General features: G+C 37.4%; 15 protein-coding genes across 18 annotated transcripts; 5 read left to right on the plus strand and 10 right to left on the minus strand.

Annotated features, from left to right (window-relative positions):
* Positions 1-17,394: 17,394 nt before the first annotated feature.
* On the minus strand, positions 17,395-21,737 carry LOC109150373 (protein NRT1/ PTR FAMILY 6.2-like). Its single transcript, XM_019298283.1, has 6 exons — positions 21,658-21,737; positions 20,974-21,069; positions 20,595-20,812; positions 19,258-19,811; positions 18,232-18,578; positions 17,395-17,960 (listed from the first exon to the last, which is right to left on the minus strand). The coding sequence occupies exons 2-6, from the start codon at positions 21,065-21,067 to the stop codon at positions 17,395-17,397; spliced, it is 1,779 nt and encodes a 592-aa protein (XP_019153828.1). The 5' UTR covers positions 21,068-21,069; positions 21,658-21,737.
* Positions 21,738-28,065: 6,328 nt separating this feature from the next.
* LOC109150322 (EG45-like domain containing protein) lies at positions 28,066-34,041 on the minus strand. Its single transcript, XM_019298217.1, has 3 exons — positions 33,823-34,041; positions 33,417-33,696; positions 28,066-28,212 (listed from the first exon to the last, which is right to left on the minus strand). The coding sequence occupies exons 1-3, from the start codon at positions 33,941-33,943 to the stop codon at positions 28,206-28,208; spliced, it is 408 nt and encodes a 135-aa protein (XP_019153762.1). The 5' UTR covers positions 33,944-34,041; the 3' UTR covers positions 28,066-28,205.
* Positions 34,042-42,358: 8,317 nt separating this feature from the next.
* On the minus strand, positions 42,359-50,062 carry LOC109150323 (EG45-like domain containing protein 2). The gene is made up of 3 exons (XM_019298218.1): positions 49,901-50,062; positions 49,530-49,809; positions 42,359-42,963 (listed from the first exon to the last, which is right to left on the minus strand). Exons 1-3 carry the CDS (start codon positions 50,016-50,018, stop codon positions 42,957-42,959), a joined length of 405 nt encoding a protein of 134 aa, XP_019153763.1. The 5' UTR covers positions 50,019-50,062; the 3' UTR covers positions 42,359-42,956.
* A 3,501-nt stretch (positions 50,063-53,563) lies between these two features.
* Positions 53,564-57,471, minus strand: LOC109150324 (uncharacterized protein At2g34160-like). Its single transcript, XM_019298219.1, has 5 exons — positions 57,234-57,471; positions 56,053-56,101; positions 54,413-54,475; positions 54,236-54,300; positions 53,564-53,838 (listed from the first exon to the last, which is right to left on the minus strand). The coding sequence occupies exons 1-5, from the start codon at positions 57,360-57,362 to the stop codon at positions 53,746-53,748; spliced, it is 399 nt and encodes a 132-aa protein (XP_019153764.1). The 5' UTR covers positions 57,363-57,471; the 3' UTR covers positions 53,564-53,745.
* Positions 57,472-59,821: 2,350 nt separating this feature from the next.
* LOC109150340 (transcription factor HY5-like) lies at positions 59,822-62,647 on the minus strand. Its single transcript, XM_019298236.1, has 4 exons — positions 62,474-62,647; positions 61,971-62,148; positions 61,253-61,409; positions 59,822-60,229 (listed from the first exon to the last, which is right to left on the minus strand). Exons 1-4 carry the CDS (start codon positions 62,571-62,573, stop codon positions 60,185-60,187), a joined length of 480 nt encoding a protein of 159 aa, XP_019153781.1. The 5' UTR covers positions 62,574-62,647; the 3' UTR covers positions 59,822-60,184.
* Positions 62,648-70,601: 7,954 nt separating this feature from the next.
* LOC109150336 (exosome complex component RRP4 homolog) lies at positions 70,602-72,664 on the minus strand. The gene is made up of 7 exons (XM_019298231.1): positions 72,396-72,664; positions 72,165-72,266; positions 72,017-72,062; positions 71,819-71,908; positions 71,570-71,635; positions 71,419-71,487; positions 70,602-71,190 (listed from the first exon to the last, which is right to left on the minus strand). Exons 1-7 carry the CDS (start codon positions 72,548-72,550, stop codon positions 70,741-70,743), a joined length of 978 nt encoding a protein of 325 aa, XP_019153776.1. The 5' UTR covers positions 72,551-72,664; the 3' UTR covers positions 70,602-70,740.
* A 2,137-nt stretch (positions 72,665-74,801) lies between these two features.
* On the minus strand, positions 74,802-75,323 carry LOC109150374. Its single transcript, XM_019298284.1, has one exon. It carries the CDS (start codon positions 75,321-75,323, stop codon positions 74,802-74,804), a length of 522 nt encoding a protein of 173 aa, XP_019153829.1.
* Positions 75,324-75,564: 241 nt separating this feature from the next.
* Positions 75,565-76,972, plus strand: LOC109150465 (probable galacturonosyltransferase-like 4). Its single transcript, XM_019298375.1, has one exon. It carries the CDS (start codon positions 75,677-75,679, stop codon positions 76,784-76,786), a length of 1,110 nt encoding a protein of 369 aa, XP_019153920.1. The 5' UTR covers positions 75,565-75,676; the 3' UTR covers positions 76,787-76,972.
* A 34,616-nt stretch (positions 76,973-111,588) lies between these two features.
* On the plus strand, positions 111,589-112,424 carry LOC109150375 (WD repeat-containing protein 82-B-like). Its single transcript, XM_019298285.1, has 5 exons — positions 111,589-111,689; positions 111,785-111,884; positions 111,959-112,072; positions 112,179-112,314; positions 112,408-112,424. The coding sequence occupies exons 1-5, from the start codon at positions 111,613-111,615 to the stop codon at positions 112,422-112,424; spliced, it is 444 nt and encodes a 147-aa protein (XP_019153830.1). The 5' UTR covers positions 111,589-111,612.
* A 5,085-nt stretch (positions 112,425-117,509) lies between these two features.
* Positions 117,510-119,119, plus strand: LOC109150462 (anthocyanidin 3-O-glucosyltransferase 2-like). The gene is made up of 2 exons (XM_019298373.1): positions 117,510-117,541; positions 117,574-119,119. Exon 2 carries the CDS (start codon positions 117,580-117,582, stop codon positions 119,041-119,043), a length of 1,464 nt encoding a protein of 487 aa, XP_019153918.1. The 5' UTR covers positions 117,510-117,541; positions 117,574-117,579; the 3' UTR covers positions 119,044-119,119.
* Positions 119,120-121,391: 2,272 nt separating this feature from the next.
* LOC109150376 (wall-associated receptor kinase-like 20) lies at positions 121,392-122,204 on the minus strand. The gene has a single exon (XM_019298286.1). It carries the CDS (start codon positions 122,202-122,204, stop codon positions 121,392-121,394), a length of 813 nt encoding a protein of 270 aa, XP_019153831.1.
* Positions 122,205-129,478: 7,274 nt separating this feature from the next.
* LOC109150343 (protein OVEREXPRESSOR OF CATIONIC PEROXIDASE 3-like) lies at positions 129,479-132,222 on the minus strand. Of its 3 annotated transcripts, none has more exons than XM_019298245.1 (5): positions 131,948-132,222; positions 130,922-131,335; positions 130,372-130,680; positions 129,784-129,964; positions 129,479-129,656 (listed from the first exon to the last, which is right to left on the minus strand). In XM_019298245.1, exons 1-4 carry the CDS (start codon positions 132,152-132,154, stop codon positions 129,806-129,808), a joined length of 1,089 nt encoding a protein of 362 aa, XP_019153790.1. In that variant the 5' UTR covers positions 132,155-132,222; the 3' UTR covers positions 129,479-129,656; positions 129,784-129,805. The 3 variants fall into 3 exon arrangements, with proteins under 3 accessions (XP_019153790.1, XP_019153789.1, XP_019153788.1); XM_019298244.1 differs by having other exon boundaries at positions 129,479-129,664; XM_019298243.1 differs by lacking the exon at positions 129,479-129,656 and having other exon boundaries at positions 129,670-129,964.
* A 2,497-nt stretch (positions 132,223-134,719) lies between these two features.
* Positions 134,720-135,178, plus strand: LOC109150377. The gene has a single exon (XM_019298287.1). The coding sequence runs from the start codon at positions 134,720-134,722 to the stop codon at positions 135,176-135,178; it is 459 nt and encodes a 152-aa protein (XP_019153832.1).
* Positions 135,179-135,778: 600 nt separating this feature from the next.
* On the plus strand, positions 135,779-139,197 carry LOC109150546. Of its 2 annotated transcripts, XM_019298478.1 has the most exons (4): positions 135,779-136,052; positions 137,501-137,732; positions 138,532-138,836; positions 138,984-139,197. In XM_019298478.1, the coding sequence occupies exons 1-3, from the start codon at positions 135,934-135,936 to the stop codon at positions 138,826-138,828; spliced, it is 648 nt and encodes a 215-aa protein (XP_019154023.1). In that variant the 5' UTR covers positions 135,779-135,933; the 3' UTR covers positions 138,829-138,836; positions 138,984-139,197. The 2 variants fall into 2 exon arrangements, with proteins under 2 accessions (XP_019154023.1, XP_019154022.1); XM_019298477.1 differs by having other exon boundaries at positions 135,780-136,052; positions 138,532-139,197.
* Positions 139,198-139,404: 207 nt separating this feature from the next.
* Positions 139,405-140,330, minus strand: LOC109150378 (uncharacterized mitochondrial protein AtMg00810-like). Its single transcript, XM_019298288.1, has 2 exons — positions 140,067-140,330; positions 139,405-139,980 (listed from the first exon to the last, which is right to left on the minus strand). The coding sequence occupies exons 1-2, from the start codon at positions 140,328-140,330 to the stop codon at positions 139,405-139,407; spliced, it is 840 nt and encodes a 279-aa protein (XP_019153833.1).
* Between the last annotated feature and the right edge of the window lie 3,849 nt (positions 140,331-144,179).

Consider the following 144,179-nt stretch of genomic DNA (forward strand, 5'->3'; position numbering starts at 1 on the left):
AGCATAATTCCAACACTGTTAATGTCGATGTTCAACCACCGCGCCATGACTGGTTTAAATTGAATACCGATGGTGCTAGAAAAGCCTCAACAGACATGGGAAGCGCTGGTGGTCTCATCCGAAGCCCTCATGGTAATTGGATTGTGGGCTTTACCACTAAAATTGGCTCCACAAATAGCTTTTTTGCTGAGCTTTGGGGTCTCCGGGAAGGCCTCATTCTAGCAAAAATGAGAGGTTTCATGAATCTAGTTGCTGAGTCCGACTCGGAGGCCCTTAGTTCAAACTCTCAATAATAATAACTTTGGATCAAGGCCGGAAGCTGACACCTTGATTACAGATTGCAAACAGTTGATGACGGTCTTCTAAGACTTTGAGTTGGTGCATGTCTTACGTGAAGGGAACCAATGCGCTGATTTCTTGGCCAACTTGGAACAATTTTCTGACTGGGGGACCACGGTTTTAGAGGATCCACCGGCTGGGATAAGCTCTCTTCTTGATCGGGATGCGAACATGGTGGCTACTACCAGAGTTACTTAGTTTTTCTTTTTGGAGTTCTCCAACTCCTCTTTCATCACCAAAAAAAAAATGTCGATGTTCAAACTTTGGTCTCTTCTCCTAAATACTGTTTATCGACCAGTGAGCTAAATCCGTGCGGAACATACAAGAATGTGTTTTTTTTTTCCCAAGAAAATCATAGCCTAGGAATCTATGAACATAATGCTAATGAGTAATGATGAAGAGGAAAGTGGAAAAAAGCACATTGACCCTACCTAATAACGGAAGAAAGTGAAATCACATACAAATAGTGGTGTTTGGGAATTGGGAGTTGGGAGTTGGGACCTACCAACTGCTTATCTAACATTGGAAGTCGTTTGGACTTTGGAAAACTCTTTTGGGGATCCATAGCCACGAAAAATAAGTTCCGTCTATAACTTTATATAATCTATTGATATAAACGTGACATCTTTTACTTATAGTTGCGTTTAAATAAAAAAAAAAAGAAGAACAAAGCTATTAGATGCGCGCACAAAGATGACATCACATTATTACCTATATTGTCTGACAAATTATATCACAGAATTAAATTTATTAAAATAATATTGTAACTCCATTAAAAATTTAAATAGGTTAAATATAAGTGCGTTTTCATTTTAATAATAGCAATGCATATTCTTTAAAATGACATTAATTGGTCAATTATGATCTAAATGTATTATTTTTATTTTTGTATAAACAAAATTAACATATAAAATGACTTAATGAAATATATCAGTGACTTAGTGAACATGTAGTAATGACTTTATGAACTTACAATAGTGACTTATAACATGCATTATAATTTAATGAACATAATAGTAATGACTTAATAGTCATATGGTAGTGACTTAATAATCGTTGGAGTGTTGTGGCAGAATTGGATACCTGTCACAACGGGACACAACTGTCATATTCGAAGAATTTCAAGTTTGTCATATCCTCTATCTATAAAAAGAGGACTCCAGGCTCTGAAAAGCAACGACAACAACATACGTTGACGAGCTTGCTTGACATAAATTATTTGAGGCGAGAAAAGTGCGAAGACAGAGAAGGAGCTTCATAGAAATATCCAGAAGCTACTTAGAGCTTCCAATGAACATCAAGTTTCATGTCCATTCCTAAACAAACAACAACCCTTACTTTGTGTTTGGTGTTGAAGGTTCTTCACTCAAGGCGACTTTGTGGCTGACCTTGGGAGTGAAACCCATGTGTTGAAGATTGGTAGGAGAGGACATCCGAATCGAGAAAGCATCGTCCTTGATTAGCAGTGCTTTGTGGATACACTACGTAGTCTCACTTGTATTTTGTGCATAAAAATACTAGTGAAACCTCCTTAACTTGGACGTTAAGAAAAAGAGTAAGTAAACTTTGTCCGAACCACTATAACAATTTTCTCTTTATATTTTTACACTATACTTTTCAGCACTTTACATTGCTTATTTGCTAATTGAATCGGTGACGCACACGCTTGCACATTACTTTAAGTTGATTTGTTATTATAGTTTTTTAAATTTCTCTATGAGCTAATCAAATATAAAAAGAGATTATATGAAAAGTTTTAGTGCAAATTCATTACCCTTATATTATAACACAAGTGTCTCATCTTCCAAATTTTGTGAGATACACGTGACTCATCATTATTAGTACCCCGTTTATATATACTCTATTCCCATTGTTATAAATATTTTTCAATCAAATATTTTTACTCTAATAACATTCTATTATAATAATTAGTGTTGCAAAACTCAGCCGCCTAGGCGCTAGGCGGCACCAAGCCTTGCCGTTTTGGTCTAAAGGCGGCCAAAACTCGGTCAGCCGTCTAGGCGGCCAACTCGGCCAAACTCGGCCAACTTGGCCGAGTCGACCGATTTCGTCCGATTTTGATCAATTTTGTCCGATTTCGTCTGATTTTGACCGATTTTGTTCGATTTTGACCGATGTCTTCTTTCATTAATTATTGATTTTAATATTATTATGATGTTATGACTTATAAATTATCATTATTTCATTTATTTGGATGTGTTATTTGATTGCATGATGAAAACAACATCATTAAAATTGTCAAACTACAAGTCTGTTATTATTATTTTTTAATTTTTTGGTGCCCGCCTAGCGCCGCCTAGATTCCGCCTAGGCGCCGCCTAGACCGCCTAGGCACTAGGCGCTGCCCGGCCGCCCGACTAGCGCCTAGCGCCTACTGCAACCATGATAATAATTCATATTTTTGTCGTTTGCTGTTGCACACATCCCACTAGCCTCATTATGGTCAAACATGATAACTGTGACTCTCCTAAATGAGAGGTTACAGGTTCGAACAGGTTCAAATCCCGTGGGGGCATTGACTCTTTGTTCTTCGTGCATTAATACTTTTAGAAAGTATTCAATACGTTGAGAAATTATATATGAACAAATACTACATTGTAACAGAGTCAATATCAGTAAAAAAATATTCATTTCGATGCATTAAATACTTTCTTTCTAATAATTGGAATTAAGAATTATTTCAGTTTTAGTCACATACTATTATGCACTGTTGCAAAAATTGCGCCTAGGCGCCCTAGGCGGTCCCCAGGCGCCTAGAGGGCGCCTAGCGATTTTTTCAACATTGCTATTATGGCATTTCATATTTAGTCCATAGTTTTAATTTGACCACATTTAGTCTTATGACTATACTAACATTGCCGTATTTGATCTTCTAGTACAATTTTCATCAAATTAACATTAATTTCTAACACAATTGGGTATTTTATAGTCTTTTTTTTTCTCTTCTTGTTGAACAAATTGCTTATAAACGAAATACTAAACAATAATATCACATACATGTTTAATGAAATTATATTTTTTTTTATATTATATTTTTATTATGTCATTTACGAGTACTTTTTGGTTATGAATAAAAGATTAAAATAGTCAAATTATCTCATAAATTAAAGTCTATTGAATAAAAATTGTAATAAATAACCAAAAGTCGTGTGAGTAAATGTGACAAAATAAAAAATTAGAGACTAAATACGATAAAATTACAATAGTAGTAAAATATATCTTGGATTTCGGAGTGAGTAAGGATCTACCAAATCCACTCTCATCTCATCTGCATCCACTTAAAGTGGATGGGGTTAAGATCCGTTTAATGAAAATTCGCCACTAGTAGATTGGATGCGGCGTTTGTAACTTCTCAAAATTCACTATATCCAATCTGTTAAATAAATAAAGAATATATATATATATATATATATATATATATATATATATATATATATATATATATATATATATATATATATATATATATATATATATATATATAGAATTAGGTTCTGCTGCGGTTAGGGTGCCCAGGTGCGGTTGTGCGGTTGTGCGGTTTAATCTAGGCCATTCATCTCGCTTAAATCAACGTTCAGGATTGTCAAAATTTTTTTTAAAAAAAAACACGGTGGCAATTTTGTAATTTTTGCATTTAGGTCAAAATTAAGGTGAGCGGATCTGTGATTAATGTGCGTGAGTTTTGTATATAAGATGCGTGAGGTTTGTCTGTAAGGTGCGTGAGGTTTGTGTTTAATGTGCGTGGAGTTGTGCTTAACGTGAGTAGTTGTTAAAACTTAAAGTGTGGACTTTTGTGCTTAAGGTGCGTGAGATTTGTTCTTAATGTGAGTGGAGTTGTGCTTAATGTGCGTAGAGTTTGTGCTTAATGTGTGTGAGGTTAGTGATTAATGTCAGTAGTTGTTGAAACTTAGGGTCTGTGAGTTAATACTTAAAGTGCGTGGGTTTTGTGCTTAATGTGCGTGAGGTTGTGCTTAAAGTGCGTGAGTTTTGTGCTTAATGTGAGTGAAGTTGTGCTTAATGTGCGTGGGTTTTGTACTTAATGTGCGTGAGTTTGTGCTTAATGTCAGTAGTTGTTGAAACTTAAAGTATGTGAGTTAATATTTAAAGTGCGTGGGTTTTGTGCTTAATGTGCGTGGGGTTGTGCTTAATGTGGGTGAGTTTTGTACTTAATGTGCGTGAGTTTGTGCTTAAGATCTAACACTTAAGGTGCGTGTTTCTATCACTTAAGGTGCGCCATTTTTAGCTTATGCTTCTTTCTTCCAGACACGCGCGCGTTTTTTTTTTTTTTTTTTTTTTTTTTTATGGCTCATATCTAACCGCACAACCGCATGGGAAGCTATACTCGCACCTGAACCCTTCCCTATATATATATATATATATATATATATATATATATATATATATATAAGTTATTTATTTGTATTGGTTAAAAAAGTGGATTTTTTTTCCTTTTTTAATAATATGCTTGAAAATTTGTGATTTTATTTTTGTATGCTTGAAACTTATATTATGATTTATTCATTTTTTTTTTAAACTTAATATTTGTCACCCTATTCGTATTTAATCCGTTAAATCCACCATTAGTAGATCGGATTGGATTGAATCCACATCCCTAACGAATGTGGATGCAATTGAAATTTTTTAGATCCATCTTTAAGATACTCACTTACCCTAATTGTTATATCGTGTACCAGGGTGCACAATGCACTGTTTCATATGTACATAATTGTATAGTAAAATATACATAAATTCTTAAAATAATACACATAATCTAACATAATATATAATACACATAAACTCTTAACATAATATACATAAACTCTAAGAGTGCATAATGCATTGTACACCCTGGCGTAGGATATAATTTGCCAACTTACCCTAAATCTGCTCTGCGCTCACTAGTTGAATTAAATATATAAGGTTTGTGGATTGGATAAGAGTAACCCAAAATTGATGTTAGACTTTCCTTGGGTTTGAAGAACAAAGCGCACTGATTGACCAATTCTCTGGTCATTGACTTGAAAATTCCGAAACATAAAAGAAGAAAAGTAGATTGTGGGCAAGAAAAGTAAAGGGCTTTACTTTGTCTCTTTCTCATTAAATGTGTCATTATTGACTTGGTACGACCGTGTTTCAACCATATAAAAGTCTCTTACGGCTAGTTTTAAGTCGATATTGATTCTCAAATACACAACAAATTCACTGCCCATACCCTAAAATCCATAATAAAAAAGGTCAAGTATATTTTACGACACACAATTCTTGTGCTTTATTTTTTAATTTTATAAAATGACTAATTTAATAGGAAGTCCTATTTTTTACCTCTAAAAATGAGTGAGTTTCTTATAAGACCATTTACAGATATTTATTTGTGAGATGGATAGAGTCATGATAGAAATGTAATACTTATGTTGAAAAATTAATACTAATCAGTAATAAATTATTTGTTATTTATAAGAAAAAATATAATACTTTTAAGGTGTGTTTGGAAATCCGAAAAATAATTTTTGAAGTGTTTGGCAAAGGATGAAAACTAAAGTCAAAGGAAAACAACTTCTGGTCAAAGGAAAATTGTCTTTGTTTTAAGGGAAAATAACTTATCCCTTTTTGGGGAAGTTATTTTTCCGGATACACACACTTGCTGCGACCTTCTTCATCCACACACTACCATTGCCACCACCACCATTACCACACCACCACGACAACACCACTATCACCACCACCACCACCAATTATTATTATTATTATTATTATTATTATTATTATTATTATTATTATTATATAACAAATAACATACACAGTGGCGGATCCAGAAAATAATGTGAGTGGGGGCATACTTATACATGAAGTAAATGATTCACAAAAAAAGTAGACTTAAAAAAATATTTAATTTATTGAATGGTGAGAAGAGCTAAAATAAAGAAAAGAAGCTAAAATATACATGCGAAAAAAGTAGAATTAAAAAAATACATTTAATTAGTTGAAGGGTGGGAAGAGTTAAAATAAAGATAAGAAGCTAAAACATATAAAAATACAATAGGTGGGTTTCAAACCTGTGACACTCCATGTGTCATATTCAAGATTCAACCAACTGATTTGCTGAACACATGTACTTATATATTAGTAGAAACTAGAAAGGGTTGAGGGGGGCAGCTGCCCCCACTACCCCCATTGTGGCTCCACGACTGAACGTACACCACCACCACCACACTACCACCACCACCACCACCACTATCACAACAACTACTACCACTACTAGGGACGGATCCAGAAAGTCTAGGTGGAGGGGGGGGGGGGGGGTGGGAACCATACAATACCATTATATATATATATATATATATATATATATATATATATATATATATATATATATATATATATATATATATATATATACACCACATATGATTGTGCCAATTATTATTGATAATTATATTTAATTATACTATGTGCAATAATATATGCAATATATAATTATATGAGTACGATCGTTAAGATTGCCAAACATTACTTTCGAATTTTTTCACATAACACAAAATATATACAATAGTAAAAAATAAGGAAAATGGTACTTTTCATCCCTAAGTTATAAGGTAATTGTAGAATTCATCTCTAATTATTAGTCGTGCTCACTTTTTGTCCCTAAAATATACTCCGTAATTGATGTTGCAAATTTCTTCTCTTTACTAACAAAACATTAGGAACGAAATTTGCAACATTAGTATAGCTTAGAGACGAAGAGTGACCACAACCTGTTATTAAAAAGATGAAATTTGCGACGTCAATTATATCTTAGGGACGAAAAGTGAGCACGACCAACAATTATGAACAAATTCTACAATTATCCAATAACTTAAGGACGAAAAGTGTAATTTTTGAGTTCATTTAACATAATACATAATAGATTAAAAAAAACTAGGAGGGGGGCCAAAAGTGTAATTTATTCATATTATAATAATATATACATATATATATTTACTAAAAATAGGGGGTGGGGTGGAGTGGGGTGGGGGGGGGGGAAGGCAGGACCCCCCCTATCCCAAGTGGTAGCTCCGCCCCTGACCACTACGAGCACAAACATCACACCACCGTCACCAACACGTCCACCACCACTACTACCACTACGTACCACCATCGCCACAATCACCACCACCACTACCACCATCACTACCAGCACATTTACCACCAACACCATACTACCACCACCACCGCCACAGCACCGCCACCGTCACACCACCGCCACCACCATTTATATTATTATTATTATTATTATTATTATTATTATTATTATTATTATTATTATTATTATTATTATTATTATATTCTAAACAAAACCAATTAAAATGTCTAATTATACAATTCTGCTCATTTTTCAGAAAATAAGCCAAACACACAAAGACAGTTTTCTAGAATGCAATCTGACAAGTCGGTTTTTGTGTGTTTTGATAGTGGTGGTGGTTGTCAAAAGATAGGAATCACGATTCCCAAGTTTATATCGTTTTCAAGGATGACAAATTGGAAATGCTAAATTGTATTGAGATAGAGAATGTAGTTTAGGCTTATCATATATATGGTTCACAAGAAGCTTGGGGTCCGTTTACCAACAGAAAATTGTTCTCTATTTTCTGTTTTCTAATTTTTCAGTTTTCATTCTCTATTTTCTATTTAGAAAACTTGTTTACTAACACAAAACTATTCTCTGTTTTCTGTTTTCTGTTTTCTAATTTTTCAGTTTTCACCTAAAATTTAGTTTAGATAATAATAATATTTTTTGAGTTAATATTTAAAATATTTTTTTGGGATATATTCATTTGAATAACATGTATATGAATATATAACTTTTACTTTGAATTCTAATGTGTATGAGATTTCAATATCCGACATCTGGACCGAACTTGTATTATGATGTAACATAATTAAAAATATTTGAACTAATAATCTATTGAGTTCAATCAAAATCTAAAACATTATGTAGAGTTTAATTCTTAATTTTGATAATGTAAATAATGTCTAACTTTAAAGTGTTGTAAGCAAATAAATAATGTTTAAATAAGTAAAGTAAGTAGAAAAGATAAAATATAGTAATAAGTAAAATAAGATGATAATGAATGTAATCATAGTAATGTGGTTATAGTGACATATAGCTAAATAGATGATAGATGATTCTGTTTTCCATTTCGAAAACAGTTTTTAAGTGTGTTCTAGTTTTCCAGAAATTATTTTCAGTTTTCAAAATGGAAAACTGTGTTAGTAAACATGTTTTCTGTTTTCTATTTTCCCGTTTCCAGAAATTTCCAGTTAGTAAACGGCCCCTTGGTGTTCATAGGTTCAAGGTGCAAGATACAATAATGCAATCAATCAAATGAATCAAATTGAGAAAAACAATGAATAGAATTGATCATCTATTACATGATGCTTCTAGTGTCTAAGGTAAGGTTGAGACATTGCAATTGTGTGATTCAAACGAGACTTTACTAATGTCGTTCACCTCTCGGTCTACTAATTCTCTCAGAGGTATAGAAGCATTTTTAAGTGATCGACTATATTCCTAAGAGTCATTTCATCGAACACCTTGTCTTCACCACGTTCCGGTCTTAGTCCTCTCGGACCTTAAGAAGGGGAATACAAGTGGAATGGAGACTACAATTGATCTAGCAATCTCTTGCCTAGATCAATTGATCCTAGAACAATCAAGAGAGTTGAGCCCTAACTCACAAGATGCAATCAAGCAACCACTTATAACAAGAATTCAATCACAATTGCAATCCACAATCTAATTAGGCATTACATTTCACACTAGCATCATGCAATAGAATCACAATTCAATTCCTAAAAAAGATCTAGCAACTCATTGTAGCTTTATGAATCATCATTGAATCAAGGATCAAACAAGCAATGAAATTGAACTAAGAAAGCAAGAGAATTACCAAACTTGAATTCAATTGAAGATTCACTCTACAAATTGCTTCTAGAATCAAGGATTTGTGTCAAGATTCCTTCACCCAAGAAGATCTTCAATCCAATGTTCTTGAGAGGTTGGAAAGATGCAATCTAAAACATAGAAGTGATCTCTAACTTCAACTAAAACTCACTAACTCTCTAAAAATATCTAAATCTAGGCTATTTATATCTTTTCCTCCCGGGTAACACTTCACGAGCTCAGAAACAAATCCATGAACCGGCCACAAACCAGCCACGCTCATGGCTCGGGCACTTACGCGATCCTGTGCCTTAGCCACGAGCATGGACCCTTCTCGTGGCATCTTCTGTTTTCTAGCCACGAGAGGGCCACGATCATGGGTCGCTCGTGGCATCTTATGTTCTCTAGCCACGAGTGTGCCACGATCGTGGATCGGCCTTGATGAACCGCTCCACCTTGCACTCTTCTTCGGTTGCTCTGGTACATGTTCATTAGCACAAATCTCTTCACAAACATTAAAGTGCAAGATATGGCAGAGCTTTGCAACACATTAGTACATTCATATATACTTGACCATAAATCAATTACAAAGGAACATAATTAAGCACAAAACAACCTCATAAAGACCCTAATAAAACATTGAAAATGAAAATGTTTTTTAAAAAATGACTCATTTGTTAGCCCGGGAATCCTTTTTTATGACTGATGGTAAGGAGTGGTTCCTTTTTCTTTCCTCTTTTATTGTTGAAATTCTGTACACTGAAACTTGTTAATGGAATCATTTTTGTTTATGTTTTAAAAAAAGGGTTGAACAGTTACTTATGAGAAAAAAATGCAATAGTAATTGTGGATAAATTGTTTAATTGTTACTTATAAGAGAATGTAATACTTATAATGAAAAATGTGATACTTTAATGAAAAATGCAATACTTTTAAATCAAAATGTAATATTAAGAGTTGAAGAGTTAGTTATGGTCAAAATTGTACCGATTAACCGAAAAAATTTTTTAAGTTAATTTAGTAATAGAAACTTCAGTTCGACTAACAGTTAAAGGTATAGAAATTTCCGTTAATTCGGTTGGATTAACCAACTAATTGACTAAATGCATACCCCTAGTGCTCTGGGCGAGAGGCATGCAGGAAAAATGCCAGTTGCGTGTAATGTATGTATACTAACAAACTTGAGGACCACTAACTGTGCGCAAGTAAAATTCTCAACTTATTTTCAATTAGTTTACCATTTATGTTGTACTCTAAAAAGAAATTAATTTGTGGCCCACTATACAAGTATCAGCACAATATCAACAAATTGCATCATGACAAAGCCCACCACTATGCGGGACGTTATGCCATGGAACCGTGTTCACCATGAATGGTGAACACGGTTCCAACGGTGTTAGTACACCGTTATCTTTTTTTTTTTTTTTTTTTTTCTTAATTAATTGCGTGATTTTTCTTCTTTATTTTCACATTTTGCGGTTTCACTTTAATTTGAGGTGAACAAAGATTTCGGACATTCATAAATTATGAATTCATGCATGCACATTCACTTTGGAACCATGCCTACACATTTCCGTCCGAAATCACGGACATTCATAAATTATGAATCCATGCCTGCACATTCACTTTGGAACCATGCCTACACATTCACTTTGGAACCATGAGATTATGAATTTTCTGTTATAAGATTATGAATTTTCTGTTATGAGATTATGAATTTTCAGTTATGAGATTATGAATTTTCTGTTATGCGATTATGAATTTTCTGTTATGAGATTATGAATTTTCATTACATTCATAATTTTGGACATTCATAAATTTTGAATTCATGCCTGCACATTCACTTTGGAACCATGCCTACATATTCCCGTCCGAAATCACGGACATTCATAAATTATGAATCCATGTATGCACATTCACTTTGGAACCATGCCTACACATTCACTTTGGAACCATGAGATTATGAATTTTCTGTTATAAGATTATGAATTTTCTGTTATGAGATTATGAATTTTCAGTTGTGAGATTATGAATTTTCTGTTATGCGATTATGAATTTTCTGTTATGCGATTATGAATTTTCATAAAATTCATAATCTCATAACAGAAAATTCATAATTTGATCAAACGCGCGCCGTTAACTCCACATCCGCAATTTTTTTTTTTTTTTTTTTTTGCCTAAAAACGACGTCGTTTTGCCTTGTGTTCACCATTCTCGGTGAACACGATTCCATGGCATAATTTGCGGCATAGTGAATGCTGGTTAAAATATGACATTGTTTTATATTAAGTGTCAACTAGTGCATTTGTTTAATGACATCATCCTATATTATATTCATAATATTTGTTTCATATAGAATATATTCACAAACATAAACCTTAATGTACATAAAGAATAATTTGAATGTACATCATATGTTTTTTTGAAAATTATATGGTGCTTCATTAAAAATAGGCCGAAATAATATCTGGTGGGAGCAGATCCCAATACATAGCAGCAGATTGCTGGTAAGCCGTAGTAGCTAAAGCATGAGCTAAATAGTTATCTAATCTAGGAATTAAATAGAACGAACAAGACTGAAACGAAGATGCAATAAATCTGCAGCTGTCAATGGCATAGCCTAGATATGTGCGCAACACAACGGTTGGTGTAGTAAGATAGTGGTGTAGTGTCAAACAGTCCGTATATATCTCGACATTCTGTTCCCCCTGATCCTTCAACCATGATAGAGCCTCTTTACATGCGAGCGCCTCGGCCATAAGTGGCGAGGAGCATCCTCGTAGCGGTCCGCTGTATGCCGAGACGTAGCCTCTGTTCGTATCTAGTAAGACCGCCCCAAATGTAGCTTGGCCCGTCCCTTGCATAAATCCCCCATCTACACGACACAGCCTCCTCGGCAGACCATGTGGCGTCTCGGCAGTGTGCAGCTCGACACCATGCAGCCCGGACTCCCCTTGCAGTTGAACCGGCTCGATTGGCAGCGTAGTAGTTCGGGCCGTGGGTAGTGGGTGCGCCCGCGTCCATGCTAACTTGGCAGCAGCGGCGGCCTTGAGTACCATCTCCGGGCGCAGTAACGTTGCCTCCCAGACCGCCCTGTTCCTTGCTCTCCAAACATTGTAAAGAATTGCTGCCGCATATAACATCCCATCAGAGTCTAGAACATTTAAGAGTTCACCAAACCAATCATGAAAAACATTTGTGACTATATTGGGGATTGTGAGGTTAGATTTATCCCAAATGTTCTTTGCAAAATCACACAACACTAAAGCATGCATGTGTCTTCTTGAGATATTCCACACATGGCACATCGTGGATCCACATCCACCCTCTTTTTAAGCAAGTTTGTAGTGATATGCAATATATCACTAATGGCTCTCCAAAGAAACATTTTCCATTTTGGTGGGATTTTGAGCTTCCATAGGTGTAACCATTTTGTAAATATCCCATTATTTCCTTGATAATTTCCTACTATTAGCCTGTATCCACTCTTAACAGAATACTCCCCATACCAGTACCAGGTATCATCATAATCCAGGGAGATGGGTATTTTGACTATTTTCATAATCTCTGCTACATCACTAGGTTGAAATAGATCAGTTAAAATTGAGGGGTCCCAATTACCGGTTTGCTGATCAATCAAACCTGCGACCCTGGCTCCTTGCAACTGTATTGGTATTTCTGTCTGTACCATAGGGTCATGATCATCCTGTAACCAGGGGTGGGTCTATATGAGTGTAGATTTCCTGTTACCAATTCTGCGCCTTACCCCACCAAAAAACTATACTCTTTGCTGCCATGATGCTCCGCCAGCAGAAACTGGGATTATTTCCCACTTGTGCATCAAAGAAAGATCCCTTTGGAAAATAACGGGCCTTATACACACGCGCCACCAGGGATTCAGGCTTAGTCAACATTCGCCACGCCTGTTTTCCTAGCATTGCTAGATTAAAAGCACGCAAATCTTTAAAACCCAACCCCCATATTTCTTAGGGATACACAACTTGTCCCATGCCTTCCAATGTATTCGCCTGTCAGTTCCAGAGTCCCACCAATACCGATTCATAATTCTCTCTATCGTCGTACACACTGATATAGGTAGCAAGAAAACACTCATTGAAAACGTAGGCATAGATTGTGCTACAGTTTTCAACAGAATCTCCTTACCCGCCTGCGACAGCAGTTTTTTATTCCATGACCCAATCCTTTGACGGGTTTTATCCTCAACATACGCAAAAACTGTTTTCTTGTGTCTTCCAACAAAAGAGGGGAGTCCTAAATACTTGCCAAAATTCGGAGCCTGCGTCACTCCCAAAATCTGAGCCACATTTTCCCTATCAACATTACTTGTATTTATGCTATAGCATATACTTGACTTATGATAGTTAACTGCCTGCCCAGACAGATCCTCGTACACAGATAGGCACCTTTTAACCTCAATTGCTTCCTCCACATTGCCCTTAAAAAACAAAAGACTATCATCCGCAAAGAATAAATGAGAGATTGGGGGGGCACCTCTGGCTACCCTACATCCATGTAATGATCCCACAGTATGTGCCTGCTGCAATAATAAAGATAGTCCCTCTGCACAGATAATAAATAGATACGGGGACAAAGGATCCCCTTGCCTTAATCCACGAGTGGGTATAATAGGATCACATCTTAAACCATTCACCTGAATATTATAGGAAACTGTGGCGACACATTTCAAAATCAATTCCACCCAACCACCATGAAAACCCAACACCAGCATCATCTTACGGAGAAAAGACCATTCCACCCGATCATATGCCTTTGCCATGTCCAGTTTGAGAGCACTCCATCCCCCCACCCCACACTGCTTTCTGTTCAGAAAATGCCCCACTTCCGCAGCTAATAGTATATTATCCGTTATCAGTCTATCTGGGATAAAAGCACTTTGTGACTCAGATATTATTCCCTCCATTAGTGGCTTCATTCTGTTAGCTAACATTTTTGCCATAACTCTATAGACCACATTACTGAGGGCTATAGGGCGCAAATCAGTTACAAACTCATGGGTGTTCTTCTTAGGGATCAAAAAAATATCAGTTTCAGTCAACCCGGGCAGGAAATCACAGGACTCTACACAATTTATTATAAAGCTCGCCACATCCTCCCCTACCACATCCCAAAAATGCTGGTAGAAGCCCGGATTCATTCCATCCGGGCCTGGTGCCTTATCCGGGAACATTGCAAACAATGCACCCTTAACCTCTTCCAATTCAAAACGCCGCAGCAAAGACTCATTCTGTGTCTGCGTGACTCGCGGAGCAATCCCCTCAAAAAACCCCTCCCCAGTTCCCCCGGGGTTCCAGCATAGAAAATACGGTTATAATATTGCAATATAATATTTTTCATAGGCTCCCCCTCCACCCAATCCCCATTATCATTCATCAATCTAGAAATAGTATTCTTCTTTTTTTTGGTGAGAGGCATACCTGTGAAAACACTTCGTATTAGCATCCGCCTCCTTAAGCCAGTGTTGCTTGGCTCTCTGCCTCCAATAGGCATCCTCCTGAGCTTTAGTGCAGCTTAACAGCTGTTCTAGGCGCTGGAACTCTGAAAGCGAGGCCAGGTCAGTACGCCCCCTTAGTCGCTGCTGTTCCCTTGTCAGCTCATTGATCCGTTTTTCGTACTTATGATACCGGTCCCCACCCCATCGTGTTAACCGGTTCCCGCAGTACTGAATACAATTCTGTAAACCTTGCCCCCTCCCCTCCTGCCAAGACTGCTCTACCACACTCCTGCACCCCTCATCATGCAACCATGCCATCTCAAATCGGAACCCCCTCCTCCCAGGCCCAACACCCCCACCGGACTCACGGATCCCCAGAAAGAGAGCCGAGTGATCAGATTTCCGGGTCCTCAGATTCATCACCTTAGCCCCCGTCACCACACCACGCCACTCATCTGTCACCAAAACCTTATCGAGCCTCTCCTCCATCCAGTTTTCTGTCCCCTTCCCCTTTTCCCATGTGTACGGATATCCCGTCATAGGCAACTGAGCAAGCCCACAGTCCTCAATAGCTTCCCCAAAACCGCGTAGGAGGCGATTCGGATGCGGATTCCCCCCTCTCTTCTCATTCTGATATAGCAAGTCATTAAAATCTCCAATGACAACCCATGATGATGTCCGTTCTATATACATCATATGTATTTCCATTAACTCTATAGTAGATTTATGATGTCCGTTCTATATGTTCATAAAAACAATGTTTAATGTACATAAACTTTACACTATAGACATATCATATTTTTATTTATCTTGTAGTATGTTCATAATATTTGCTCTATATGATCAAAAGTCTTTATCTTAATGTACATAAACACTACACTACATGTAGTGATTAAATTAATTATTTTTAAATATTAATATAATAAAATATGAATATGAGTTGGCATGACACATTATGTCATATTAACATGACAATAACGACATCAATGTCAGTTTAGCAAAGTTAGCAGGGAGTTAATGATTATCTTATTTTTTCTATTTTTTTTTGTTAAATATTCGTGATTCTTATAAAGGTAGTAACAATCAATTTTAACCTTGTTAATAATTATCTTTCTTTTTCTTTTTGTTCGAAACATTCATGACAATGGTACATCTGTGAGCAATCGTTATACCCTGCACCACGCACTGCTGGAAATTATGGAATTTTCGACCCGCCTAAAAGTGATCTTAAATCAAGTCGAAAATCTTGTTCCGACCACTGGTATCCGGAAAAACCTTTGTTGCTATTTCCGACCACTTTTTACTTTCACTTGATTTAAGATCACTTTCAAGTGGTCGGAAATTCCATAATTTCCAGTAGTGACGGCGCGCGTAGCACTGTGCGCCCCGCGCCCCCCAAAACGACGTCGTTTTGGTAAGTTATGTAGGGAGTTGACGTGATTATGTCGATTTTTTATACAATTATGTGTATTTGTTTATACAATTATGTGTATTTATTTATACAATTATATACAATTTTTTATACAATCATGTACATCTTTTTTATACAATTATGTACATCCGAAACAGAAAATTTATGTGTATTATGTTAAGAGTTGATGTTTATTATGTTAAAAGTTTATGTATATTATGTATTATGTTAGATTATATGTATTATCTTTTTTAAAAAAATATGTGTATTTTGTTATACAATTATGTACATTTATGTATACAATTATGTGTATTCTAGTATAAAATTATGTACATTTTTGAACTTGAGATTTTTTTAAAAGAAAATTAACCGCCAACCCATAGCAAAATTTCAAAAAAATAAAATAAAAATCTAAAACGACGTCGTTTTGCATCAGGGTGCACAATGCAATATGCGCCCTAGTGCAGGATATAAATTGCCATCTGTGAGTGGATGACCAATTACAACCCTTTTTAAGGTAAGGGAAAATATATTTTTGGCTTCTCTATTATTCATAGTGAGTCAATTTGGTGCCCCATTGTTAACAATTATAAAATATACCCTTAATTTTGATAGATTGTGGCTTTGGTCATTCTAAGAATGAAAAATGTAGGACTTTAATGTTTAGATTTTTTCATTGGATATTCTAGCACCTGTTTAAATATCCAATTTCGAGGGAAATGATTAAATTTAAAAGGAATTGCTCTGATATTTAATCCAAACCTTCTAGTATCATTGGATCTTTTTTCTATACATGTTTTTAGTGGGATTCAAATCTCACAAAACTGCCTTCAGTCATAACCTTTATATTAGATGACGAACCAATTACGTTATGGCCGAGTTCAATTTAGTTCTATTGTTAGTATGAATGGCCAATTAAAAGATACCTGCCTAGCTAAACTCAGTAAATGCAAGTACAAAATTGATTAAAATATATGAATTGAAATCATTCCATTCCATTTACAATTACATCCCATTCTGTACACCAGTCACCAAAAAGTTAGTTTTCTAACCGTACCCAACCATATATAAACATTAACTTATGTCAGTTATGTGCAGTGCCTCCCCTCAAAGCTACCCAACCCTCTTTCTTTAAAAGCAAAAATTTCCAGAACAAAGACTCTCTTTACATGCATACAATATGGCATGCTCAAAAATGGTAAAAATAGAAGAATAAAAAATTACCAAGGATCATACTGTAGTTGAGGTTTTCACATCTCTATCCACACCTGAAGCTCCACTGCCAACACCCTCCATCTCCGTTTTCTGCTGTGGTTTGAACGCCGCAGCACAGAAAAGAAAGATCTCAAAATCAGCTAAGGTTAGGGCAGCTAAAAGGCCATAGAAACAGTCGATTCTGCCGTTGTTGATGCTGTGGCCTATCCACCCTTTGCCGCCTCGAATGGTACTGATTCTCTGGACAAGTGACACCAGGAAGCTGCTGAGAAAGAAGCCGAGTGCCGGGGTGGTGAGAAAGATGCAGGTGCCGATTGCTTTCATCCCTTTTCGCGTGTGTTGCTTGATGAACAAGTTGAACTGCCCGCTGTACATGAACCCTGCTCCCGATCCCACCAGCACGAACTGCGGGATCAGGAAGAGGACAGTAATGGGTAGAGGTGATGACGATGACGATGATGATGATGATGGACTCGAAGCTCTCATCACCAATAATCTTTTCGACTCGATAACTGCTGCTGCAGCCATGCCCAGTGCAGCTAGTAACAGGCCTATCCCTATCTTCTGTAAGCTTGTGAGGCCTGTAAGCAAGGAACATTATGGGAGTGCTACTGTTAGCTGATTGTAGGAAAGTGTTTGATAAATTAGCTGTTACTTTCTCAAAAAGCTAATTAATCAAACACTCATATTGATGTTTAACGAAGTCAAAGAACTAATAGTGGTTAAAATTGGGTGATAGGCTAACTATTTTACTAAATAGAACCTATATTATTTCAGATACTGAATGATGGGTAATGGAAATTAAAGTGAGAATGCCATTAGGAATTGATTATTACTAATATACATACATACCAGGTTTCCCTCTCAATTTTCTCCAGATGGGTTTGATAACAGGACCATACAATCCTAAAGTGATAAATATGGGCAGCACAAAGAAGATGGCAACTGAACCAGCAGGAACAATGAAAGCCCCCCCAATGGATCTGTTCATGGTGGAGGCTTGTTCTACTGAGAAGGTCATCAGCTGTGAAAATGCAGTCCAGAAAAGGATTGTTGTTGCCCAAAATGGTAAGAGATGGGCAATCATTTTAACCTCCTCAACTCTTGTAACTGAGGACACCTTCCAAGGATCTGGAACTGAGGAATTGGTTGATGATACAAAGGCATCTTTTGTAGGAATAGCAGCTTTGTCCAAGAACCTAGACATATTAAAAAACACAATTTGGTGAAAAATCTTGATTTGGTTACTAGATTTATAGATGTAGTAAAACTCATTGCAGCTAATCAGCTATGTCTGATCTTTTGTTGGGATAAGGTCAGCACCAGGTGCCTAGGAGATTGTTGGGAGGTGCGAGTCAAGTCCAATCTTTTCTACCTTTTGACTAGTGGTAAGGGCTCGGAGTAAGAACTGTTCAGTTAAGGCTGGCAGGCACTAGGAGATTTGTTGGGAGAGGCCGGTGAGGAAACAAGTCTAGCACCAGGTAGCAAGGGGGGTTGGGTGTTAGGCATCGGCCGGGTTAGTTAAGTTCAGCCCCTGCTTGATTCGACATGTGGTGTTGTGGCTTACTATAGAAGAATGTGGTTAAATGAGTAATGTCCACCTACTTTATCACCAATTGGTTATAAGTAGGATATGACAACAGATAGTCGAACTCTGTACTTAAACGTGCTTGACTTACAGCAGTCACCCGAAGTAAGCATAATGCAGCGTTGAGATCCATCGTTAGGAAAGTAAGTATAATGCAACATTGAGATCTATCATTAGGGATTGTTAGTTAAGGGTTTCAGGTGGCCGAGGTCTCGAAAATAATGACAATATAAGAAAACAGGTATAGTGGTAAACGTTTAATCCCAAAAAGCATGAGGAGGAAAACTTACTTGAAGTGACGAGTGTGAGGGATTCTGGAAGACTCTGGATTATCTTCATAGAGTACCTCAATATTTGCAGGAACCTGATACTTCCTCTTCTTTATAGCAGCCAAGAGAACTTGTAGGATTGGAACCAAGGCACTTCTGGTGAGCTTTTTGTATCTGTAACTTCTTGTACCGGCCAAGAACATGAAGATAGCAAGGAGCATTGAAAGAGAGCAAACCCCATAGCCCCAACTTCGTTGGTATTCATCTTGAATGTAAACAAGAAGTGTTACAGCCAACAGAGCCACCACGGCGAATAAGCAAAAGAGGCAGTTGAAGAATTGTCTTAGGTGTGCCTTTTCCTTGTCGTTCTTTTGGTCGAATTGGTCGGAGATAAAAACACAGATGTTGGGTAAGAGGCCACCAGTCCCTACTGCCATTAGATACAGAGATGAATACATTGCTGCCATTTGAAGTCTGCTTGCTTGTTCGCAATCTGCAGATGAATCAGCCTCAAGATCACAAGGAGGTGGCCATAGCTGTGGAAGTGCAGTTGATATAGACAAGAAGCATGTACCCTGCAGGCCCCAAATCATATACTGTTAGTACGATTCAGCAAGAAATGAGAATATATATTAGCAGATCAGATTATTATACTATGGTCCTTGCATTGTATTGTGGTAGAGTTAAGGCCTTAGCTTGGCCCGTGTTATTGCACTCAAGCTGAGACCCTAACTTCACTACAAAAGTTAGTTTATGAGTGAAGGTTTGGCCTCAATTTTTATGTATCACTCCGCAATTTCTTGTGGAGTAAATGTGGAATACAATAATATCGGCACTAAAGTCGAGACTCTAATTGCAATTCAAAAGCTAAGCTTTTATTGATACTAGGTAACCCTTTTCTAGGTCGCCCTCTCTGCTAAGCTTGCTTCACTCTGGATAACTTTCACTCCTGACAATTCCTCACACTTCGAACTCTTCGATCTTGACACTAGGTAGCCCTTTCCTAAGTTGTCCCCTCTGCTAGGTCAGTTTCACTCTGGATAGTTTTCAATTCACTCTGTGCTTTTCCCTGTTCCCTTTGAACCTTATCAAGCACCGAGTAGCTCTCTTTTAGGTAGCCCTTTCCCACCACACCCTGATCTCTCAATAAGAGCACCAAGTGATACACACGCAAAGTAAAAATCCTAACTCTACCACAAATGCTATCTTATGAGTGAATGTTTAACCCCAACTTAAGTACCACTCAACAATCTTTTGCGGAACCAATGCGAGGTTGTATCAATAGGTTAATTGCAGGTACATAATAAGTCAAAGTGAACCTGGTCCATGGTATAACAATTGAGAGATGGAGAACTTACTAGACCCTGGATAAGTGCAAAGATGAGAATTGTTTTATATCTGCCCAAGTAGGATTCAGCAAGAATTCCTCCTAGAGAAGATAGACTGAAAAGAGCCCCCAAGAAGTTGGATACAGTGTTGGCAGCCACTTGACTTGAGAGATGTAATGTTCCAATCAAGTATGGGACAAGGTTCACACATATTCCTATAGTTGAAAATCCTTCACACAACTGGATTACTGGAAAAATTAAGGAAAAAAGATTCTTAGTTCTTCACATCCCACAAGGAAAAAGTAATTAGTAGGTGTGAATTGAAATGGGGTATGATACATATATATATATATATATATATATATATATATATATATATATATATATATATTTATATATATATATATACCAGCAATCAGAGCAGCAGATATCCAACCGCCAGTCTCAGTCCTGTCAGCAGGCATACCCTTGTAGTCCACTGCATGTTGGACCAAGCATTCCATTCCTGCATGTTTTTTCAAATACACTTTCATTTAGTCACTATATATAATTTGGACAATTAATTGTGAATATAAATAAAAAAAATAAGGGGCAACCCAGTTAAGTTGGTGAAACTGTTGATTTGGTAACCACAAAGTAATAAGTTCGATCCCAATGGAAGCGGCCTATTGGACTCCTTGATTTGAGTGGACTCCTTGATTTGAGCTGATCAGCTATGGGCAATGGTTTTTTATCAGATCAGCTAGAGTTATAAGGCGGGTTACCTAATACATATGTAACTTATAATTTTATTTTATAAAATTTGAAAATCCAAATTCCTTTGTCAAATCGAAAGCAAAATGTTCAATTTTTAATTTATTTCTTAGTTTTTAATTTTGATTCAGAAAATGGTCTATTGAATAGAAGAACTTCTGATCTGTATGTATCTCTGCAGTTTATCCTCAAGCAATTATAAACCCATCATTATGTTTCATGTAAAATGGACAAAAATATGGTAATCTCATATCATCAAATTAAAGTCAATATCATTCCCAAAATATTTATAAATTTAATTTTGAAAATCTGTAAAAGGAAAAAGAAATTCAATACATACCAAATTTCAGTTTGGCAACTCCTTGTGGAATGACTTGAAATCCAATGTGTAACCTCCTTCAATTCCTAACTAGATTAATTGATCATGGGCTACTTTAATTTGCTAGGGAAAAATATTTTTTTAATTTTTAGTTTTTAATTTTTTTTTTGGAAATTTTTTTGTGAAGTTAAAAGGGAAAGTAACTGAGAAATAATCCCCATTAAGGTAAATTATGTACTGATTTCATTCATAGTATTTATAGACAAAAGGTGGTTAAGAAAAAGTGATGCTAGCTGCTACCACACATTCACAACAACTAGAAAAGGCGCAGACCATTCATTTGACACATGCATCAATGTCTACATAACTAACAAATTCTCATTAACAATTAGGCTAAGTGAACTCCCATCACACATTCACAACAACTTTAAATTGCAATACTATCCATTCACTTTTAAGTCAAGTTGGTCAAGGTAAAAAGGTTGAGTTACTATTTGTAATTTTTGTATTAATGTATATTGTAGGTCGTTTAATCTTTTACATTATATACATATTATTTCTTTTACTTATAGTGTTTGACGATACATCTACTTCTTCACATGTGTTCTTAAAAATAAATAAATTACATCAGAAAATGAAAGAATTCATTATCCTCATCTTAATTTTATGGTAGTTTTTGTACTAGTGACTCCAAAGCTCTCATTATAGACCTGGCCTTGAGGGGGTGGTTGGGTGCTTGCCCAAGACCTAATGCTGGAAAGGGCCCCTAATCTAGGCTTTAAAAAAATTACATAAAGAAAAAATTGAAATTCATAACTTTAAATTTATTTTCTCAAAAAAAAAAAAACAAATAACTTTAAATTTATTATTTCTCAACCAACACAAACCTTTGTAATAATAACTCAATTAATAGATATATAGGGTCTCAAATAATGCTTGAAGGGACACTAGTTCATTGTTTGCAGAAAATGGTTTTGTTTTTTAATAATAAAGTTCTTAAATATTGCCAAACACTTTGTGCTCAGATGACATATAGTGACCTTTCTTATGTGGGAGGTCATGAGGTTGAGCCTCAGAGTTAGCAGCACTTTTCAATATCGAATACAATATTTTAAACATTAATTCAAACTCATGACTTAAAAGTTATTCTTTAATTCTTTTCAATAACGAATACAATATTTAAAACTATATACATTTATTTATTTATCGTGTTTTATCTATATTTCATTGTTTTACAGCTGTTGATCTCCTTTAGAATCTAGATTAACGGTTGAGATTAACCCATAACTTTTACAGGAGCGAATTTTCTCATTAGATCACATAATATATTAAGGATGCTCATTATTTACTTTGCCCAAAACCACAATCTTATAAAATGATAGGACCAATCATGTCTCATCATATTCTCTCCCTTTTATTCCATACTCTTTTCCCTTTTCAAACCAAATCTCTTCTCAAAGTTTCTCGCAACACGAAAAAAGTATAGCATCAGGCAGAAGGTGGAGTGTAAAAATAAAAAATAAAAAATCAAAAGTTTGAGATTACTAAGGTTTTGAGAAGATCAGACGACCGTAGATATTCAAAATTTGATTTTAAATTGGCTAATATATATGTTATTGGATTTCATTTGGAGGTTGGTTATTGGATAAATTAGTATAATTATGTTGAATTGATTGGACTAATATTTGATTTGGTTAGGTTAATTAAAATTACCCAACAATATTCAATTGGTATAGATCTAATAATTAATATTAAACTAATTAATTGGCCAAAATAGGATAGGGCAAATTATATCATGGATTTCTAATAACAAGATTAGAAAGTATGTGCCCAATAATAACTAGATTGGGCCATACTTTCTCTCCCTAGAAACTAAATCCAATTTTGTGATAATTATAATTGTTCGGAGTCCATGATATAATTATAATTTTCCCTATCCTATTTACAGATTAGCTTGTGATGCCTTAGAACAAAATTTATAATAAACCATTTGGATTGTTTGCAGTGGCGGACCAAGAAAACTTTTTTAGTCGAGACGAAATACATTATTAAAATAAAAGAGATAATTTGATAAAAAATAAAACTCTAAAAAGTATAGCCATAAATATTGTTGGGTGTGGACGAAAAATAAAACACATCAAAACTTTATAAAAAATACTCATAAGAAAATATGAAACATAATTAATTTGATAAAATAATTCGAATAAAAAGTACATTATAAACACATCTCATTATTAATATAAAAGAAAGTTATATATATATATATATATATATATATATATATATATATATGTGTGTGTGTGTGTGTGTGTGTGTGTAAATCTCATAAAAATACTTAAAAGTCACATTTAAACATGCATGCTTTGCCACCTAAGTAATACAAAGGTATAATTTATGCATAGATGTTGAAAATCAGATTTGAGCCCTAGCCTCCTACAAAGATAACACACGCCATGCCACCTAATCAATCATATATCTTTTGTTAATTTTTATCTATTTTATTATACTTATACTAAAACTTGTACTATATATACATATATACATACAAGGGTTATATATGGGATGATGGTGGGGGAGGGAGACAGCTACCCCGCTGCTCCCATGCTGGGTCCGCCCCTGATTGTTCGGAGTCCATTATCCCATCATTAATCTTTAACATACATTTTTTTTATTAAGGACATTTCTTTCATTTTTCAAGATAATTGATAATTGTGATTGTGGTGAATTTTTTATTATTATAAAAAAGCCACAAGTTTTGAAAAAAAAAAAATTCCGGCCAATGGAAAGAAATTTCTAGACAAACATTGTATTTATCAATCAACCTTTTCATATCTATAGAAAACAATTGCTAATAAAGAGTAATGACGAGATGTTATTTTAAAGGTATCTTTTGAGTTATCCAGAACATTGTTTGTATGTTATTTTCAAACTAAAGTATCTTTTGACACACTTTTCACATTTACTTTTATCATTTACTCCAATATATATATCAACCAATGCATCTGAAAATTTCAACAAATGATGCTTCCGTGGAAGGGGCATGCGTAGGGCACCAATCGGAATGGAAGAGATATCAAGGTGAGGCGACGGCAATGAGGGAAGTTCGCGGCGAGAGGGATTCGGCGAGACGCTGGCTGGGGACGTATCAACCGACTAACTTTATTATTCCATACACAATTCGGTGATATTAGCTATGTCAAAGAATATTCAGATAATCTTAAAATTTTCACGGTTATGAGGTCAACAAGTTACTCGTATTTAAGTTTTATTAAATTCATGTTAGTATATATTTATATTTAACATACAAATCATGGTATTATTTATGCTAGAATAATATTAGACCATCACAACAACATGTCAACATCAAGTAGAATTTACATCTTTACTTGTAATGTTACAACTTATAACACATCCTATGGAAACATATATACACATTTTGAGTAGCATTAATACGGATCGGAGTCATCAATGGCATCGTTTATTGTCGTCCGTACGATGAGGAAGGAAACACGAGAACATTGTCCGCAATGCATTCGTCGCCACTTGGCCCCTCTTGGGAATCAAACGCAGCCGCCGCCGCGGTTTGGTGGCGGCGCCGCCACTCCTGGGCTGCCGGAAGCCTCCAATTCCGCCGTGCTCGGTAGTAGCAACCGTCATTTTTGTAGTAATTTATATCTGGAAGTAGAAATGGTGGAATGAAGTATAATTGATCGAATTGTTGATGAGATATATATGATTAGAAGCTTTGGGGTTGAAGTATATATATACATAAAGGCGCCTAACGTAACCGAGTAAAGATTAAACGTCTCAGCGTATTCGTATTCTATTTTCCATTAATGGTTCCAGATTTTGAACAAGTCCATGAAGAAGGGGTCCGTCATGATCACGTACCTGCGTCTCCATGGAACTGAATGCTGGACTTCCTTCTAAACAAATTTTAGATGAATCGTGTACTGCTGTACTCTAAAGTTTTGCACAAAAAATAATTTCTGTGAGTGATTATTGATTGTGTCAAAATTATTTATTGATCCATTGAGATTATAATTATAATATATAATATTGTATATAATCACGTGGCTAATCCTAAAAAATAAGATAAAAACTTGTAAGCAGTGAGACTGTCTTACGAATTTTTGTGTGTGAGATGTGTCAGGTTAAGATGAAAATGTAATATTAATAAGGAACAAAGTATTTGTTATTTATAAAGATTCGTGAGACGATTTTAAAAAATAAAGACCACGTGTGATAAATTAAATTTAACCATTTTTCTATAATCTAAAAACATAATAAGTCTGATCAATCAAATTATGAGATCGGAGGTCGTCGTGGATGCATCTCGACCGCGCAGGCCATGGGTTACCCATTTTTCGGTTAGTTAATTCTCAAAATAATTTTTTGAAAAAACAACCAATCCACATTAAGGGATTTAATTTATCATTGGGGTTTTAGCGAAAACAATATTAAAGTGTATATTGCATAATGCTAGACCAAACCATGCACATTGATGGATTTAATTCATATGTTCATACTTGTGAGGAAAAGGAAAAAAAAATCTAATAAATACGATGTTTTGATATCCAAATTTGAAGTGACACAAAAAGAAAGAAAGTAGCTACAGAAATGTACTTCTTAGCAATTTTAATTAATCTATACAAAATGTTTGACTACACATACATCAGTTAAGATTCTTATACTTAAAAAGTTTATTATTTAGTTTTCTTTTACTTTATTGAGGAAGTGGAAATTCATGCTTTTATTTAGATAAATTTGTGTTTTTGAACTTCTACATATGTTAGGGCCATTCTTTTGGTCCATTGCAATATGTTATGGGCAGGGCCGTATTTTAAATTTTGGTGGCCCTGTTCTGGTAAATAAATGTGGCCCTACCAAAATCACAATTTTTAAAATCAATACATGCAAGTTTCGAACCTTTGACCTCCAAGTTAAAATACAATAAATACACATTTTTACCATCTCTTCATAGAACTTTTTAAGTTTAATTGAAAACTCTTAATTTTTATTTCTAAACTAGCTAGATAAAAATTAAATATTGGACCTATAAAATTTGGGGCCCCTCTAAAATTGGGGGCCCTGTGCGGTAACCCAGCTTGCACAGCCTAAAATCCGGCCATGGTTATGGGCATTCTTTTGGTGCATTAAGATATTTCATTATATTTGTTTATATTGATGTAATGAGTTATATATAACACCAGAATCATTTTAACATATAGTGAAATAATTTTTATGATCAAAAAATTATTGACCAACATTTTGTATACTTTTTTTTTTTTTATTTAAGATTTAAGGGAAGGGGATACCCAAGTATATATACAAGTTATATATACAAGCTATTATAATTGATGCCGCCATAATAGGGCGCTAATAACATCATCATCTACTGCTTATCACACCTCACGACCTTTGAGCCAAGTGAGAACCTCCTTTAGTGTTGTCTTCACGGACCAGATTGTCAAACGTGGCGGGAGTTGAATCTCTAGATTGCGGTGTCAAGAAATCGGCATCTCCATTGGAGTTTCGTGAACTACATCAATCATTGGAGAGGGCGGCTCAACTATAGATTGCTCCAGACTGTGTTTAGACTTTTTCGTGCTTCGTTCCCGGAGGTCATGTTCTTCCGGTGACCTCCCGACCAAGATCAGCGATGGCATATTTTCTTGGAGCTTTTCTTGATTCTAGAGTGATAAAGCTTTGTTTGGCAAAAATTATAGCTTTCTAGGGACAACAACATTTTGTATACTTAAATACGAATAAATAAACATTCAAAAAAATACGAATAAATAAAACTACTATATATAATAGTCAAATGCCTATATATTTAATTTAATTCTGTAATATGTTTTTCTATATACATATTAAGTATCATGCAGTTAAATGTGATGGACATATATATTACAACTATATGTCATGGAGATATAAAGAGGGTTAAATTAAAGATGATCAATATAATAGCTATCATGATGCTTGCTATATATTAGAATTGTCTAAGATAGTAGAAATTACATTGATTAGATTTTGAGGCAAGTTATTGAAAAATCTATTTAGCACAGTGATGATATCCTTTGATTGTTAAATCCATCATGAAGTTGTTTGTAACAAATCCTAAATCTATTTGTCAACAAATTTACAAATTATAATTGTATACTTCATTTTTTATTATATATTAATGTTCTTATTTAATATTTATAAATAGTATAAATTTTAGCTTAATTATTTTTAATATTTACAAATATATAATATATGTGGTGCATTGTACGGATGAATTACTAGTCTGTATAAAAGCAAAATGTCACTAATACTTTGGAACTTTTAAGTTGAGGTATAAAATATATAGTTTTTCATTCAATTTTATATAAGACTTTTTTTTTTTTTTAATCATAACATACATATACAAATACAATTGTTCCTCTTTAAAAAAAATAATTTAAATGCAACTAGTTACATGTATGATATATATCTAATAATATACAAATCAAGCTAAATTCAAACGACTTCCATGAGTATACAAATTAATTGTACACACTCTTACATATTTCTCACAACTTCAATTCTTATATCCTGCAAAGCAAATCAAAATATCAAAAAAGAAACTAAAAAAAAAAAAATCTTTATACATATACACCGAATTCAACTAGTTTTAAACTGTCGTTACAACACTCTCAATTCAATAAATGGAGATTAATTATATATTTTAAACATACAAATTAAAAAAAAAAAATTATCACACACAAAATTACTCCTTTTCTGCTTAAATCCTAGGGGATAAGATGCAACATGTTCCCAAGTAAAAAGTAAGAAGTGACCTGATCAATTCTTTTGGATACACTAGTTTTTTACGCGCATTGCGCGATTGGGATAATGCCCAATGCTTTTTTGTTAAATAAGTACTTTAAAGTATATTAAGGCAGTATATTGAAATTGTTCATGCATAGATAATTGAAGGTTGAATTTGCGTATTTAAATAGGTAATTCTTCTCCCAAAGGTTGAGTCCCAACCCCAAGGCCCCCCCACACTCCGACCCGACAGAGCATTGTGGGAAGTTGTAAATCACGGTGACTTAATGGTTCAGCAGACAGGGCCAAATGCTGATACGCACAAGGAATCTGCCCACTTTGGACATAATTCCCGCACTGCCGCCGCCGAGGTTCAAACCTTGGTCTCTTCTCCCAAATACTACCCACTAAACCATTGAGCTAAGCCCGTGCGAGTTAAATAGGTAATTCTAAGTTTACAAATGCAAGATAATATAGTCAAGATTGATTATAATTGTCAATAAAATAATTGTATAGGTATAGTTGAAACCAAATACGGGACATAAGGGAGAACAAATAAAAATTAGGGCATAAAATATTAAATATATAATAATATTGTTTGAGGAGATTCCGACATTAGGATTTGTGGTTAAGTTCTATTAAGACTTTAATATTAGAATTAGATTAATGGTGTAATTATAATTCTATATTAGACTTTAATATTAGAATTAGACTAACGGTGAATTAATGGAAAAGTTAAATGGATAATCATATAATTAAGGATAAATTAGAAAATATTAAAAGAAAAAAATTAAAACCTGAACAATATGAACCATTCATTTGATTTAATAATTTGACGGTCATTTTTTCTACCCAATGTTAATAATTGAATAAATTCGCTGGTCAAATCCGCTAGTATAATCCGCTAACGCTAATCGCTGATTGTCAAACAAGGACATTGCGAGGTAGTTCTCACTTCAATTTGTTGTGTGATTTGAATACTCTTTGTCACAAAATCTCTCAAGTAGTTAATATGGTTGGCTTTATTAATTATATTTTTTTAATTTTTTCATGGTATTAATAAAATACTTGGTAAATAAATATATAGCATTATTTTGTATTATAACTTTGATATTTAATTAGAAAAATAGTGCACAAAAAAGATAATAGATAATGTAGTGAATATAATCAATTGATGAATTTGAATGTAAAAATTTTTACATTTGAGAAAAATAAAGACAATATAACTAATGAAAATATTTCTTTTAATTAATTTATTGATAATTAATAATTTTTTCTACCCATTATAGGCCTAACTCTCTTGGGCTCTTATTAGTATAGTAGATAACAGTTAAGGGTTGCTGAAAGTAAGGGAAAAATGTGTAGATAGTTTTATAAATATTGTAAGAGTTAATACCATTTATGATCATCTGAGTATTGTGATTTTGCAACGTTTAGTCCTAAATATTTAAATTCATCACTGATCCTTCCATTACTTTGCTATGTTTGGGCCGTGTAAATGAAATGTAAAATTGTCCATTCATGTTGTTCTTTTATTTTAAGTCAAAATATAACAATTCTGATCAAGACTAGTTGTTCTTTTTTCTTCTTCTTCGTCTTTTATTCCAAGAAACCCAATCTCAACTTCTTCTTCTCCAAACCCGGCCCTAACTAATTTTCCCCAACAAAATTTATTAGTATGGAAGAAAATTCATCACCAATAATGTTATCTTCTTCAAGTAGTACAAAGATCAGAGGAGATATAATTTTAGGGATTTCATAGAGATTCGAGAGTGTCAATGTTTGAATGAGATGGTGATTTGAACTTCTTGGACAGATCGCACTCCTAGTAGCCATACTCTTCTTCCGAAGGAGCGATAGATTTCTAGAAAATGTGGCTCCTTCTAGAAAACTTGCCTACACCCTAAAACTCTAAATTTAATACACCTTTACAAATATTTCATATAACTTTCTTACAAAAACTTTTATAATATATAATAATTTTTTTATAAATCATAAATAAATTATTACATTGCAAAACATAAAAATAAAATTGATTGACACAAAAATAAAGTGTATTATACATTAAAAAAAAAATATCAATTAATTTTCACTAAATGATATAACCAATAAAAATATTTCACAAACAAATGAAACAACTAATTATGATTAATATAATTATAAAAATTTTCTAGAATGAAAAAGTATGAAGTAAAATATTCATAATCTTGTTAGTAGAATTTAGGGTGTGTTTGGTTGATGGGTTTTGCCTATAGAAATGGGTATGAAAGTGATTGTTATTTTTTGGTTGATAGGTTTTGAGAACACTACTATGTGTTTCAAATACCCCATCAATTGCAAAATCCATACCCAAATAAAATAAGTGTTTTATTCCCCTATTCATTCTCAAACACTACTATTGGTAACCACTCTCATTCCACCATACTACCAAACATGTTAATACTTTCACCAAAATCCATTACAATTACCGAGTATTTGATACTCATTCCGATTCCGATTCCCATGTGCGAACCAAACACACCCTTAATCTAATTTGATCTGTACTGTTGCGAATAGCAGCATGTTACGTTGTTGCTATTCGCAACAAGTTTTTTTGGCTATGATAGATTTTTTTTTATAGATATGTGCGAAAATAAAAAGATAAAAATAAAAAATATATAAGGATTTATGAAAGTTTTGAAATGTACCGTAAAATTTGACTAGAATAGATGAAAAGTTTGTCGATAAAGAAAAAAAGTCTGTAAAGAATGTTGAAAAGTTTGGAGTTGGAGGGTTGAATATCAACTATTTATATTTGTGAAAGAAAAATCTACAGAAATCCTATTTTAATAGTGATACTGGTAGACTTTTAAAGAGTAATTGAATACCACCAAACTTTTAAAGTAGTATCGAGATACGATCATATGACCATCCATTTAAAATGATAAAAGACTTGTCATATCACTTGCAAGTGTTTGATCATAGGTTCGAACCCCAGTGGTGTGAGCTTAGAATTTTTTTAGTTGAAAATGTTTGAGAAAACATATATAGAACAACTAGCTACCACATCTTGAAAATATATATATATATATATATATATATATATATATGGAAGGGATTAGGTGTGGGAGAGGGCTTCCCGTGCGGTTAGACGCACATTAAGCATTAAACTGATGCACTTTAAGTACACAACACACGTACATTAAGCACACAAACAAAACACCTTAAGAACACAAACCCACGTACCTTAAGCACAAAACTCACGCACCTTAAGCACAAAATGCACGCACCTTAAGCACAAAACGCACGCATCTTAAGCACAACCCTCACGCACCTTAAGCACAAAACTCACACACACCTTAAGCACAAAACACAAGCATCTTATGTTTCAACAACTACTCAGCACAAACTCACGCACCTTAAGCACAAGACACATGCACCTTAAGCTCAAGACTCACGCACCTTAAGTACAAAACTCACGCACCTTAAGCACAAACTCATGCACTTAAGTTTCAACAACTACTCACATTAAGTACACACCCACGCACCTTAAGTACAAAACACATGCACCTTAAGCACAAGTCTCACACACCTTAAGTGCAAACCTCACGCACATTACACACCGCATAGTCGCACGGGAAACAGTCACTCGCACTGAAACTTAATTCTATATATAGTCTTATGCTTAATGTGTGTGAGATTTGTGCTTAATGTGTGTGAGATTTGTGCTTAATGTGCGTGAGTGTGTAATGCTTAATGTGCGTGAGTTTTATACTTAATGTGCATGAGTCTTGTGCGTAATGTGCGTGAGTTTTGTGCTTAATGTGCGTGAGTGTATACTTAATGTGAGTTGTTGTTGAAACTTTAAAGTGCATGAGTTTTATGCTTAATGTGCGTGAGTTTTGTGCTTAATGTGCGTGAGAGTGTACTTAATGTGAGTTTTTTTAAAACTTAAGGTGCGTGAGAGTGTACTTAATGTGAGTTTTTTTAAAACTTAAGGTGCGTGTGTTTTTGTGCTTAACATGCGTGAGGCTTGTGCTTAACATGCGTGAGACTTGTACTTAACATGCGTGAGACTTGTACTTAACATGCGTGAGGCTGTGTTCTGAAGGTGTTTTTTTTGTGTGCTTAATGTGCGTGTGTTGTGTACTATAAGTGCGTCAGATTAATGTTTAACGTGCGTCCACCCGCACAACCGCATGGGAAGCCTCAAATGCACCTGATCCCTTCTATATATATATATATATATATATATATATATATATATATATATATGTATAATAAGGATCACCAAACACTTTTATGCCATGCAATTGCCAAACATACGTACAACCATAGTTTGCATGTAACTTTTTTTTTTGGATATATTTTGAAAACTTTATTAGGTTGATGACATGCAAACTTAATTATTTAAACTTATATGCATACACCCTATTAATTAGAAATTAGAAACTCATCATATCAACGTGGTATTAACAGTTTTAGTTTACAAGCAATGTGCATCATTATTTCCTTTCTAATTTTCATGCGTAATATGGCGTAATACATACTGATATCATACTAGCTTTTAGCCTACGCTTACCATTATATTCAATCTAATTATACCTTAAGGTAGAAGTAATAATTATTTTTTAAGTCTCGAAAGAGATGGCCAAGTAGGTGGAGCATGATTATCATATTTAAAGGTCACGAGTTTGATTTTTGTTAACACATTCTTAGTATCATCTATTAATTATACAGCTCTTCTATGTATAGTTTACCTCATTTGTGTGATTAGTGGGCTATTACACAGGAGCAGAATTTACCCAGTGCACATCTTAGATAGTGACTCACCTATTACAGAGTAACAACTAGGCACTAGAGATGTTTATTCAATGCACACTCGTGACTGCGAATTTCCATCGTCACTCGAAAAAAAAAAATTCTAATGTAATAAATAATATTTAATCAAATAATGCATTTATCTGAAAGATTTTGAAATTTGAAAAAGAGACAATTCAAAAACTTACTGAATATACTCGATGTTGATCTTGGCATGAGGAGAATGTGAGATTTGTGCAAAGGCATCTTTAGACAATACAATAGTTGATGGGCAAGGCCTATTGGCACAAAAATCTACCACCTTAACGTCGATTGTATCCCCCTTACAAGGCCTATTGTTACCGCTCAAACAACTTAGCCTATAGCGGCGGCCGCAGGCGGCACCGTTATCCCACAACCCCTCACTCACCGCCACGAACAGATTCCCAGCCGGAAATTGGTCTTGTCTATTTCCGTTGCACCTCGTAGCTGCATATATATAGTACGTAAATGAATCATATATATATATATATATATATATATATATATATATATATATATATATATATATATATATATAACAAAATTAAAAGAAAATTTTTTTTTTTGACTTACGTGTGTAGGGAGGATTGTAAGATGTTGCGGTGCCTATGTCTCCCAGGACTACGCTGGTTTGTTGAAGAAGTAAGCTTAGAGCTATAAACAACATTATTGTTCCTATGAATCTAATTGCCATATTATTGATTGAGGTATGTACGAGGTAGCAAATAATATATATTATAAGGAAGAGACGAGCGATCTTTGCCTATAATTTGCCTGCATACGTTGTCTGTGTTTATATAGGAACCATTTTCTCTCTCTCTCTCATACTCTCATACCTGTATGTACCGTGTACATAAAAACTTACCTCTTCCAGAAGGAACATAGAATTTTGACACACACACACACGTATAAGAGCAGCATTAAATGAGAACCACATCTCTCGTGTGAACATGCAAATTACCTATTGTGCATTTATTAATATTTGATTGTACATTCATAAATAAGTGATTGTGCATCTGGAAAATATGTATTTCTATACTTACTTTTATAATTATGATTGTGCATCTTATAATGGCCCTGTTTGGTAAAATAGTTAGCTTATCAGCCAATTTTGATTTATTTGACAACTATTAATGGTTTGACTTGGTTAAAAACTCAATATAAGTGTTTGGTTAATTAACTTTTTGTAACTCTAAAATGCTAAAATTCAAAAAGTTGTCAAAATCAACTTTTTCAATTAGCTTTTTGAAAAAAGAAATTATACCAAACAACTATCAGTTATCAGCTAACAGTTAATTTACCAAATACCTTTCTACAATCAACTAATGTTATCAACAAGTTATACCCTCTAATTAACTCATTCAGCTATTAGCGAACAACTATTTACCAAACATGGCCAATATGGCAATACATAAATGCTCATTTTTTGAATTTTACAATTGTGAATTTTGTAATACCTGATTGTGCAACTCTAGAATTTTACAACTCTGCATTGTGTAATGGCTATAACGAAGAAGTAATTTTCAACTATAACGAAAGAAGTAATCATCGTTTGTTTATAAAGCAATGGATTATTAAAACCCAACGCAACAACTACTTTCTCAATAAATTCACCGATTCTTGAAGCTTTAAAATATTACGAAATGCAATAAGTTCACCAGTATTATTAAAATTTCTAAAACACAATTTTTCTCATGAATATATAATTTTTATTAAAATTTCTAAAACACAATTTTCTCTCCCTAATTAGGGTTTCTCTCTCGCTATCTCCCTTATAGGGTTTCCCGTGATCTTCGAATTTTCCGAGCAACGACGACATGGCAGGTGTGTCTTCGCAGCAGCGTGATGGAGGAGTAGAGGCGTTGTCCGAACGCTGGGCTGACATGGCTCTCGAAGACGAGGAGGAAGGTGTTCAGGCCGACGACAACTTCCGGTCGACACCGGGCGATGAGGCGGTAGTATATTCTGTCATAGGCCGCTTCTTGACGGCGAAGTTGATTAAGATAGAGTATATGCGGCAGGTTTTAGCATCGGTTTGGCAACCGGTGATGGGGATGCGGGTAACGGAGTTGCACTCTAACTTGTTTCTCTCCGCCTTCTATCACGAGACGGATATGGTGCGGGTATTAGAAGAGAGGCCTTGGTCCTTTGATAACCATACACTAGTCCGTCGACAGGTCTGTGATGGGTTTCTTCCGGGGGAAGTAAAATTGGATACCGTTGATATGTGGATATAGGTGTATGATCTGCCCATGGGATATACATCTAATGTGGTTCTTGAGCAGTTGGTAATTTTGTGGGATCATTCATTCGGTGTGACGACCACCAAGTTGGAGGACCATGGAAGACCTTCTACCACGTACATGTTTCAGTTCCGGTTGAGAAACCACTGAAGCGGCGTATGAAACTAATACGGCGAGATAAGTCCTGGGGCTGGGTGAATATGAAGTACGAGCGACTCCATAACTTTTGCTTCTATTGTGGTATGCTAGGGCATCTTGATAAGTTCTGTGTGAAGGCTAGGGTTTCGGGTATCAAACCGGAATTTTACCCGTACAGTGCCTGGATGAGAGCGGGGCAATCTAGAGGACCGAGGTCGGTGGGCACTTCGTGGCTATTACCGCCGACGGATACTGTATGGCAGCAGCCGGTGCAACCGAGTATGATGGAAGAGGGCACTCCTCGGATGATAACCAGGGAGACGTCCGCATGGCACAGCCGCAACACGATTAGGAGGAAGGGGTGGTGGCTTCGTCCAAACGCCGACGGGCGGCAACTGGCAGTACCGGCAGGGTTGGCTCGCCGATTGGAGGTCAGACGGTGAATGGTGGTTCAAAAAACTTGTAGATGGCGGGTCTTGGTTCCCAGACCCGCCCGACCCAATGAGTACATTGAGCTGGAACTGTCGTGGCTTGGGTAATCCACGAACAGTTCGTGAACTTGTGGACATGGTGTCCTGGAAGAAGTCTGAGTTTGTTTTCCTGATGGAGACTAAAGTGGGGCGAACACATGCAGAACGTATTCATGTTTCGCTCGGTTTTGATGGTCTATTCTATGTTGATTGCATTGGGTTGAGTGGTGGATTGGCTTTACTATGGAGAAAAATTAATACTGTAAGACTAATGAGCTTTTCAAGGAATCATATTGATGTAGAAATAAGTATGACTGGTTTGCCAAACTGGCGGATGACTTGTTATTATGGATTCCCTGAGTGCAATAGGCGTAATGAAGCGTGGGATTTGCTAAAATCGCTAGCACTACGATCTTATCTACCATGGGTTATGGTGGGCGATTTTAACGATCTTCTGTTCCAGTACGAGAAGAGAGGGAAACCCGCACCCAGATAGCCTCCTTCGTGGTTTTGGAGAGGTTATTGAACAATATGGACTATCCCAATTACCTATGGACGGATATCAGTTTACATGGGAAAAAGGAAAAGGCACACACAGGTGGATTGAAGAAAGGTTGGATAAGGTATAGGCAACGAATAACTAGTTGCGGAATTGTGACAGGGGCGAGGGTGTCTAATTTTTTGACTAGAACGTCTGATCATTCAGCCCTCTATTTGGGAATTCATGACCCAATTGGAAAGGGAGGAGTAGGAAGGAGAAGGTTCCGCTTTGAGATGGCATGGCTTTATGATGAGGGGTACATGGATGTGGTGGAGAAGTCTTGGGAGGACGGAAGGAATATGGGCCTGCAGGATTGTATTATGTATTGTGGCAATCGCTTGTCGCAATGGGGCGGTGATCGATATCATAAGTTCGGTGAACAGACTATGAGCCTTCAAAAAGAGCATGTTACACCTGAGAGGGCGCACTGATTCAGCTTCATTAGCTGAACTCCAACGCTTGGAGGAGGTCCTCAGCGGCATGGAAACCCAGGAGGATGCATATTGGAGGTAGAGAGCCAAGCAACATTGGCTTAAGGATGCTGACGCAAATACAAAATTGTATCATAGGTATGTTTCTCATCGTAAAAGAAAGAATACTTTATCTAGACTTATGAATGATTGTGGGGATTGGACTGAGGGAGAAGCTATGAAAGGCATCATTATGGAATAATTTGATAAGATATTTTGCTCTAGTAATCTTGTGAGTGGGGATAGTTTATTTGATAACATTACCCCACGAGTAACCCGAACTCAGAATGAGGCGCTACTCCGGCCCTTTGAGATAAGTGAGGTTAAAGATGCTCTTTTTTTTTTTTTTTTTTTTTTTTCTTTTTTATGTTCCTTGATAAGGCACTTGGCCCGGATGGAATGAATCCGGGGTTTTATCAACACTTTTGGGATGTAGTGGGAGGGGATGTTTCAGAGTTTATAGTAAACTGCCTAAATACGAGTACTTTTCCTTCTGGGTTGAATGATACGGATGTTGTGCTAATCCCAAAGCAAAACACATCTGAGCTTGTATCTAATCTTAGACCTATAGCTTTGAGTAATGTGGTCTGTAGAGTTATGGCTAAAATGATTACCCACAGAATGAAGCCTATGATGAAAGATATTATATCTGACTCACAGAGTGCTTTTGTCCCTGATAGACTTATCACAGACAATATTCTAATAGCTACGGAGGTTGGACACTATTTGAATAGGAAACAGTGTGGGATTGTTGGCTGGGGGGGCTCTCAAGTTGGATATGGCTAAGGCCTATAACCGTATGGAATGACCTTTTTTACAAGGAATGCTTTTGGCCCTTGGGTTTGATGAAAAATTGGTGGAACTCATTATGCTATGTGTAACTACTGTGTCATGTAGTTTTTTTTATTAATGGCTCCCACAGCAACCCGATAATACCCACTCATGGCTTAAGGCAGGGTGATCCACTATCCCCTATCTCTTTATCATTTGTGCAGAAGGACTTTCTTTGTTGCTACAGCAGGCACAGAGTAGTGGTTTAATAAATGGGTGCAGAGTCGCTAGGGGTGCTCCCCTGATCTCTCATTTATTTCTTGCTGATGACAGTTTATTATTATTTAAGGCTAATGTGCAAGAGGCTAATGAGATTAAAAATTGTTTATCTGTGTATGAGAGTTTGTCTGGGCAGGTGGTTAACTATCATAAGTCTAGCATATGCTACAACAAAAATACATGTGAGGAAGACATGGAGGAGGTGACACAGATTTTAGGGGTCGCCCGGGCCCCTAATTTTGGGAAATATTTGAGATTGACCTCTTTTGTTGGGAGAAATAAAAAAGCAGCATTTGCTTACATTGAGGATAAAATTAGGCAGGGGATTGGATCATGGAACAAGAAGCTTTTATCGCAGACTGGTAAATAAGTCTTATTGAAAAGTGTGGCTCAGTCTATGCCTACCTTCTCAATGAGTGTTTTTTTGCTACCTGTATCTGTTTGCACAGCTATCGAGAGAACGATGAATCGTTATTGGTGGGGATCAGGAACTAACCGGAGCATTCACTGGAAAGCATGTGATAAATTGTGTGTCCCTAAGAAGTATGGGGTCTGGGATTTAAAGATCTCAAAGCATTTAATTTGGCAATGCTAGGCAAACATGCATGGCGATGGCTAACAAACACTGACTCATTGGTGTCTCGGGTATATAAAGCAAGATATTATCCTAAACAGCCTTTCTCTGAAGCATGTTTAGGAAATAACCTCAGTTTCTGTTGGCGCAGTATTATGGTAGCTAAGGATTTAGTATATAGTGGTGAGACGGCGTGTTGGGAATGGAAATTCTACCTTAATCTGGGAACATCCCTGGCTCCAGGATGATCTAGATCCTATGATTCATACAGAGATGTCATCGCAACTGTCAGGAGCTAAGGTGATAGATCTAATTGATCAGGATACTAGTACATGAGACCACCATATTATCTCTGATATTTTCCAACCAAGTGATGTGCCTAGAATATTGAAGATACCCGTCTCTCCGGACTACGATGATACATGGTACTGGCATGGGGACCCTAATGGTTGCTACTCGGTGAAAAATGGCTACAGGCTCATTATTAGAAATTATGATGATAATAATAATGGGACTTTATAAATGGTTTACCCTATGGAAACCAAAAATCCCCCTAAGTGGAAGACATTTCTATGGAGAGCTAGAAGTGATATCCTCACCACTAACAACAATTTGCTTATAAAGAGGGTAGATGTTGATCCGATTTGTGTCATGTGTGGAATCATTCATGAGGACACTATGCACTCATTGATATCATGTGGCTATGCAAGTTCCATATGGGCTCAGTCTAACCTTCCACTCCCCAATATTGTAAGTTGTAACAAATGTTTTCCATGAATGGTTTAGTGTAATCTTGAATGTTCTAGACACTAATGGAATTATGTACGCAACTGCAATTCTATATCATATTTAGAGTGCACGGAAAGGAGCGGTATGGGATGCCTATCTACCATTGCCCATGAAATTAATTGTCACGGCGACGGCCACACTGCAGGCATGGCGGCGAGTACACTACACCGCGGCCGACGGAATAGCTGTTGCCACCACTGCCAAAGGAACGGCTGTTGCCACCACCGCCGAGCCGACACTGCCCCCTTGCTACCAGTTACTGTTTCGGCGTCTACCACTATAACGCAACGGCAGAGATTCTATGTCGATGCCGGTTACCGTCACGCCACGAACTTGACCACCGTTGGAGCGGTCATACTCGACGCCGATGGTGGCTATGTCTCGGCCTTCAGCGCCCCCCTACCGAGCTGTTTTTCCCCACTTATGGCCGAAGCATTCGCGGTCAAAGAGGCGCTATCATGGTTATGGGCTCGTGGAGAATAGTCTATTCAACTATATACAAACTGCCATACACTTCAGTACTACCTATCCTCATCAGATGCTCCGCCCCGATCATATACTGGTTATGCTATTGATGGTTGGAAAACTTACATATTGGCGTTTGATGCCTACTCAATTATTTTTATTCCTAGATCGCAGAATTACTTAGCTCACACTTTAGCTTCTACTGCTTTTGAACATGCTACGGCTATGTACTGGGACACTGTCCCACCAGACTCTATTTCAGCTTTTATCTAAATATATAACCACATTGGTTGCTTTCAAAAAAAACTCATGATTTTTTATTTTTTATTTTTAAAACCAACTGAAGTAACTTTATTAAATCAAACGTTCAATACAATTAGGGATAGAAGAAAACCAATTAAACGGACCAAATTAAACTCATGATTTATTATAAAGTAAATTTCAATGTTAAAAATTATTATCAACTAATTAATTATTAACTAATGCTAGTGTATTAAAAAAAAAAAAATTGTGATGTTATACACAGATCCATGGTAATAAGTTTCTACATGTATTTCTACTTTGTATTCTACTTGTTGGTTCTACTAACATGGTGATATTTTAATTTATCTAGAAAAAATTATCATAGTTTTTATTAATTTCATTCTTTTTAATTATCAAAATCAAAATATATGACAACAGTTTTATTCTTTAAAAGTATACTTGTTAGTCTTGTATTTTTAATTGAATCATTCACGAAAAGTAAGTGATAAAAGATGGAGTGGAATGAGAATCATGTGGACATGTATTGGATCTCATAAACTTAGCTTGCATTTGGTCAAAGCCTCAAAGATAAGCAAGCTCCCTTTGCATGAACGAAATGATTCTATTATCAAATTGGAATCCCTTTTATCCCTTCCATCTTTCGGAAAGGTATCACGAATTGCAGATGAGAATATAATTAAATTTGAAATTTGAAATATCGTGTCTTCTAGCAACTTAGCAGCCCTAGGGTAGTTAGAATTTTTTTAAAAACTTTTTTTTTAACAAATTAAAATGCATGTGAAAGTTTATTAAGGACCCGTTTACTCACGGAAATTGTTTTCTATTTTTAAATTTTTTTCAGTTTTCATTCTCTGTTTTCTATTTAGAAAATTTGTTTACTAACACTTATATTTTCAATTTCTTTTAGATTATTGTTATAAAATTAACACAAATTTAATCAAGTGATTTTTGGACCTTATATTTAAAATATTCTAAAATACATTTAAATGACACATATATATATATATATATATATATATATATATATATATATATATATATATATATATATATATATAAAATCTTTACTTTGAATTTTAATATAGTAATATATGTGAAATTTCAATATCTGATATTCGGATCAAACTTGTATTACGATATAACATAACTAAAAATATCCAAACCAATAATAAATTGAGTTCAATCAAAATATAAAACTTGGTATAGAGTTTAATTTTAATTTTGATAATGTAAATAATGTATATAATGGGCAGGGTTTTATTTAATAAGCCCTATAGAGTTTAATTTTAATTTTGATAATGTAAATAATGTATATAATGGGCAGGGTCTTATTTAATAAGTCCTAGTGAACAGTAATCATTCTACTGAACACTACGCAAAAATCTCATTTACGTGGAACAGAACTAATTAATATCTTAAGTGTGCACACTCCCAATGGGTAGTAACTAGTCATAATAGCCAGGATATGTTTCTACTTACTACTACCCAATAGGGTAAATACCCTAGTGGTAGACTCCGCTAACCATTCCTCAAACACCGACTATATTAGAATTCAAAGTAAAGATTATATATATTTATATACATGTCATTCAAATGTATTTTAGAATATTTTAAATATAATTAAGGTCCAAAAATCACTTGAAATGAAACCTGTGTTAATTTTATAACGTTAATATTAATATATATATATATATATATATATATATATATATATATATAAGTGTTAGTAAACAAGCTAAGTTTTCTAAACAGAAAATAGATAATGACAACTGAAAAAGTTAGAAAACAGAAAACAATTTACGTTAGTCAACGGGTCCAAGATGTTTATAAACTAAATTTGAATCTCATTTTATATGAGCATATAGTGTTATCCTCATTCTTTAATAAACAAATGTTGATTAAGGGAAACTCTTTCTTTCTTTTTGCACCATAACTGACAATTTCAATCTAATTATCTTGAGACTTTTGTTATTTTCGATTTTTTAATTTGAATATTCAATCAACATATGAGAGAAATATCTCAAAAGAAAAATATTAATTTTCTTTCCTAAATTTAATTACCTCATAATGATTTCCTTTTGATGTGGTAATAAATTACAATTCGTAAACCAAGAAAAGTGTGATATATTAATCACTCAAACGTAAATGCTGAATATAATCATGAAAGGATAAAAATCAAGAACCAGGACCAGACTGAGAAGTCGCCGCTCTAGCTAATGCATGAGCAAACGTATTCGCTGATCTAGAAACATAATAGAACGACACATTAACAAAATGTCGTTTCAGATTATAACAATCACGGAGAATGCATCCAATATAATAATAGTTCGGTAAAAAATCCTCCAACATCTTGCAAACTACTTGACAGTCGAGTAGATCACCAACTTCTGCCAATCACACTCCTTAGCCCAAGAGATAACCTCATTTATAACCATGGCCTAAGTTAAAGTAGGATCTACATCTAACTGACCCATTTTTGGCAGCCAAAAGTATCTTCATTGCTCACTCACGAAATGACCAATTATCTCACCATGAGTTAAAAAATAAATTCACTTAATAATTAAATATATACACAAATATTTAATCAAACAATGCTAGGTGAATAATATTAAAGAAAATTTTGAAAGAGAATGTAATGTTACTCAGCCATGAGTATATAATTTAATGACACGTATACTCCAACATATTTGTTCTCTCAGCTTCCTATATCCTGCAAAGCAAATCAAAAATAAATAAATAAATAAATAAAAATAAAAAACCTAAAAATTTATATATAGAGTTTTAAGGGTTCATACATATATAAAGTGCTTTAAGAAAATGTGTTATAATTCTTCATATAACAACTAACAACTTAATTTAACGTGTTAAATAAACAATTAAGTTGAAAAACAGTTTTTTCTTGTGTTCCCGGGCATAACATTTTCTATAATATAATCTATGTTTCTATAACCACCTACCTACCCTATCACCATCCCTATTTACTTATCTTCCAATCACCACCATTATTCACACTATCAAGGAATGTCAATCTTAGTCCGATATCGATAGGCTTGCACAATAAGACCGAAAAATTGTATCCCTATAAGCCCAAAACTGATAAGCTCAACCCCCGAATGGACTAACCCAATAGCTCGAGCCACTTAATGCTATTCTTTGTTTCACAAGTGAAGGAAAACAAAAAAAAAAAACAAAAAAAAACAAAAAAAAACAAAAAAAAAAACAAAAACAAAAACAAAAAAAAAAAACAAAAAACAAAAAAAAAAACAAAAACAAAAAACAAAAAATAAACAAAAACAAAAACAAAAAAAATACATTGAGTTTTAAATGTAAGTTCATTTTTAGTTTTTTTTTTATTAAATTAAATTTTTAAATAAATTATAATAAATATATTAATAAATTTATCACAAAAATATTTTTTTAAAAAAAAATAATGAAAACTACAAATTGTATTATATTTATTTTAGTATAGTTTAAATATATAAATTATTTTAGTTCGAATTTTAAAATGGAGATTTAGATTGATTGAATGATATATAAGTTTATCACTGCTAGAAATTATAAAATTTGCGACCACCTGAAAATTATCATAAATCAAGTTGAAAGTCTTGTTCCGACCAATTTTGGTATCCAGAAAAATTTTTGTTGCTATTTCCGACCACTTTTTACTTTCAACTGGATATAAGATCACTTTCAGGTGGTCAGAAATTACATAATGCAGTAATATATTTGTTAGTGTAATCAATTTATTAAAATTGAAAGTTTAATTAAAATATTAATTTAAAAATGTCGAAAATTTTAGTTTAACCCGTGAGATAATCCGAATTTTAGGATTAGGGGCAAGAATTTTAATTAAACCTGACCAAAATATCGATAAGGATCACTGACAGTTTGATAACGACTAGCCTAATTGAAATCACTAAATAATTTACCTATCCACTACTATGAGTACATATTATAATATTATCTTCTTCTTTTTTCTTTTTTCTTTTTTTTTTTTTTTTTTTGTTTTTTGTGTGTGTACTTTATCCAAGTTATTAGAGATCACCCTTTCACCCCCCCCCCCCCCCCCCAACAAAAAAAAATGGTAAACAAAACCGAATTTTAATTCAGTTAATTAGGTTACTAAGCCAAGTTAATTGGTTCAAGGTTTTGAGAAATTTTGGTTAAGGGTTAATTAGGTTCAAAAATTCAAAATTAACTAGATTGCTAAACATATATTTGGGGATCGGAGGGGGAGGGGGTGAGGTGTGAGCAACCATTATACCATAGTTCATGGTCCAACTTATAAGTTGAACCACTAGCATAAAGTATATTTTTAATATACTAAATGTTCATTTTTAATACATTGAATTTTCAATTTTGAAATTTCATTATTTAATAATACCAAATAATGAGCCTTTGGTACACAAATAATAAACTTTTAACATATTAAAAATGAACATTTATTTATGATTAACATTACAATGTGAACCATGGTCCACGGTATAATTTGCCAATAGTGAGTAAGTGAGTGAGAGAGAATTTAGGGTGTGTTTAGTTTGAGACTTCTGCACCCTAATATACACTTTGATACTCATTAGCATATGTTTGTTTGGCTACTTTTGTTATCCTACTATTGGAATTAAATCCTTTAATAATTACAAAACTCATTACCTTTTTACTTATCCACTTTTGAACAATGAAATGAAAAATAAGGGATGAAAAAAAAAAAAAAGATCGCAGTTAATGCATTAAATGGCATTTTGAGTGACTATTTTGTGGTACAAATATATGTAGGATCCACTTTTGATTTGAGTTGGGTCAAAGCGGATTCAGGTTCTTCGTAGTGAGACGAAGAATTTAATATAATGTACGCTCAAAATGGGTAATAGGTGAATGTGAAATTGATTTTCAAAGTGAACCTATTTGAGAGAAGTCAAAATCTCAAACTAATTACTAATTAGATTAGCAATTCGTTATTAAGCTTTGATTCGTTGTACACGAAGTATGCAAGAAAGTAAGTTTAATTAAGCTTAAGTGATTAAGCTTTGTTTGCTTAATTAAGGTTATGATTTGGGATTTAAGCACAAACCCGTGCTTTTGGAAATTGAGCTCCTTTCGTGTGATGAGCTCCTTTCATGCTCACAACACGAGTTGGTGCTTTTCGTACGAGTCAATGCTATATGCATTGATTCGTGCTGCACCGTTTCGGTGCTTGCGGATCACTTGGGTGTGGTTTTTGGTCCTAATTTGTTAAATTTTTGGATTTGTACGGGTTTCTCGGTCACTCAGGTATTTTGAAGTGGGTTGTTATGGTCGGTACGAATTAATCGGATATTAAGTTCATGACCGTTGATATTATTTCGGTAACAAGTACAACCGTTTCAAACATTATTATTCAATTATTAAATTAGATTAATGTTGGTTTATGTGCTATTATTGTGCTTTTAATTTCCTTTTCCCTACAAATAGCTTGGTGTGGCAGATTGTTGTTTTAATTCAAATTTTGAAACTCATCAAAATCTTTTGGTTTTCCTTTCCACTCAACTCTCAACTCTCTTTTGATACGAAAGAAATTCTACCAACATTTTCCGTAAAACATTGGAGTGCTCCAGCTAGCTTGTGTTCTTCTTCGCCGGACTTTGGGTTTGAGTGCTCGGACGCTAAAGTCGTAGTCCGTTTTATCCTGGGAGACTAACGCCACAACGCTCCTAGCACCCTCGGGGGTGGCGAATCGATTTTAAGGAGAGTGTGTGTACACACAACTCGGATTTCTGCTTCTTCTTTCTTCTCGTTGGGTTAAAACCTCAGGTTAGAAACCCTTTCTTGACTTTTGTTCTTGGTTTTGGACGAAGTGGTGGGATTAATCTCGTAAGGATTAAATCCTTTGTACTAGTTTCGTACTAGTTGTGGTGGAATTATTTTTGATAAAATAAATCTCTATTTTGTTAATATATATACTTCGTATATATATGTAATTTTGGTTTTGTACCAAAATTGGTTGTAATTAATTTTCTACAAATTAAATTTCATTTTTGGGTATATATATATATATATATATATATATATATATATATATATATATATATATATATATATATATATATATATATATATATATATATATATATATATATATATATATATATATATTGTGTATCGATTTATTCACCAATATCCAACAATCTTAAAACCGATTAATTTTTGGTGAATAAAGTCGATGGATTCCACGAGTGGTGGAACCATGAAAGTTGCTCGTGCTGCACATTCAAATGGTCGGATCGGCAACGTTGTTGCACATTCCGAAACCCCGATGAACTTTGGTTCGGAGACCGGTGGTGGCATCAAAGGGTATATCCCTACGATGAAGGTACATGGGACGGTACCTTGTGGATTGGTTGAAAGACCATGAAAATTCAAGAAGTTGAATTTCGAATGTCGGCAACTTAAAGTGTTGATCAACCTAGTGATTCTCGGCATGTCATGGTTCTTGACCGACATGGTTCCTAGTGGAAAGGAATATGAGCCTAACACTCAAACCATTAGCATATTGAGGATTTGGAAATATTTGGTTTTCCTACGCCTAAAATATGCTTTAAAATGGTTTGTGACTCGTTGTGGAAATCTTTGGACGTGAAGTATAAGAGTGATGACGCTAAGTAAAAAATGTTTGTCATTAGCCGATTACTTGAATACAAAATGGTGGATTCCGGGATCGTCCTAAGTCAAGTTGACGAAGGAATGATCGTGAGCGAAGCCTTTCAAGTGGAATTTGGTATCCATTTGTTGCCTTTGGACAGAAAGGACTTCAAGAAGCAATTCCACGGAAAATGCTTGAATGGCTTAACGGCCATAATGGTATGTAACAAATGTGTTGCATGTTGAAATCTCGTAAAGGACTTCAGTTCTAGATTTCAAGTATAGTCAATTTGTCAAAATTGAGATTGCTATATAATCGTGAGCGTCAAAGCTCAAGTGTATTGAATATTTAAAATAATATTCTTAGTACGATTATATAAGCTTGATTCAGCTAGTTGGAAAATTTGGTTGATATAGTCTTGTTAATTGTGTGAAAATTAACTTGATTAAATTAGATACCAAATTGTACTAGTATGAAATTAATTTGTGACAAATGACGGAAGTGTTGGGACAACAAAACAAATCTCGAACCACCTAACTTGAGAGTAATGGTGTAATGATTTATAAAGTTGTGACTACTGTGATTTAAGATAAGGTTTTGTCTAAATTTGGAATGAAGGCAAGGGATAATTATTATTAATTGGGCTATAAAATCGGTGTAATAACCGTAATTAATAAGAACATTATTAGTTGGTCTTGCCTGGCTGGGTCTTCGTGTTTGTGGCACGGTAGACAAGGTCATAGAGATTTCACTATTATCCAAACCTATTTCAAACTCACTATCAAGTATTCAAACCCGTTTTATTAGGGTTCTAGAGGTCAAGTATGTGATATAGAGTATTATTTTATCAATTATATTGTTAGATATTATTCCTATTGTTCGAATTAAAATTCAGAGTTACTTTCAAGAATGACCTCTTGACTATATATTGACATTTATCAATTTGTATCCCTGACTTTTAATTGGACGATAAATAGTTTATTGATTATTGACATTTACTAATTTTCATCCATAACTTTCAATTAGATCATAAATGGTCTATTGACTATTGATTTGTTCCAAATTTAGTCATCTAGTTAAATATCAATGTAGAGGTTCCAGGGGCGATGGAATTTCTCTTTTTGTGGGTAAGAAATTAAATAAGCATAATCTTTTCTTTTTTAATTTTCATGCATAAGACGAAGTGGTGTTGATGAGAACAATAGTTCTGTGAATGATCTTCTGATTGATCATTCATTATATATAAAGTACAGGAAGAGATATATTTATAAGGATACTGAGAGCCTCCATCATGACAGGAATGGTAAAGGATATATTCTCAATAATGTAGGGAGAGGAGAAGGAATTCTAGTGTGTCTAGAATACATGCAGAGCCCTAATACGCCCCTCAGCTTAATGTTCTCTAGAGAGAACATTGAACTTGTCTTTTAGATCATTTAACCTTGTTGTGGTTAGTGATTTGATGAAGATGTGTGTCAGTTGATCTTTTTGTCTTTTTTGTAGATATGTAGTTTACTTGTATTTCCTTTGATGTTACTTTTGTGAGGAACAAAATGGCAGTCCTTGAGTTGATAAATTGTTACAAGTTCTTTAGTGGTCAATGAGGAGATCATCGTGCGGTACTCAGGGCAGAGGCCTTTGAATAGATAAAGATTATATTCATCCAAACTAATTAGTTGGTCAGCTTCAACAAGAAGTGATAGGCTGTTTGTAGGGTATTTATCAGGGATAGGGTTGATAGGCAATAGTGGAGATGATGGGAGAAGAAGAGGTGGTGTCGTCGATCGGCGTGGGTGGCGGTGGCGGCAACGGTGGTTTATTTGCTTTTTTCTTTTTGTAGGGTTTGTAGTCATGTATCGTTTGGTCTACTGATACCCGATGAGAAAAATAGTGGACATGATCTTATTATTGATCATTCATTATATATAAAGTTGAAATTTATTTATAAGGATACAAAGAGCCCTAGTCATGATAAGAATGGTAAAGGATATATGTTCAATAATATAGAGCAATGTTGCAGAAGGCGTTAGCAGTCGGGCGCCCGGAGGTCGCCTAGCGCCTAGGCAGCTGAGTAATCCGAGTATATCGTTTCTATTTTTCCCACTCAACACTAGGAGTTGTTAGAATGTTATAATTCCTCAACTATTCAACGGCATATGTTAGATGGTTAGTTGAGTACATGGCTGGAGAAATATAGAAGAGGAGTAGCCTAGCAAACAAAAAAAACACTTGACCGAGTTGAACGCCAACTTGGCCGAGTTGGGCAACGACTCGGTCGAGTTAGGCGGACTCGGTCGAGTCGACCACTTAGTCGGTAGCCGACTAAAAGCCGCATAGGACTAAAATTGCCTCGGCCTAGGGGAGCCTAGCGCCTAGACAGCTGCCAAGGCATATTTTTACAACACTGATATAGAGAGAGGGAGAAGAGATTCTAGTGTGCCAAGAATATAGAGTCCTAATAGTGTTGATATTGTAATTCAGCATACGCTTACCCTTAGCTTGCTTAAATCATTCCATCTAATTATAACTTAGGTATAAGCAATAACTACTCTTTGCTCATGATGAATGAAATGAATTTTAGTTAAAGACAGAATATATCATTTGATTTGAACTAATTATTTTTTCAAGGAATTCTAAAAAGAGATAAGAAAACATACTGGATATATTCAATGTTGATTTTGGCTTGAGGAGAATGTGAGATTTGTGCAAAGGCATCTTTAGATAATACAATAGTTGATGGGCAAGGCCTCTTGCCACAAAAATCCACCACCTTAACGTCAATAGTATCTCCCTTACACGGTCTGTTGTTACCACTCAAACAACTCAGCCTATAGCGGCGGCCGCAGGCGGCGCCGTTATCCCACAGGCCCTCACTTACGGACACGAACAGGTTTCCCGCAGGAAATTGGTCTTCTCGATTACCATTGCATCTTGTAGCTGCATATATAGTCAATCATATATATATATAATAATGAACAACAAAAGTAAATTATTATTGGGAGAAGAAAAAATATTTTTTTAAACTTACGTGTGTAGGGGGGATTGTAAGACGTGGCTGTGCCTATATCTCCCAGGACTCCAATGGTTTCTAGAAGAAGTAAACTTAGAGCTAAAAACAACATCATTCCTATGAATCTAATCGCCATGATTTACGTAAGATGAGACGAGAGATGTTTGTGTATAATTTGCCTGCGTTGTCAGTGTTTATATAAGAATCTCTCTCTCTCTCCCTCGTGCACGTCAATCCTTGCTCTTCCTTTACGTTTGACTGGATAGATGTAGGGATCGGATCATCGGAATCTAGCTCCGTGATTACATATTTTGATTACTTTATTCATTTGCATTTCGTGAATAAATTTATGAATATAGCTGGAAAGATATTAAAGACAAGGGGAAAAAAAAATTGTTCAACAACAATTAAACCCATGATATTAGATTAGAATACTCGCATGAGCAACTGGTCATAGAAGTGAAAGTTTGGAAGAATGACTAAGGATTGAGTCTCATAGTTGAGTTATCATGATTTACATCCTCCCAGATGTTCTGTTGGATCGGGGTTGGGGATCGGCCATTTGGAAGAATGGGGCGGGTCGGTTATCGGTTATAAGGCTAAAAAAAATTTGTTTATTCAGTTATTTATCGGTTATGAAGGTGACATATATATAGGGAAGGGATCAGGTGCATTTGTGACTTCCCGTGCGGTTGTGCAGTAGATTAATGTGCGTGAGTGTTGTGCTAATGTGCCTGAGATTTGTACTTAATGTGCATAATGTTAATATGCGTGAGTTTTGTACTTAATGTGCCTGAGTATTGTGCTTAATATGCGTGAGATTTGTGCTTAATGTGCGTGAGTAGTTCAGAATTACGAGCTCAGAAGGAAGCAGAACAGAAAACTCACGCACATTAACGCCCAAGCTTCTTGTTACTTCTTCCTTCAATTTGGCCATGGATTCTGGATTATCAGCTACCTTCAGTGCAGTTGAATGTTTATATAGATGACGCACACACAAAAAAATTTGCACACCAGCTAAGTGTGGATTTCTGTTGTATTATTCCAATAATTCTTAACCACCATAGCCCACATCCGCATCATCATCATCAGGGAGGGGCAATGGCTACTGGGGATGGGGAAGAAGCTGACATCCATATTTTCTGCTGCATTTTACACATTCACGAACATTAAGTACAAATCTCAGGCACATTAAGCACAACACTCACGCACATTGAGTACAATCTCACGCACATTAATCAACCGCACAATCGCACGGGAACCTTTCAATATATATATATATATATATATATATATATATATATATATATATATATATATATATATATATATATATATATATATATATATATATATATATATATATATATTACTTGTGGATGTTCGGTTATTCGGCTACCGAAACCGACATAATCGGCTTTGGTCGATTAAAAGTGTATGTCCGGTCAGTTTCGATCGGTTATGGAGATTTTAAAAATGCCATCAGTTATTCGGTTATCGGTCAGTTATTAACCGTAACTGATTGATGCTCACCTCTAGTTGTAATTACTGTTTATTCAATACAGTTTATACAGTTCTCATCGTAAGTTTTACATTTCTATCTAAATTTGGCCCTTCTCATAGAAAATGATTGGTGAGACAGTTTCATATGACACTCACCTTAAAAAATTTATTTAGACAAAAAGGAACTTAGACTTGGAATGAGTGATTTTTTAGAACAACTATAGGACTATTTAAGTGAGACTTGGATTAGTTGAGACCTATATTAAATATTTCACTTTCAATAGCAACTCTCCAGATCAATTCACAGTTTCACACACATAATCCAAATTAGAAATCGGTTGCACATTGCATGGGTCAAAAAGTATAGGTTATTATATAGCTGTTGAGCATAACTAATTATGAACCTGTCATATATACCAGCCAATTGTTATACAGTGGATCATAACTAATAGAGCTCTTAGCTTATAATAATGTATATTGTCAAATGAAATTGTAGTAGAACTAAAATGATACTTTAGTATTGGTATAATAAAATTAGTGTGTGTAAAAAATGAAACTTAAAAACATAACAATATTGTTTAAAAAAAAAAAAAAAAAAAAAAAAAAAAAAAAAACTGAAGTGTAATTCAAATAATAAATAGTTTATGATCCATGTTGCTACGTAAACCATGTTCCATAGTAAAATTTGCCGAGCCTGAACAATCGTTATACCCTGCACCACGGCGCGCATAGCACTGTGCGCTCCGCGCCTCCCAAAACGACGTCGTTTTGGTAAGTTATGTAGGGAGTTGACGTGATTATGTGTATTTATTTATACAATTATGTGTATTTGTTTATACAATTATGTACATTTTTTATACAATCATGTACATCTTTTTTTATACAATTATGTACATCCGAAACAGGAAAAATTTATGTGTATTATGTTAAGAGTTGATGTTTATTATGTTAAAAGTTTATGTATATTATGTATTATGTTAGATTATATGTATTATCTTAAAAAAAAAAAAAAGTATGTGTATTTTGTTATACAATTATGTACATTCATGTATACAATTATGTGTATTTTCTAGTATAAAATTATGTACATTTTTTAACATGAGATTTTTTTTTTTAAGAAAATTAATCGTCAACACAGCGAAATTTCAAAAAAAAAAATCTGAAACGACGTCGTTTTGCATCAGGGTACACAATGTAAAACGCACCCTGGTGCAGGATATAAATTGTCCAGCCTGAATGGCTTTGGCTTGATGCGTTTGGACTTTGGAGTAAAGAATACAAAAATCTTGCCTACGATTATGGGCCTTTAAGGCAGTCTAATTCCAATAGTTAAAGTCAACCAATTAAGCTCAATCTTTTACGCCTGAAATGTAGGTGTTATCAATTTGTTTGAGCTGTAGCAATGTTCTTTTCATATATCCATTTACACTGACCATTGTGCTTGAGGTCTGGACAAATTAGATCGTGGACCGATTTAAAGTCCAACTTGCATGGTGAATTCTGATCCAAAATAATATCATTTTATATTAAATTTTTAACGGTGTCAACTAGTACTTCATGTTTGTTTCATATGCACATTAACCTAAACATTCATATATAAACACTAAATTGCATGTACATCATATATATCTATTTTCATTCACTATATAATAGGTTCATAATGTTAATTATATATGTTTATCAAAATTTTACAATGTCAAATAATAAGAATGTTTACTTCTATAAATAAAAAATGACAATAATATATTTATAAATAACAAAAGTAAATATTTATGCTTTTTAGTACATTCTACCCCATTAATAATAATAATAATAATAATAATAATAATAATAATAATAATAATATCTGTTTAACAATTATATCAATTTTAAATGAGATGAGACTTGAACTTCTTTATGATGAAATGACATTCTTATTATTAGTATCATAGAATTTGACAGTTCTAGTTTAATCAAGTTATATGAACAACTTGTTAGTTATGAGAAAATAATGATTACTAGCTGTGCAATAAATACCATTTTGAAAGGGAAGTTAAAGAAGACAACCTAACTAATATTTTGGAGTTGCCACAATGCCGCCCACGTATGTGATGAAGAGACCATGACGAAGCTAGGCAGTGCAAATAATGAATAAAAAGCTGAATTAAAGTTGATGACATAGTTATAGTTACAAGCTGATTGCACACAAAATAATAACATGCACTGTATATTGTTAATAATCAAGGCAAGCATGCATCCTGCAATATCAATTTAATCTTGAACTGAAACAACCATTATTTCTACACAAATTATGATGTGTTCTCTCAAACACTAAATACCAACACCTAAATTTACTTTTGTCACTGGAGACAACGAGTCGTCTAGCCTTCCACACCATCATCATCATCACGTCGCTCTGCTTCAGCAGCCATCAGCTCTTCGAAGTTGTCTGTCTTTCCCAGCACTATCTCAATCTAAGCAAACACAAAACCACGTATGAATCCATCCTTAACTAATGAGAAAAACGTTCAAAATTGATCAATCTTTTTCAGACAATATATAGTAAGTGGCATAGAACATATAGTGATCTGGTTCACAAATGCACAGACAATTATGGAATGATATCAGAGGTTGTGCAAACAATGCCAAATTGAACAACTCCATATTAAGAAGCCGAGCCAGGTCAAATTTGGAAATGGACAAAATGGCTACTAAAATTAGTTGATATAAATTGCAAACTGTGAACGCCCGGGCTAAAATTGCAACTGGTCACACAAAGTTTGGTCATATTTAGTTAATGGGCCAAGATTGCATGATGCATCCAATCTGTAGCATTTAATACCTTATGCACAAAGCATACTCAAAATTTACCTTAGCCTTTGGTACAGGCCGACTTTGTGGATGATCCTTCATGTAAACACTAAGTGTCCTAATCTCTGCATACAATATAGAAACCAGAATGATTCTTAAAGCCTCAAGAAACACTAATAGGAAAACAAATGATGAAAGATATATCATGGTAGGGAGCTGGAGAAACAGAAGCCTTACTCTTTTCAACAGCAAATCCATTGTTCTTGAGAATTTCAGCAACAGTAACAACTGTTGAAATAGCTGAAAAAACAACACTGCAAGTTAAACTGTAGGAACAGCAGGCATCGGAATGATTTAATGAGAATGGGAGATGTGACGCTATAAAAAATTTAAGCTATGATTCAATCATCAAATAATTTCTTTTAACATTTCTTTTTCTTGTTGCCCTAAATGAATTCATTGTGAAATAATGAATAGGCTTCTAATCCATGTATGTTAACAAACATGATTGTATTCTTTACTTCCTAGAAGAACAAATAGGCTTCACTGTCCTATTCCATTCTGCATTATATTATAGCTTTTTATTTATGCAGTAATTAAAAGAACCAAGGGTAGACAACCAAATGGATCCAATTTAGCAATTAACTACCACTCAATGGTTGGGTGGAAAACGAAAATCCCATTTGTCCAGCATTTATTAAGGTAATCTTAATGAGCATAATGTTTTTATTCTTTTCTCACTCTTCATTAACTTTTTTTAGAGTTTAGACCAAAGACAGCACCAACTCTAAACTCTAAAACATACCAAATCTCCAAATCTAAGATTAAACTCCAAAATGCCGAACTTCCTAATTTATTTCTAGTGTAGGATAAGATTGAAATTTTTTGTTAATGCTAGCAAGTCTGTTCATCATAGTTTTCAGTTTTCCAAAGAAGAGGCTTTAATGCAAATGGTGCCAAAATCAGCTAGTGAATAAGTTCTGCAACCCTAGTGTTTTATAAAGAGCCTGAAACGGGAAGTCATCAAGTCACTGAACCTCACGAGTTAATCTTATTTATATCTCAGGCCACTAAAGTCCATAGCAAATAAACTTGTACATTCAACATAGACCGATGGATGCACCATTTAAGAGTGATAATTGGTAGTAGGAGGAGATAGGATAGAGACGTATAACAAAACTTACCTGAGTTGAAGTTGTTAAGAAAGATTTACTAGTTTAAGGGTTACAGCAAAGTTAGAATTTAAGAAGTTGCAACCATATAGCCAGTCCAACAAGAATGGCCTAATTAACTTGAGATGATTGCGAGTCATTTATGTGGAATGCAGAGGGATAGGAGGAAAAAAAATTAGCCATGTTTTATGTTTACGTTATATATAAAATGAAATAGTGCACAATTTACTATTAAAATTTCATATTCCAATATTTTATTGTTTAATTCTCTAAATTCTCTTTAGTTTCCTTTCGCCTGGTCTAGGCCTTTCATTATTTTAGCAGCCCTTCTGGTTCAATTTCTCCTAACCACAGTTTCTCCCTCTCTTTACTCTAATTGCCCTATTTTGGTCTTCTTTCTTTCTCTCTCCATCCCATCTCTCCAATCCCTCACCAGTCATAGTTACTAATACCCCTCACAGTAGTACATTCAAAGGTAAAGCACCAAGTTCCATTGAACAACAAAAAATGCAATGAAAATATGAAATATAGAAGATAACCAAACAATGAAGACATAAAAAATCCAAGCTATCCATTCATAATTAGTAAAAGAAACAGACTTAATAAAGGTGTCTGTCCTGGGTTTCTCGTAGGATCTTTAAAATGCTATTGTACCTATCCCAAAAAGAAAAAAGTCTTGATATAAAATTGAGTAGAGGAATATACCCATTCCAAGTGCAGAGAGTTCCACTTCATTGTATTGCTGCATATACCTCTGCAGACAAATAACCATTCAACACATGAGAATATCCACACCCCACAGATCCAAGAGATTAAAAAATGATTAATAATAATAGTAATAGTACTAGTAGTAGTAGAAGAAGCAGAAGAAGAAAGTATTTCTTCAATAAACTTCTGTGAGCATACATAAACATATACATCTGTTGACAGCATTGTAACAATCCCTATTAAAAGGCATTTTAAGTCCAAGGATTATCAGCAAAGCCCAAGGAGAAGATTTTATAGTTTAATAATTTATGAGTAATCCCATATACTTAGTGAAACTGAATTGTTCAAAATATATTAATTAAATTTGATTTGAAACATAGTTCAGGACATAAAACCAAAATGAAATGTTGAATCCACTTAAAGACACTGAAAAAACAGATAAAATATTCAATCTTATAACCCTTCCAAGCAGAAAAGGAAAAAAGTTGATTAATAAGAAACGGAACAGTATAGAACTTCAGAGCATTTAATTACAGACATCTTAAGCAAGTTTTTCTGCCTCACCATTGTTCTTTGAGCTCTATGTTTTGGAGAAAATAGCATCTTGTATTTTCAGCCAAAAGAGTAACTTAGTAAGCAACAATTGTTGTACACATCAAGCACCATATCTTAAACTACCCCTTAACATCTACCTATTAGAAAAATCCTAGCAGCACTAAACATACAATACCATGAAAACTTAGAGACCAAACAAAACCATCCTTAGTCAATTGTTTAATTAATCCTCACAACTTTTCTTCCACCAATCCAGCACTAACAACAAATGAAGGAAGATAAAACCAATCTAGCCAATAAAAATAAATTGTGCCACAATTTTTCCATAATTTTCGCATATTAAAACCACAGAATCCTAAAATCCTCTCGGAGCTAGTAAATGCATTCAGACCCCAAAAGTTTGTGATATCCAAACTTTCAACGCAAACACCGCCCGGCACAGTGCCCAGCCTAGCCTCACCCCTCCCAAAAAAAAAAAAAAAAAAAAAAAAAGTATCTTTGTACAAACACAGAATGATATACAAGGAGCATCCACGATTCATATAAAACCATAAAAATAGGTTCAAAATCTCCAATAGGTATTCAAAAAAAACATGTACAACGAGAGAAGGGCGAGAGATTACCTTGGAGAGATTGACATAGAAGAATAGCGATTTCTTAGTATTGGAGACTTGGATACGGTTCTTCTTCTGGGGTTCGGAGTTGTTAGAAGCAATCTTCAAGTCGTTCACTCCCTCTGTTATGGCCTCCATTCTTCTTCTACTTCTCTGTATCTCTCTCGTACCCTGATTCTCAATAAACCCTTTGGCCTGAAGTGAACTGATAAGTGAAAATTGATAAACCCTTGACAAGTTGGCAGTGGATTCGTGATTTTCAAAAGAGCCAACAGATTTTCCCCTTTTTACGTCTATGGCCTTCTAACTTTTAGTAATTGCTAAGATTTTTTTGCACTTTTAGTCCCACGACTATAGTGGTACTGGCAGAATTGATCCACGACTTTTGAACCTTACAATTTTAGTCCACGACTATTGATTTTTTTGCAAAAATGGTCCTTCCGGCCATATTTTCGTCAAAATTTCACCGGAAAAAAAATCTCTATTTTTAGTCGGGTTAAAATTGACATTTTACTTATCTCAAAAAATTAAAAGAAAAAAATTGATATTTGACTACATACAATATTACTGGGATACATACTACTGCCACAGGCAGCGGAGTACATGTACCACTCCAATGCTGCTGCAGGATAACCCAACTAGCCCGGAGAACGCCACGGCCGCTCCGCCGCTTACTGACAGCCCTGCCTGCTCCAGGAACTCCGCTGCCTGGGCAGTAGTATGTAGCCCAGTAATATTGTATGTAGTCAAATATCAATTTTTTTCTTTTAATTTTTTGAGATAAGTAAAATGTCAATTTTAACCCGGCTAAAAATGAAGAATTTTTTTTTCCGGTGAAATTTTGACGGAAAAATGGCCGGAAGGACCATTTTTGCAAAAAAATCAATAGTCGTGGACTAAAATTGCAAGGTTCAAAAGTCGTGGATCAATTCTGCCAGTACCACTATAGTCGTGGGACTAAAAGCGCAAAAAACTCTAATTGCTACAGACAATATTTGTCTTTTTTTTTTTTTTACAAAGAGTCACGGGTAGGAATCGAATCCATGACGCCCATCTCATTTAGGAGAGTTAATTGAACCCAGGACCTCCCTCCTATTTAGGACACTCACTTCGTATCACTAGACCACAAGGTCATTGACTACACAGTGTGGTTCCGTTTGGTAAATGACTGTTAACTGAAAACTGTTAGCTGTTAGCTGATTGTCTTAATTAGAGGGTATAACTAGTTGATAACATTAGCTGTTGTATAAAAGCATTTTTATAAATTAACTGTTAGCTGATAGCTGTTTGGTATAATTTCTTTTATAAAAAAGCTAATTGAAAAAGTTGCTTGGAGTAGCTTTTTAAATTTTAGCATTTTAGAGTTGTAAAAAGCTAATTAACCAAACACTTACATAAATTTGGAGGAGAAAACTTTTCTCAAATATATGTTAAGGGCATCACCACTAAATTCTGATTTTTTTTTTAAAAAAAAAAACTAATGACTCTATTTTATTATAATATAATAAGCATAAGAGCCAATGTCCAACTGGTATTTGAAATTGTGGTCTCTCATCTGGGAGAGTTACGGAAGTGTCATTAATTTACAAGTTACTTGGCATAATATGTTATTAACTTACTTTCAGGAAATGATTATATATTTATCATGATTGCAGTAGGCGCTAGTCAGTGCAGTAGAATAGCACCGAGCACCAAAACTGCTTAGGCAGCTACTATATAAAATTAAAAAGAATTAGCAAAGTTAACTCGGCCTAGTTAACTCGACTAATTCGACCGAGTTCAGCGCTAACTCGTCCGAGTTGGGTGCCTAGACAACCAGCCGCTTAGGGAGTAATTCGTCTTAGTCTTGGGGCACCTAGCACCTAGGCAGCCGCCTAGTCCAATTTTCGCAATAATTACATTTACACATATCACATGAAAAGTAAGGAGAGAAATACAGCTATTTCAAGAATTGTGATTTGCTTTTGAGAGTAAACCCTACCCCACAAAATTTGTTTGTACACACGCTCTTTAAGTTCCACAAAGATTATTTTTTTTCAAAAATTCATTATCCAATAGTATGTTTTTATCAAAATTTACATAAATATTTCAACTTTTGTAGGCTTTTAAATACTATTAAAATGATATATTTTAATAAAATTATAATGACTTTCTAAGGTTGCAAGAATTTACAATGGACACATTTGAAGGGCATGCAACCCTTAGTGAGTCTTTATATTATAGTAAATTACAAAGATTACTTTCTAACTTTTTTTTTTTATATTAACTTTCAAGTAAAACAAAGTAAAATAAAAATTGTGAAAGTTAAGTTATTAGAATGAAGTATTTATTTTACTTCAGTAGATTAAATTTGGCTTTATTAAGTAATTTTTTCTTTTGTATATATTAAGTCAAAATACTATTTGGAAGATATTGAAACTTTGAGGTTCAAACTTATAACTTTCTATTTAGGAGAGCTACAAAAATGTCATTGAGCTACAAATTACCTAGCAAATAATACAAAACTTAAATTGTATTGACTAAATTAAACATTTTACAATAACATAAAAACTAATGCCATACTGAACCCATTATTCTTCTCACTTTGCCAAAAAATAAGAGAAAATTTAAAGTATAAATATTCTGTTAGCTGAAGCTCATCATCAAGTTGCAAATATCTTCTTCTCCTCCCAAATACTGCCTACTGAACCAATGTGCTAAGCTCGTACCGGACTCAAGCTGCAAATAACAATTGAGTGACTCAATGACTTGTATTGACAGTGCTTCTAAGCTGAAGCTGATACAATTTTGAGACCAGAAGAAATGCCCCATACAAGGTTGAGGGAAAACAAAAAAGGTGGAATTTTGGGGAGAATTTGTAACCTCTGCTAAAGATCAGAGCTCTCTACTCTACTGTAGATATGTGTACAAAACAAATACATTATATCTATGCTATCATTCATAGTGTCACAACTGTAAAGCTATCTTCTTGCTTCTTGACTGCCAGCAGTAGTGTTCTTCAAAATCTGCAATTTGGAACAATGGGTTCAGCTGTGTTGAGCATATAATATAATATATATAAACATAAATGTGCAATCCAACTATCAGCTCAGTCGTTTTTTAGTTGACATTGAGCATGTGTTTCAATTTGGTATCAGAGCCAACCTCATACAAAAGGCTATGGGTTCGAATCTCTGTGCTACCCGATCATAGAAGGCATAACTTAGAAACAAAAACTCACAATGGGATGTCAAAATCTTCTCACTTTATGCACATTTTGTATATTTTACAAAGAGTAAAAACTGCAGTAACTAGAGCAAAACAAAACAGCAGGAAGGATGAGAGGACCACATTCAATTTCGTTTTCTATCTTTCCTACCTTCCAAATCCAACTAATGGACAAAGGGGCATGTTGATATTTCATTAACCAGATAGAGGCCATCAGGTCATGACACTTGACAGCACAAACCTAATCATTTAAGGCCCTACGAGTTATGGCATTAATTTCTTGACACGTCAAAATGACACCTTACTGACTATACACCAAGTTGTTGGCAGATGTTTTTAGCAGCATATGTTCAATGCTTTACTTAGGAATTAGGATATCTCTTTTTCTCCAATAGTAACCCTCTCAAAACTCATATCTAAGATTCTACAATGAGAATGTCAAATCCCTATGGGACCATGTGAAATCTCAGCCACTGAACTCCTTCCTTAATGACTAGGATGTTGAGCATATAATATATCAATCCAACTATAACTTAGACTTTTAGTTGAAATAAAACACATGCCCTTCAGTTAAGTATCAGAGCCCACCCCAGCTTAGTTGAGATGGAACACATGCTTCAGTTTAGGATTTCACCACACAACTCCATTTGAACCAATAATCTAAATCATGCGACATGAACCATGGAGTGCAAATGAGGCACATATAATTGGCGGTGTGCACGTGGGACTGTGGGGTGAATTAAACAAACCATGGATTTCAAGTAAGGCACGTAATTAAGACATAACAGGAAGCAGGCAGGCATAAGCTTAACATTACATACATGTCTTAGCATCTGGTTCTCATTTTGCAACGTGGAAAGCCTCTCTTCAAGTTCGGCATTCTTTGTTTCCAACTCTTTCACCCTTGCCTCCAAGTCCGTCAAGTATGCCTTCTTCCTCTCCCTTGCTTGCTGTGCCGAAACTCTATTCCTCAACAACCTTAACCATCAAGAAAACACAAAATTACCAAAGCACGGGTAACTTAGTTGATTCTTGGTTGTCAGATTGTGGGGAACCCTAGCAACGGTAGTGTGAGTCACACCCAATGTGGTTGGCTCTGGTGGGTACAAAGAATCTGGTCCTCTCACCTAATGGGCCGTTGAGTCTGTAATCACGGGGTGTGGGGCCCCACCTTTTGTGGGCAAGGGCAAGAACAAGGCAAGTTCCAAACTATGTAACAAGCCATAACACGGGTAACTTAGTTGATTCTTGAGTGTAAAATTGTGAGGATCCCTAGCGATAGTGTGGGAATCACACCGAATGTGGTGGCCGGTGGAAACACTTAGAATCTAGTCCTCTCACCTGATGGGCGGCTGAGTTCGTGATCACGGGGTGTGGGGCCCGCGTTTTGTGGGCAAGGGCAAGAACAAGCCAAAGTTCCCCATGTTCGTTGACCGTTGCCATGCTCATTCCATGTGAACGGCATGGCATTGAGAGGTCAAATGCTTACGTGGCATAATCCTATTGATGAATTAGACTAAAGAAATATGGGGTTTTCACCTTTTTAACCTCTTGTTCTCTTTGTCAGCTGGGCTAGGACCTCTCTTCTTTTGAGCGGCGCCAGACGGCTGAGCCGTACCGGCGGCGGAGACGCCATCACGACCGGAAGCCGCTGGGGCGGCGGCGCCTTCTCCGCCCATCTCCGGCACTCTTCTGATCTCATCGTCACTCTCCATTCCTTCATTTCCATTGCCAACAAAACAATTTAATCACTCAAGCACAATTCACCAATCAATCATGAACAATTCATAAAACTATCCAACTCTCAATCACACTCTGATGAAAAAAAGTTCCAAATTTTTTCAAAGCCTACACGCACATAAATCTATTACTTCACAAATTGACCCAGAAAACATAATAAAAATCAAATCTTTACTAAAAATAACACCAAATTTTAGATAAACATCAAAGTTTACCCAAACAACAAGCAAAAGGGTCTGCAAATTAGCCCCCCCCCCCCCCCCCCCCCCCCCCCAAAAAAAAAAAAAAAAAAAAAAGAGAACCTTCTTTGACTTCGAGATGGAGGGCAGAGCTGGAAGATCTTTCACTGCTAGAAGGAACAAATTTGGCTGCAACGGAACTTACACCAGCTTGCTCTTGCATTTTACTCCAAGCTGTAGAAATAAAGAAAGGAGAGAGAGAGAACGAAATCCAAAATGGATATATAATATATTTGGGATATTAATAATTAATAATCCAAAAACGAAAATTAAAAGAGCGGGACGGGAATGAATATAACATGCTCGCTGTGAGGAGAAAGAAAACTGAAGCGTTGCGGTGGCCGTCGGATCGGAAAAGATCGAACGGGTGCGGAGCGGTGATCGTGGAAGCTTCTGGCGCCATAAAGTGGTGGGATAATCAAAGGGAAGAGAATGGAGAAGCGTGGAGTATTTTGATCCGTTAGATGACAGTTTGATCGACGGTTTGGAATGGCTTGGGTGAGCTGGTACATCGTAAAGGGACCATTGTCTGCGAAGTGCCGGCTAGAAAAGTGCGATATTTTATTGAATTTTGAAGATATTTATATTATCTTATTATATATTACTCCGTATATAACAACAACTTAGTAACATGAAAATCTGTCTTCAGGTCTTTTCACTTTCAAGATTATTCTCGAGACTTTCAGACATAAATCTAATATAGAATTCATTCCAAAAGTTGTCATCTAATTATTTGAAATGTTTACATCTAGACTTCGTTTGATAACTCAAAAAGTACTTATTGAAAAAATGATTCATTTCAAAAAAAAAAAAAAAAAAAAAGTGTCAAATTGGTCCCCAAAGTTAAATGGATAGTGCAATTGAGTCCCTAAGTAAAAAAAAGACTTCATTCAAGTCCCCTAAACCGATAAAATTGTTCTATTAAGTTCAATTTGACTTGTTTATCAAGTTAACTCGATACGATGTTGACACGTATCCTTTTTATTTTATTTTTTAAAATAAAATGTTTTTTATTAAAAATTAAAAATATTATTTATTATAAATAAATAAACTAAACAATTAAAAAAAAAAATCACTGGCGGTCCTGCGTGGACAGTCGTGGCTGTCCGACAGGATGGTCACGGCCATCTAAGGAAGACACTGATGGCCGTCTTCCTTTGTCGGCCATGGTCGTCTTCCTTAGACGGTCGTGGCTGTCTTGACGGACAGCTGGTGGTTGTTCTCTCTCTTTTTTTTTTTTTTTTTTTGGAATAAGGTTCAAATTAGCCATTGAACGTAATTTGAAAATGCAATTAGGCCACTGAACGAAAAAAAAAATTCAATTAAGCCACTGAACACTCCAAAATCGTGCAATTAGGCCACTAAACACTCCAAATGTATGCAATTTTACCGGATAGCAAGTTACCATCAATTTTAGCAGGTTACCTGCTTACGTGGCAGTTGAGTTGACATTTTTAAATAATTTTTAATAATAAATTTTTTAAAAATTAAAATAAATAAATAAATAAAAGGACAGTGTGGTCGTCGTCATTTTTTTTTCGTAATATTTTTTTAAATTATTATTAAAATTTATTAAAAATTATTAAAAACTCCAACTCAACTGCCACGTAAGCAGGTAACCTGCTAAAATTGATATTAGCCTTCTATTAGGTGAAATTGCATACATTTGAAGTGTTTAGTGGCTTAATTGTACTTTTTCTCGTTCAGTGGCCTAATTGCATTTTCTTGTTATGTTCACACTAGTACAGATCTGCACATCCGCTACCCTTGTACAAGGCTTTCCGCTACCCTTATACAAGGGTAGCGGATGTGGGGGACGCAGAAAGCTTGAGGTTTCCGCGTCCCTTGTACAAGGGTAGCGGATAATAGAATATCTGCTACCCTTCTTCAGACAGAAGGGTAGCAGATTCCTCTTCTTTTTTAAAGCATCCGCTACCCTTTCTTCCTAGAAAGGGTAGCAGATTTTTATTTATTTTTATTTTAAAATTAATTTATTATTTTTAAAATTCCCAATTTTTTTTGAAAATCCTGTACAAAATTATATTCACAAATTACATATCAACACAATGCTAACCATCAACGCAATATTATAAACACAATACTAACCATTGATCAACACAATATTATCATTAATACACTTTCAACACTCACAATCCATCCAAATACTTTCAACACATACAATACTCTCACAAATCACAATCCATCCAAATATATAAGTTATCACATCGCCTAAACAATTTTAACCAACAGTGAAAAGAAAGGTAAAATTAATTATAAAATATGATGACTGCCACTAAAGGAGCTTCAATTCACCTCTTCTCCAAGCATTTTGCTTTCTTGATTGCTGATACCAGAGAAAACTCCTAGAACAGCAAGAATGAACCAATCATAATTCAGAACATAAATAAACAGAATGATTCAACAAAAGCAAGATTAAACAATAGTTTATATGTTAACTGTTTATATAGTAACAAATATTGCAATGCTCTAAAAGTACCAGTAAACAACCTCATAAATTCCAACTGCCTCTACACACTGTCCAAGTCATCCAAAATTTCACTTCAAGACTAAACACATAGGCTAAGCACTTGTGTCTTTTAATGTAACTCAATTTTAGATTTTCACTTTCAACTTCTCCATAGTTAAAAGTTATAATGAATAGTTATGGATTTAATCCTAGGTCTGGAATATACACGGGAGTACTATATACACAATTATCCATGCCACAAGAACAGAATGTGGTGAGGGTGGAGTTGGATTGTTTATTTGCCAAAAAATTTAAGTCAATGTAGGCCAACATAGCAACAAAAATAATATAAAAACTTTCACCTCAAGTTTGTCAAAACTGAGGAATTAGTATAAATAGTATTATGTAATAACAAGTGAAAAGTGATACTTACAGGCTTACCAAATTAGATAGCAGACCAATTTTATCACTTATATAATCCTTCAAGCCTTGGCTTCCGAGATCGCTGAGAAAATAAAGCAGCAATCAAGAGGATGTAGAAAGTGAGAATAAAATGCTGAACATACATAAATATGGAAAAAGAAAGTGTTTCTGGTCAAAAGATCATCCAAACAATGAGCATCCTGATTGGACCTCTACAGACAGAAGCCCAAATTTTGAAGCAAAGGTAGAACTGATTAAGTTAATGAGTACTAGTCCATGAGGAAGAATGAGTTCCCCAAGGTAGAACTGATTAAGAATGATTACTAGATCATGAGGAACAATGGGTTCACCAACAACAATGTGTTCACCAACACACACAGGTGGCCTAGTTCTTTCTTCATAAATAAACATGTGAAATTTGTTATTTAAATATCACCTACCAAAATGCTAAGTAGAAATTTGTAATTTTTCCAGACTACATATTCCAGTAGCCATCAACAATTAAATTTGGTTAAGGAGTTGAGACTCAAACTTTGTCATACATTAGGATTTAGGACTCTCTAGTCCCTACCATATAAACACTTCCAGCTCTTTTTTTCCTACTCAGTTCAAACTTATATGGCCTTATTTTGCTCTTTGCCTAGCAATAGAACATTACATTTTTCACCTTCTCCTTCAATGCCGGCAGGGGCCGCACTCCGGAGCCATTCGAGGTGCGGGTGCAGCGCATCGAGTCGTTATCGTGGCCGTCGTTATCGACATAAAACCGCGCTCTGTAGGCGGCCAAATGTGCATAATATGCAGGAGGCACTGCATTCATAGTAACACAGATGCTTGTGAGATACCATATTATATTGCAGCTTTGCATGAATAAAATGCAGAAGCAAAAACACAGTTCTATCTGGGCATCAGAGCTTTGCATGAGAGAAAAAGTTAGAAGATTACCAACAGAAACAGACCGAGTGCATCGTGCTGCATTTGTTGCAGTTAACTTGTTACTAATAATGGAAAAGCGAGATAGTTAAAAAGGAGTTTCAACGTAACGACTAGATTGAGAGAAAAGAGGAGATTCCTTACATATAACAAAGGTTGTTTGTCAGAGATTGGATTTCATCTGCTGTGACGTTGTTCTCGTCCCAAAGAATGTGGTAGTGTGCAGGACGGAAAAATCAAATTCTGTAGGATGGCTTATCTTATAATCCACCACAGTAACTACATTTTGTTATTATAAATTTCAATTATACCAAACGGAAAAAACGAACATTTTATTGCTAGACCAGCAAGTTTCTTGCCCATATAACACCTTTTGCATGCAGGGATGAAATGTGTCATGTTTGGGGGATATCTTATCCTAAAGTGCTTGACTTTCAATCCATGCATGTGTGTATACTCCATCAACAATGTAGCTTTCTACAGTTCTATTAGCTCTCCACAGCATACTGTGTCTCTTTTCCTAATCCTCACTAAATGTTGGATGAGATGCAAAATATTGGCAAATGTGGTGTGAAGCAACACAGCATTCAACTCTCACAGGTTGATCATTTTGGAGTTACAGGAAGCATCTTCATAATTTGAAGTTCAATATTCCTTAGAATCCTACCTATATATTTTTTCAATTGACATCTCATGTAGTTGTAGTTGTGCAATGAACTCATAGTGTATTGATCTATGGCATTGGGAAATTTGAGGATGACAACAGAGCTTATAGCTTCAATCAAAACAATCCAAGAGAGTATAAACTTTTTAAGCAGGGAAAATGTCCTAAACTTCCCACATTGCCCAACAGATACTATACACACTAGTACAGATCTGCCTTCATAGCTTTATGCTGATATTTATTTAAAGTCCAAATTAAAAATAGATAATCAGCCTTCATAGCTGTTATAAACACATGTCAACAAAATTCCACTTTATAATCTTTCAAATAATTACTAATAAAAAATGTCTACATAATATTTATGAACACCATATATATATACACATTACTATATAATATAATCCCAACAAAAATAACAACTACATTCATATTTTTTACACATATTAGGGTATAATAATAACACAAATAACAACAAATTCGAAATAAAATTATAAAAATTAACAAATATAATATTTATTACAATAATAAAAATTTTAAAAAATAATTTTAACCAAAATAAATAAAATTACCTGTCTTCAGCTTCAGTTCGGCGGATCGGAGCAGTTGGCGGCGGTAAATCGAAGCAGCGGCGGCGGTGAATCGAAGCGGCGGAGAACTGTGGCGGTGGAGACGGCGGATGAGAGCGTGGCGGCGGTGAATCAAAGCGGCAGCTGAGAGGAGTCGATGAGACCGGTGGAACTCGCAACGACGACGGCTGAGGAGAACTGTGGCGGTGGGAGACGGCGGATGAGGGCTTCCTTAGCTTGCTGTCGGCGACGACGACGGCGGATGAGGGCGGAGGGAGTCGCGGTGTAGTGGGGGGGTGTGGCTAGTGAGGTGAAGCGTAGCGGCTGAGGAGAACCCTTGAGGGTTGTCTGTTTTGAGGGGTTTTTTATTTATTTATTTATTTTATTTTAATATCGTGAGCGGATATTTATATTAATTAAAAATTAATATAATTATCCGCTGCCCTTGTTATGAGAAAAGGCAACGGAAACTCGTTCCGTTTTTTTTTTTTTGGAAAATCGCTACCTTCTTTTAGAAAGGGTAGCGGTTTCTTATTGATTTAATTACAATTATGCCACCGTCCTATTTTTTTTAAACAATACACTACCCTTATTTAAAGAAGGGTAGCTTAAAGTCAAATTTCTTTGCTCTATTTTGTACTAGTGTCAGTGGCCAATTTGAACCTTATTCTTTTTTTTTTTTAATTTAATTTTTTTAAAATTTTTTAATTGTTTTAGTTTATTTATTTATTTATAATAAATAATTATTTCTAATTTTTAATAAATAAAAAACATTTTATTTTAAAAAATAAAATAAAAAGGACATGTGTCAATGCCACATCGATTTAACCTGATAAACAAGTTAAATTGAATTTAATTTAATAATTTTACCGATTTAGGAGACTTGAATGGAGTTTTTTTCACTTAGGGGACCCAATTGCACTATCCACTCGACTTAGGGAGTCAATTTGACACTCTTTCTAAAAAATAATAATAATAATTTTTATTTTTATATTTATGTTAAGTTGAAAGTAGAAAAACTATTTTTTGTTGGTGTTTCTCGAATTTTAATTTAATTTTTTAAAATGTTTTTTTAGTGAGAGTGTTAGATCAAAAGATATGAATTTAGTGATAAAAATGTGAATAAGTGAACATGTTAAACTTTGTCAATCAGTAGCTCATTCATCGTCAATTTTTCTTCAGGTGGAAAATCTAAAAAGTTCTTATAGACCAAATTTCATCAGCAAATTACCATCCCGTCATTTTTTTTCTTGCTCCAACCCAATTTCAATTGAACATCAAACGCCATATTTTTTGACAGAAATAAACAGTGATGCGTATATAGTACAACACTATTCACATACTCCAAATGAAAATTCTGGGTGCACTAAAAAAAAAAATCTTTGTTAACCCCTTTCATTCCAATGTATTTTTCTTCCTGAATTCAATGCATGGCCAGCCATACCCCAACAGCATAGTATGTGAAATTAATATACATCGCTCCCAAACTGTCTATGTATATGTATATATAATGACACAATGTGCAAATTGTTATGGCAAAACAAATTAGCAAGAGCTTTCATGTATTCATAGCTCACTCAACTTATACAGTTATATTATTGCTTGATTTTCTTTCCTGAAACAAACAATGCAAACAAATAGTAAACATATAAACAATAAAAATGATAATAGAAAATAAGCAGCATGTTAATGATTCATCCTTGATGACAGACTTTCTTATTGCGGGATACAAAAAATTAATTTACTGCAAATCAAATTTTTTCTCTCTCCTCTCTTCTTTCCCCTGCACCTCAAGTTCTCTCTCCTCCAAGCAAGCAAAAAAAAAAAAAAAAAAAAAATCAAGAAAAACACCTGCATACTCTAAGAAGGCAGTATCATGGAAACAAATGTCCTATATTTTTAACTTTTAAGAAATATAACTCTAAAACCAATCTATTATATTTTAGGGATAAAGTATAAATAAGTCGAACTATTTGGAAAAAAGCAATTAAGCCATCAAACTCAAATAACCCACAAATAAGCCATTGAACTCGGAAAAAAAAAAAAGAGCAATTAACATTTTTAACAGGTTAACTCCAGGTCTTTGCTGACTATATTGCCAAATGTTTATTTTATTTATATTTTTTATTATTATAATTCATCTACATAGTAATATATTTTAAAGTAATTATAATCAAAGTAGTTTTGTATTGTCTAGATCTAATTTATTTATTTATTATTATTTTTTTAAACAAAAGATCTAGTGAAAAAATAATAATAAATAAACAAGTCAAATCTCGACAAGACAAAACTATTTTGATTATAATTATTTTAAAATATAATACTATCCAAGTGGATAATATTAATAAAAAAATAATTATAAACGTAAATAAAATAAACATTTGGCAATCCAATCAGCAAAAACCTGGAGTTAACCTGTAAAAAATGTTAATTGATCTTTTTTTCAGGGTCCAATGGCTTATTTGCTCTTTTTTTCCGGGTTCAATGGCTTATTTGAGGGTTATTTGAGTTCGATGACTTAATTGCTGTTTCTCAAATAGTTCAGTGGCTTATTTGTACTTTATCCCATCCCTATATTTTATTATAAATAAGAGAGTTAATTCCAGCAATGATCCTCCGACTATGTTGATTTTCCAAAATTAGTCCTCGACTTTTAATTTGGACATTTTACGTCCCTTGACTTTCAATTTCTTTCCAATTGAGGTCCTTTCGTCAGATTACGGCAAATTGGACTTTAAATGAAAGGGTATTTCTTCCATTTATACGCGACTTCGGACATCAAATTCACTTAATTGCTTAATCCCTAATGAAATTTTGAATCTGATGTCTGAAGTCGCGTATACAAGGAAGAAATACGAAGAATTATACATTATACAGCTGAAATGACTAATTTATCCTTTCATTTAAAGTCCAATTTTCCGTAATCTCACGAAAGGACCTCAATTGAAAAAAAATTGAAAGTCAAGGGACGTAAAATGTCCAAATTAAAAGTCGATGACTAATTTTAGAAAATCAATATAGTCGGAGGACCATTGCTGGAATTAATTACCAATGATTAGTCAATTTTATATTAAATTTGTCTCAATGAATAATTGCTTAAATTACCTCATTGTTGTGAGTTTAAAGAAACTGTCTTTATAAACTCATATAATTAAATTAGTTTCTGGTCATCAGAACTAAATCTGTAAAATAAAAGAATCATCACCAAAACTACATTGAGACCTCATTCTAACAACAATTTAGCGAGACATAAAACACACAAACCAAAAAAAAAAAATCATCTTTTTTTGGTCAATTGGCTTCGTCTTTCAGCTTCTTTCTCGGCAACCATTACATAGAACTCTGCCCCAAGCATCTCGTGTACATGATTCAGTGACTCGCTCAAGCCAACCGTCTCCAATAGCAACTCCACAGTTATCATAAAGCCTAAATTAGATAATACTCTGATGGCATTTGCTATCCTGCATATATTTAACCTGATTTCTGGGGCCGTATACTTTTCCTCTTCCTCAAGGATCATTGAAGTGCTAGATTTGGTACTGGGTTGCATAGATTTGTTTAATTGATCTTCTATTGTGTCATCCTTTACATCAACATGCTCACCGATCCAAATGAAGCCATTGCAGCCAAGTATCAAGTCAATTTGATACTGATCCAGATGATGGAAATGCTGTTTACGCTTCTTCACTAGATAAGGAGAAACTATGAGCAGCTGACCCCTTTCGAGCTGTATCCAAAAAGGATAGATCACATAAGAATCTGGCCAGCTATTGATAAATGATAACGAGGGATCATGAAGGATGTATGTAAGCATGTTGGCATTACTAAAAGAAGAAACAAAGGAAAAAAGCTGTGGTTACTAAGGTGCATTCCTCTTGACAAAAATGACAGAAAAGGGAGGTTGCTATTATTGGATTTATTGCTTATTTGGTCCGATCAATTTCCAAAAACAAACCTTTCCATATTTCTGGCTTCTAGCTTGCAGGTGCAGACTACCATCATGCTGGAAACCACGAACTTCGGCCTGAACATCCATCCAAATTTATAAAAAGAATAATGATAAATGGAGACTAAAATAACTTAGAAAGAAGGTGTAGCGTCCTTACACAAACAACATCATGCTCCTCAAATATACTTCTCATGTTTAGTTCATCAACTGCAGTTCGTCGTCTCTGGAAATTGAAAAATAACACATTTGACACAAAATGAGATAATCTGTATTTCAGCTTTCCCCTATTCAAACATCTAAAGTTAAGGCCCCGTCACCCTGGATAAGAAAACTTTATGTTCGTGCCACAAAATCAGTAATGAGAGAGCACATTAAACCAAACTGCAGCTAGGATACAAATATATACCTGAATGCCATCTGGCAAATTCATAGATGAAAGCATCAATACAGCATCTTGACTAGAGTTTATCTCCAATCTCCACCGCTTTGGAGCAACCTTGCATTGATTAACAGAAGAAATGAATTTGAGTTAAATTTCTATAGGGTGAGGATTAATTTTAAGGGAAACAGTGAGAGAACACATGAATGGAAAATGCCCAATAACCTCAATCACTCGACCCACAATGATATCACCTACTTCTGGCTTATACCTGCAATTGCAATCCTCAAAACTCAAAACAATTTCTTTTGAAACTATACTGCAAATTGTGAATCAAATACAGTTATCATTATTATTTTTAAACAGCACTAACCTCGCTCTCAAAGACCTCACATAGACAAGTTTGTTAACCCGTTCAACAACTCCACATAAAGTTGCCACAACACGGCCATCCATCTCCGATGTCCCGTGTCCCCTTCAAACAACAATCAATTTTACAAAATATGTAAACTAACATTTCAAATACCAATTCGGTAAAATCTCAATAAATACTTGCCCCCATTTGTGAACGAAAGCATAAAATCAGTTTTTTATGTATACATACTTGAGGATACCATCTTCGTGGTCTACCGGAATGACGTCGGCGACGGTGACGGAGGCATTGGAGTTGGTTTTTGAGGAGAATGACTCCAACAATTCCAGAGCTCTCTCGAGCCTTATCTTCTGCGTTTTGTTCAAAGAAATCTGTAGGCCTTTCATCTCTGTCTCTATATTTGCGTATTTGTGTGGGGAAAATTGGGGAGACTACTGATTTTTTGAAGAATTAGATAAACCCTAGAAATAAGCCCCCCGGGTTTAATCGACCAAGCGCCTACCAGTGCGGCCCTCCTTTTTCTTTAAAACCATTTATTATTTGTTTACTAGAAAAATACGTTTAAATGAAAATTTGAAAAGCTGAAAATAGAAAACATATATATTTACTTTTAAAAAATAAGCATTTGTTTTATGTTTTTTTTTTTTTTCAATGGTTTTGTTATTTAACTACTTATTTCTACCTCATAGTATGTGCTTACTTGGTGAACAACACAAACCAAGTTAGTTCGAGAATTAATTTGGTAATTATAAGGTTATAAATTCGACTTTTGTTGAAGTTGTCTATTGACCACTAGGTTGGTCTATTTCGATGTGGTCTTTTGCCAGTTTCGCCCATAGCTACATAGCACATCTTCGAGTTCGAGTAATGGTACGATTGCATTACATATATCAAATTAGGTACCCACTTATCTATTTACTCCATCATCTCTCCCACCTTCATCTTAATTATCTATCAACCACTAAGATTACATTAATCACTATTGATGGGGTAAGGACCCCGGCCCAAGAGATAGGGGCTCAAAGGAAATGGTTCAAGACAGGAGAAGTGGGCCAGCGTTTGAGGAGCCCGAAGAGTAAGTGGGCCGAGTCCTGGAGTCGGCCCAGGCCCAGGCACGGGGCCCGGATCAGAACTGCTAAAGAGGAGCCCAGTGGGAGCTCAGGCTGAGACGAGGAGTCGACCAAGGCCCAAGCCCAGGAGAAGACTCGGTTCAAGGAGCCGTTGAGAGCATTGAAGAGGCTTGTTTAAAAAGGAGCCTATAGGCATACATTTTTATTGAAAGGTGTATCCTCCAGCCAAAGGTTGTGTTGGACCTCCTTGGGCCTGAAAACTCTAAAACCATCAACTATACTTTCCTACTTATGTCTTGATATAAATTTAAGGATCCGTTGTAAAATATTTTTTAGAAAATGACTCATTTTCTGAAAAATAATTTTTTTTTTCCGAAATGATCAATGTAGAATAATTTTGATAGTCAAGAGTTTATTTCGTCCAAATTAAAAGTCGGGGATTAAATTTAAAAAATCACAATAGTCGGAGGACTATTGTTGGAATTAACTCTTTTATTTATCATCATCTTCTATCTTTTCTACTCGCATTTACTTATATAAACATAACTTATTTGCTTACGCTTAAATTTAGACGTTATTCACATTATCACCAATAAGACTTGAACTCTACATCAAGTTTTAGATTTTGATTGAACTCAACGATCAATAGATTATTGGTTCAAATATTTTTAGTAATGTTATATCGTAAACTGTGTGTGTATAAAATTATTTCTTTAAAGTCTAATGTATGCAAAATTTTAATATTCGATATCCGGACCAAAGTTGAAGCGGTTGAGAAAATTACGGGAACCTAGCATAAAGAATAGAGTAATTGCTTCTTGTAGGCAGAGATGATTAGTCTGAAAATTATGGAGATCGTCCAAGGAAGATGAAAGATTCATGAATGCTTTAATATGAAGACTTGATATTCTTCAATGAAGTTACAGTGCAATTAGCTAAGTAATTGAGCCATGTATGATGCATCATTGCTTCGTCCATACTTGGATATATGCTTCATTGATTCGGTGATTGATGAATGAAAGTCGTTGGGCAAACTGATCTTGGGATGCCCTACAAATGTAGGAGTGTTACTTTCTGAATTGGGTTATCAACTATTGACCTGCTACATTCTTTTAAATTCTTTAATCTTGCAGTTTGATTTTTGTTTACACTAAATTCAATCGACTTAGTGTTAGTTCAAGATGTGAAGATATAGTCCAATAATTCACATGAATTAACAATTTAACTCAAATATAGTTCGGGTGCTCTATTAAGATTGAATCTTAGTTAGTTAGCACTTTGGGACTCTTAGAACGGTGTCGTTCTTCATAAATCTTTACAAATTCTTATCATAGTTATTACGTATCACTTTTAAAAAATAAAAATATTCAATGAATAAAGATAATAATCTTTCGTAGTTCAAAAATACTACAATCTATATAAAAAATATCAGTTTAAGTCAGTATAAAATAATATCAGTAGTAATGTCTATTATTATTAAAGATATATCTTATAACTCCAATTATATTTTTACATTTATTGTTTTTTTATTTTTGGGTGAGAGACACAAAGCAACCAAGTCAGTGTGTCATCTGATCCTGCGAGAATAGCAACCACCCGCATCAGCTTTGATCAAATCCTCAAGCCCCATCGGAGTATCCTCAAAGATAGTCAAGCCCCAATCCCCTAATTGTCCCATATTAGCCCGCCAATCGGCGCAACAGTTCCCTTCTCTAAACACATGCCGGAACACGATGTCTTGAAAACCCCTGGACATAGACATACAACAATCCACAGTCAAGTTGGATCTCAACTCCCCCCTATTCTCATTATCCTTCATAATCCGGATTACAACCTCCGCATCAAGTTCCACTTCCACCCTCAACTCCCATAACCTATGTTCGTTATGAGCCGTACGTAGACCCTCCCTTAGGCCCCACAGCTCCGCAGCGTAGCTATCAGCTTTCCCCATTTTTATCATGAACCCCTGCACCCAATTCCCATTGTGATCTCTAATCAACCACCGACCAAAGCTAACCTTCCAAGCCCCATCGCTACAACGAACCTCTTTAGCGATCTTTTTGGAGCCTTGAAAGACAAACGCGTGCATTCCTATTTTTTTCAGATTTCCCAAAGTGTGTGGATAAAAGTTGAAGGCCAAGCATTTTTACATTTATTGTGGTATTACACTATTATTACTATTATTATGGTATGTTAGAGATACCAATATAATGCAATGATATGAATTGTGTTGGACATACAATATTAGGAGGTGTGGGCAATTAGATCCTCCGACTATTGTTCTTTCCCTCATAAAGCTACCAATCTCCGTCCTTCCCTTCTTCCTTTTATTATATATCAATCATTTCTAACCTCTCCTAAACCTTCTCTTAACCAGCCTCCAATGGCTGCCTCCCCTCCTTTTTCCAGAAATTCTCATTCTAAAATGCCGCATAGAGCAGGATGGCCTTCCGGACCTTATTTTCTTCTTCTCTTCCACTTCTTGGCCTCCTGTCTCTGTCGTCTCTCTTCCCCCTTACCCACCAGACCTCCTTAACCACCACCACAAATAATAATAACAATAATAATAATAATGTCCACCACCACCACCACCACCACCACCACCACAACCACCATCACCACCACCACCCTATTCTCCATCTCTTCCGTGAAGCCCCCGCTTTTCGCAACGGCGAAGCCTGCGGATCTCTCCCCACCCACGTCGCCATGACCCTCGACGCCAATTACATCCGGGGCACCATGGCCGCCGTGTTCTCCATTCTCCAGCACACCACCTGCCCGGAAAACGTCGTCTTCCATTTCCTCTGGGTGCACCACCACCCGGAGGTCGTCTCCACCATCAAGTCCACTTTCCCTTACCTCAACTTCCACGTCTACCGCTTCGACACCTCCAGGGTCCAGGGCCTCATCTCCAAATCCATCCGCCAGGCCCTCGACCAGCCCCTCAATTACGCTAGGGTCTACCTCTCAGACATCCTCCCCGCCAACGTCAAACGCGTCATTTATCTCGACTCCGATCTCGTCGTCGTCGACGACATCCTCAAGCTCTGGGAAGTCGACAACGCCCACAAAGTCCTCGCCGCGCCGGAGTATTGCCACGCCAATTTCACCGTTTACTTCACCCCATCCTTCTGGTCGGACCCGGAGCTGGGCACCACGTTCCAATCCCGGAAACCCTGCTATTTCAACACGGGGGTGATGGTGGTGGACGTGGAGAAATGGCGGCAGGGAGAGTTCACCCAGAAAGTGGAGGAATGGATGCTGGTGCAGAAGCAGAAGAGGATATATCAATTGGGTTCTTTACCCCCTTTCTTGCTAGTGTTCGCCGGAAACATAATGCCCGTGGATCACCGATGGAACCAGCACGGATTGGGCGGCGACAACATTGAAGGGAAATGCAGGAGCCTTCACCCCGGCCCAATCAGCCTGCTTCATTGGAGTGGTAAGGGGAAGCCATGGCTGAGATTGGATTCTGGGAAGCCTTGCAATGTCGATCATTTGTGGGCTCCTTATGATCTTTACCGTTCTTCCAGGAATTCTTTTGAAGAATAATGATCATATATAATCTGGAGAAAGTGAAGACCGGGAAGCGATTCATATTGGTACCCAGTCAGATATGATATTAGGAGAGAAATGTCAAAAGAAGAGATATATCATATATGTACAGTTTAATTGGTTTCACTTACATTAGATGTTTTATACGGTATTAAGTTATTATGTGCAGAGGATGTGATATTAGGTGTTTTAATTTCTGTTCTTCCCAATGGTGGCATCTTTTTGTGCCCCTCTTTTTGCCCATTAGTGTTATCTATGCATTGAGTTTATTTTTGACATTATTGTATATATTGTTGATATATAGGAACAAGAAAATGCTAAGCTTCATCACACAATTAACTAGTGATATTCATATTATAGACACACAGATAACAGAACTAAACTTGTCCATATCCTTTTCTGTTCTCTTGGTTCCTCAAGAACTGAGAACCTGAAATAAATCAGTGGAATCAAACTAATGGGATAGGACTAAAAATTATTCACAAAGATGCTGAGACAGCAAAGTAAACGAAACACCATTTTATATCCAGCAAGCAAGAAGAAAAAAAAAAGCTAAGGGCTAAAACTTTTTGAGATCCAAGGTGTAATTTCTGCTCATCTTTTCCCTTCTCCTGTGTATGAAGGCTTCTGCCTTTTCGTTGATGTTGGAGGTCACACTTAGAAGCCTTGGCCGTCTAGGAGGCGAAGGCTTTTCTGTCTCAGCTGGTAGAGTGGTCTTGTTGTTCTTCTCATCTGAGATGATGGCTTTAACACTGGGAGATGGTGACTTTCTTTGTCCTCTCCAAATGTTATATCTGGTAGGATCATTGAACCACCCGACATCATGCCCGTAGTCCACTAGCACCTCAGGGTTCAAACTGTTATTTCTCGATGACCCTTCAATCGGGATGTCAGACGACGAAGGGGGGCAGGATAGTGTTGGATTAACCATATTCTCAGGCGGCTTACGAGGCGAGAGGGGGTTGAGGAAGAAACTGAACAAGCGCTGACAGACTCCTGGATAATGGGATCCAGTAGTGCCCCTTTTATCCATTATATTGTTTGGTTTGAAGAAAAAGAGTGGCCTAAGCTAGCTAGCTGGGAATGAAGATAAGAGATGAGAGAATTGAAGTTTTATTAGTGAAAATATATCCAGGTGCTCCAATGTTGCAGTGTGGGTACAGCTAGCTAGCTAATATGATCTGATCTGATCCACAACAATCTATTATATCCCGTGGCTAGGAGATTGTTGGGCAGGGCCGATAAATGGGACATGTCTATACCCCGTGGCTAGGAGATTGTTGGCAGGAGACCTGTAAAACCCCTAAAGGTCAAGTCCAGCACCCAGCCTGTTTCGAACAATATGATGGCGGTCTATAAGTAAGGAAATAAAGTTGAACTTTCGCTACTAACTATAACTTTTGGTGTGAGTGGTAAGCGCTTGATCCTAACAATAATCTCCTCTCAGAGAACACATGTTTTCTGTTGGGATTCCTTGCTTAAAAGAATGGATAGCATAAAGTGAAAAATAATGTAATCTGGCTTCTGCTACCCTATCCCACTTTACTAGTAAAGTTGCTAGCTTATTGATTGGGGGTGATTGTGCTATTGTCAAAAGGAATAGCCAAGTTGCAGGAATATGTATATATCCAGAAATATTATTTACAATTCTCCGGGCCACTTTACTTGTCGTGAAGCATGCCTTATTCCTGTGTAGGACCAACCCACACCAGAATCTTGTATCTAAAGTGTCTAATTTGATTACATAATCTTACTGCATGCCCAGCCCCAATTATTGATTATAGTGATGGGGCTGTCATGATCATCACATATACATTTATGGCAAATTATTTGGTCCACATAACTATGTGGATCACGATTCAAAACGGCAACGTTTTGACGTTAAAAAAAATTTCGTGCTCGCGCACTTATGTGTTAGAATAATGAACCTTCTAGAGTAAAATAATGTTGATAAGTTATACATTCGGTCGGTCTAATACCGCCGAGCGATCCTCTGCGTAACCCGATCGGTTCCGACCGCTTAAAACCGTCATTTACCTTCCCGACCGCCTTGCGTCCCGACCAAGCTTCTCCTGGCCTAGCCGACATGTGCGCTAGTCCCAAGAAGTTATACGTGTCAACGGCAAACGTTGCCAGAGGCTCGATGTTTAGCCGTAGACACGTACTTGCCACATGCTCGCCATGCCGGTGGTCCGGGCCCGTGTTTCCCTCTGCTTCGCCTATAAATGTCTGCATTTATAGTGGCAATGGGGACTTTTAGACAAATTTAGAGACAGGCACCTACTGAGAGGCTCCCGACTTCAGCTACTAGTCCACGTGTATTAGTACTATACTAGTTTTTTTACGCGCATTGCACGATTGGTATAATGCCCAATGTTTTTCTTAAATAAGTATTTTAAAGTATATCAAGGCAAGATTATATTGGAATTGTTCATGCATAGATAATTGAATATTGAATTTGCGTATTTAAATTGGTAATTCTAAGTTTACAAATGCAAGATAATATAGTCAGATTGATTATAATTGTCAATAAAATAATAGTATGGGTATGATTGAAACCAAATACGGGACATAAGGGAGAGCAAATAAAAATTTAAGCATAAAATAATAAATATATATTAATATTGTTTGAGGAGATTCCGGCAGTAGGATTTGTGGTTAGAGTTCTATTAAGACTTTAATGTTAGAATTAAATTAATGTTGTAGTTATGATTCTATATTAGACTTTAATATTAGAATTAGACTAATGGTGAGTTAACGATACTTAATAGAAAAGTTAACGGATAGGATAATCATATAATTAAGGATAAACTTTCAAAAAAAAATATAATTAAGGATAAATTAAAATTTCTCAAGGAAAAATTAAAATCTGAACTATTCATTTGATTTAATTTAATAATTTGATGGTAATTTTTTCTACCCAATGTTTATAATTAAATAAATATTTGAAAGTATATCAATGCAAGATTATAGATCAAAAGTTCAACATAAGTAATTTAATGTCTAATTTGTTTATTTAAATATGTAATTCATAGTATATGAATACAATGTAATATAGGAGATTCATGTATATCAAATGTATTTTATAAATTAGAATAATATACTTTATATTGTTAAAATAATGTATTTTATAAGTTTCTATGTTAAAATGAAATTTCTGAGGTAATATAATGTACTTTATGAGTTAAAATAATATATTTTATATGTTAAAATAATATATTTTATGAGGTAAAATAATGTACTTTATGTGTTTTTAGACCGTGGTCCACACAATAATGATTGTACATCTATTTGACTGTCTCTAGGAACAATGCTTATACTATAAAATAAATAAATTTTGTGTCCTGCCCTCAAAGCATCCCCCAACCTCATGTGCCCCAAAAGGTTGATTTGCTCTTGTATTCAAATCTTGTCTATCGGTCCACCAAAAGGCATTGACTCAAGTGAAAAGTGTTTCAAGTCGATTAAACATATAATCGAGAATTCAAATTTATGTATAAAGAGCAATACTCTTGAAAATACTGTCTCCAAATAAAACTAGTTGTCATTAAACTAGGCCAAATTTATGTATAAAGAGCAATACTCTTGAAAATACTGTCTCCAAATAAAACTAGTTGTCATTAAACTAGGCCAATTACCATGTAATGCAATGACATTTTTGTTACCATTCTAAATAGGTCGTTGCAGGATTGAATCTCGGTAGTGACTAGTGAGGATATTAATTCTTTGAGCTGAAAAAATTAAGAAAGTAAAGAATATGTACTACCTTATAAAGAATCAATAGTGTTTAAAAAAAAACATTAAACTAGATTAGTCTCACCTCTAAATGCAAGGCAAATTATACCGTACACCAGGACGCACAGTGCATTGTGCGCCCTGACCCAAAACGACATCGTTTTGACCTTTTCGTGTGTTTGCTGTTAAAAAAAAATTCATGTTTCGAATGTACAGAATTGTATAATAGAAAACACAGAATTTTATACCTGAAAACACATAATTTTATACCTGAAAACACATAATTTTTATAACTAAAAATCCCCATGTTTCGAATGTACAGAATTATATAATAAAAAACACATAATTTTATACATGAAAAGACATAATCTATTTTTAAAAAGACAAAAACCCCATGTTTCGAATGTATAGAATTTTATATCTAAAAACATATAATTTTATAAGAGAATACAAAACGACATCATTTTGAGAGGCGCGGGGCGCACATTGCTATGTGCGCCCTAGTTCACGGTATAACGATTGCAAATGCAATTACCTTCGAAACAATAACATAAATGAGAAGACATACTTGTTCAAAACAGCAGATGGATTCATCTTCTTAGTGACTCTCAACAAGCGATTGGGTGGTTGAATGGAAACCCCGTTCTTTTGGGAAGTTGCGCAACACTTGTTCAGTGGATTAAAGAGTGGCTGCAAAAGGATTGGAATGTGGTTGTGAAATATGTTTCTCGAGAATGGAATGGCGCAGCAGATTGGATCGCCAAAGAGGCCCCAAGGAGGAAGGTTGAGTGGATTGAATTCACAGACCAACCAAAAGCTGTCCGTGATATTCTGAGCATCAATAGTAGAGATTAGCTAGCTGGGGTTAACCCCCCCCCCCCCCCCCCCCCCTCCTTCCAAAAAAAAATGAGAAAGACATACAACCCAGGTAATTCAATTCCAAGCAATAGTCACTGGCCCATGGAATGGGGAGCGTTATGATGTTCAAGTGTGTCACTGTGTGCACCATGACGACGTCATTTTGATGTCTGACTTAAAAAAAAAATCAGTTTTGATTGTCGTTAACGGCATTATGTTGTGCATAATTTGAACTATATAGTTCATTCATTCTGGCCAGATATATAATTCATTCATTCTGGATATATATTTCATTCATTCTGGATATATACTTCATTCATTCTAGATATATAGTTCATTCATTCTGGATATATAATTCAAATTATGCACAACATAACGCCGTTAACGGCAATCAAAAATGATTTTTTCTTTTTAAAAGTTGGACGCGCGTTTTTAATCAAAACAACGCCGTTTTTGCAACCGTGTGCACCATGCATGGTGCACACGGTTGCACGACATAATTTGCCGTGGAAGGAGCGTTATGTTGTGCATCCGTATGCACCATGCGGATGCAAAAACGACGTCGTTTTGGCGTCTAACTTTAAAATAAAAATAAAAATTCAGAATTGCATAACTACACATCCATAATTTCACTACACAACCATAATTTCATAACTATACTTCCAGAATTGCATAACTACACTTCCATAATTGCATAACTACACTTCTAGAATTGCTTAACTACACTTCCAGAATTGCATAACTATAATTCCAGAATTGCATAACTACACTTCCATAACTTCATAACTACACATCCAGAATTGCATAACTACACTTCCAGAATTTCATAACTACATTTCCAGAATTTCATAACTAAAAAATCCAAAATGAATGAACTAAAAATGAATAACATAATGTTGTTGCTGGGAATTGAAACTGATTTTTTTTAAGTAGGGCGCGCGTTTTATGCAAAACGACGTTGTTTTTGCATCCGTATGCACCATATGCACCATGCATGGTGTATACGGATGCACAGCATAATTTGCCCAATAACATGGTTTTTATACTATGGACTAAGGTCTACCATGTAACATAATTTATTAATTAAAGGTACATAACATGTTAGCTGTAAGTACATAAACTGAACATGGTCCACTATGTGTCTATCATATATATTCAATTTATTTACAGATACATAAGTTATTAACTGAAAGTAAAAAATATTATATTAACTGCATATACATAATCTGAATGTTGTTTTATAGTAGTGTTCATAATACAAGGTGAACCTTGGCTCAGGGTATAAATATATGGAAGCAGCCAAGTGAGAACGGGCTTCCAAGAGAGAAATAGGAACAAATATGAGTCGTCTATATGAAAAGATCAACGGATCAGATGTAATTTTAAAAAAAATAGCGGTGATATTTTTGTAAATAATTGTAAGTTTGAATGTAAGTAACAATTGTTAAAAGGTAAGTAACAGATGCAAGTGTGCAAGTATCATGTACAAGTAAGGGATGAGAAATACTGATTTTATAAAAAAAAATGCGGTGGCATTTTCGTAAATAATTGAACATCAAAGTGCAAGTAAAATGCATTACAAGTGCAAATAGCAGTTTCATATAATGCACTGTATAATGCACCTCAGTGCATGTAAAATGTATTACAAGTGCATGTAAAATATATTATAGGTGCAAGTAAAATTTATACTGAGCATCAAAACTAAGTGCACCTGACGTTATAATTATGTGCACCTATAGTTATAAGTAGTTGCACTTAGGTGCATGAATTTTAACAAGGCAAAATTACATGCACTTGTAGGTAAAAGTATGTGCACTTATAAGTGATTTTACCTGCACATTTTACTTGTATAGGTGCACTAACTACTTGCACTTATAACACAATTACATGCACCAAAGTTCGAGTTATTTACGAAAATACCACCGTATCGTTTTCTTTTAAATTACATCTGATTCATTCACTGGACACGTGGACGGCGCTGAATGATTCTCATTCCTCTCCTGGGCGGGCAGTTCGCACCTGAACGCGATCATATATATATATATATATATATATATATATATATATATATATATATATATATATATATATATATATATATATATATATATATCAATCTAATAAGAGTTAATAATGTTAGGCTCTTAATTGGAACAAAAAAATGTCAGAATAATTATATTATTTCTTAAAATGAATGGTTCATATTATTTTGATTTTAGTATTATTTAATGATTTAATGATTTTTCGTATTTACCCTCTATTATATTATTTTCTTCCCTTAAATAACCCTAAATTCCGTTAGTATAAACTTTAGTAACGAAATATTCCGTTAACTATTTATTATTCTGAACTTACTCATTAATTTTTATAAAAAGGTCTTAGGTTCGAGCCTCATCCCAATTAGGGTTGGCATAATTGTTAAACATATACTACGAATATGTTAAAACATATTAAAAATATATATAATATAAAATTTAACATAAACTTTGGTCAAATAATTAGCCCCACTAAATACATAGCATTCAAAGTTGAGCATGAAAGATTATAAATTAGGAACTTTAAAAATTATTTGATTTCTTGCATTTAAAAAAAAAAACAAATTTAGGTTAAGTTTTTTTTTTTTTTCATTTAATTAATCTTCTTTTGATTATTTAGAACAAAATTTAATATTTCAATTATGCTTTTGCATTATTAAAAGGATTTAGGTCATTATGGTATTAATATTTTTTGTATGTATTTTTATAATGATACAATTGTACATTACTTTAGAATTATTATACTATTATTTTTTTATCAGACAAAATTGTTTTTACATCATTGTCAGACCTGCGCGACCTAACTACAAAGTTGTTGATCATAAATACAATTACACTTGGACTCTAAAATGATACGACCATTTTTCAAAGAATTGAAAATGTTGAAATCCTACTGACCCCAATTGAAAAAATTTACACATCAGAATATTATCAATACATGAAAACTTCTAAAGAAATTTGTAAGTTAATTTAATTTTTACTATATCTTTATAACAATATCTATTGTCACCATATATTTTGAATGATTTATTATCAATTGACAGCAATTGTCATTGACAAACTCTCAAAACAATTTGTCTCAACAACGAATGGAAATTAAAAAAAAATCAATGATTTCATTATTGTTGATGAAAAATATGTACGCTACTTTATTACTCTTATTAAATTAAATAAATTAATAGCTACAACAAAAATAATACATATGTATTTAATTAATTTAGAATTAGATGTCTATAATGCCTTTATTTTAAAAAATTATTCATTGTAAAAAATTTTTAAAAGATATATAATCTCATTAGTTATATTATCTTTATTTTCTAAAATTCAAAGATTCCTTACCTTCAAATTTATTAATTTATTATATTCACTACATTGTCCATTGTTTTTTTTTTTTTTTTTTTTTTACATTATCTTGTAACTAAATATCAAAGTTATAATACAAAATATGTTATATATATTTATTTACTAAGTATTTTATACAAATATAATAAATATTAATATTTTGTTCAATACTTTTGCATGATAACCTATGATACACATCTCACAACACATGAAACATGTAGGGAAAAAATTACCGTTACCAAATATCAATAGGTGCTTGTAAGATAAAAAGTTCATAGTACAACTAAGATCACAGTCATATACACAGCAAAGCAAATCTAAAGCTTCCTACACTATAATTTCATTGCATGATGTATCCCTCTATGCTAGGCAAATTATGCTGTGGAACCGTGTCCACCTTGCAAGGTGGACACGGTTCCAAAACTGTTCATAATTATGAATATATAGTTCAAAAATTATGAATATTATAGTTCTATTGTTATGAACATAGAGCTGTGAACATAATTATGAAAATATAGTTCTGTAATTATGAATATAGAGATTCAATAATTGTGAATATTAAGTTCAAAAATTATGAATATATAGCTTTATAATTATGAACATAGAGTATTATAACAATATCTATTGTAACCTTATATTTTGAATTATTTATTATCATCCTCTATTGATAGCAATTGTCATTGAGAAACTCTCAAAACAATTTGTCTCAACAACGAATGGAAATTAAAAAAAAAATCAATGATTTCATTATTGTGGATGAAAAGTATGTACGCCACTTTATTGCTCTTATTAAATTAAAAAATAAATTAGTAGCTACAACAAAAAATAATACATATGCATTTAATTAATTTATAATTAGATGTCTATAATACCTCTATTTAAAAAAGAATTATTCATTATAAAAAATTTAAAAAAAGATCAGATATAATTTCATTAGATATATTATATTTATTTTCTACCATTCAAAGATTCCTTACCTTCAAATTTATTAATTTATTATATTCACTACATTGTCTATTGTCTTCTTTTTACATTATCTTGTAATTCAATATCAAAGTTATAATACAAAATATTATATATATATATATATATATATATATATATATATATATTTATTTATTTATATTTATTTATTTAGTTATTTATTGATTTACCAAGTATTTAATACAAATATAATAAATAGAGGAAATTTCAATTTTGGTCCTATGACTATAGGAGTCTTGTAAATTTCAGTTTTCGACTTTCAAAAGTGTCAATTTAGTACTTTGACTATGCAATTGTTGTCAATTTTGGTCACTCCGGTTAAATTTCGCCGTAAAATTTTATTAGGTAAAATAATGAGGGTATTTTAGTCATTTTACCCTTTTCCTTTTTTCTCTGATTTGTCGGCGACCTTGTACTTCCTCTGTTTTCCTTTCTTCAAGGCCACTTTGGTTTTAAAAGAGGCCTTGAGCCGCTTCGCCTGTACTTTCGAAGCCTGGAGAACTCGTCGGAAACAACTGAAAGATGGTAGACTCGCATGAGAAGATGAAAAGAGATGTGAAATGACTAAAATACCCTCATTATTTCAACTATTAAAAATTTTTGACGAAATTTGGCCGGCAATTTGACCGGAGTGACCAAAATTGACAAAAATTGCATAGTCAAGGTACTAAATTGACACTTTTAAAAGTCGAAGGCTGAAATTAACAAGACCTCTATAGTCATAGGACCAAAATTGAAATTCTCTCTAATAAATATTAATATTTTGTTCAATACTTTCACATGATAACCTACGACACACATCTCACAACACATGAAACATGTAAGGGAAAACTACCATTACCAATTATCAACATGTGCTTGTAAGATAAAGAGTTCATAGCACAACTAAGATCTCAGTCATATACACAGCAAGGCAAATCTAAAGCTTCATACATCACAATCTCATTGCATGATGAATCACACTATGCTACCACCAATAACGCAATTGCACATGACACACTACCAATAAATTTTTTTTTTTAAAAAAAAAAAAAAAAACATGTACTGAAGGTGAAGACAATGACAATGCTACCTAAAAGAGAATTAAAGAAATTTAAATCAAAAGCTGTATTTATTTAAACTATCGCTTTTAGACTAAGTATAGTATTTAGACTAGCGTTATTACAAAGTTGCAAACATTTATTTTTGTGAGAGTTATATATATAATCAATCTCTCATATATTATCTTGTATTTATATACTTTAAATTACCGATTTAAATAAACAAATTGAACATTTAGTTACCTATGCATGAACATCCGATCTTCTATATAATATTGCATTGATATACTTTAAAATACTTATTTAAAAAAGTCATTGGGCATTATCCCATTTGCGCAAAGCGCGTAGAAAAACTAGTATATATATATATATATATATATATATATATATATATATATATATATATATATATATATCCAAATGCTAAAACAAATAATACTGCTAGTTTATTTCGTGATCAAGATATTATTGGCAAATTATGTTGTGCTGCATGGTGCACACGGATGTAAAAACGGAGTCGTTTTACTTAAATAAAAAAAATCATTTTCGATTGTCGTTAGTTATGTAAACATATGTTTATAATTTTATAATTTCACATTCTGGATTTATAGTTATGAAATTATGGATGTGAAGTTATGCAATTCTGGATTTATAATTATGAAGTTATGGATGTGTAATTATGCATGCAATTCTGAATGTATAGTTATGAAGTTATAATTTCACATTCTGAATGTATAGTTTTGAAGTTATGGATGTGTAATTATGCAATTCTGAATGTATAGTTATTAAGTTATGGATGTGTAGTTATGCATGCAATTCTGAATGTAGAGTTATGAAGTTATGGATGTGTAGTTATGCAATTCTAGATTTATAGTTATGAAGTTATGGATGTGTAGTTATGCAATTCTGAATGTATAGTTATGAAGTTATGAATGTGTAGTTATGCAATTCTGGATTTATAGTTATGAAGTTATGGATGTATAGTTATGCAATTATGGATGTATAATTATGAAGTTATGGATGTGTAGTTTTGCAATTCTGGATTTATAGTTATGAAGTTATGGATGTGTAGTTTTACAATTCTGGATGTATAGTTATGAAGTTATGGATGTGTAGTTATGCAATTCTGGATTTATAATTATGAAATTATGGATGTGTAGTTATGCAATTCTGAATGTATAGTGGTAGAGAATACCCCGACCGACATGCCTTCGTCCTTTTGTAATTGTCTGTGCAGGTTACAGGTCATATTTCTTAGAAGATACCCGGTCGGTCCCCGACTGGCGTCGTCGACCACCGAGCGGTAGCCCTTAAGCGAAGAGAGCTGGGAAGAGACACGTGGCGAAGCTACGTGCTGACAGGCAAGGCACCCGGGAGGGCGACACGTGGTTGCAACGTGGGCGACATGCCGGACAGCCGGTGTAACACCCCGAAATTTTTCAACTTTTGAAGCTCATATAATAAAGGTAAATGTTCATAAATCCCAAACAAACGTAAGAGTACGGGGTGCTATGCCACACCTGAGCTAGAGAACTCAGGTGCACAGGCTAACTAACTAATATCCTCAATAATGTAAATGCATAAGCGTGGCACGCAGGCCGAAAGGGAAACTATCTACTTCTACGCTCCAAGACTCTAGCGCGCTCCAGTGTCTACTCCTCTGTGCCTGAAAGCCAAATATATCTGTTCAGCGAAGATGCTGGTAACCCACTCCAACGCGTTGAAATACAATACGTATAGGCATATATATAGATATAAGAAAAACCATTTCGAGACATGAAGACATATACTAAGAGACTCTAGCTTTTAAAACAGAGAATAGACTCGACAGATAGGGATAAACACAGTCAACAGTCATATAATTCACAAGCATAGGGAACAGACTCGACAGATAGAGATAAACACAACCAATAGTCATAACCAAGCATATACAGTTTACTAGCATGTATCCTATGGTCACACTTTCATAACATTCGTAACATCAAACCATTCATATCTCATCACATAGCACACTTTGTTGGCGCCACAGGACCAATCGCATGCCCATACATGAGGGTCAGCGCATATAGCTCTGACACGGCCCCGCAGCACCCTACCCCGTATCGCAACATGGAGGGGTCGATCGCAACCGACCGATGAACCGCAGCCAGGAATATGAACGGCAGCTCATGTAAAACGTTTGATCGCAACCAAACGGTGGACTGCAGCCCAAGAGTGTAAATCTGACCACAGCCAGCTTCTGAACCGCAGCTCAGGAATAACCAATTTGATCGCAACCAAATTGGGGTATCATGCACACATAACACATAGCAAGCACATGCAGCCCACATTAACACCTTAGGAACGGGGAGAAAACGTATAATGAAACCTATGTGTGGTCATCCACATACTAGGAATAATCCTAAGGGGTTCATACTTCCTTCACCTAGGCCCACGGGATACCAATTCGCTAGCATGCGATATATAAGACTCATTTATCCTACGAACGGTACCCGAAACATCAAACTAGACATAGGCACGATGGACGGAGTCTGTTGGGACACCACGGGGGTCGGGGGAACATCAAACGGGGAAGTCGGGATCCCGAAGTGGGACAATTTCCAGCGGGTAGCCGGTGGGTGAGGGGTCACCCGCCGGCTGCCTGCCGGCGACGAATTTCCGGGCAGTCGCCTGCCCGCTGCCGGCGACACCAAACTTGGCCGCGGGTAGGTGGCGGGTCCCCTACCCCCCACTGACTCTTTTTCACAATTAACGCCCCGGGAACCTTTGTGGAACCCGAAACCATGCTTAGACACCTTTAAATGCAATCGATGACAACACGTAGACAATTAACGGATCAAAAGCAAGAAACATACGGCACATATCCTATCATGCTTTCTAAACATAATTGGCGCCCAAACATGCGAATTCCCACCCAATATATCAAGAATAACACCACACGAGTTTCACGATACATCCTAGGGCTCTAATTATATTTAAATCATCAAGAACGCAATTCATCTTTTAAGCAACAATGTGATTTATCAAGAATACCATACAATCATTAGGAATCTAGGTTTATCAAGAATATCACACAATCATCAAGAATCTTTTTCCATCATCAAGATTACCAAGATTACCCAAGAAATCATAACATCAATTATCAAGATCACACCATTAATATCATAACCGAATCATCAATACACAAGAATGTAGAGGGATGCCTAGAGGGAGATCATAGCTAAGAAAATAGGTTTTGTTGAGACACGGGTTACCTCTTAGCCTTAATTAATTTCCTTGGCTATGAAGGATCTTTCTCTAAGTCTTTCTTCTTTCTTGATTTCTCCTAGGGAAATTCTTGGAACTCCTTGTGTGGTGAGAGATTATTGTGGTGTGGGTTCTAGGTGCCTCCTATGTCCCCTATTTATATATCTAAGAGTCCTAGTTAGGGCCCAATTACTATAGGCTTGCTAACTCTATTTCTTTTAGGACTAGGGGTTGGGTTTTAGGGGTGAGGGCCTACGGACTATGGTGGGACTTTTCCTAATTAATTATTGTAATTTAATTTTTTCGTTGGATAATTGGTTAAATGATTAATTGGTTTTAGGGGTCGTAACACGGGGTGTTACACTCTCCCCCCCTTACAAGGGGCTTCGTCCCCGATGCCCGGTGTGTTAATCCATTCTTTCACCCCCGGACATCCCGTATTTTGGCCTCCTGGTTAGGAACGCGGCCCCACGTTTTGTCTTTGTTGGGGTAGACTGGACTTCTGGTGTCGTGGTGATAGGAAAGTTTGGGTCTACCTTGGTTTCCTGCTCCGGAGTTGGATGCGCTGCGAGTGCCCAAGGTGGCCTCGATTGCTGCCATCCTCTGATCTAATGCGTGTGTCGTGTGGATTAAGGATGAGAACCCTTCTTCCATAATTTGGTTTTACCGGGTGAGTTGTGCTAGGATACGCTCATTGACCGAGTCTTCGCTTTGTCCCCTTGGGTTTCCTCCCGATCGTGTGTGTGCCGGTGGGTTAGGCTCGTTATCCTCTTCCTGATCCTCACTTCCCTCTAGTCCTCCACAATCTTGCATTGCCCGTTTAAGCTTTTTGTTGGAGATGTCCAATCGGTCAACCAACTCTCTACGCTCCTCCTCGGGTTTGAGGCAAATTTCCTCGAGGGTGACATACTGTCCTCCCTCGGTGTAGTAGATATCATTGCGTCGGAGGTTCTGGGCATTAAAAATCATGCCATTTACGGTATTGACCTCAGTGTGGCTTAGATCCACCCCCTTTTTCTCCATGATCCAACTTAGGATCATCCCGTAGGGCAGGCTAAGTCGGTTGCTTGTCTTGCAAAATTCCATGTGTTTTAGCATGAGGGCCGGTAGGTTGAACTTGATTTTGTGTTTCAAGAGGTAAGCAAAAGTGCACTCTAAGCTCCCCACGTCTTTGCTCTTATTATTTGTGGCCAAGAGGCTGTCAGTTACAATCATAACCAATATCTTTTGCTCCGCGGTTAGCCACTTCCTATTTGGCCGTGTGGCCGAGGTGAAACCTTCCTCCTTTCCGAGTAGGTACCCGAGGTAATCCTTGTACCCCGTATTTTGGGTACCAATCCACCCTTTACGGTCGTAATCTGACACACCCGTGGTGGTCAATCTTAAGAGCTTGGCCAAACGGCCTTTGGAAAGTATGATTTCCTTACCTCGGACCTTAGTGGTGATTTCTAGTTTATCACCTCGCTTGATGGCCACCAAGTGTTGATAGAACTCCTTCACCAATTCGGGGTACGTATCCCCTTTAATGGTGAGATAAGTATCCAAAAGCCCTTGGTGGTTGAGCATGTCGATCAATTCCGGAGAGAATTGATCGGGTTCGAGGGCTTTACCTCCGATAACGGTGTAGTCGGCGTTGTTCCAATCCGGGGTGCGGATTCCGAGGGGGTTTTTCGGCATTTTCTTGAACTTTTCTTCTAGGTGGCGTTTTCCGGCGGACGTCCGGCGAGGGTTCCGGCGATGCGACTTCTCCGGCGACGCGGGTTTTTCGGCGGCAGCGAGGGACGGCGGGGTGGCGTGGCTCGTCGAGGTAGCGGTGGTCCTGGGCGGTGCCGGGGTTGGCAGCGGTGTGCGTTGGCAGCGGGCGGCGTTCGGGCGAGCGACGGGCGGTGGTGGCGTCGCGGGATGCTTCCGGGTCGGTGCCGACGGTGCACGGTGGGCGACGCCGGGGGGCTGTTGGCGGCTCGGTTAGTAGCGGTGGCTTGGCGGGGTGTTGGGTGGTGTTTGGGGAGGTGGAGAGGTGAGATGGGGAGGAGGGGTGAGGGTGAGAGAGTGTGGAAGAAGAAGAAGAATAAGGGTTTTTGATTTGGGGATTTGTGGGTTTTAGGGATTGTTGGGGGTTTAAGAAGGGAGTGTTCCCTTAGGGTTTTAAGAAGCACTCTTAGCCTAGTGGTCAAGACTTTAGTCTTGTATGTGGGAGGTCAAGGGTTTAATTCCCATTGGTAACACTAGGATTTTTGGTGGTGTGGTCCTTGTCTTTTTCCTTCTTTTGTTTCCTAGTGGTGGGAGGCTTGGCTTGTTTTCCTTATGTATAATTTTAGTCCCACCCCCGTAAGTAGGGTCGAATTTCGATTTAGTCCTTTATTTATAATAATTCCGAAGTAATTAAGCTAAATAAGTAGTTCCACTACGAAGGTGGTTACAAGGAATTTTTGCCTGTTTATCCTAGACAGAACTCGTCTTCTTGGTTTTCTTCTGCGGGGTTTACGTGGTCCTCGTCTCCTGGGGTTAGGTTCCCCTCCTCGAGGTTGTTCTCGTTCCCGAGTTCGGCCTGGGTGAGGCTCATAACGAATATCTTTCCGGGGGTGCCGTAGTTCCCTTGGTGAGTGGTGTTCCCGTGTTGAACCACAGTGGTGGTGCGTGGCCTTTGGGGTTGGGTGCACTAGAAGGCCTTGTGTCCTTCTTCCCCGTAGTTGAAGCATCGCCAGGGATTGCCCATGCAGTTTTTGCCTCTATGGCTTTTGTTGCATTTTGGGCAAGGGAAGCTTCTTGTGTTAGCTTCATTGCTCCCTAGGGGTGGCCTTTGGCTGGTCAGGTTACTCGGTCTTGTGTTGGTGTCGTTTCTTGTCCTTTTTACGGGTGGTGTCCCACCTCCGGTGTTTCTTTTCCATATCTGTTCTTGAACCCCTCGTTGTAGTAGTTGGATTCGATAGAGATTTGCGGCACTGGAGTAAGCCTCGTTGAGGGTCCGGGGTCTGCTTACTACTAGCACTTTTCGGGCTTCAAAGTTGAGGCCTGATACGAACCTCTCTATTTTGGTTGCCTCAGTGGGGACTAGTTCTGGCGCGAAGCGCGCTAGTTCTAGGAACCGCTTATGGTATTCCATGACGGTGGTCGTTCCTTGTTTCAAATGGAGGAACTCTTCGTGCATAGATGCTTTTACGTGTGTTGGATAGAATCGCTCTCGTAGACGTGTTTTGAGGTTTTCCCAGTCGAACCCTGGTTCTTGTCGGTAAGCGGGTCCCTCGTGGATCCACCAAAGGTCTGCTTCGTGTCCGAAGTAGAACGAGGTTATCTTTACGCGACGTTCTTCTGGGCATTCCACCAGCCCTAGAATTTTGTCGAGGGTCCGGATCCATTCCTCCAGGATCACGGGGTCTTCTTCTCCTGAAAACGTGGGGGGTCGATGATTCGAAACTTGTCGGGCGACGTCCGAGTTTGTGTTTGATGGAGGTGGTGGGGGTCTGTTATTGCGATGGGCCACGTCACTTAGTGCTTGGGCGACTTGTGTTAGTTGCTGCAGGGTCTGGGTTAGAGGGTCGTGTATGTTGGATTCCGGTGTCCTTGATTGTCTTCTGTTTGGTGCCATGTTGTTGTCCTTCTGGGTCAATGTTTATAGGGATGTTAGATGAGAGTTTTGTATTCTTACTTTGGCGTGATAAGCGGAGGGAAAGTTCCCTTTAGATAAGTGAAGGGTACAGTGAGGGAGAGTTACGTGTAGGTTTCACAGTCTTACCACGCGTACTAAAGTTCCTGAGTCCTACATTCCTAAATACCTGAAGTTCAAGCCTATAGTCTTAAAGTCTAGTCTTAAGAGTCTTATCCTAGGGTCAAACTTAGGCTCTGATACCAACTGTAACACCCCGAAATTTTTCAACTTTTGAAGCTCATATAGTAAAGGTAAATGTTCATAAATCCCAAACAAACGTAAGAGTACGGGGTGCTATGCCACACCTGAGCTAGAGAACTCAGGTGCACAGGCTAACTAACTAATATCCTCAATAATGTAAATGCATAAGCGTGGCACGCAGGCCGAAAGGGAAACTATCTACTTCTATGCTCCAAGACTCTAGCGCGCTCCAGTGTCTACTCCTCTGTGCCTGAAAGCCAAATATATCTGTTCAGCGAGAGATGCTGGTAACCCACTCCAACGCGTTGAAATACAATACGTATAGGCATATATATAGATATAAGAAAAACCATTTCGAGGCATGAAGACATATCCTAAGAGACTCTAGCTTTTAAAACAGGGAATAGACTCGACAGATAGGGATAAGCACAGTCAACAGTCATATAATTCACAAGCATAGGGAACAGACTCGACAGATAGAGATAAGCACAGCCAATAGTCATAACCAAGCATATACAGTTTACTAGCATGTATCCTATGGTCACACTTTCATAACATTCGTAACATCAAACCATTCATATCTCATCACATAGCACACTTTGTTGGCGCCACAGGACCAATCGCATGCCCATACATGAGGGTCAGCGCATATAGCTCTGACACGGCCCCGCAGCACCCTGCCCCGTATCGCAACATGGAGGGGTCAATCGCAACCGACCGATGAACCGCAGCTCATCATAATGTTTGATCGCAACCAAACAGTGGACCGCAGCCCAAGAGTAGTCATCTGACCGCAGCCAGGAATATGAACGGCAGCTCATGTAAAACGTTTGATTGCAACCAAACGGTGGACCGCAGCCCGAGAGTGTAAATCTGACCGCAGCCAGCTTCTGAACCGCAGCTCAGGAATAACCAATTTGATCGCAACCAAATTGGGGTATCATGCACACATAACACATAGCAAGCACATGCAGCCCACATTAACACCTTAAGAACAGGGAGAAAACGTATAATGAAACCTATGCATGGTCATCCACATACTAGGAATAATCCTAAGGGGTTCATACTTCCTTCACCTAGGCCCACGGGATACCAATTCGCTAGCATGCGATATATAAGACTCATTTATCCTACGAACGGTACCCGAAACATCAAACTAGTCATAGGCACGATGGACGGAGTCCGTTGGGACACCACGGGGGTCGGGGGAACATCAAACGGGGAAGTCGGGATCCCGAAGTAGGACAATTTCCAGCGGGTAGCCGGTGGGTGAGGGGTCGCCCGCCGGCGACGAATTTCCGGGCAGCGGGTGCCCGGCGGGCAGTCGCCTGCCCGCCTGCTGCCCGCTGCCGGCGACGCCAAACTTGGCCGCGGGTAGGTGGCGGGTCTCCTACCCCCCACTGACTCTTTTTCACAATTAACGCCCCGGGAACCTTTGTGGAACCCGAAACCATGCTTAGACACCTTTAAACGCAATCGATGACAACACGTAGACAATTAACGGATCAAAAGCAAGAAACATACGACACATATCCTATCATGCTTTCTAAACATAATTGGCGCCCAAACATGCGAATTCCCACCCAATATATCAAGAATAACACCACACGAGTTTCACGATACATCCTAGGGCTCTAATTATATTTAAATCATCAAGAACGCAATTCATCTTTTAAGCAACAATGTGATTTATCAAGAATACCACACAATCATTAGGAATCTAGGTTTATCAAGAATATCACACAATCATCAAGAATCTTTTTCCATAATCAAGATTACCCAAGAAATCATAACATCAATTATCAAGATCACACCATTAATATCATAACCGAATCATCAATACACAAGAATGTAGAGGGATGCCTAGAGGGAGATCATAGCTAAGAAAATAGGTTTTGTTGAGACATGGGTTACCTCTTAGCCTTAATTAATTTCCTTGGCTATGAAGGATCTTTCTCTAAGTCTTTCTTCTTTCTTGATTTCTCCTAGGGGAATTCTTGGAGCTCCTTGTGTGGTGAGAGATTATTGTGGTGTGGGTTCTAGGTGCCTCCTATGTCCCCTATTTATATATCTAAGAGTCCTAGTTAGGGCCCAATTACTATAGGCTTGCTAACTCTATTCCTTTTAGGACTAGGGGTTGGGTTTTAGGGGTGAGGGCCCACGGACTATGGTGGGCCTTTTCCTAATTAATTATTGTAATTTAATTCTTTCTTTGGATAATTGGTTAAATTATTTATTGGTTTTAGGGGTCGTAACACGGGGTGTTACAGCCGGACTTGTGTCTCCGACTTCGCGGCTATAAATACCCACAATGGCAACAGTGTGGGGGACTTTTGGACGATCGATAGGTTGTTATCAGAGCATCCCGACCGCACTCAGTCGGTACTCGGAACAACCATTTAGATTGTACTTAGGACCTTCACCTCGATCAATAAAAGACGTTTATTTGCTTTATTTGGTCTTGTGTTTGTTTATTTACCGCTTACGTGGCAATTAACACTATCATTTTGGCGCCGTCTGTGGAGACCCGTGCAAGCAAGCCATCGTTTGACGAGCACCCGTCCTTTTCTCATCATGTATCCATTCGCATACAACCTCTTCAACGACGATCAAGCGGATGCGGCCAACTCATCCGATCATCAGCCGACTCACCAACAAGGTCAGAATGTCGGCCTCAACCTCTCACCACCACATCTATCAAATACGTATCCGGCCGCCCAACAGCTGGTCAACTACATTCAGCCGGGATATCCAGCACCCGGCCAGCAGCTCCAGTATCCCGGGCAATATTCTTACCCGGCCCCTTCTCCACCATACGGATATTGGCCCGGTCAACCCATGTTCTACACACCACCGGCCGGATATCCCCCTTACACGCCTGCGTACACGGCTCCATCCGCCGCCCCTCCGATTTACCCGACTGCTCAAGTAGAGCCGCAGCATCAGCCCACTTCCCGGGCTCGACGCTCGGCTCGTTCGCGGTTGGGGTCGATGGGTGCTGAAGCGATGGAGGTACCACGGCAGGCTCCACAAGTGCAACCGGAGGCTCCGGCCCAAGCGGAGGACCCCGAAGAAATCAACCGGGCGGTAGCTTTTGACCGTCTCCGACCGGCGATGCGACAACGCTTGGGACCACAAGACCCGAGCCGGCACTCGGGAGATGTACAGATGCAGGAGGCCAGCCAGGAGGCTTCATCCGGGCACAGTGGGTCGAGATCTCACCATCGACGACGCGCTCGGGAAACAACCCAGGCCCAGACGGCCGAGCTCAACGAGACCCGAGGACTGCTCTATAACCTCCAGGCTGAATTTGCTCGATTCCGGAACGAGCACCCTGTGAGACCTCCGGTCGACCAGTCAACCCTGTTGAAAACACCTTTTACAGCGGAGATAATGGCCCAGTCATACCCGTTCGATCTACAGGTCCAGGGAATCAAAAGTTACGATGGCCGTACAGACCCTGAGGTCCACGTCAACGATTATTACGGCAATATGATGATGATGGGCGTGTCAGACGCCGTCATGTGCAGGGCTTTCTACTCCACGCTTTCCGGTCGGGCGGCGGAGTGGTTCCGAACGTTGCAGCCGGGCTCAATTGCTGATTTTAATGCCCTAGCGATCAAGTTCGTGCGAAAGTTCATCACCTCCAAGGTGGTGAGGAAGCCCTATATGTACTTGGAAAAGGCCAAGCAGCTTGAAGGAGAGAGCTTGACCGATTTCCTTGTTAAGTGGAAGGCCGCGGTCGGGGAGGTCGAGCCAATGGATGACGCCACCGCCACCCACATGCTCCACATTTCTCTCCGGGCGGGTTATCTATATCAAGATTTCATCCTTCATCCCCCGACCACGTATGAAGAGGCCCTTCGAAGGGTCACAGATTATGCCAATGCCGGCGAGGCAAACGCCGTAAAACGCTCGCAGGAGGTTGGGTCTTCGTCCCGTAAACCGGGCGGAGCATCGATCGGGTGATGATCATCCCCGATCCCGCACCAGGCCTGGTGAGTTTACGGCCCTGAACCGATCTGCGGCAGAGGCCATGCAGTACGCACAGTCCTGCAATCTCATCAAACTCCCCCATCCCGAGCAAGATGGACCGGACAAGAGTAAGCACTGTGCTTACCACCGATGCGCCGGGCATGACACTGAGGAGTGTACCCACTTGCGCCAACTATTAGAAGATCTTCTCAACCGTGGAAAGTTGGACAAGTGTGTGGGGAAGAGAGAGGAAACAAAGACGAATACCGATCGGAGGGACAATAGGCGCTCTCATAATCGTTCCGATCGTTCTGATCGTGATGGACGCTCCGATCGGTCGGGTCAGGATCGCAGAGATGACCGACGGGACCCTGACCCCCCATCTAGCAATCGACCGACAGGAAAGCCGACCATCCACGTAATCTTTGGTGGATTGGATGATGTTTCTCGACCAAGGGAAAACTGCCCGGTCGCCATTGTAGATTCCCGAGACACCGGGAAGAGGCAGAAAATGGAACCCATAACCTTCTCCCTCGAAGATCAACCTAGCAGCGGTGACCACGGCATGGAGGCTCTCGTGGTCACTATTGACGTGAACGGGACGGACGTCCAGAGGGTTATGGTAGACACTAGGAGCAGTGTCAATGTCCTTTATTTGGACGTATTCGAAAAGCTCAACCTTGATAAGCGTGAACTGACTCCAGTCGGCGTACCCTTGTCGGGATTTACCGGGGCTCTCATCTACCCCAAGGAAAAATTGTGCTCCCAGTTGAGATTGGCACCCCACCGAAGTCGATCAAAGCCGAGATGGAATTCGTTGTGGTTAACCTACGATGCGTCCACAACATCATCTTGGGCCGACCCGCGATTATGAAAATCGGTGGGATTATTTCAATGCCCCACCCGTGCATGAAATTTCCCACCCCCAACGGGGTCAGTGTGGTCCGTGGCGATGTCCAATCCGCCCGGAAGTGTTACACCCGAGCGGTCAATAGGCGTGATTCTGGTACGTCTTCTCGGGTGAACACGATCGCCAAGGAGGTTTCCAACGACCGGAAGGAGCAACCCGAGCCTTCTGAGGAGATCGAAGAAGTTCCTCTGTCCGAGGACCGACCGGACAGGAAAATCAAGATTGGCCGGGCCCTCACCCTCGAGCTCCGAACAGAAATTCTTGAAATACTCCGGGAGTATGCCGATATCTTTGCATGGGGGCCCGAAGACATGCCCGGGATCGACCGAAAAGTTATATGTCATAAGTTGGATGTAGATCCTGCGGCTAAGCCGGTCGTGCAGAAGACCCGCCACCTTTCATCGGATCGCCGTGAGTTCGTCAGAGAGGAGGTCAAGAAAATGGCGGCGATCAAGCACATCCGATCGGTAATCTATCCCGAGTGGGTGGCCAATATTGTCCTTGTTCCTAAGCCCCCAGCTTGGAGGATGTGCATTGATTTCACCGACCTCAACAAGGCCTGTCTGCTCGACCCGTATCCACTACCGAGCATTCACCAGATGGTCGATGAGACGGCCGGGGCCGAGTTGATGAGCTTCATGGATGCATTCAAGGGATATCATCAAATAATGATGCACCACGAAGACGAAAGCAAAACAGCCTTCGTGACCACAGACGGGCTGTATTGCTACCGAGTGATGCCTTTCGGCCTCCGCAACGCGGGAGCAACCTATCAGAGGATGGTCAATATGCTATTCGCCGATCTATTAGGCCGAACGATGGAAGCATATATTGACGATATGCTGGTCAAGAGTCGGGACCGATCCGACCATACTCGGGACCTCTGGGAATGCTTTCAGATCATGAGGAGGTACCAGTTGTGGTTGAACCCAACCAAGTGTACGTTTGCGGTTCAGACCGGGAAATTCCTCGGCTACATGATGACCAGGAGGGGGATCGAGCCCAACCCGGCCAAAGTTAAGGCAATTCTGGACATGCAACCACCTTCTACCGTTCGGGAAGTCCAGCAATTGACCGGTCGGTAGGCCGCACTTAGCCGGTTCCTCTCCAAATTAGCCGAGCGCGCCTTACCTTTCTTCAAGGTATTGCATAAAGTCAATGGATTCGTTTGGGACGACGAGTGCCGAGTGGCTTTCGACGAGCTAAAAGAGTACCTCATGTCACTAATTGTGCTGTCGAAGCCAGAGCTCGGGGAAGAGCTAGATGTGTACCTCGCCGTGTCCGATCGAGCAGTAAGCGCAATATTGTGCCGAACCGATCTGGAAGGGGTCCAGCGACCAGTGTACTATGTAAGCCACGCGCTACATGGTCCTGAGCTCTGGTACTCCCGGCTCGAGAAGGTCGTCTATGCCTTGTATATTGCCGCGAAGAAGTTGGCTCCCTACTTCCAGGGTCGAGCAATTCGCGTGTTGACCGATTAGCCGGTCGGGCCAGTCCTCCGCACTGCTTCATCATCCGGCCGTCTAGTCAAGTGGGCGTTAATGTTGACCCAGTACGCGATAGAATACCGATCAAGACCAGCCATCAAAGGTCAAGCCCTTGCAGATTTCTTGGTCGAGTGCACCGCTCGGGATACCCGACCCCCCGAGGTCGCGGACCCTGAGGTCGAGTGGTGGTCGCTGGCTACTGATGGGTCTAGCAGCAAGAAAGGGGCAGGAGGAGGAGTGGTAATCACGAGCCTAGAAGGATTCAAAGTTTATTTCGCTCTTATGTACCAGTTCCATCCGACCAACAATGAAGCCGAGTACGAAGCCTTTGTCAACGGCTTGCAGTGTGCTCGGGATTTGGGGGCTGAGTATATCCGGGCTCAAACAGATTCTGCGCTCGTGGTCGGGCAGGTCCTGGGCGACTACGAAGTGAACAGTGAACGATTACAATCGTACCGGGACCTTGCAATGGAGAAGCTTGCCTTGTTCCGGGGGTACACCGTCCGGCACATACCCCAATTGTATAATGCTGATGCGGACATCTTGTCCAAATTGGCCCAAGACGCCCCGGAACACATGTCGAAGATAGCTCGGATTTTGGTGATCCCAAGACACAGTATCCACCGATTGCCGGTCGCTCCTATCCAACCGGCAGAAGACAACTGGATCACCGATCTAAAAGAATTCCTTGAGCACGGTCGACTCCTAGACGACCCTCAGCGTGCTCGGAAGGCCAAGCTTAGAGCTCCGAGATTCCAAGTCTTAGACGATCGTCTCTATCGACGCTCATATGGAGGCCCTCTTATGCGTTGCTTGACCGCATTTGAGGCTGATCTTGTTATGAAGGAATTGCATTCGGGCATTTGCTCGTCACATCACGGAGGCCGATCGTTAGCTCGTCGAATCATGTTGATCGGATATTATTAGCCGTCCCTCCAACTGGACTGTGAGAAGCTCGCTCGGGATTGTGAGACGTGCCAGTTATTTGCCCGGATGCCCAGACGACCGGCCACCTTTTACCAGCCGGTCACGACTGCAATTCCTTTCGCAAGGTGGGGGGTGGATATTTTGGGACGATTTCCTCAACTTGCCGGCCGAAGAAAGTTTGTCATTGTCGCCATCGATTACTTCTCCAAGTGGATCGAGGCCGAGCCGTTAGCCACGAACACCTCTCAACAATGTGCTTGGTTTTTATGGCGCAATGTGATTTCCCGCTTTGGTGTGCCCGCGCATCTCATCAGCGACAACGGCCGCCAATTTGTAAGCTAATATTTTCAGAATTTTTTGGCAACGATTGGGACGACCCACGTCCGGTCGTCGGTGGCTTACCCGCAGGGAAACGGACAAGTGGAGAACGCCAATCGGACAATACTGGAAGGCTTTAAAAAGAAGCTACACTCGGCTGGTCGTAGTTGGGCCGATGAGTTGCCCTATGTTTTGTGGACTTATCGGACGACCCCGAGAGAAGCGACTTTAGAGACGCCGTTTTCCCTTGTCTACGGAGCTGAAGCCCGACTCCCGATCGAGGCATGGATCCCGACCGCCCGAGTGCGATCTTACAATGCAGAGGAGAATGAACACTCAATGGTCGTGGATCTCGATAGGGTCGAGGAAAAGAGAGAGCTAGCCGCTCGGCGTATGACCGAGTATCAGAAGAGAGTCAAGAGTACAAAGGATGTCCGGGTCAAGCCTTGGTACTTTCAGGTTGGAGATTACGTCTTACGCCGACGAGAAGCCAGTCAACCTTTGGAGGGTGGGAAACTAGCTCAGAATTGGGAAGGGCCATACGTCATCAGCGCTGTAATACGGCCGGGAACATACCGACTGGAGACGACGACCGGTCGAGTAATCGAGGGGACTTGGAATTCCGAGCACCTCGTCATGTTTAGGCATTAGCCTATTTTTTGTAATTCTAGGCGAAGTGGGGGCTCGACCTGCGAGTCAGCCTCGTTCGTCATTTGATTGTAAATTAAGCGCCTGCGAGCGGGAAAATTCAATGTATATACGATCGGTGATTGCTCGACCGTTTGCACACGGCGGCCCGATCGGTTTCTTATTACCTTGGTTGAAAGTAGGGTAATTTAGCTTTGCTTCATCACCTAGCCTCGCTCGTGATTTACCCGATCGAGGTTCAACATCAACAAAGAAGAGGGGCTTTACGCTCCATAAACACCTCTCCCTCGATTCTCATCGATAGGGGTGTGCAATCAAGCTCTAATAGCCGTCAACGTTTTGGCTCTAATAGCTAATCTTAACTTGATCGGACGAATATATCGACCGGTTAAATACGCTCCTCTTCGGCGGACATCACGGTCACGCCACCGATCGGGGAAGCCAGAGTTACAGCAAAATTCCCGATCCGTCCAACTTCTTTCCACTATTGCACCCACTCGTGCCTCGAGCGCACAATAGTGTGGGGGCTAGGATGAAGGAAGTGAATTCTAGGCCTATTGATCGGGAACACCGCGAGCAAAGAGGCCGGAAAATCGAGCGATGTCCCGATGGGCCAGTAGGCCACTCGGTCGGAAGGTGCACGATTAGGCCACAAAGGCCGCGCGGTCGGGCATTGGACGATCGATATACACGCAGATAAAAATAAAGCATAAATAGTTATGAGCCACATAAGTTGGACAAAAAACGGATTTCATTAATTTCAAAATGTGCCCGGTACAAAGGCGGGACCGAGCTCCCGATCGAGTTCACTTACAAAAACGAAGAAGAAACTAATCTACTTCTTCGTAGCCTGCACATCGCTCGGTGTGGCAGCAGCAGCCCCACTTGGCTCAGCAATCACCCCCTCCTCGTGGCCGAACGGGGCTTCACCGGGGTCGGGGACAGCGGTCGGAAGAGTTGTTAGGACGAGTTGGAGGTCTTCGCCTTCGAGTGCCTCCTCTATATTCTTTTGAGTCTTCTCCCTCATCTTCCGCTGCCTGGCCTTAAAGGCCCAACGGCCGAACTCCCACATCAGCTCGTCCCCGACCAGATTCTTCCGCATCTCCCAGACGAACTTGATGCTGGTCTCGACGTCTCGGAAGAAAAACTTGGCCATCTCGGCCGGGTCCGCCATTCGGGCCTTCAGATCGGCGGCTTCCTTGAGCGCTTTCTGCGCCGCCTTGTCCGCCGTAGCCCGGTCCGCCGTGGCCTTTTTCAGCTCAGCTGACAGATCGCCTACTTCCTTTAACCGCCGCTCGGCGACCTTCTTCAATGCCGTGGCCTCGTTGGCCAAAACGCTTGGCGTTGAAGGGCTAGACCCACTTGGGAAGCCTGTAAAAATGAGTGGTTTAGCCCGAGCAGCAACACTTAAGCAATTAAAGCAAAATGATAACTTCTCCATACCTCGACCAGGTCGCGGCTGAGCTTCTCGGCCAGTTGGGTCGGGGTCATCTTCGACACCTCAGACGAGAGCGGCATGAGGTTGCCGATCCGTGTCAGGACGGAGGCGTCGGTCGCAACTGCCCCGACCTCAGGGCTATTTTGCCTCCTTTGGCGCTTTAGCGGGGCGGTGTCTCCGGCGCCCTTCTCGACCGCCTTCTCTTTACCGTTGCGGGTACCCACCCGAGTGACCAGGGTGTCAGATGCGTCGACCACACCCCCCTCAGCCGTGGTGATTGTGGTAGTCGAGCCCAGGGGTCGGGCAGTTGGTATCTGCTCCCCTCCCGACAACCCAGTCGGGGTCTTGTTCTTTCCGAGCGATATTTTTGCCCGGGGGGGCGACTTTGCACTTTCATCATCCAGACCTCTCGCGGCCATTCCTGCAAATAAACACAAGTTAATTAGGCCGGGGATAAAGAGCGCTTGGGTGCTAGGGTCGGGGATGATTGGTTAGTGTTAGACCTTTATCCTTTCGCTTGACCCGAGCGGGCGCCCTTGCAATCGTTGCGCCCATTGGCTCGGGCTTGTATTTCTCGGTCAGGTCATAGATCGGTGGGGGCAGTTGGGCGGCTTCGTAACTCTCGGCCATCCGGAAGATCTTGTATTCGTAGATCTCGCCCGAGATCTTTGTGACTGCATCTCGGAGAGCTCGGGTCTCGACTGGCGTGACTTGTTTCCGGAAGTGAGTGCTCCAAACCCTCTCGACCGGGAGGATCCATTGGTCATATTTGACCGAGAAGATCCTATTTTTCCATCCCCGGTTGTTCCCGGGTAAGCTTTCAATCGAGCACATCTCGGCTCGGGATTGGGTCATTAGGAACCCGTCCCCGTATGAGGCCGCAAGGACCTTCACTTGGTACACGAAATTGAAGAGCTCCATTGTGCAGGCCACTTCGTGCCAAGCGCATATTTGGAGGAAGCAAGCAATCATCCTGTGGGCGTTCGGGCAAATTTGTGCCGGGACGACTTGATAATAGCCCAGGAATGCTGTTAGGAGGGCTGTGAAGGGGAAAGTGATCGGGGCAATCAGAGAGTCGTAGTGCATCCCGATCCACTTTCCCCGATGGCGCTCGATGACGTTCCCGAGCCGGCGACTGGTATCGAACTCGACCCGACCGCTAAGACTTGTGGCGATCTTAGCCGCCTCTCCTTTAGTCAGCTTGCTCATCTGACGTTCGACGTTCTCGTTGTTCAAGAACTCGAATCCGCCCGCAGGCGGTACTGCTGGTTCGGCCAGGTCCTCCTCGACCAGCTCTGTAGTGTTTTCTCGACCGTCTTCTTGGGGCTCGGCTTGAGGGTAATCTTCAATAACTCTAGTCGGCGTGTCCCGGACGCCTTCGGTCGGGAGATCTCGCCCGCTCGTCGATGTCTCCCCGCTATCTCGGCTCGAGCTCCCTGATCCGCTCGAGCTGGACCCTGACGTCCCAGACGAGCTCGACGACCTCCGTCGCTCGGGGGCTTGATCGGAGGCTTTTTGTGGTCGTTGGACGACCTCTGGTGAGTAGGACATTATGTCCACTTCTTCGCTGATCTGTTCGACCTCATCGTCATAGTCCGCGATCGACACGTTCTGGCTATCCGAATCTGACATTTTGTCTACCTAAAGGCCGGTCGGGATTAGTTTGGGACTCGGGATGTTTGGGTCGAGGTCAGTTCTAGCCTACAATTGGCTATGCGAAAGCGTAAAGCAAGAAATAAAAGCTAAGGAACAGAAAACTTACCGAGTGTAGAGACTTTAGAGCTTGAAAGCTACTTGCTTGACCGATCTGCTGAAATACTCCGCTCGGGACGCTCTGAGTGTACCGACCGATTCAGGAAGATTGGGAAAAGTTCAAATGAAGGCCTCAAAGGCCTATTTATAGGAGTGCATTTGGGCGGGAAACCAATCCACTTGCGTAACGCGGCCGCTCCTAACTCCGAGGTGACCATTGCGGTCGCAGAGGCCGGCAGTCATCGACACGTGGCGCGAAGGGAATGACAGATGGCCGGTCGGTTTGGCGGCGGACGGTTGGGCTTCTTCATCCCATCCCATTTTTTCCCGGACGGTCAAAAAGGCACGGGCTGGGGGGCTCTTGGTAGGGAATACCCCGACCGACATGCCTTCGTCCTTTTGTTATTGTCTGTGCAGGTTACATGTCAGATTTCTTAGAAGATACCCGGTCGGTCCCCGACCGGGCAGCACCCGACCGGCGTCGTCGACCACCGAGTGGTAGCCCTTAAGCGAAGAGAGATGGGAAGAGACACGTGGCGATGCTACGTGCTGACAGGCAGGGCACTCGGGAGGGCGACACGTGGTTGCTACGTGGGCGACATGCCGGACGGCCGGACTTGTGTCTCCGGCTTCGCGGCTATAAATACCCACAATGGCAACAGTGTGGGGACTTTTGGACGATCGACAGGTTGTTATCAAAGCATCCCGACCGCACTCAGTCGGTACTCAGAACAGGCATTTAGATTGTACTTAGGACCTTCACCTCGGTCAATAAAAGACGTTTATTTGCTTTATTTGGTCTTTTGTTTGTTTATTTACCGCTTACGTGGCAATTAACACTATCATATAGTTATGAAGTTATGGATGTATAGTTATGCAATTCTGAATTTTTTTTATTAAATCGGACGTCAAAACGACATCGTTTTTGCAACCGTGTGCACCATGGTTGCACACTCCAATATTATTACACACACCGATTCGCATATTGTGTAATAATAAATGAACAGTATGCATTCTGTTGTAAGCGAGATGCCAGTTGGCCATTAGCTCCTAACCGATGAATCATTTGCAGGATAGAAGATGAGAGAAAAAGTGAAAAGTACTAGACAAAGATGTAGGGAGAATCATATTTTATTCACTAGGCACTCTTTCTAGTACAAGAGTATATATATTTACAAGATAATAAAGAATGACATAATGGTAATAATTACAAGCTTCTGTTACAAACGTTACAATATAATGTCCATAATTACAATATTTATAACACTCCCCCTTGGACATTATTTATCCATGATCTTGCCTCGTTAAAAACTTCACTAGGAAAACCACGTGGGAAAAACCTAGTTGAAGAAAAGAGTACATCATATTTGTAAATTCATATATCATACTGATTGCCTCGTTAAAAACCTTAACTTAAGAAAACCTCGTGGGAAAAACTTAGTTAAGGGAAAAAGAGTACAACCATAAGCCTTCAAAGCATAATCTTCCGGATTTTGGGGTTTGTCTCTTTAAGTATTTATATATAGCTCCCCCCTTTAATATATCATACTCATAACTCGTTAAAAACCACACTAGAAAACCCATTGAGAAAAACCTAGTGAGGAAAAGAGTACATGGTATGTTTATGCTGCAAAAAGTATAACTATTAGTCCTTTTAAGACCCAATCTACAGGATTGACCAATCTACATGATTGACTCGAGTGAATGTACTTTTCGTCTCCCCCTGAAAATAACAATCTTCAAGTTCTAAATAGCTTAAAGTAAAGTCATTTTTCCAGTAGAGTGTAGAGAGGGGATATAGTACAATCTTCATGATTGTCATTAGAATTTATCATATTCTCTCATGATCATCTGGACCAATGAAAATATTTATAGTTTATATTTTGTTGGTCCCCCTAAATATAATAACTTTTCTTTACCTACACTTATCAACCTTATGGATATTTTGTAGGTATACATTTGCTAACTTGTCACTGGAGCAAACCTTCTGAACAAATATTTTATTACTTTTCTGGAGTTCATGTGGATCAAGGTATTTTATATCATGAAAAAACTATATACGTTTTTATCTGTAACCAATATGATGACTTCATGCCGAAAAACATCAATATGAGTATTTGTACCTTGGTTTGCTATTCGTTATCTCATCTCATAACTTAACATCATTAAGCTCTTTATATATTTCATTGATGTTTACACCATAAATACTGACTGAGATAATAAATAAGTCCATTATCAACTCTTTATTGAGCACATAACGGTACATATTATTCCTTCTATATGAGGATAATAACCCCATTCGCAACTCTTTAAAGAGTAAATAATGGCACCTAATAATACTTAAATAAATTCTCATTTCGGGAATTATAAATCCATTAGGGATTTTTCAAGATAAATTTAACTGCATATCTAAATTTATTATTCTGCCAATTGTATTATGTAGCGGAACTTAATGCCATTTACCGTGGGAGAGTATATTTGAAAAGGGTCTCTGCGTGAACCCATAAGCTACAAACTCGCTTCATAATATATCTATTTTAGCGAGTCGAGCTATGCCTTCAATTGCTCTCTTTATACGTTAATCAATCTAGGCGCTTCTGGCACCTAGCTCTGGATCCAGATTGTCATATAATATGAGCAATTTTGAAGGCAATTGTGTTGTCGACAACTTAAAACATTTTTCAATAATTTCTCCCATATATAAAAGTAATTTTCAAAGTTAACCAGATTATAGCCATTTCCCGGATATTTATATCTGGTTGTTCCGCAACCCAGTATTATGAATATTTGGTGCACCTATAATTTTATTGGGTTTTTCTCGTTGTCTTGGACGATCGTCTTAAAGATATAACTTTTTAATATTTCAAGAGCTCTAAGGGTTTTCAAGAGTGACAAAAAAAACTTTACTAGATCTAGTTGTTTGTTGATTCTTTATTTTTCTATCCCAATGAATCTCCCGCACTTCTGGCGTCAAGGAGTATCGATAGATATATATGGTCCAATTTTGGGGAATGTGTATGGGACCTAGTCACTCTTTTTATGAAATAGATTTATTTGGCAGATTTCTTTCTGAACTTCAAGTTCAATCGAATTGATACGTGGATTTAATTTTTGAAGATCATTTCATTTCACGAAATTTCTCGACATTCTATTTCAATTTTTATCATATCTCCCCCTAATGCCGTGAACCGATCTTCACGCAGTCAGCGTCATTAAGATGGACTGCATTCATACGAATAGAAACGCAGATTTGGGAAATGTTTGTTTGAAAACCACGTATTAGATGTAAGGGGGAATAAGGATATGCAGTGTGCCGAAATATTTTGCATAAATATTGCATTTCCCCACCAAGTATCCGGCACATTGAATTTTTTTTTTTTTAAATAATGGTTTAGTTATAAGTCATAACTTTATTAATTAGCTAAGCCATTTAGGTATGAGCATAAGGTACTTGGTGCTCCGCCTTAATGCTTAATGTCATATAATAATCGTAAAAAAAAAAAAGGACGAAGTTCATAGGATAACTTGAAAATTAGGCATTATCCATAAGATACTATATCATATTCGTCTTTTTAGGTGTGGCACGTACTTGATCAATACTCTATCACTACTGGAAATCAGTCATTTTCCGACCACTTTTCCGACCACCAAATATTTTGGACGCAAAAAGGCAAATTTTTTTCCTTTTTCGTCAAGCGGCAAAGTCGTCGGAAAAGTGGACGGAAATTTCCGTCAACTTCAATACGTGGACGGAAATCTCCGTCCACTTCTATAAGTTGACGGAAGTTTCCGACTATGTGTAAAACGTGGTCGGAAACGTTAGCGATTTTTTTGTGGGTGTGCGTCGGCGTGTTTTAGCGACCAATTGGGTGGTCGGAAAGTCCCGTCCACTGTTGTATGTGTTGGAAAGTTCCGTCACCTTTTTAAAAGTGGTCGGAAATATTTGCTTTTTCATTTTATAGAAATTAGCTTTTATTTCCGACCACTTCTGGTGGTCGGAAATTACTTTTTATACATACCTCCGATAGTTTGCTTTCTCTTCTTCTAGTTTTTTTTTACTCATTTCTATAGATTTCTTCATTTTTCGAAGAGATTTTTCACTAAACCTCACAATAGTGTAGAAATCAAGCTAATATATGTGTATATATTCTTAGAACTTTTTTATATCCCATTTTTATTAGATCAAGCTAGTTTGAATATTTACACCTTTGGATTATTTTTTTTTCTTTTTGCAGGAAATTTTTTACTATGTTATCTGGATGGCAGACAGTCGAAAAATTTTCATATCCTTATTGTCTTCAGTATTCTAAATCATTTTACTTGAATAATGGTCATAAAACATGTTGGTTTGAGTGTCACCGTCAATTCCTTCCAATGAATCACTCTTGGAAGAAGAATCGAGATACTTTCGTCAAATGACGGGTAGATAAATCAATACCTCCACCGATTAGGACAGGGGATGAGTTGTTTCATTGTTTGGAAAATATCCCAAGGGTTATTGATGGTCCAATTGATCGCATTGAGGGGTTTGACAGTCACACAATTGGAAAAAAGGGGGAATATTTTAGGATTTACCTTATTGAAATGATAACTTGCTACGTCATAACCTTGATGTGATGTATATAGAGAAAAATGTGTTTGATAACATTTTTCACACAATTATGGATGTCAAAGGCACATAAAAAAACAAAGACACGCCTAATGCACATCTCGATATGAAGGATGTATGTAATAGGCTACAACTTGAGTTGGTTGAACATAATGGACGTTTTCTTATGCCCAAGGCGAGCTACAGTTTGGCTACATGTGTTGATTCTACATCTTCTAAATTAATTGGGACGAAAAGTCACGATTGCTATATTTTTTTTATCTAATTTCTTTTACTTGTAGCCTTCATGTTTTTACCAAGTTGTTGCTAGAAGCCATGACCGTTTTCTTTCGTTGGCCATGACCCTTTTTTTTAAAAGATAAATTCTTTTTAATTATTATTATTATTATTATAATTAATTTATAATAAATAATATTTTTAATAAAAAAAATAAAAATAAGGACACGTGTCAACACTATATGCATTTAACCGGATAAACAAGTCGACTTGAACTTAATTGAACAATTTACAGGTTTATAGAACCTGAATGAAGTTTTTTTCACTTAGGAGATCCAATTGCATTATCCACTCGTCTTAGAGGACTAATTTGACACTTTTTCCTATATATAATAATAATAATAATAAGAAAGAAAAAAAAATAAGAATCTCACTTTTTAGCGCCATTCTAAAAATTTTCGCCCAAATTTATGGCGCCTTACCTTACTGCTAGTGTATACCCTTCGGCATTCTCCAATTTACACTCTGCCAGCGCCATTCCCTCCTCCTCCCTGCCTCACAAATTTCACAAATCACTCTACCGCCTCTACCCACTCGACGACGCATCGACGCTCCTCATTCCGCCATCACTCTACAACGCCATTGAAGTAAGTTATTCATGTTCCTTCCTTCCTAATTTCTGTGTGCTTCTGAAAGTTAGGGTTTTAAAATTTGTAGTTATTCATGCTCCTTCCCCCTATTATAACCATATACTTAAGCGTGGAGTTGTAACAAAAGTATCATGACCTTTTATGATTCTTCTAGTTTCATTTTTCACCGAATTTTAACATTAATTATGAACCTGTAGTGCTGCTTTATGAATATTGTAAATGCATTTCTTTCAGGACTTGTGGTTCCAGATGTTCCTCTTGAGTTTTGGTTAATGACTATCTCAGTGACCATATAGTTCTGAAAGTGGTTTCTTAATTAGTTTTATGTTTTTTTTTTTTGTTTTTTTTTTAGTTGTCTGCTAACACCGTTTTTTTTTTTAACTAACTTCAACTAATATGCTTTTGATTCACATCATTTGATAAGATTTAAGTTAAATATGAGCACTAATTAGGAGTAAATTTGACAATTTTTTGCTGTAATGAACATATATAATTAGCTCTAATTAGCTCTTATTATCATATGAGATAATTAGTATCCCTGTTTGAGAATAGTGCTAACTGCCTTAGTTAATCCTTGTTAATTTCAAGCACTGTGTAGTTAATCCTTGAGAATAATGCTTACTGCCTTAGTTAATCCTTGTGAATAATCCTGAATCCAAGCACTGTGTAGTTAATCCTTGTTAATTTCATCACATTTTGTTAATTATTACTTGAATGCAATGGGATAATTAGTATCCCTGTTTGAGAATAATGCTTACTGCCTTAGTATACAAGTTGTAGAAAACCAATAGTCACTTCATTTTAGAATGGTTTCAGAATCTCTGCGGCTTCTCTCGTTGCATGATAACAAATATTTGCGGTATTTCAAGGGTCATCATGACAGGTACAATATTACGAAACTATTAATGTATATCAACCTTCAACATACTCCCCATAACACAAGCACCATAATTGGGATGCTCTATCTTTGACTTGCAGGGTTGCCTCACTTAGTATGTGCTCCAAAAAGGAGTGCTTTATTTCTGGCTCACTTGATCAAACTGTTATGCTCTGGGACCAAAGAGCTGAAAAATGCCAGGTAAAAACTAAGCAAGCGCTTATCCATGCTTCTTTCACATTGAAACTTATAAATGATGTACTCTCTGTTCTTAGGGCTTTCTACGTACACAAGGAAGACCAGCTATTGCTTATGATGAGCAAGGGTTTGTTTTTGCAATTGCTTTTGGTGGATACATAAGAATGTTTGATGCATGCAAGTATGAAAAGGTTTGCAACTAAACCCGAAAATGAGTCACATTTTTCAGTACATTATTTTGCTTCTGAACCTGAACTCTTAGCATTCATTAATTTGTCAAAAGTTGCATCCTTGAAGGACCCATTCGAAATATTTTCAGTTGGTGGAGATGTATCAAATGCAAATGTTGTCAAGTTCAGTAGTGATGGCAAACTTATGCTTTTGACAACTCCAGATGGAAAAATTCATGTCCTTGATTCATTCCGTGGCACAGGCATGAACTTTTATGGTCCTGCCTTCACATTTTTATATTATTTGTAACTGTATATGTATTAACTGTTTCCAATCTATTGATCCTAATTTGCAGAGAGTCGACAGCCATGAAAGTAGTGGCGTTGAGCTAGATGACTTTGGTTTCAATGATGACACAATCTCCTACGCAAGCGGAATAGAATAAAGATACTAACACTTTTTGTGATGCTACATGTGATGTAAGAAGTATTTTGATTTGTAAAGTTGAATTTTAGAATTGGAAACTAGTTTTTATGGAGGTGGATATTAGAATTAGAATATTATGTGTAACTAAATTTGCTATTGAAATGTATAATCATTGAAGTGATATTGTATTGTTATGCAATTATTACTTGTTTTAAAATTGTTAAAGCAATGTATAATTTGTAAGAAAGTGCATATCAAAATAGAATTTTTTTTTTTTTAAAAAAATTATATATTTGGATTTTCCGACCAGCAAGTGGTCGGAAAAATAAACACCACAAGATGGTTGGTCCGGAATTTCCGACCACGTGGTGGTCGAAAATTCCGGACCAGCCATGTCGTGGTTGGACGGTTTTTTCCGACGGTCAACAAAGATGGTCGGAATTTTCGACCACTTTTGCCGGTGGTCAGAGTTACCGACGATGGATTTTCCGGATACCCATTCTGGACGGAAAAGTGGTCGGAAAGGGTGTTTTCGACTGAATTTTGGGCTTTTCCGACCACCATGGTCGGAAATCCTGTGATTTCCAGCAGTGTATACACCCACACTTGAAGCATACTTGATGTTGGGCCAGAGTTCTAATTGTATGAAAGTGGTTGTCCTCGACGAGTTTTGATCATTTTGTTGTGTATTATGATTTCGGGAGTTATTGTTGCCACCTTTGTCTTGATTCCTATCGCGATCTCTTCTTTGGCCCCTCCTGGCGTTGCATGACTGAGCAACATTGTGTGCTTCGGGCACTGGTGCAAAGTTAGATTGGGACACAATTTTGTGAAAAGCCAAATTATAATCAGTCACTGACTTTAAAATCTTGAAATCTCAAGTTAAGTGAGTCAAATTGTGTCTAAGGAAGGACTAGGAATATTTGCTAGTTAAAACTATCCTCCAGGGATTTCTATAGGGCATATGGGTCCCTTTTCAGAAAGGTATTCATTTTTCAGGTCATGGTTCAGATGGTGGCGAGGAAAAATTAGGTCTTTTAGCTTTCAAAGACTCATCGCTTGTGGACTCATAAGTAATTTCTCCCGTTGAAACCAAGCTCGGTGAATTCACACTTGATGATAGCAGCCAAAATCGAGATTTTTCAAAAAAAAAAAGTATATATACTAAGGCTGGCTAAAAACGAAGGTCCACCTCTAAAGAATAATTCGCATAATAATAAAACTTTATATTATGCTAATAAGACAGAATATGCATATGAAGTCATCATATTATCCAAAAATAAATTACACAAAATAGCAATTTAAAGTCTGAGCATATTCAATAATAATTGAATGGCAATTTGAAAGCAATATAGTTCTCAATGCTTTTTAAAGAAATCAAATTGCTAGCCCAAATCTATGTATACATATAAATCAGACCCAAATAAAACATGTATATGTTATATGTATATCAGGATTAAATCATCATAGGCCCAAAATATAATAATATATTAAAAAGGGACCCAAAACTAACCCAAAACACATATTATAATTATTATATAAATATAAATTTATTTAACATTTTTTTAAAAAAATGAACTCGGCCGAAGAGGTCCAAAAGCTTTGTTTGGTTAAAGAAAATCCAAAAGCTAGGGTCCAATTATGTAAAAAAAAAAAAAAAAAAAAAAAAAAAAAAAAAGAACCCTCTTTTCAAAACAAAAGGCAACCAGAGGCGCAGCAGTCAGTAGACCAAGACCGAAGGTGCTGCGTAAGAAAAAAAAATGAGACCAGAGGGCGAGAGAACGGCGACAATGAGACCAGGTGTCGCACATCCGGGCGTCACACATCCACGGGGGTCTTCCAGACCAGAGGGATTTCCCTTTAAGATATTTGATTTGTTATTTCTGCCATTGAAGCTTTTGGTGGAGATCGATGAGCCTTTTTTTTTTCGATGGAGCTGTCAAGGACCTTGGCCTACGCCGCCGCCAAGATGCACGGCTAGGTAAACAAAAAAAAAAAAAAGGAAGCGATCGCGAATGTTGGGGACACAGAGCTAGAGACACCGCCGCCCTCTGCCGGAGGGTCGCGCCGCCGGATCGCCGATCGCACAGAACCGCTGCCGTCGGAAGATAGATCGGTATGAAACCAATCTTTATTTAAGATTTGGTTTGGGTTTTTTCTTGATCCTGAGCTGGGTGAATTAATCACTCGGAAATCATGTATATATTCGTGCGAAAAAATATATACCCAGAAAGTGTATACAAAAACTTCAGAAAACACACGTGTATAATCATATGGCATAAACAAATATACATAGGATATAAACACATCGCATATCAAACAATATTCGAAAGCATACAAACATCAAATAGATTGACTGAATTTCCAGAATAGAATTATGCATGAAATTTCCAGAATATAATTATTCAAATATGAACATACCATTCACCGGGATTGAGCGGCTGATAACGTGTTGTAAGCGAGATGCCAGTTGGCCATTAGCTCCTAATCGATGAATCATTTGCAGGATAGAAGATGAGAGAAAAAGTGAAAAGTACTAGACAAAGATGTAGGGAGAATCATATTTTATTCACTAGGCACTCTTTCTACTACAAGAGTATATATATTTACAAGATAATAAAGAATGACATAATGGTAATAATTACAAGCTTCTGTTACAAACGTTACAATATAATGTCCATAATTACAATATTTATAACACATTCAAAAATAGTCCTGATATAAAGAAATTTTAAACACTCAATTGCATGTGAATCATAGATACAATAATACTATACTGCTAGTTTATTACACACACCGATCCGCATATTGGGTAATAATAAATGAATAATATGCATTAAAAAATTGCACGTGAATCATACAATAATACTATACTGCTAGATTTTTGAAAGCTACTATACTATACTGCTAGTTTATTTAGTGATCAATATATTATTGTATTACACATTTACACACACGAATACAAGATCTGCGCATTGTGAAATAATAAATGAATAATATATACATTCAAAAATCAGTCAAGATGTAAATAAATTTAAAAAATTCAATTGGGCGTGAATCACACCTACAACAATAAAATAAATACATTTGAAAGTCTTAGAGCATTGGACTATTGGATAGGAAACCTCACATAAAATTTACTTCTTTGTTTTTTTAATACATTAGGTATTCAAATTACGCTAGACTAATTAATCACAAGTCCATAAAGTTGTTAGAGAAAGAAAATTATGAGCCTCGTCAATCATTGTGTTCCAACCCCGTTTGTATACACTATGCACAAGAAGTCTTCATCTCCTGTGATCGGCCAAAGTACATTTCCCAATATCTCCCCAAATTCCACTCTCAGTGGAATTCAAACGCCACATTACCGTAGAAAAAAGTTTTTAAGCTGATTGGTCGAATCAATCCAGTTAACCTTGCAACCAATTAAAACTTACTTTAAACATACTTTAATTTTTCCCGCAACTAGTATACACAATACTATACCTGCTTGATCATCCTTCAGAGCATAATTTCATTCTTTTAGTTAGCACGAGTACAACTAGTATAGGGTTGAGCAGGATCCAAAACAATTCGATCGACCCGAAATCCAAAATCAATAGCAAAATCGGTATCCAAATATGAGTACCTAAACTCGATCCGTATTTGTATTCTTATCAGGGGCAATTTATATCGTGCACTAGGGCGCGCATTGCAGTGTGCGTCCTGGTGCAAAACGACGTCATTTCGGATTTTTTTTTTTTTTGAAATTTCGCTATCCTGTGTCGGTTGTTAATTTTCTTTAAAAAAATATTTCATGTTAAAAATGTACATAATTATATACTAAAATTTGTATACTAAAATGTACATAATTGTATAACAAAATACACATACTTTTTTTGAAAAGATAATACACATATTCTAACATAATACATAATACACATAAACTCTTAACATAATACACATAAATTTCTTGTTTCGGATGTACATAATTGTATAAAAAAAATGTACATAATTGTATAAAGAAATGTACATAATTGTATACCATAATGTACATAATCGCGTCAACTCCCTACATAACTTACCAAAACGACGTCGTTTTGGCGCGCAGGGCGCATAGTGCTATGTGCGCCGTGGTGCAGGGTATAACATGTATGTTTTAATCGGGTAGGATGGTATTAATTTTTTTTTCCGAACCGTTTGAAAATTCAATATATATATATATATATATATATATATATATATATATATATATATATATATATATAGCCCGCATTGGCTGCTCAGTTGGTCACATGAGTTAAGTTTGGAAACAAAAAAAAAAAAAAAAAAATATATATATATATATATATATATATATATATATATATATATATATATATGTGTGTGTGTGTGTGTGTGTGTGTGTGTGTGTGTGTGTGTGTGTGTGTGTGTGTGTGTGTGTGTGTGTGTTCAGGTTCATGTACATTTAAATGTTTCCCGTGCGGTTGTGCGGGTGATTAATGTGCGCGAGTTTTGTACTTAATGTGCGTGAGTCTTGTGTTTAATGTGTGTGAGATTTGTGCTTAATGTGTGTGAGTGTATAATGTTTAATGTGCGTGAGTTTTTGGATTTAATGTGCGTGAGTCTTGTGCGTAATGTGCGTGCGTTTTGTGCTTAATGTGCGTGAGTTTTGTACTTAATGTGCGTGAATGTGTACTTAATATGAGTTGTTTTTAAAACTTAAGGTGCGTGTGTTTTTGTGCTTAACATGCGTGAGGCTTGTGCTTAACATGCATGAAACTTGTACTTAACATGCGTGAGGCTTGTCCTTAACGGCTTAACATGGGTGGGGTTGTGTTCTGAAGGTGTTTTGTTTGTGTGCTTAATGTGTGTGTTGTGTACTTTAAGTACGTGATTAATGCTTACCGTGTGTCCACCCGCACAACTGCACAAGAAGCCTTAAATGCACCCGATCCCTTATATATATATATATATATATATATAAGTGCAAATTTACTTATAAATAGCAGAGGAGTTTGGTGGTCCATATATACTCAAAGCCCGTAATACTCTCTCTCTCTCTAATATTGAATTCTCTCACCTGCCCATCCAGCTCCATAGTCCTCTCCAAGTGTCACCAATGGAAGATGCTATTGAGCTGGTTTTCATTCCAGCCCCTGGAATGGGTCACCTTGTTCCTGCAGTCGGAACAGCCAAGCTCCTCCTGCAAACACGGCCTCAGCTCTCCGTCACTGTGTTGATCATGAAACTGCCTTTTGCCACAGATTCCAAGATTAATTCTTACATCGATTCTCTGCTTGCCGACGACGAGAAGGATAACTCGAGACTGAAGCTCATACCACCACTCCCTGAGGAGGAGGCGGCGGATGCTTTGAAGAAGGGCCACACCGACATGGCTTCCATCTTCCGTGCTTTCTTGGATTCTCAGAAGACTAAAGTCAGAGAATTCGTTAATGATCAAATCATCCATCATAGGCGGCTAGCGGGATTTGTTGTGGACATTTGTTTTATCACCATGATGGATGTGGCTGACGAGTTTGGGGTCCCCTCCTACGTGTTCTACCCTTCGGGTGCTGCTATGCTCGGCCTTTACCTCCATCTCCAGACCCTCAACGACCGCCATGGAAAACATGCCTTGGAGTTTGAGGATTCCGACCCTCATCATCTAAACATCTCTACATATTCCAAACCCTTTCCGGTGAACTTACTGCCCGACGGTTTAATGGACAACGCCGACGGAATCTTGGACGGTGCCAGACGACTCCGACAGGCCAAAGGCGTCATTGTCAACACCTTCTTCGAACTAGAACGCCATGCACTTGAATCTCTCTCTAAAGACAAGAGTGTCCCACCTGTGTACCCTATCGGGCCCATTTTAAACCTAACCGGGCGTTACGATAAGAATCGAGAATCGGAGAAGCAAATCTTGATGAAATGGTTGGATGACCAACCAGCTTCGTCAGTTGTATTCCTTTGCTTTGGGAGCGGCGGAACTTTTCCGGAGCCTCAAGTGAAGGAGATAGCTTACGCACTTGAACGTAGTGGGCAAAGGTTCTTATGGGCTTTGAGGAAGCCACCCTGTCCAGGTTCACTAGCCCTCACAGAGTATACCAATCCGGAAGAGGTCCTGCCGGAAGGATTCTTGGAAAGAACTCAAAGCATTGGAAAAGTTATAGGATGGGCACCACAAAGTCTAGTTCTAGCTCACCCTTCTGTCGGGGGCTTCGTGTCTCATTGCGGATGGAATTCAATTTTGGAGAGTATTTGGTTCGGAGTTCCAATGGCAACCTGGCCAATGTGTGTAGATCAACATGGAAATGCGTTCCTATTGGTAAGAGAGATAGGAATGGCCGTGGAAATTAAGATGGATTACAAAATAGATTCAAAAGATCCTCCAGAAATAGTGAATGCAAAAGAGATAGAATTTGGAATCACAAGTCTTATGGACCACTATACTTCCAATTCTATAAGGACAAAAGCTAAAGAAATTAAAGAAAAGAGCATGAAGGCATTAGAGGAGGGTGGCTCATCCCTTAATTTTGTTGAAAGTTTTTTTGAAAATGTCATGAACAATCTCAAGTAATTGAAGAACGAGATGAAATGGTGATGTAATAATAATAAATTGGAGTTATGACACAATCCATGCATGTTTCATGATTTAATTTATTATCTTATTAGTCCTTTATGAAATTTTCAATCTTATTAACATGCATGCTTCTAATAACTTGAGCTTAGTAACAACTTGGATCATGTCTTGCTACTAACTACTAATTAGGATACGTTTGTGTGAACGTAAGTGTTATTATACTCAAACGGTTGCATTTCTTATTATACTCAAAGTGTTATTATCTTATTAGTCCTTTATGCATTTCTTCTTTTCAAAAGGTTGAACCACAACTAACCCTACCTTAAGGGCTAGACCTTTGCTTATTGCGCACAAGGAGCGTTTCTTCTTTTCAAAAGGTTGAACCCCAACCCTGCCCTAAGGGTTAGATCTCCGGTTGCTCCCACACTGCTGTTGGTAAGACTCGATTCCTGATCATTCTTTTCAACTTTCACCCTTATAACCAGTTGAGCTACCCATGCCGGCCTCATCACGCGTTTCTTGATTTTGCAAAAGATTGTAGAATTGTCTTCAATCCTACGTTGATGTATATATGTGCCAACAATCCTGACTTGCAACCTAGAAAGTTAAAATTAAGGGAATGGTTTTGGTATGACACAACTAGAGGCTAGATCCATTAGAACAATAGTACAATACAACAACCCAACTCTATCCAAACTACTTCAACAACCAAGCTAGAGAGCTATTAGGAAATTAAAGAAGTAGGTGATATGGAGAGCTATTAGGAAATTAAAGAAGTAGGTGATATGGATACATACCCAAGTATAAAATCACATATATTGAAAAAATTAACTTAAAACGACATTTAAAATGACCATTTTGTTGTATAATTTTCAGTGGGTTCACTTTTAATTTGGGTCAGGTAAAAGTGGATTCGGATTCTCCTAAGTAAGAGGTTTAATATGATATATTGTACACATAAAATAGATAATAATGGGTGAATGAGAAATTAATTTTCAAAGTGTACCGATTTGAATAGGAAAAATGGAATTGAGAAAGCTTTAATTTGAACGAACCTTTGTCCTACACTGTAAAATGGATGTGTGTTTACACTAGTATATATACAATTTCCTTTTTGAAAAAGTTTGAATTATATACCATAAATGCTCTCTCTCACTCACGTGGAGGGGGTGGTAGTGTAAATCTAATCCCACAACTTCTATACATGTTAATTATGTTTCTAGAATTCATGTATTATTTTTAATGTGTTAATTCCAATTTTGGTCCTAGATTTAATAGGTGTCATTTCACTTTTAGTCCCTTTTTTTCAAAACATTCACTTTTGATCCTAATATTATTGTGGCATGATCATTTTTTGTCCTCCATCATCAAAATAGTTTAAATTTCATGAAATACAAGAGCATTTCAGTCTTCAATTTTAATTTTTTTTTTCAAAAAAATAAACATAAAAATATAGTGGGTTACCTACTTGGTATAAAAAAGATCGGAATGTCCTTGTATTTAACGACATTTCAATAATTTTCTTGACGGAGGACCAAAAATGGTCATGCCACAATAATACTAAGACCAATGAGGATGTTCTAATAAAAAAGGACTATAAGTGGATTGACATACCTATAAATCCTAAAACTAAAAATGGAATTAACTCTATGAGAAAATTTCAATTTTGGTCATATGACTATAAGGACTTTGTTAATTTTAGCACCTGACTTTCAAAAGTGTCAATTTAGTATCTTGAGTATGTAACTTTTGTCAATTTTGGTCAATCCGGCCAAATTTCGCCAGAAAAAAGACAATTTTACCAGACTTAAAAAGACAATTTTGCCCCTCAGATTATAGACTAAATGAATGATTAAGTTTTTCCGGCGAAATTTGGCCGGCAATTTAACCGGAGTGCCCCTATAGTCATATGATCAAAATTGAAATTGAAAATGAAATTAATATCCAAAATTTGGTGGTTGATTTTGTATATAAATATTCGTGTAAAATGTCACTTTTCGTGCACTAAGCAATAGGGGACTGACTAAATGGTTTGCACCATTCACATAGAAAGGAATCAAACTCCTAACCTCACACTTAAGGGATAAGGTGCTGAACCACCACACCAACCATGTCAGTTGCAATTGGGTCTTTGAACAATCCGAAATTATACAATTAGGTTCAAAATGACAAAATAGTTCACTCAATTGTATACCGAAATTAATTTTGACATGACAAAATTAAACTCTTAAGCAAGGCTACCAGCCTACCATTACAATAATTTACTTGTAAAAAATGGAGATGGAGATTATTATTATTATTAAGTTAAGGAACTTTACTATGTAAAAGATTGAATCTTAATGCGATCAAACACAGGATCCAACAATGGCGTCCCAGTGTAACCCTGAGTTACACAAACATCTGCCGACGCTGCTATCACAACTCGAATCGGAATCACAATCTGATTGGGAGCGACACAGAGGCTCCGGCGGCGACACCCACTGAAACTCCAGTGCCGGTTGTGGCCACCGCCTTACCGGCAAAGACTCATCCAGGTTCACAAAGCTCCGGTACGCGCTACAACCCTCGCTCCTCACGCGCAGCCTGTGGGCCGTCGTCGACCCGCCGGCTCGGAAACTGCAGCAGATCGGAGCGTCGGAGCACGCGCCCAGACTGCTACCATCGATGTAGGCGTGGCAGAGGCTGGAGGAGGTGCAGTTGAGGGGCGATTCCAGCAGAGATTCCGTACAGTTAAGGTACAGAATGGTGTTGCTGCTGGTGATGTTGAACGGCAGCGAGGAGTTGAGCTGGATGCCGCCGGTGGAGATGTCCGCCGTGACGCAGGCGTCGGGATTAATAAGCGGCGACGGCTCGATCGTCAGGCGCTGCGACTCCGGGCTAACGGAGGTGATCGGATATGTGTTGTTGAGCGTATCGAACACCAGCGCGCCATTGTTGCAGCGGACCTTGTACGAGGGATCGCCGCAATCCGGGCCGGTGCTGAGAGGGTAAGGCACCGGAGAAGAGCCGCAGTCGGCGCACCGCCGAGCAGACAGTGCCGTCTCCGAGCATGATAGCAGTAGCAACGCCACAAAGAGGTGGCGCCGCCGCAGTAGAGGATTGAAAGGCGGTGTCATTTTGGAGCGAATTGAAAAGTACGTCGAGAATCCACTGCTCATTTTGTATTCCTCTATAAATTCTATATATAGATCGAAATAAGAACAGTTTTCTGAGGATAAATTCTTAGAGATTTTTTTAAGGTACTAATTGATATCATACTGATTTGTAGTGATACAAATGTTTGATTACATCAGTTACTGCGAAGATTTCTTTAGCCACAAAAGTTGAATATTCAATACATTGTATTGAATTTTTGGCACAGATTGAACAAATATTTTTTTTCTTTATTTAGTCAAAAAAAATTATTTGGAAAGGAGTTTCTAAGAGCATATATATATATATATATATATATATATATATATATATATATATATATATATATATATATATATATATATATATATATATCTAAGGGTCCGTTTGGAAAGCAGGAAAATGACTTCTGGAAAATGAGTCATTTTTCGGAAAACATTTTCCTTTCCAGTGTTTGGTTGCATTATGGAAAACTGTTTTTTCTGTGTTTGGTTCATTTTCTGGAAAATGAGTAGAATTGTATAATTAAACATTTTAATTATTTTATTTAGAATATTACAACATGTATAATAATATATAATAATATAATATTAATTTTAAATATAATAAAAAATAGCTAAGTTTTTCAAAAAAAAAATTAATAATATATCAAAAATATTATGGTGGTGGTGTAGTGGTAGTGGTGTTATTCGTTATATAATAATAATAATAATAATAATAATAATAATAATAATAATAATAATAATAATAATAATAATAATAATAATAATAATAATTGGTGGTGGTATGACGGTGGTGGTGTGGTGGCGGTGGTGGTTGCGGTGGTATGGTTGTGGTGGTGGCGGCGGCGGCGGTGTGATGGTGGTGGCGGTGGTTGCGGTGGTATGGTGGTGGTAGCGGCAACGGTGGTTGCGGTAGTATGCTAGTGGTGGCGGCGACGGCGGTAGTGGTGTTGGTGTGATGGTGGTGGTAGTATGACGGTGGTGGCAGTGGTCGTGTGGTTGCGGTGGTGGTGGTGGTGGTGGCGGCGACGGTGGTTGCGGTGGTATGGTAGTGGTGGTGGCGGCGGTGGTTGCGGTGGTATGGTGGTGGTGGTGGCGGCGGCGGCGGCGGCGGTGTGATGGCGGTGGTGTGGTGGTGGTGGCGGTGGTGGTGGTGTGGTGGTAGTGGTGGCGGCGATGGTGGTTGTGGTGGTATGGTGGTGGCGGCGGTGGTAGCGGCGACGGTGGTGGCGGCGGTGGTAACGGCGACGGTGGTTGTAGTGGTATGGTGGTGGTGGTGGTGGTGGCGGCGACGGTGGTTGCGGTGGTTGCGGTGGTATGGTGGTGATGGCGGCGACGGTGGTATGGTGGTAGTGGTGGCGACGACGGTGGTTGCAGTGGTATGGTGGTGGTGGTTGCGGCGGCGGTGGTGTGAAGGTGGTGGTGTGGTGGAGGTGGTGTGGTGGTGGTGGTTGCGGTGGTATGGTGGCGGTGGTTGCGGTGGTATGATGGTGATGGGGGCGGCGGTGGTATGGTGGTAGTGGTGGCGGCGACAGTGGTTGCGGTGGTATGGTGGTGGTGGGGGCGGCGGCGGTGGTGTGAAGGTGGTGGTGTGGTGGCGGTGGTATGTGGTGGTGGTGGCGGCAGCGATGGTGGCGGTAGTGGTGGTGGTAGTGGTTGCGGTGTTGGTGGTGGTTGTGGTGGTGGTGTGATGGTGGCGGGGGTATAGTGGTGGTGGCGGCGGCAATAGTGGTGGTGATGGTGGTATGGTGTTGATGATGTTGGTGGTGGTGTGATGTTGGTGTAAAAGTTGGAAAATGACTTCCCCCCAAAAAAAGGGGAAGTCATTTTCCTCCAAAACAAGCCTATTTTCCAAAGTCAACGGAAAATGATTTCCGTTGACTTGATTTTCCAGGCACATCCAAACACTGAAAACTTGGAAAATGATTTCCAGAACTCATTTTCCAGGTTTCCAAACACACCCTAATATAAAAACATAATAAGTTTCAATCCAGGTTATACCCTTAGTTTATGTCCGTTTTTTCTGTTAATATTTTGTGTATCTTGTGCTATAAAAGTTGTACTACATAATTTTTTGGACAAAAATATCTCTGCCGTTATAACTCCTGTTATCTTTCCACATTATTATTAGTTATTACCATGTACATACACAATATTTTTTCTTATATCCTTCAATAGTAAATTTAAATTCTTTTGGGTTTTAATTAAAACGTTACCATAGTTATATTTAGTAATTTATCATTTCTATAATTCTTACCTCAATAATATTAATTAATATATATATATATATATATATATATATATATATATATATATATATATATATATATATATATATATATATAGGGATGCACTCAGGTGCGAATAAGTGCCCAGGAAGGAATATGCGAACGAATCAGCGCACGACACGTGTCCAGATCTAATAGCTTAAAAAAAACGCGGTGGCATTTTCGTAAATAATTGAACATTGAAGTGCAAGTAAAATCACTTACAAGTGCACCTACTTTCACCTATAAGTGCATGTAATTTTGCCTTGTTAGCATTCACTTCCCGCACACATTCATCCACTTGGGTGTGCTTATAACTATAGGTGCAACTATTTATAACTATAAGTGCGTCTACTTTCACCTATAAGTGAATGTAATTTTGTCTTGTTAACATTCATTGATCTGAGTTCAGCTGGTAGTAATACCATTGAAAACCACCCGCAAACATTCATGCAACTAGGTGCAACGACTTAAAATTATATGTGCAACTACTTATAACTATAGGTGCACTTAGTATTGATGTTCAGCGTAAATTTTTACTTGCGCCTATAATACATTTTACATGCACTTATAATACATTTTACTTGCACTTCGATATTCAATTATTTACGAAAATGCCACCGCACTTTTTTAAAAAAATCAGTGTTTCTCATCCATTAGATCTGGACACGTGGACAGACAGAATCTATTCCTATTTCGCTCTTGGGCGAAGCATTCGCACCTGAGTGCGATTATATATATATATATATATATATAGACACACACACACACACACACACACACACACACACACACACACACACACACTATTTTTAAAAAAAATTAATATAACTAAGATTTTAATATTTAATTTTAATATTGGGCATATATTTTTTGCGCATCGTGCATATAAAATACTAGTATTACTATATTAATAGAAGATTTTATACAATTTTTTATGTGACACTAGGAAAGAGAAGAGTTTGAGAAGAAGGTAAAAGAAAAAGAAAAAGGAAAAAAACGAAATCTGACGCAGCAGCCCAGCAGACGCGCCAGCGTGCTATGCACGCGCCCACAGGGACGGAGCCAAAGGGGGGCAGGGGGACGGGTGCCCCCCTCATCCCACCCCCACCCCATATATGATCTTTGTATGTATATATGTATATATAGTACAGGTTTTTAGTATTAGTAGTATAAAAAAAACTATTAAATGTCAATAAGAATGAGTTAGATTAGTGTGTAAAACACATCTTTGGCAATTGTAAAGGTCAAAGGGTTTAAATCCTTTGACATTAACATATATTTATAAAGTTTCGATGTGTTTTATTTTTCGCCCACATCCAAACATATTTTGATATGAACTTTATTTAAATTAATTATGTTTTATATTTTGTTATGAATATTTTTATAAAGTTTCGATGTGTTTTATTTTTCGCCCACATCCAAACATATTTTGTTATGAATTTTTTTATAAAGTTTCAATGTGTTTTATTTTTTGCCCATATCCAACAATATTTTCAACTATATTTTTTAGGTATTTTTTTTTTTTAAATTATCTCTTTTGTTCTAATATTTCGCCTTTACTGAAAAAAATTTCTGAATCCGTCCCTACGTCTTCGCCCCCTCAATCGAATTTCTGGCTCCGTCCCTGCACGCCCAGGTGGTGCGCTGCATCTCCCGCATGTGAGTACTCGTGTGCTGCTTTGCTTTCCTTTCTCAATTAGTGATGCCCATTAAAATCTTGTTCTTGCATGAGTTAAATGCTCCAAAAAAAAACTCCATCTCCCATCAATAAAAAAAACCAATCTTTTTTTAGCTCTGTACCAAAAACCCACCAAAATCTATTGGTGTAGTTGCTCTAAATGCACTTTCATTATCTCCAACTCAAAAAACCAAATTTTACACTAAAAGGAATATTCTCAGCATATATTCTTACACCAATTTTTTTCATCTCCAACCCATTTACACCAAATCTTATTCCTACACTAAAGTAATTTATATTCATACACTAAAATAATTTATATTCTCATATACAATTTTTTTTTAATAATATACAATTTATGTTTAAATATATAACAAAATATACAAATACATTAAAACTAAACTAAGGACATAACAGAAATTACAAATACAAATTGGGGGTAAAATGGGAATAAAAACCACACCAAAATTTGGTGTAGATGAACAGTGCATCGCCAAATATGGAGCTGCACTGTTCATAGTGCACCAAAAAAATGGTGTTATAGCGAGTTGATTGGAGGCTCTTCATGCCATTTTTTTTTTCCTGATTTGGTGATATGGCGTGTTGGTTGGAGGTGTCCTTAATGTCCATAAACACTAAACTAAATGTACATCATATGTATTTTCATTCATTCTATAGCAAGTTCATAATGTTCTTTCTATATATTCATAAATATCAAGCTTAATGTACATAAATATTACACTAAAGTAATGACTTTATTTACATATAGATTTATTTATTAAATAAAAAATTGAGAACGAAAAATTAATTCATTGAATCACTAGCAAGAATGCTTACAAGAAACGATGGAGGAGAGTCAAACCAATCCCCGCAACCTGACAGACTGACACAGAAAGGGCCTCCCAAGCAACAAAATGGGCGGCGTAATTCGCAGATCGCTTTACAAAACGGAATTCAACATCCCCAATAATGGACGGACAAATTATGCCCTGGACCCGTGTCCACAATGCATTGTGGACACGAGTCCAAAACGACGTCGTTTTCAGGGAAAACGCGTCATTCCAGTTAAAAAAAAAATTGATTTTGTCTCGCCGTTAACGGCGTTATTCGTTTGTGCCATTATGAATGTACAGTTATGGGATTATGAATGTACAGTTATGGAATTATGAATGTACAGTTATGGAATTATGAATGTAAGTTATAAAATTATGAACAGAGATCTCTGACATTATGAACATACAATTATGAACATATAGTGATAAAATTATGAACATAGAGCTCTAAAATAGTGAACATGGAGCTTCGAAATTATGATTTTACAGTTATTGAATTATGAATGTACAGTTACGGAATTTAGTTATGCAATTATGAATGTACAGTTATGGAATTATGAACACAGAGCTCTGACATTATGAACTTACAATATGAACATATAGTGATAAAATTATGAACATAGAGCTCTAAAATTGTGAACATAGAGCTTCGAAAATTATGAAGTTACAGTTATTGAATTATGAATGTACCGTTACGGAATTATGGATGTACAGTTATGGAAGTATGAATGTACAGTTATTGAATTATGAACATAGAGCTTTGACATTATGAACTTACAATTATGAATATATAGTAATAAAATTATGAACATGTACTCATAAAACGAAGCCGCCTGAAATTTAAAAAAAAAAAAAAAAAAAAAAAAAAAAGATGTGGAAGATAACAGTGCCACTAACGGCACTGTTACCCGTGTCCAGCGCGCATGCATGCTGGACACGAGTCCATAGCATAACGATTGTAATGGACGCTAATTCTTTAATATCGTCAATTAAAAATCCAAAAGCAGAATAAAAGGAACAAGTGCGAATGACATTGAAAACAATCTGTGAATCCATTTCAACGTCCACTCCTTCCATACCTGTTTCCTTTAACCAACTAAGAGCCTCTCGTAGACTTAGGGCCTCAACCTTCTTGAGCATATATATATATATATATATATATATATATATATATATATATATATATATATATATATATATATATATAGTATTTTCCCTATGAATTATATATTTATAGCACATTTCCTCCCTGAATTATTCATATAATCACATTAGCCCCCTCAATTATTCTAAAAGTGTCGATTTTCTCCCTGATATATTAAATTGACATTTCTACCCTTAAAGTAAACATTTTATTTATTTTTCTTCTCCAACAAATTATTACTTATACGTAGGAATAACCACGATTCGGTTCGAACTAAACCGGAAACTATAGCAATCGAATTGAAAATTTTCGGTTATGATTCAAATCTAATACCCAATATTTGGGTTTCAGTTTATTAAAATCATGAATCGAAAAAATTAAATCCTGAACCGTGAACCGACGGTTCAAATCGGAATAACTACTAGCATTAGCTTAAAATTAGAATTATAATATTTACAAATAGTGTAGGTTCTTTTTTACATTTATTTTGATTCTCACATATAAGTATATATGACTGCGATTTGGTTTTGATTTTGAACCGCCGGTTCACAATTCCAGATCCAGTTTGAACTGTTGTTCAAAATTTATTTTAAAATTTTATTTTTTTATTTCTAAAATAGTCAAAATTCAACAATAAATGTATTTTATTTTTTCAATTCGAAACATGAACTGGCCGTTCCGGTTCGCGATTTTAATAAACTCTAAATATCGAGTTTCGATTCTAAATTGTAATCGGAATATTTCAATTTGATTGCTATAGTGTCTGTTCGGTTTGAACCAAATAGTGGTCATAATTTGTTAAAAAAGAAAAATAAATGAAATATTTATTTTAAAGACAAATATACCCATTTAACATATCAGGGGGGAAAAATTGTCACTTGAATAATTTAAGGGAGAAAAGTGTTAATATATAACTCAGGGAAAAGTGTTATTTTCCCTATATTTTTTTTATACATTAATTTTATTTATAAAAAAAGAAAAAGAAAAATTAAATTTAACTTGAAAAAAAAGTATGAGAAGAAACTATATGAATATATTGGGCGCATGTTGCTATAACTACTGAGGAAGTGAGGAATTTGTTGGGTGTTATTTAGATTTCTATCCAATAAATTTTTCACTTTTGTAAACAACTTTTTTATGTATAAATATTGTTTAGGTTTTCATCCAAAATAACTTTATCCATCGAAACAAAGACAAATTACACCACATTGGTGACTAACTAGGGGTACCATAGTTTTCAAAAAAAAAAAAAAAAAAAAAAAAAAAAAACTAGGGGTACTATAAAGTATTATAACTCCATATTAATTACGGGCAAAAATTACCCATACCCTATAACTCATATGCTAAAACTGCAATTTTTCCAAAAGTACAAATTTAAAATAATTTTAATAGATAAATATAGTATGACTCATAGACAATTATTCAAGATTTCCCTTAAAATATTATGTCCATGGTCTTATTAACTCTCTCCGTCAAATAAACCAGAATTCCAACTTACCATCCTTGATTGGGAAAGGATATGTTGTACTTTATGGCATCCTTGCTACTGAACTAAAAGGCTAAAAGCATCAATCAATCGAAATTGTTTATCGCTGACAATTGTTACTTCTACATTTTAATAAATTGAACTTTAGAAAGTCACATTTACAAGAAACAAAATTGTGTTAAAGGTACATACAAGAAGTCTGAATGACCTTGTATCAACTGGGGGGAATCTCGGGAGCAGCAGATCGCCGGTATGGAAGCTTTGGAATGTGATGATCAGGAACACCGTCCCCAGCACGCTTGTCTTCGAACCACTTCACAACTCTTTTATGGGGAAGATTGGTGACATGCACAATGCTGCTAATCATCGCATTCTGCATTTGTTTAAATGGCAATAAAATCGTAAAATTATAATACTAATAGAATTCTTAGACTGGCTGTTTACTTCAAATCGAGTCGAAATAAACAAACAGAAAGAACTGAAACTATAGCTTAGAGGGGCAATGACATGTAAATGAAGGTAACTGATTTTTATGTTGTAAGTTGTGATTAAGGTTGAGTCGTTCTTAATTGTATAATTGCAATATTTAGCCATTTAGGCTTGCAAGACACAATCTCTTCCTCAGTCCAAAGAAATTGATCAACGCCACTCCACCAAATAATGATTCCTATAATCTGGGTATCACTTTTCTTGCAAATTGCTAATGGTCCAGTTTATATTGGAGAGCACCCATTAATCCATAAGAAATAAGAACACAGGTTTAGATATAACATTACTCACAGTTGGTCTCTGCGATCTTCGATAAACTAGTTCAAGGGTTTCAAGTTGCTTTTTCTTAATTCTCTTTTTAGCAGCCCAGTTGCGTTGCATAACATGAACTGGCATTTCCACCGTAGTCTTTGTTTCTGCAGTGTCCGTGGCTTCTTCCAGAGGAACAGTTTCGAGTGGGATGCTCGGAGGCTCTGAGATTGTTGAAATAGGTTTATCAGGTAAGGCAGCACTCAGCAATACAAGATGCGGAGGAGGATCACGGAGTAGTTCGAGAACAACAGCTCTGTCAAGACAGACATCAGCTGCAAGATTTTTTATCTGCACGTAAAGTGTTAAACCATAGAGAATCACATGTCTGGATTAATTATTAACTGAGATGAAGATTTTGAGAATCACACATTTGCATGGTTGAGAAAAATAAGTTTAAAAGAAGAAACGTCCTCTCACAAATTGAGATTTACTATCAAATCACAAAACAAATTCACCAAAAAAAGTATGTTTGACCAGATACTACAATGTAATAGAGTCAGTAACATTCAAAAAAAGAATAGAAACTTACACTTGTCTTTCGTCGACCATCTTTTAGTGCATAAGCCAGTCTCTTAAGTTGCCAATTTCTCAATCTTACTGGCTTTTCATCTTCATCTTCATCTTCATCTTCTTCATCATCATCATCATCTTCATCTCCTTTTATAGCTGCAGCTACCTCACCCTCTTCTTCTTCTTCTTCTTCTTCCTCTTCAGCTACATTTTTAATTTCTCCATCTACAATTGATTCAAAAACTCCGGATAGCTCATCATCCTTCAGAGCCTCTTCGAGTTCACGCTCAAGATTTGCAAGGTCCTCCTCTGTTATTTCATCGTCATCATCATCATCCAAAGAGAGTTTGTCATTTTTCAGATCTTCTTCAAGCTGACGAAACAGCGCCTCAAAAGCATCTTCATCTAAATCTTCATCTTCCTCATCGTCCCTCTGAGAAAAAATTCACCACATAAAACAAAGATCGAACATAAAGTTCACAATTTATAGTATTCAGTTATTGTGCTTATATAGTGAAGATTAGGGAGGCCATAGTCTTTCACTCAATGCAAAGAAACAAAGCATACATACAAATACAAAGTGTAAAAGTCATCAATTTAACCTTGTTAACAAAATACTACTGAACTCATTTCTTCATCACATAATCAATTTCTACAAATATTCCTGCCAATGAAACTGAAACCAAAACCCTTAAACCAATCACCAATGCAAATTCAATACAGCTTTCACATAATCTTAATCAAACTACATCACGCAAAACTTACATAATTTTTAAAGATATTCCAATTAGCTTATAAACTGGAGTGCCATGCTATCAAAACTATCCCAATCCCTAAATTTTACATAGTAAATAATACTTTATATTTTTTTCTTATTCAATAAAGATAAAACATCAAACAGCAGGTACTAAAATGGCATTTTATCTCACGAGAATTCAAAAATTAGAATATGCATTCTCTAGATATCCATGCGATTAAACTTTTTTCATCCAATTAATTGGAAAACAAAAGAAAATAGACATTCGAAGAGCTCTTTTGGCGATACCTTTTGTTTCTTTTTGTTAGAGGAAGTGGTAGCAGGGCGGTGGGGCTTGCTTCGCCGGCGAGCGAAGGTGAGAAGGGAGGAAGAAGAACGGTGGCGTGGGAAAGGGAGGTTGGTTCGGCTAAAGGGCCGGTCCACAAAGAAGGCGTTGTTACGGGAGCACTGGAGTGTGATGGAAATGCGCAGAGATGTTGAAGCTGCCATAGCCATTTTTCTCCTGTCTTTCAGATAGAGAAATCGTTGAAGGGGTTTTAACTTTTAACGGGGATTTGCTGCAATTTCTGATATTTTTGTGTTCACTTGTGTGTGTGTGTGTGTGTGTGTGTGTGTGTGTGTGTGTGTGTGTGTGTGTGTGTGTGTGTGTGTGTGTGTGTGTGTGTGTGTGTGTGTGTGTGTGTGTGTGTGTGTGTCAAAAGGTGAAAATTTTAAATTTAATTTTAAATTATTGTTTTTGTTATTTAACACTCCAAATTATTATTTTTTGGTCCTTCTTATAATTTTTTTTTTTTATTTTTAGGAACGGTATTTTTTGTCTTTTCATATTTTTCTTTTGTTATTTTTTTCAGTTTCAACCGATTTAATTGAGTTCGAACTTTAGGTAACCTCTAATTTTTAGTAACCATATTTTCAACCGGTTTTTAGTTAAAGTCTTAAACCAATTAAATCGGTTAAAATTAGAAAAATAACAAAAAAAAAATATGAAGAGACAAAAATTCCCTTACTAAAAATAAAAAAAGTCATGAGAAGACTAAAAGTGTCCAAAAAATAATAGTCTAGGATGTTAAATGACAAAAACGATAGTGTGGGACTAAATTTGGAATTGCACCAAAGACAAGGGACCTCTAGTGAAATTAACTCTACGCAAAATTTAGAGTAATCAATGACGACGATTATAGCTTGGGGTGCGGTTGAGTAACAAGGGTTTGATTTTTGGATTTGAGTATGGTAATACACTATAACTGAAACTAAACTGAGCATGATAATCAAACTATAACTGGCTTGTGTATTAAATCTTTTGCTCATCAAAGTATATATATATAGGAGAGGTGGCCGGTATGAGTTTAGCTCATTGATTCAATAGGTAGTATTTGAGATAAAAGACTCGGCATACATTTTGTCATGTACTAACATTTGGTCATATTTGCTGAACCATTGAATCAACGCGATTTACATCATCCTAAATGCTTTGTCGGGTAGAATTGGGGATTCAACATTTTGAGAGAAGGAAAGAAGAGGTGATCAAAATGCATTTAACCCATAACATACCAAAAAAAAAAGGAATAAGGGTCAAATATGTCATCGAAGAACTACACACCAAAATGCAATTAAGCCATTTGGATCCCTAAACTAACCAATCTCATGCAATTAGTCCAATTTGCAGGTTTTTCGGGTTTCTAACCGGTCACCCCAAATTTACTAAAATGCAATTAGGTTATTGAACTAAAAAAAAATATGCAATTGGGTCTCTAAACTAACCAATCTCATGTAGTTAGTCCAATTTACAGATTTTTCATATTTCTAACTTGTTACCCCAAATTTAAAGTATTTTTAAAAAAATAATTATTTAAAAAAAAAAAAAAAAAAAAGGTCGCCGCGTCTCAGGCCATGGAGACTTCTTCATCTCTGGCCGGAGACGAAGACGGTTTCTTCGTCTGGCAAGAGACGAAGAAGGTTTCTTCGTCTCCGGGCATGGAGACGAATCTCTGGTACAAAAGAGTACACTGTATGATCTCTAAAACTTTAGAAGCATGCCTTAAGTAGAGATCTCTTAATCTTAGCATAATGCTAACTATATTCTATGACTTCTTTATAAGTTAACTTTAAGCACTACCTCTAACAGCTAAGAGCTTGGAGTTGACACGTCTGTCACTCTCACTCATCAAAAATAGCCAAAAGATAGTCAAGTCACAGAAACATTCCAATAACTTAGACAATAAACCAAAGGTCTAAGTTCATAAATTTGGAATATTAATCATACACCATAGCTTCCCAAATAACTTCAATGTCCACTTTAAACGAACTGAACATAATGAGTCTTACTTATATGTCTAGCTCACAAACAGGGACGGAGCCATGAATTTTGTTGAGGGGGGGGGGGGCGAAATAGGGACCGATTCACAAATTTTTTTCAGTAAATGCGAAACATTAAAATAAAAGAGATATTTAAAAATAAATAAATAAATTACCTAAGAAATATAGGTGTAAATATTATTGGATATGGGCGAAAAATAAAACAAATCGAAACTTTATAAAAATATTCATAACAAAATATGAAACATAATTAATTTGATAAAATAATTTGAATATATATATATATATATATATATATATATATATATATATATATATATATATATATATATATGTATGTATGTATGTGTGTGTGTATCAAATATTAAAAAAACTATTAAAACGTGATTGTGTTAGAGTCATAGGGAAGGAGCCAAAAAACTATATGCTTCAAACGCCTAACCTTTATTATAACCAAATGCATGCTCTACCAACTAATTTAACTCATTTCTTATGAACAATTAACAGTTTTTATATACTAATACTAAAAAATGTACTATATACACATACATACATACAAAAATTATATATGTAGTAAGGGTAGGGGTAGGGGTGGGGGTGAGGTGAGGGGGGGGCAGCTGACCCCCCTGCTCCCCCTTTGGCTCCGTCTATGCTCACAAAATTGTTTTGAGTCTTACAAACCAAAATGGCCCACCACCGCCACTGCCGCACGGATAGTCGGCTATACCGACTGCTACGGAAGCCATGCCGCCACCGAGGATTTGCCGCGTCAACGTCGGATTCCTCTACGAAATAGGCAAGGCGACGATAGGTGCAGTTCTCCTCGACATGGATGGGGGATATGTTGCGGCATTCAGTGCACTCCTCCCGGATTGTTTCTCACCACTTATGGCCGAGGCATTTGTATGCAAAGAAGCCTTATCATGGTTAAAAAATCGGGGCGAGCGGTCAATAGAGCTATACACGGATTGCTTGACGCTACAGCGTTATCTTACTACACCACCATCTACAGTTCGTTCCTACATCGGCTATGTCATTGACAGCTGCAGAGCAGCTACATCTTCATTTGATTTCTGTTCGTTTAAATTTATTTCTAGATCAGACAATTATTTAGCACATGTTTTAGCATCTACAGCTTTCCAGCATTCTATTGCTATGTATTGTGATCTTTTCCCACCTGACATTATTACGACTTACTTCTAATGGAATTACCACTTATTATTTTCAAAAAAAAAAAAAAATGAGGTGACTCGGTAGAAACTTTAAAAACCTTCAAATTAGACTAACTGCATGAGAGGCCTTATCATGGCTAAGGGCGTGTGGTGAACAGTCTATACAGCTTCACACGGATTGTCAGACGTTACAGTGTTATCCATCCACACCAGACACCCCGAACATATATTGATTATGCTATTGATAATTGCAGAGTTTACATGTCTGCTTTTACTTCTTGCTCAGTCGTTTTTAATCCTAGATTACAGAATTTACTAGCGCACACTTTAGCTACTACAGCTTTTGATTTTACTACGGCTATGTATTGGGATGATGTCCTACCAGACTCCATTTCAGCTTATCTATAAATACAACCACATTGGCTGACCTTAAAAAAAAAAAAAAAAAAAAAAAAAAAGACTAATTGCATTAAATTGATTAGTTTAAAAACCCAATTACATATTTTTTGAGGCCTATTTGACCCTTATTCCAAAAAAAAAAAAAAAAAAAACACTAATAAGCTTTTTTTTTTTTTCTTTTCTAATAAGCCTTTTTTAAATAAAGAAAGAAAGTAATTTATTATATTTACAAAGTGACAACGGAGATACTGTAGCTATTTGAGCAATTCATTACGAGTATACGACAACGGACAGCGAAATCCAGCTCCCTTCCGGCTTCAATCTCCGGCACCCTGCCGCCTACTCCACGACTTTCTCTGACCGTCGACGTTCCCTGCTTCAATTCCGATGGCCATTGTGAGCTCAACCGCGCCACCGTCTTCATCAAAAAGCCGATGGAACCAACTCTTTGTCTACGCATCTCGCATCTATTTCGTCCTCATCATCTTTCAGATTCCTCTTTTCAGGTACACGCGCGCACCTATATATGCTTCGATTTCGCTATCGGACAAGTGATTCAGTATTGTTTTGACTTTGCCTCAATGTTTACTAGAAAATGAAAATGCACTACACACAGAATTTTAGTAGGAACCGTTTTAGCAGTGTTTTACAGGCTGTTTTCTAGTATTATAGGAGTTAGTTTTGTGATCTGTGCCAAAAATTTAGAGTGAATTGCCAGCGTTCTATAGTGTTTCCTATTTGTTGGACTTTTTTTTGGTAAAAGTGACTTTAGTTTATTTAAAATCTAATAAATCTCGGTTGGTAGTATTGATGCTAAGGAGCTTTATTAGTTTCTGGTTCTGGACAGAGCTTGTGTAGATTATGTTTTTTTGGAAATGAATGGATGGTTTAAGATTTTAGTTTGTCCTAGGATATTCATGAGATAGCATACAAAAGAAAAGAATATTGCATTTGAAGGGGCATACTCTATTACAGTCTTGTATATTAAATTGTGCCAAAGAGTCACATATTTGAAGAACATAATATAGATAAGAGTATATAAGACTGCAAGTGAAGTTAAGAAGGATGATTATTGATCAGATTTGTCTACTTGGGAGCTTGATTTGATTTATGGAAGTGTTGATAAAATCCACTTGAGTTAAAAAAGAGAAAAAAAGAAAACCAATAATTGACTCTAAAACTGCTTTGGAACAGTTTTGTTTTTCCCTGGCCTCCATGTAAAAATCTTTCCTGTCAAAATTAAATGCAGCACCTGTTCCCCAATTAGCAGCCGTAAATTTAATGAAAAGGGCTTGTTGGAATTTACATACATTGGGATTAAATCATAATGTTATATCAATGTGTTATACTTAGCTTAATATTACATGAGCTGAATTTGTCTTCAAACAATAATCAAGAGAATCGTGTGGCAATTTTGGTTTCAACTGTATAGAATGAGTTTGGTGGTGGTCTATAGAAGATAATGGGCTATAATAGTAACCAATTGAATATCTGTGAGCTAAATTTGAATAATTACAGTTATGCTATTGATATTCTCCTTCTATTTGTATTTGCTTTAATAATCTCATATCCATTTATTTATTTAATACTAAGTAAATAGTAAGAAACTTTCCTTTTCAGCATAAGCCTGAGATGTGGAATTACGTAGGTATAGGCTGTTACTTATTTTGGAACTATTAGTTAAAGGTTTAAGGATTATCTCTAATGCATTTGCTATTGGTAACTTTTTGACTTTGAATTTGGGTTTCTCTCATTATAATGATGAAGCTGCTGATCCATAATGTCTTTTATGCAATGGTTATAACATTAATGAATGATTGCTAGTAAATCTTCTGATATTATTTTAATAACTATCACATCAGATATAGTGCTAATGTGTTCTAGTAAAGAAGATGGAGCAATTGGGTTTTCTGTTTGTTTTTCACTAATCCCTTTTGACATTCTATTTCTTTAGGGTTCCATGTAGATCTGGTATGTGCACGACTCCAATGCAAGTCACATCTTCCCAGTTGATTGCCAGTGATATATTTCCTGTTCCAGTTGTCAAGGCCCTCCTGTACCCCGGGGCAACCACAAATAGCTTAATCAAGAATATGACTGTTCCTAGCTGGGAAAATCTGCTAAATATTTACAACCTAACTAATATAAAGGAGGCTTCTGCAGCAACTGACCTACAGCGCTTGGAGGTTTTCCTTTAAACTTCTTATCTCCTTTTCTAATTTTCTTTTCCCGAACTTCTTACCTTCTGTCACAAAGAATGCAAATGTAAATTGCTGTCTTATTTTATTGTGTTGCATTCATTTGGTAATAAATTGTTCCATACGCAGCTTGTTCTATTTTCTAGATGGAATGATTAATCTGAATTGTATGCCACTTGAATATTCACTCACATTGTAGACAGGATATGAACTTCGTATGGAGAATAGTGACTTAGTGATTCATCGTTTGTCAATTTTTTTATTTAGCTTATTGCACCAAGGGAGGATTCCAAAATTTAAGAACCAAGTGCAACCTGAAATTTTAAGATTTTGTCCCACTGTGGGAACTGGGAAGAAGGTTGGGTTTTGTGTGTGTAGGATGAGTCTGTTTATGTACATCAGGACAAGCACCCCAATCTCTTTCCCACCTCTTCCAAATACAAAAGAGAAGAAACAGCTGCATGATACTGCAGTTGATTGAGCTTAAAATAAAATAAATCCTGCCTTCTATACCATTAGGCGCTTAGAAGAAAATAAGTGCTTCCTTTCCACTAGTGTCTCTTTTACTGTATAATTTATGATCAGGTAAAATCTCTCATGGTAAGATACTAATGTTCTAGGACATTTTTTTGTAAACCCATTTTCAAGTAATATGTGATGTGTCCATCTTCAATATCATTCCTCTTTCTTGAGAGTTTGAAATCTTTAATCAAAATTTACATCTTGTCAGTTTCTATGTTATGTTTTTGACTGCTTGTACACGAGCTGATGCCTTGTTATCAAATAGGTTCTTGCTGGAAGCTATTTCTCTGTGGCTGGAGCTTTCATTGGCATCATTAAAGCTGGGAGGATGAGCATGTTTGGAACACTACTTATTATTTGGGGTCTTGTCAAGGAAGGGATACTTAACAAACAAGCTAACCCTGATCCTACAAGAACGGTGTTTGTCTATCCAACAATGTTGATAGCCTTGGTCTGTGCATTCCTGTCTGTGAAGTATGACGTAAAGAGGGTTATGCGAGGTGGACCAGCAAGACCGATGGCAAAGCCAATGCAGAGATCTTCAAAAAACAAGCTGAATTGAGTCTACTGGTACTGATGCTTTCTAGTTTCTACCACACACAAATAGCACTCCTCTCCACCATTGTCAAGCTTCGTCTTTTAACTGCCTGTGTGCCTTGTGATACGGTTTCATATATTCAAGAAACCTGATCAAACATCTTGTTCAATTTCATGCAGTCATCATCGAAAACTTGATTGCATGTGGAGAGTTCATGTGAAAAGCATGAAACTGCTGCTGTGAACTTCGAACTAAGTTTTTTTTTTTTTTTTTTTTTTTTTTTTTTTTTTTTTTTTTTTCTTTTTCTTTTTGCTACGTGGTCAAAGAAAACAATGAGCTGTTTCTGTTATTTTATGGTTTTGGGAAGTTCACTGTGCTATTCCACTAGTTTTACATTTTGGAGGAATTTAATTTGACACCTTAGGTACTCTTTTGTAAGTCTCCGAAGTCAGAACTAGCATCAATTTGAATGTGTTGGAACGATGAGGATTGTATTGATTAACTGAAACGAATAATAGTCTGTACAATACTAATATAGAAGACAAGTATAAAGAGTTCTACTAGACTACTAATACTAGAGTCCTAACACTCCCCTCAAGCTCAAGGTGGAGCATTCGAAATATTGAGCTTGTCCCGAAGCAATGAAAACCGAGCAGATGCAAGTGGCTTGGTGAAAATATCAGCTAGCTGGTCCTTCGTGGAAATAAAATGAACCTGCAACTCCTTCTTGGCAACCTTGTCTCGAACAAAGTGATAATCAATTTCAACATGCTTTGTTCGTGCATGAAAAACCGGATTAGCACAGAGGTATGTTGCTCCCAGATTATCACACCACAGCCCCGGCGCAGAGTCTGGAGGAAAGCCAATTTCGCGCAGCAAAGAAACCAACCACGTGACCTCCGTCGCCACATCAGCCAGTGCCTTATATTCGGCCTCAGTAGAGGACCGCGCCACTGTCCGCTGCTTCCGACAAGACCAAGCAATTAAATTGGACCCCAAGAAGACGGCAAACCCACTTGTAGACTTTCGGTCATCCGGATTACCTGCCCAATCCGAATCCGAGAACGCATGCAACGCAAGAGACTCCGACTTGCGAATACAGAGACCCATACCAAGAGTGCCTTTCACGTACCGCAGAACACGTTTCATAACCGCCCAGTCAGCAGTGGTGGGCGACTGCATGCGTTGACAAAGCCTGTTAGCCGCATAAGACAAATCCGGCCTAGTCACCGTCAGGTACTGAAGTGCACCCGCAATGCTACGGTGTGAGTAGGATCAGCAAACGGAGTAGAATCATCAACATCAGACCGAGCCACCGAAATAGGCGTAGAAACCGATTTACAGTCAACCATGCCTGCACGTCTAAGAATATCCTGTATATAACGCCGTTGAGACAGAAGAATACCATCAGATAGTGACATCGTCTCAATGCCAAGAAAGAAAGACGGGGGTCCCATGTCCCGAATCTTAAATGTACGCGCCAGCTGAGCCACAAGCCCATCAACACGGCTCGAGTCCGATCCCATGACTAAAATGTCATCCACATACAGGAGAAAATAAAGCTGCACACCACTGACAGAATATATAAACAACGAAACGTCAGTCTTGGACGGAACAAAGCCAACAGAGATCAGAAAGTCATGCAATCGGGTAAACCAGGCACAAGGAGCCTACTTCAGTCCATACAATGAACGCTGTAGATGGCAAACATAATCAGGAACAGACTTGTCCTCATAACCAGGCGGCTGACGCATATACACTGTCTCCGCCAGGTTACCGTTCAGAAAAGCGTTGTGGACATCCAGCTGACGAATGGACCAACCACGGGAGTGAGCAAGTGACAAAAGAAGACGAACCGTGGTTGGCTTGACCACCGGACTGAAAGTCTCAAAGAAATCCTTACCAGCGACCTGATTAAAACCTTTGGCTACCAGACGAGCCTTATGTCGCTCAATAGACCCATCAGCATTCCGTTTCACCCGAAACACCCACTTGCAACCCACAACATTCATACCTGGAGTGTACGGGACCAGATTCCAAGTCTGGTTTTGCAGTAGAGCATTAAACTCAGCATCCATGGCCTCACGCCATTTCGGATGCACCACAGCCTGAGAGTAACATGTCGGCTCGGGAGTTGTAGTAGCAGAAACGAGAGCCACATGCTGCTGCGGGCCCCGACTCCTCGTTGCCATAACATGAGAGGGCGGACCTGCCACCTTGTTCTTACTACCACGAGGTCGGCCACGAGAAGCCTTAGGGACGGCCGAAACGGTCCGTTCAGTGGAGACAGAGTCAACCGGACCCGCGGGCATATCCGGAACCGACGGATCATCTACAGGTTCCTTAACAAAAGAGGAGACAGGCACGATGGGGGCAACACCCCACGGCACCACTGGAGGCCGAGACACCACCTGTGAAGCAACGGATCCAGCAAAAGGAAAAACGGACTCATCGAATCGCACATGGCGACAGATAAAGACCTTATTAGTGACAGGATTCAGACAACGATAGCCACGAAAAGAGTCAGGATACCCTAAAAACACACAAGGAGAAGAACGATATTCCAATTTATTACGGTTATAGGGACGTAATAAAGGAAAACACAAACACCCAAAGACACGCAAAAAGGAATAGGACGGAGGAGACCGGTGCAGACGAGAGTGAGGAGACTCATTGTTTAAGACACTGGTAGGCATTTTATTAATCAAGTATACAGCAGTCTCAAACGCATAGTCCCAGAAACGAGATGGAACAGACGCCTGAGCCATCAGGGCCAAACCAGTCTCAACTATGTGCCGATTACGGCGTTTTACCCTCCCATTCTGTTCATGTGTGTATGCACAGGACTGCCTGTGACGAATGCCAAGAGACTCAAAGGTAGAGTGAAGTTTCTTATACTCTCCCCCTAAATCAGACTGAATAGAAAGTATTTTCTGCGAAAACGAGCGCTCAACGAGTGACCGAAACCGTTCAAATATGGAATATATATCAGTTTTTAAGCGCATCGGATAAAACCAAATAAAACGGGTAAAGTCATCCACAAACAAAACAAAGTAACGAAAACCATTCACAGAGTGCACAGGCGCAGGGCCCCAAATATCAGTATAAACCAATTCTAGTACACGAGTAGTTTTAGTTTCAACACGAGGCAAAGAAAAACGGGATGACTTCCCTAACTGACACGAAGAACATAAACGAGATAAATCACTAGAATTAAAACTGCTAACACCAGAAGACTGCAAAATCTGACGAAGAACCCGAGTATGAGGGTGACCAAGCCGCTTGTGCCACGTAGAAGACGAAGCACGCGCAGCAACATAAGCAACAGAACGAGCAGAAGACGCGGGCCAGGAGTATAAGCCACCAGAAGTTCCCCCCTTAAAAACCACCTCCCTGGTCAAGAGATCCTTCACAAGAAAACAATCAGGATGAAACTCAAAAAAGACACGATTATCTTTAGCAAAGCGCTGAACAGAGATCAAAGAGGAAGACAAACCAGGGACATGCAAAACATCATCTAATCGAAACACCCTAGAAGACGAGGCTATCGAAGTAGACCCAACACTAAAAATAGGCATATCTTCACCATTGCCGACTCGAAGAGTGTCCGAACCGTCATAACCTGCCGAGGACATCAACTGAGAGGAATCGGGGGTGGCATGATTAGTAGCCCCCGTATCAGGAAACCACTGGTGAGAGTCAACCGAACCACCCTCACCACCAGAAAAAGCCACATTAGCCTGAGGACCAGACGACTCAGAATAACGGCGCCAACAATTCACCGCCGAGTGCCCAATCTTGTCACAAATTTGACAACGCACATCCGAGCGACCACGGCCGCCACTACCCGGATTGCCGCTGCCCGAACCACTGCCGCCGGAACCCCCATTGCCCGAGCCACCTCGGGAGAACCGGCCTCTGCCACGACCGCCTCGGCCACCACGGTGAACGGTCAAGGCAGCCGGCGCACCAACCGGACCATCACCTGCGCAGATATATTCTTGAGAAATTAAATAATCGAAAAGATCCGAGAGAGTTACCGGGTCACCACGAGTCAACGGAGCAACAAGCGGGCGAAGATCCGACCGCAGTCCACGGAAGACATAAATATTCTGCTCATCAAGAGGAACCGGACGCCCAGCAAGGGCCAAATCTTCCACCAAAATCCGCGCCCGATTCAAATAATCAGAAACCGATGAAGCCCCCTGCGACAAACGCTGCAGCTCACTGAGCAAACGAACCGCGCGAGACCGCGTTGCCGAGCCGAGCTCTTGCTCAATTGCCAACCACAACTTACGCGACGTCGGCCGGCCCACCGCCAACGGTAGCATCTCGTCCGACAGGGACGAGATCAAGAGAGACAGGACAGCCTTGTCCTGCCGACGCCACTGCACCACCGGCGACGCTACTGCCGAGGCAGTACTGCCGCTGTCCGCCGTCGACGACTCCGGCGAGGCAACCACCGGGCATTCCACCGAGCTGTCAACAAATCCCAACACCCCCTGACCTTCGAGAAACGGGAGCATCTGGGTACGCCAGAACAGATAATTGTGTGCGGTGAGCTTGATCGACACAAAGTGATGAACACTGGACAAGCTCGGAGACGGATAAATGGGGGTAGAGGCAACCTCGGAGACAGTCCGTTCTGAAGAATCACGAACAGATCCATCGTCATTCCTACCCAAAGCTGCCATGGAAAGAAACCTAGATATGATACCAGATGAGGATTGTATTGATTAACTGAAACGAATAATAGTCTATACAATACTAATATAGAAGACAAGTATAAAGAGTTCTACTAGACTACTAATACTAGAGTCCTAACATGAACACTATATTATGATTTGGGTACATTTATATGTAAAAACCTGTGAACATAATGATAAGTGATTTAAAACGTTAACGCGCAAAGTTCATACAAAAATCTCGAAATGGTAAAAATTGTGAATGTTGAGTATTTATAACTAATTGGGCTATTGACTTATTTTAGGAATGTTTCTAATGTGACATTTTAGGAAGGTTTTGAAACATGGATAAAACTAGGAAAAATTAATATGGAGAAAATTTTCACTTTTGGTCCTATGACTATTGGAGTATTGTTAATTGGAGTCCATAAATTTAAAAATTGTTAATTTAAATCCTTAACTATTCAAATTTTCTCCATTTCAGTCACTCTAGTCAAATTACCAGTTAAAACTCACTGAAAAATTTTAATTGACCATATTATGTGTAATGACAAGGGAAATTTCATCTTTCCATGTTTATGCGAAAAAGGGAAAGTTAATTTTAGCCTATTCATTCCACTTCGTTTGAGCCCTAAACACAGAAGCAGTGAGAAAGAGAAGAACGAAGAGAAGAAGGAAGAGAAGCATTAT

The sequence above is a fragment of the Ipomoea nil genome, unplaced genomic scaffold, assembly GCF_001879475.1.
Source record: "Ipomoea nil cultivar Tokyo-kokei standard unplaced genomic scaffold, Asagao_1.1 scaffold2279, whole genome shotgun sequence".
NCBI lineage: Eukaryota > Viridiplantae > Streptophyta > Magnoliopsida > Solanales > Convolvulaceae > Ipomoea > Ipomoea nil.

Bases quoted from the DNA above. Each gene is read 5' to 3' on its own strand.
- LOC109150373 (XM_019298283.1), bottom strand. From the start codon at position 21,067: ATGGAATGCTTGGTCCAACATGCAGTGGACTACAAGGGTATGCCTGCT. The intron at 19,812-20,594 runs GTAAGTTCTCCA...TGGGGCCTGCAG, and splicing joins TTGCACTTATCCAGGGTCTA to GGTACATGCTTCTTGTCTAT. The intron at 17,961-18,231 runs GTATGTATGTAT...CCTTGCTTACAG, and splicing joins AAAATTGAGAGGGAAACCTG to GCCTCACAAGCTTACAGAAG.
- LOC109150322 (XM_019298217.1), bottom strand. From the start codon at position 33,943: ATGGCAATTAGATTCATAGGAACAATAATGTTGTTTATAGCTCTAAGC. The intron at 33,697-33,822 runs GTAAGTCAAAAA...ATATATATGCAG, and splicing joins TTACAATCCTCCCTACACAC to CTACGAGGTGCAACGGAAAT.
- LOC109150323 (XM_019298218.1), bottom strand. From the start codon at position 50,018: ATGGCGATTAGATTCATAGGAATGATGTTGTTTTTAGCTCTAAGTTTA. The intron at 49,810-49,900 runs GTAAGTTTAAAA...CTATATATGCAG, and splicing joins TTACAATCCCCCCTACACAC to CTACAAGATGCAATGGTAAT.
- LOC109150324 (XM_019298219.1), bottom strand. From the start codon at position 57,362: ATGGAGGCCATAACAGAGGGAGTGAACGACTTGAAGATTGCTTCTAAC. The intron at 54,476-56,052 runs GTATATTCCTCT...TTGTTTTTTCAG, and splicing joins ACTCTCTGCACTTGGAATGG to CTATTTCAACAGTTGTTACT. The intron at 53,839-54,235 runs GTAAATTTTGAG...GTGTTTGCTTAG, and splicing joins GGCCTGTACCAAAGGCTAAG to ATTGAGATAGTGCTGGGAAA.
- LOC109150340 (XM_019298236.1), bottom strand. From the start codon at position 62,573: ATGCAAGAGCAAGCTGGTGTAAGTTCCGTTGCAGCCAAATTTGTTCCT. The intron at 61,410-61,970 runs GTGAAAACCCCA...TTGATGGTTAAG, and splicing joins GAGAACAAGAGGTTAAAAAG to GTTGTTGAGGAATAGAGTTT. The intron at 60,230-61,252 runs GTATGTAATGTT...TCCAAATTGCAG, and splicing joins AGAACCAGATGCTAAGACAT to ATTTTGAAGAACACTACTGC.
- LOC109150336 (XM_019298231.1), bottom strand. From the start codon at position 72,550: ATGAAAGGCCTACAGATTTCTTTGAACAAAACGCAGAAGATAAGGCTC. The intron at 72,267-72,395 runs GTATGTATACAT...TGTTGTTTGAAG, and splicing joins CACGAAGATGGTATCCTCAA to GGGACACGGGACATCGGAGA. The intron at 71,488-71,569 runs GTAAGGACGCTA...ATGGATGTTCAG, and splicing joins AGGAGCATGATGTTGTTTGT to GCCGAAGTTCGTGGTTTCCA.
- LOC109150374 (XM_019298284.1), bottom strand. From the start codon at position 75,323: ATGCACGCGTTTGTCTTTCAAGGCTCCAAAAAGATCGCTAAAGAGGTT.
- LOC109150465 (XM_019298375.1), top strand. From the start codon at position 75,677: ATGGCCTTCCGGACCTTATTTTCTTCTTCTCTTCCACTTCTTGGCCTC.
- LOC109150375 (XM_019298285.1), top strand. From the start codon at position 111,613: ATGGTTTCAGAATCTCTGCGGCTTCTCTCGTTGCATGATAACAAATAT. The intron at 111,690-111,784 runs GTACAATATTAC...TTTGACTTGCAG, and splicing joins TTCAAGGGTCATCATGACAG to GGTTGCCTCACTTAGTATGT. The intron at 112,073-112,178 runs GTTTGCAACTAA...GCATCCTTGAAG, and splicing joins ATGCATGCAAGTATGAAAAG to GACCCATTCGAAATATTTTC.
- LOC109150462 (XM_019298373.1), top strand. From the start codon at position 117,580: ATGGAAGATGCTATTGAGCTGGTTTTCATTCCAGCCCCTGGAATGGGT.
- LOC109150376 (XM_019298286.1), bottom strand. From the start codon at position 122,204: ATGAGCAGTGGATTCTCGACGTACTTTTCAATTCGCTCCAAAATGACA.
- LOC109150343 (XM_019298245.1), bottom strand. From the start codon at position 132,154: ATGGCTATGGCAGCTTCAACATCTCTGCGCATTTCCATCACACTCCAG. The intron at 131,336-131,947 runs GTATCGCCAAAA...ATTTTTTCTCAG, and splicing joins CTAACAAAAAGAAACAAAAG to AGGGACGATGAGGAAGATGA. The intron at 129,965-130,371 runs GTGAGTAATGTT...AAACAAATGCAG, and splicing joins GAAGATCGCAGAGACCAACT to AATGCGATGATTAGCAGCAT.
- LOC109150377 (XM_019298287.1), top strand. From the start codon at position 134,720: ATGCCGCCACCGAGGATTTGCCGCGTCAACGTCGGATTCCTCTACGAA.
- LOC109150546 (XM_019298478.1), top strand. From the start codon at position 135,934: ATGGCCATTGTGAGCTCAACCGCGCCACCGTCTTCATCAAAAAGCCGA. The intron at 136,053-137,500 runs GTACACGCGCGC...CTATTTCTTTAG, and splicing joins TTTCAGATTCCTCTTTTCAG to GGTTCCATGTAGATCTGGTA. The intron at 137,733-138,531 runs GTTTTCCTTTAA...GTTATCAAATAG, and splicing joins CTGACCTACAGCGCTTGGAG to GTTCTTGCTGGAAGCTATTT.
- LOC109150378 (XM_019298288.1), bottom strand. From the start codon at position 140,330: ATGGGATCGGACTCGAGCCGTGTTGATGGGCTTGTGGCTCAGCTGGCG. The intron at 139,981-140,066 runs GTAGCATTGCGG...CAACGCATGCAG, and splicing joins TTGCTGATCCTACTCACACC to TCGCCCACCACTGCTGACTG.